The 112983-nt window shown below is 34.4% G+C and overlaps 1 protein-coding gene across 4 annotated transcripts; it reads right to left on the reverse strand.

Annotated features, from left to right (window-relative positions):
• Positions 1–15319: 15319 nt before the first annotated feature.
• Positions 15320–108886, reverse strand: SYBU (syntabulin). Of its 4 annotated transcripts, none has more exons than XM_023496456.2 (8): positions 108792–108886; positions 104409–104491; positions 102483–102684; positions 73559–73756; positions 33906–34014; positions 22483–22683; positions 20067–20216; positions 15320–17160 (listed from the first exon to the last, which is right to left on the reverse strand). In XM_023496456.2, the coding sequence occupies exons 2-8, from the start codon at positions 104430–104432 to the stop codon at positions 16047–16049; spliced, it is 1998 nt and encodes a 665-aa protein (XP_023352224.1). In that variant the 5' UTR covers positions 104433–104491; positions 108792–108886; the 3' UTR covers positions 15320–16046. The 4 variants fall into 4 exon arrangements, with proteins under 4 accessions (XP_023352224.1, XP_012397227.2, XP_031802988.1 ...); XM_012541773.3 differs by having other exon boundaries at positions 102483–102687; XM_031947128.1 differs by lacking the exon at positions 108792–108886 and adding an exon at positions 104824–104840 and having other exon boundaries at positions 102483–102687.
• Positions 108887–112983: the final 4097 nt, after the last annotated feature.

The following is a 112983-nucleotide window of genomic DNA, read 5'->3' on the forward strand; positions in this document are numbered from 1 at the left end:
GTGTTGAGCTCTTTTACATTTGACTTGTATATTTCAACAAATCTCTAGTAGAATTTCTCTTTTAGGTTTTTAGAGATAGTGTATCTTGATTACTTTAGTTTCCCAAATTCATCAGTCTAACTTTTACAGATGCATAAGCTTTTAATTTCTAATATTTTTAAGCATAATAATAGGTTTTTTAGTATTAACTGCATACATTTGACATAATGCAAGTTTCCTATGTTAACTAAAAATATTTATTAAATTATAAAACAAGTGAAGATAGAAATAACTTTTACCATGTAGGATTTAAATATTATTCTGAATTAATTTATTCTGAATCTCAAATACCATTTTGATTAAAAAGTTTTATTGTTTATTTTTCTTTAAATTAAAAAATTTGCTTGGTTACTAAAGATCCCCCAGGGTAATTGATTCATCCTAAAATGATTTTGGATATTATTTTTCTTCTCACTTCTGTTCCTCATTTCCAACATAAACAATCTTAACAAAGTAAGCCAATTCAATTATAGTGTAATTGTAAAGCCATACAAAAAAAACCAATCAGAAACCAATTGGATTTTTATGGATGGAGGGAGGACTTGTCAATGATCTGCTGTTTCCAGCACCAGTATTATTGTTATTGGTTATTGGTTATTGTTTTTTATACAAAGTTGACTTTAACAAATAAAATCCTTTTGGTGTTGAAGCTTCAAAGAAAACCTTCAGAAAATATCCGGAGTTTTTCTGCCATTGAACTTTTAGAACTCCAGTTTTCTGCAACAATCTTTCTGTTCCTCTCCATCCCCTTCCCTAAACTCAGTAAATGCTTGGGTTGTATATACTGCTAGAGTTTCTCTAGTTTTTAAGTTTTCTATTTAAAATAATCCATCATTAAACATTTAATGACTAGCAATGACTATTGTGCTAATCAGAGGATACAAAAAAATATTCCATGCCCTCAAGGAATTTATAGGGAGAAAACATGCACATATGAAAAGTACTTTAAAAAATAAGTAGAATGGGGCAGCTAGGTGGTATAGTGGATAGAGCACCATCTCTGAAGTCAGGAGGACCTGAATTCAAATTTGGTCTCAGACACATAACACTTCCTAGCTGTGTGACCCTGGGCAAGTCACTTAACCCAAATTACCTCAACAACAACAAAATAAGTAGTGATGAGAGGGAAGGAAGGTAGTAGAGCTGGTAGCATTAAGAGAGAGCTCATGTAAAAGGTAAATGAGCTGAGTTTGAAAGAATTTTATGTCATTTGTCCTTTTCACTCACTTCAATGTACATGTATCTTTGGATGTTTGAGGATTTTGCATATATCTTTTGGTGTAATTTTGTGTTTTTAAATCATTTTTGGATGAAATCTGCATGTAGATGATATACCTATGGAAACTAATGAGAATATGAAGTGAGGTAGTGTACAATTAAAATAGTGGAAGACCCTGGACAATACCTCAGGAGATTCCCTTAATTTGTAGGTTTGGACAACCAGAAAAAGAATCAAGTAAGGAAAAAGCAGCATCACGAAAAGAGAATATCCACAGAATTGAATGCTGCAGAAACATCAAGAAAGGATCAAGATTATTAAGCAAAGGCATATAGGTTTAGGCAGTTAAAAGATCATTATTAACTTTGGAAAGGGTATTTAAGTTGAAAGATGAATGCAGACGCCAGACATTTTAGAAAAATGAGAGGAAAGGAAATGAAGGCAGAGAGTAAGTTTAGATGACTTTCTCAAGGAAAAGGGAAGAGCTAAGGAAGTAGTAAGATATAGAATGAGAGCTCAAAGGGATGACAGAATCAAAGAAAAAAAATTTTTTTCTTTTTTAAAGGATGGGGGATATGATCTGTGTCTTCTCTATAGACTCCCTCTCTTCCTTCAAGATTTAGCTCAAGCACTAACTTTTACTTGATCACCTCCACTGCATCCTAAAGTGTCTGCAGCTTACAAATATGCCCATGTTTTCCCCATCCTTTAAAAAATACTCTTGTTTGACTACTATCCTTGCTAGCTATCATCTGTCTCTCCTCAGTTTCCTGGATAAACCCTTTAAGAAAATCATCATTAATCGATCCCTCTACTCATTTCCTGCCATTCTTATATTAGGAGGAAAATTTTCTCATTGATATAGGAAATATCTTTAGCAAAAAAAAAAAACACCTTTTCTCAAAGCCTGAAGGGAAAGAGGATGGAGACAAATATTGTGAATTTTCAAATCTAGCAATAATTAGAGAAACTATTTGAGGGCACTAAAATTTGAAAGGGCAAAAATGAAAACATGATGCATGTGTGTGTTATGTCTTCCCTTTTGGAATAGAAGCTCTTTGAGGATGCAAGACTGTTCCATTTTTATCTTTGTATCCCCAGCACTTACCACTGAGTCTGGGATCAAGTAGTTACTTAATAAATTCTTACTAATTGATGATTTCCAATGACTGGCTATTTTAAAATTAGTTAATTTATATTTTTACAATTCTTTCACACTAGGAAGAATAGAAATAACTGAGCTTAGCACTTAGTTACAGTAGGAAGAATTATTAAACTAGGAAATTGACCTCATGGTATATTTTCTTGTTTTCTGTCCACCATGTGAGCTCATCCCACCTTTGAATTATGGTGCCCTCTTTAGGACCTCAGCCCACAGGCCAAAGTTTACCTTTCTGTTCTCAACTTTTCTTAATGCTATTTTTACATTACTAATTTCACAACATTGACTTAAGGGACGCTTGTCTGAGGCACCAAAATAAGTTGTGGATCTAATTTAGATACAAGAATAAGCAGAGGTGAGAGACAGTTCATCAAGAAGAGCTCAGTTTTTGGAGAGAAATTTATGAGAGAGAAGGGGGATAGGTACAGCTGTGAACTTGAAAAGAGTTCCACCTTCTTGCTTCCTATCAACCACCGACTTGAGAAAATGCAAGTACTCAGTCTTTGCAAACCATATTGACTCATATCTGCTGATGGGTATGTGGTACACCAGTGTTTATGAAAATATGAAGTGTCCCAGATGGTAGGGAGACGTTAGTCCAGATTTATCATCTTGGGGATGAGGATGAGAACCAGTCATTGGCAACATTTCACCTAAGTAACTGCATTACATGTTAAAGGGGAAAGTTTGGAAAACATTAAACAGAGTCTTTGGCCATCCTAAATGCACCAAGGATAGCACAAACTTCCCATCTTGTCACTTTGTTTTCAAAGATCATAAATATAGAATTGAAGGGATCTTTAGAGTTCAGCTACTCAAACCTTGCATTTTAGAAGGAAATTGTAGCTCTGAAGGACATACAAGTCTTACATACAATACAAGTATGTGTTAAGGACATACAAATAGATGGCAAGAATCATGGAAAGCAGAACAAGGAGGAAAATATGGAAGGTTCTGAGCTTTATCAAATCTTTCTAACAATTGGAGCTATTGAAGATTGCAATAGACTGCTTTATGACATAACAGTTATCCCCTTTTGGGGAACTATTTTTCAAGTAGAAAACATGCATTTGTTGGAGAACTAATTGTAAAGGGAATTTGATCAAAAATATGTTTGCAACATCTCTGAGGTTCTTTCCTTTCTTAGCTTTTATGATTCTGTGACTATATCATCTTTCAAAGTACTTGGAGCTATATTCTGTAGTTAGATGGTGATTAATAAATGTTTGAAGAAATGAAATCCTGAAAAAAAAAAAAAAGAGGCAAGAGTGCATTCCAGGAATAGAAGATAGTCTATATGGAATTGCATATGGATCCAGGGAATTACATTGTTTAGTGTATGGAATAGCAGTAACCTAATTTGTCTAGAATGTAGTATATATAAGGAAGGGAAATTAAAAAGAGTCTGAAAAGTATGTTTGGAGCCATATTATTTAATTAAATATATCAAATTAAATATAATTAAATAAAAATGCGAGGCTAAAAATTTTTGAGTAGAGGAGTGACCTGTTCACATACATGACCTATGAAGATTTTTTTAATAGCCATTTAAAGAATGAATTGGAGAGACTAAAGGAATAGAGAAAATATAATAGTGCAGGAAAAAGGCAATGAGAAATTGAATTAGAGTCCTAAAAGAATGAATGGAAGGAAGAGATTATGAGAAATGTTCTGGATTAGAGGTAGAAAGCTGTGGGGTAAATCAAACATGATACCTACATTTGAGGACAGGTGATTGAGAATTGAATTTTAGTTGCATCAACTGGCTCTGATACATTAAGTATTAAGTTGAAGTGACTCACTTAGCTTCCTTGGGCCTCAGTTTCCTCAAGTATAAAATGAGATATTTGATTCAAATGAACTCAACTGTCCCTTCCTTCTCTAAATCTATGATCCAGGGAAGCAGAGAAGCTAATTGAAAAGAAACAGCTCTTTTAAAAATGTAGGTTTTATTAGATTGAGAACTTAGAGGGATGTTGGCAAGTATTTACACATAATGATCTACATGTTCTCATAACATTTCAGTAGTTTGAGAAACATACCAAAGATTAGAAAAAAAGCATAGTTTATTGGGGGGTAATTCTCTTTCTTTTTAGTGAGGAAGTATTTAAGTCAATTTTGACTGATCAGAGGATTAGAATGTTAATTTTCTGGATGAGATAAATTCTCAAGTTTGCTGTTGAGTTGACAGTGGGATTTTGAGAGCCGACCTGTACATTTACTAGTTACGTGATCTGAGTTAGAAAGACCTGAGTTCAATTTCAGTCTCAGATACTTTCTAGCTGTGTAACATTAGGCAAGTCACTACCTCTGTCTGACTCAGTTTCTTAACTGTAATGGGAATAATAGTTGCAGCTATCTCACAAGATTGCTGGGTGGATCAAATGTCTGTAAAAAGCACTTAACATCATTCCTAGAACACTGTAGGCACTTAATATAAACACTTGCTTCCTTCCTTTCATGAATAAGAATAATCTTGACATTCCTCTTTTCATATTATCTCTCACATCTCACCTTTATTCTATCCACACAACTACCACCCCTCAGTTCAATTATTGAAATTATTGCAAGAGCCTCAACTCACATTTCCTACCATTCTAGAACATCCTTTACAGTCAAAATAATTTTCTCTTAAGCACAACTCTGACTACATGAGTTGCCTATTTGACTTTCTATTGACTCTAGGATAAAAAATGCATACTTTTCTGTTTAGACTTTAAAACCTTAAATAAACTAGTCCCAGCCTCAATGGACATTATTTCCCTTTCTACCCTTGCAGAATGATCTAGTTGTGTTGGCATTTATACATCTCTTTCTTAATCACGGTATTACATCTCATATCTGTGCACTATCTACTCCCCACAGTTAAAAAGCACTTTCTCTTTTTTTCTTGTCTTGTCTTGTCATTTCTTTTTAAAAGCTCTGCCTAGGAATTTTCCTTTAAGAGGCAGATTAGGCACCAACAATCTTCTGAATTAAGCCTTTCCTGATCCCCTAAATAATAGTGTCACCCACTCTCTGGACACTTTTGTATACCCTCTAAATAAAGGGATTTGCTGGGGGAGATCCCAATAAATTAGTAATTGGTTGAAATACTGAAAATAATATTTTGACAATTTATTTTCTTTGTAATTCTATGTGTTTTATTTCCTATCTTTAAACACATTATTCTGTGAAGATGTTCATCTAGAGGCTTTACCACTCAACCAATGGGATCCAAGACACCAAAAAATCAAGAATCTCTGCCCTAATTGGCACATTTTTATAACAATAAAACACTAGTAAATCAATTTTCATATAGAAGGACAAAGAAAGAGCCACAATATTTTTCCATTTATCTGGGATGGTGGTTGAGAAATGTGGTTTTCTGATTAATTGTACATTCTAATCACTATGTGTGCCATCCATGAATGCCAATATTCAAAGAACTAAAAATACAATAAAATGTATTTTGACTCATGGAATCTCATAGCCAGAAGGTACCTTATGTCCATCATTTAATACTAAAACTGCATTGATCAAAATTTAACCTTTCACTAAGCCAGAAAGGTCCTTTGGGAGGGATGCTTGGGGTGCATTATTAAAAATATCATAATATAGATTGTAGATTTTGAAGGTTCTGAGCCTTGGGCATATCCCCAAAACAGCTTTTAAAAAATAAGCTTATTGGTCTTCTGTTCATTTATATCTCCTTAAAACCAGCATAGATTTAAACAAAACAAAACAAAACAAAACAGCTAACTAAACTTTCCACTTGTTTGTATTCTGGATAAATGGGAACTTTGATTTGTTTGCCTAGTTAGTGGTTGTAGCAGTCAAATCCTTTAGTCTATTGTTACTTTCATCTTTGAGGCTGATCTGACTCAGTATGCAATTGTTCTTATAAAAGCCTCAAGAAATGAATACCCGGGAAAAGATTCTTGTCTTTAAAAAGGCCATAGAAATGATTCCAAATCTTTCTGAAGGAAAACCCATAAGACAAAGAGGAACAGACCCAACTGCTACTTAGGCTGGGAATATGATAAATGCAAATCCCAGACTTTCCCTCACCTCCCCCAATCTCCCTTTCCCTCCCCTCCTTCAAATGTCAGAAACGCTTGGCATCTGAGTGGATTGCTGGGTTTTTGCCTTTTCCCCCCCAAGCAGCTCAGTGTGGAAAGGTCAGCACATCCCTTTGGGAAAACTCACTTATAAATTAGAATGTTTGCACACATACAACCCAGGAAATATTTAAAACATCCTTCCTTTTTAACAAGGTGAACAGATTCTTAAGTAGTATTGGATTCAGTATTTTCTATCCTCTTGCCTGTTTGTACATTGCCAGTGCTGAAATCTGTGAGAAGGCAACCAGAGAAAAGTATTGTCAGAAAGACCAGATCATCTTGTTCAAACCAGCAAATGTCTTGAGCTTTTGAAAGAAGGGCAATCTGTGTTCCATTCCTTATTTCCTCTATGGGATTTATTTATAGCAGCCTTTGTTCTGACTCAAAGCTTTAATTTTCTAAGTATTGTAGTAGAATCTGTGAAGCCCCAAATAAGGGAGAGTGATAACTGGCCCAATATATATCTTCTTTCCTTGGTGCAGTTTTGAAATTAAGCTGATAATGTGAAACTGTCAAATCTATTATAGGTGATTTGCTTCTATCTATTTATATCATGAAGACTGTAAGGCATTAGGAGAAAAATAGGGGCCTCTTATAAATGACTGCCTCTCCTTTGACAATGATTATATAGTGGCTTATGGAGAATTCTTCTCAATCAGAGTACATCTTCCTTTTCAGATTGAGCCAGTGAGGATCAACTCTCAATATGTATGGTTACAATGGTTCCCATTGTATTTTGCTAAGCAGAAGTCTTAGTCAAAAAAAAAAAAAAAAAAAAAAAAAAAGCAGCTCTGATACAGTATTGGCTAAAAATAAATTTACCAGAGAAAATGTGAAGAACAGTACATTCATTAGGCACCTCTTTGTAGATCCAGGTAGATCCAGGTGTTACTCCTCCTCTAGGAAGAGGTCATTTTGGGGATACTCTCAGAACCAGTCAGTTTTATAGAATTAGAGGCTGACATCAAAAATCCTCTCAGACAAGTCCTTCCAAAGCTAACTATCAGAACTATATATAGCAATTTTCTTTTTCCTGGATTGAGGCAAAAACAAATTAATAGAATTAGGGGGAATGCCCTATAGATAGAGTCCTTCTGAGGAAGGCAACAGCCAATCCATAACCCAGTCCATAATTACCCTCCTGTGTGTGTGTGTGTGGGGGAATATGTGGGAGAAGGGAGGGTACCTCCAGGAAAAAATGGCAAAGTAATGGGGGTGAGAGAAGGGGAGGAGAGAGGGAACAGGATAGGTATGCTGATGGAAGAAGAAAGCACATGCCATCTCCCAGTCCTATGTCAGCACATTGAGATTAAAATACCTTTTTGCCTTGCTCTAATTACAATTCTATAGATTAAATTTGTTAATGTGTGAAAGATATGTAAACATATATGTATATGAATGGAGATGTGAACAAAGGTTCATTTGAAATCATAATCACTAGGCAGGTAAAAATTGAGCTTACCATCCGGGAAGTCCAAATTCTAACAAACTGTGAGGAAACATATTTCCATTTCCATTTATATTTTGACACTATCTTATTTGTAAATCAAAAGGTTTTTCAGAATTCAAGGACAATAATGAGCTTGGGCATATCTAGAAAGGGCATCTTGGATGGTAAGAAGATCAGACACCATGCTATATGAGGATTGATTAAAGAAGAAGGGAAATTTTGACTAAAAATGAGATCTTCATTGTGTTGAAATAATTGAATGATTGTCATGAGGAATAAACTTATTTCTGCTTGTAATAAGAGCACATTACTAGAATCAATGAGTTGAATATTTTAGAGAGGTCAATTTCAGTGTAATAAAAGGAGAGGGAAGCTTCCTGGCAATTAGTGTGGTCTATATACAGAATAGGCGATCTTGGGTTATGTTATAGGTTACTGAAGAAATTCAAATAGAATTTGGGTAGCTACTTGTCAAGGATATATATTGTATCAGGGATTTATGCTTTAAGAAGGAGTTATCCTAGGTGAACTTTAAGGTCCTGACAAAGTGACTGGTCAGTCTTTTGCTTTCCTACTGAGAGTCACTGAATTTTGAAAAAAGAAATACTAAACTTTCCAAGATTCTCCTTCTGTTAATAGTAGCAGCCAGTGTGCATCAGGAAACCCAGGACTTCTGGCCCTGATGGAAGAGCCCTGGAATTTGTGGCAATCTCCACCCACAATTTCCCCCTCTTCTCTCTCTTTCCCATTTAAAGATTCAGTTCCTCATTGGTTGATTTGAAATATAATGATTTTTAAGGGAATCTAAACCCTAAATTTTATTAATGATGAGGTCCTGGAAAACTGAGTGGTGTTAGTAGAAAGGGATTGGAGCATTGATGGAATGAGGTAGGAAAGGAAAAGGCTCGGAAAAGAACAGTTTAGCTTAGTGGTCCCAACCTCTTCTTTCCTTCCCTTTCTCTCCCCCTTACCCATCTTGCTGTATCCAGCCATGAAATGCAAGTTATGTCAAGCCCCTGAGACTTACTCTCTGTGGAGGTCATGGGCAGCCTCACCTTGCTATGTCCTGTCAAAAATCCCAGTTATATCCCTGAGGTTAATTTTGTTCTATAAATCTGCTTATGGGCCATGCCGTTTTTGCTGAACTCCTTTGAATCAGTCCACTACTACTCTGTCTCATGGTCTTTCCCCTTACTTCTCTCCCAAAGAGAATGATCACTGTGAATTCTTTACATAACCCTGAACCCCAACATCTGATGCCTGTATCAGCCACATCAATTGGCACTGATGATCTCAATATGAAACTCTCTTCATGTAGGGAAAATTAATTTCCAGGGCAGTTTTAGTATTTTTTCATATACCCTAATGCTACTAAGAAACAAATGCTTTATCTTTTTATAAGGAAAATTCTTTGGGACTTCTATCTAAAGTGAACCTTAAAGGGTTCTTTCAATGACGAAAGTAGCTTTACCACAGAGTAATCATGTTAGTCCCTGTACATTTCAATCCCAGTGAGGCTAGAAGGCAAGGGTGGAGATGGAATCTTCCAAGGGCTTAAATAGGCGGTCCTTTGGTCTTATAATTTTATGTTTGGTTCTCTACATTTAATGTATGAGTCACTTTCTAAACATAAAACCAGGGAGACTCTACATGGGTAATAAGTCAGACATCTGGCATATTTTGGACTTCCTGGTCAAAGGGGACAAAGGTATGGGGCAAGCACCATTCCTTTCCCTCTCCTCAGCTTTTTCCCCTGTGTGGAACAGGTGCTAGACCCTCTTACCCATAAGGGACATTCTAAACTTGGATGTTGGTAAGTGGACAATAACATATTCCTAGAATCCAATGACATTGGACCAATCATCTTCTTTCATATATCCTCTGTGTTTAATTTGGATATTTATGATTGTTAAAATAATTTATTCACTCAAAGTCATTCTTAAAACAATATTGTTTTGCTGGACACAACATTCTCTTGATTCTGTTCATTTTACTTTTCATTATTTTGTGCAAATCTATGTTTTTCTAAGCTTATCTAAGCTCATCATTTCTTATATCACAGTAGAATTCTATCATAATCACAACTTGTTCAAACATTCCCCAATTGATGGACATCCTTGTAATATTCAGTTCTTTGCCACCACAAAGACAATTGTTATAAATATTTTAGAACATATAGGTTCTCTTCCTTTTTCCCTAGTAATCTTTGGAAATAGACCTATAAGTGGTATTTCTGGGTCAAAGGGTATAGGTAGTTTAATAAGTCTTTGGGTACAATTCCAGATTACTCTCCAAAATGGTTGGAATAGTTCACAATTCCACCAACAATGAATGTGTCTCAATTTTTACATATCCTCTTCAACATTCGTTGCTTTCCTCTTCAATTGCTTTAGGTGTAAAATGATATCTCAAGGTTATTTTAATTGCATTTATCTAATCTATAATGATTTAGAATTTTTTTCATATGATTATTTTGATTTCTTTGTCTGAAAACTTCCTGTTTATATCTTTTGACCATTTATCAATTGAGAATGACTCACATTCTTATAGAATGTTTTTCTTGCTACATTTGAGATAGGAGATTTTTATTTAAAAACTGTCTATAAAATTATAATCCCCTCAAATTTCTGTTTTCCTTCTGATCTTGGCTGCATGTTTTATTTATACAAAACCTAGGTAGGTTATATATCAATTTTGATTATTATCTTAGTAAATGATGTAAGATACTGATTCATATCCAATTTCTGTCATACTGCTTTGCATTTTTCCCATCAATTTTTGCCAAATAACGAATTATTACTCCATATTCTTTATACTTGTCAAATACAAGGTTGACATATTTATTTGCTGCTGTAAATTGTATGTACACTCTGTTCTACTGATTTATCCTTCTATTTCTTAGATAGTTTTGATAATTACTATCTTATAAAATAATCCAAGATCTGCTACTACTAAACTTTCTTCCTCTTCATTTTTTTCACTAGTTCATTTGATAATCTTGGCTTTTTGTTTTTCCAAATGAATTTTATTATTTTTTCTAATTCAGTAAAATTTTTTTTATTAAATTATTGGGATAGTGTTGAATATATAAATTAGTTTAGGTAAAAATGGCATTTTTATTATATTGGCTCTAAATCATGAACATTTAATATTTCTCCAAATTATTACAATCTGATTTTATTTGTATAACAAGTTTTTTATAATTTTAAAATTTAGTTCCTGGATTTGTTTTGGCAGCTTTACTCCCAGGTATCTTATACTTTTTGAAGTAATTTTAAAGGTATCTCTAGTTATCTTTTCTTTAAGAGTTTTGTTTGTGATATATGGGAATACTGATGATTTATGTGGATTTATTTTATAACCTGATACTTTGCAAAAATCATTGTCAGTTGACTTTTTAGTTGAATCTTTAATATTTTCCAAGTATATTATCATATCATCTGCAAAAAGAGATAGCTTTGTTCCCTCATTCCCTACTCTGATTCTTTCTATTTTTTTTTTTTCTTTTCACTGTTCTTGCTAGGATATCCAATACAACATTGAATAATATTGGTGACAGTGGGTATGCTTGGTTCATGTCTTATCTTTGAAGCTTTTAGCTTAATCGTATTACAAATAATACTTGCTATTGTTGTAAAGTTGTTATTACAAATAAGAACTTGCTAATTGTCATTAGCAACAATATTTGTTACTAATAAAGAACATTAGATAAATGCTTTTGATCAATTTAAGGAAAAGTTCATTTATACCAATACTCTCAAGTGTTTTTTAAGAGAAATGAGTGTTGTATTTTGTCAAAAGCTTTTTCAGCATCCATTAATATCATAAAAAAACACTTTTATTATTGAGATAATCAATTATGTTAATAATTTTCCATATTTTAAGCTATTCCTGAATTATTGATGTAAATTTTATTTGGTCATAATGAATAATCTTTATAAAATATTGTTGTAATTTTTAAACTAATACTTTAAAGTTTTTCCGTCCATATTTATTAGTGAAATGGATCTATAATTTTCTTTCTCCATTTTTATTCTTTCTGGCTTAGGTATCAGTATTGTATTTGTTTCATGAAAGTATTTTGGCAAAATCATCTCTTTGCCTATTATTTCAAATGATTTATTTAGTATTAGAATTAGTTGATCTTTAAATTTTTGGTAGAACTCATTTGTAAATCTGCCTGGTCCTGGTGCCTTTTTTTTTTAGCAAGCTCATTTATGGTCTATTCAAGTTCTCTTTTCTAAAATAGATCTGTTTAGATATCCTATATCCTCTTCTGCTAATCTAGGCAATTAATATTTTTATAAATATTTTTTCACTTCATTTAGATTATTAATTTATTGACATATAATTAGGCAAAGCTCCTCATAATTTCTTTAATTTCATCTTTTAGTATCTTCATCCTTTTCATTTTTAATAGTGATTTGCTTTTCTTCTCTTTTAAAAATCATATTAACCAATGATTTAATTATTTTATTGTTTTTTCATAAAGCAATTTCTAATTTTATTTATTAATTCAATGTTTTACACTAAATTTTATTAATATAAACTTTAATTTTTTGTATCTCAAATTTAGTATTTAATTTGTGATTTTTAATTTATCTAGTTTTTTAAAATTGCATGTCCAATTCATTGGTCTGCTTTTTTTCTTTTTTTTTGATGAACACATTTAGAGATATAAATTTTCCTTTGATCACTGCTTTTGCTGTATCTCATAGGCTTTGCTATGTAAATCTTTACTATAATTGTGAAACTTAATGAAAGTGTTTGTATGATTTGTTTGTTAACCCATTCATTTTTAAATTAGATTAAAAATTAATTGGAGACTTAAAAACCTATGTCTCTATGGAAACTTATTAAATATAATTTCTATTGCATTGTGATTTGAAAAGAATATTTTAAGATTTCTGCTTTTCACTTTATTTTGTCTTAATACATGCTCAATCTTTGTAAAGGTACCATGAGCCACAGAGGAAAAGGTGTATTCTTTTCTATTTCCATTCAATTCTTTCCAGATACCTATCATATGTAGCTTATCTAAAATTCTATCTACTTCTTTGAGATCTTATTTATTTTTTGGTTAGCCTTATTTAATTATGAGAGGGGAAGATTGAAGAAAAGCTCTATATTATAGCACTACTATATATCTCCACTGTAATTCACTTAATTTTTCTTTTAAAATTTAGATGCAATAGTATTTGGTCATATAGGGTCAGTATAATATTGCTGGTATCTTTTACAAAGTGTAGTTAACCCTGTTTATACTTTATTGAGTTATGAAGGTTACCCTAAGCTCTCATATGCAGTGTCAGAGTAACCCAATCCATGGCAGGTCCTGCTGAAGTAGCTGCAAGTAAAGATCCATTGAGATGCCTGGGGTCTATTTGTCATCTGAATGCCATCTAAATTCAAAAATATTTATAACCATTTGATCTAAAGGTAATGAACTATTTAGTTAAACTTAAAAACTCAATAGTATGCTTTTCATATTGTAGATGCTCAATAATGGACTCGCTGTTAATAATTATTCTGTCACAGGACCCAAAGTACTTTCCCTTTTGCAGATTTCACATTTTTGGCAGTTTATGTATTTATGGTATTTTTAGTCCCAGAATATTATTGCTACTTCCATTGATTATTAATCTGATCAACTTGCCCAAGATAAGTGGATGTTTTGATAAGATAGAATGGCTTTTTTTTCATCTTTTTTTTATTGTTGTTGTTGCTGAGGCAATTGGGGTTAAGTGACTTGCCCAAGGTCACACAGCCAGGAAGTATTAAACATCTGAGACCAGATTTGAACTCAGGTCTTCCTGACTTCAGGGCTTGTACTCTACCCACTGAGCCACCTACCTGCCCCTAGAATGGCTTCTTTTGATGTCTTACAAATAACCCTAGAAAATTAGCCAGTCCACATAAAAAAACAAACAAACAAGCACAGCTTCTCTCACAAAGGCACAGGCAGGTATAAATTGAGAAATATGTGAAAGAAACATAATGTTGTAGATAAAATGCTCAATTTAGTATCAGGAAGCCTTGGGTGAGAATATTTTTCTGAGATTCTTATTTTCTCATGTGAACATGGAAATGATAATAAAACCTTTTGCAAAAAGTTTTGAAGATTAATGTAATCAAAAGGATTAAATCAATCAAAAGTAGGTAAAGCTGGCAGTCTTTTATTGGGGATAAAAGAGCTTCACAGAAGAATTCATTTTTGTTCATGTTCATGTTTTTATATGTGTCAAAGGAAAGTCTATGTGGTTTAGTAAGAGGAAGAAATAAGGAAGTAGAGCAGTTCAGTGATCCCTACTTTATAATAGGGCCACATTTGATGTCTCCCAAATAAGGCAAACCATCAAATTTCCTCTTATTGGGATCAGAACCAGCAACTTCAGAGTAGGGCTGGAAAGGGAAGAGATGCAAATTGGAATATGGAAGGTAGCCTTGGGTAATATAGTCTTCAGGACATGGCTGGAAGAGGGAGACCTCCACAGTTAGGGACTCCTTGGACTATTCTTTAGGGTAGCTCAAGGGTCTTAACCATTAAGGAGCCATGATAACTCTTAGTTAAAGTCTGGTCAATGCCAGATCAGAGATACGTTTTTTTTTTTTTTTTACAGGAAGGGAGGATCTTCTAAGCATGACTTCCTCTAATTAGTTTTCTGTTTCCCTGAAGTCACAAAAAGGGAAACAGCAAATATATTAGTGTCTAGATCTGGGGTTCCAGAGAAGGGGTAGCACACAACGGAGTACAAGTCATTCAGTCAACAAGCATTTATTAGGTATTTACTATGTGCCAGGAACTCTATTAAGTGCTTGGAATACAAAGAAAGGCAAAAACATGGTCCCTGCCTTCAAAAAGCTCACATTTTAATGGGAAAGACAGTATGCAAATATCTATGTACACAGAAGACATATACAGTAAAAAATAGAGTGTAATTTCAAAGGGAAGGCACAGGGGATGAGGGTGGAAGAGGCCTCCTTTGGAGGATGGGATTTGAGCAGAGCTGGGTTTTTGAGAAAAGCAGGGAAGCCAGGAGACAGTATTGCAGGTGGAAGGAAGAGAACAAAACTGCTTTGCAAACCTTAAAGTGCTATATAAATGTCAGCCATCATCATCATTCAAGCTGTTTGCAAATTTGCTTTAAAACAGGTTAAAATTTTTCTCTGTAAGTTGCTATTTTAGGGAGTTAAGCTCCCAAGAGGAAAACACCCTGAATTCAGCCTGTTTTCTGTCAACCTAAGCAGTTAAATCTCATATGCTATGCTGGATCTGTGTAGGACATTCTTTCTACCCTCCTAAGTGGATCAGGAGGAAAGACATTTTACTAAATTAAAACACTAACTTGCATTTTCAACATGCTTTTAATTTGTGATTACAAACATAATTTCCAATAAAACACTATATATAATAAGCAAAAAATAAGTTAATACATGGTAAACTTGAATACAACTTCATTAATTAACAATTAAGAACAAACAGTTTATTTAAGACTCTGGAACTACATTTAATATAAATTTTGTCCAACACTCATACCTTTTCATATCTAAGTAAAACACCAAAAGAGCTATCAAGACTTCTCCAAACCAATTACAAGAATGCATTTTTATTTTTGGTTACAATCCCCTGCTATGCCACAAGACCATTGAAATGCTGGGACAATCACACACTTTAAAACGGCACAAAGCAAAGCGAGGAGACACATGCCAGCCTTATGTAAGCTGCCTTGAAAGTGCAAACCTTTATTTTTCCTCTTCCTGAACCACTAGTATAAGAACTGGTACTTCAGACAACACCGCAGGATCATTAGCATGCTTTCCATACCACAGTTAAGGGACATAGACTTAAACCGCGTCAGGTCTCCATGCCTTTTGAAGATACCTCCGGTTTTAAACAGTGAATAGGCATTCAACTATATATAGTGCAAATCAAATACCAAGAAGCAAACGACAGGACAGAGACTGTCATTAGATAAGACACATTCTTGGACAGAGCATCACAAGAGATGCTACTCTTCTACCTGGCACAACACCACACAAAACAAACTGATACAAGATGATGGCAACCTCTGTTTAGGTTTGAATATGGAACGGGGTTCGGCGGAGAGAATGCAGGGCAACCAGACAACAGCCCCGGAGTAATGCTCCAATATTATAGACTGGATCAATACCACCTCTTTGAGTACTAAATGCCCACATGACCGTGGGGATGATAGGGGCTGCTACGGCCAAAAGATCTACCAGGAAATTGTTGCTCCAGTACTGCTTCACGATTCCTGCCTGAGAGAGATGAATGACATTGCCAAACCTTTCTTCAGGGGAGGCCGTGAAATCCAGTTCTCTCATGACTCGGTTTTCATGATTTCCAAATTCCATCTTGCTGTATGGTGTCTCCATAGGAGACAAAAGAATGGCAGAGTTCGGGTCGCTTGGTGTGAGATCAACCATTAAAGCAGATGTGACCTCCGGGAAACTTTCTATCAGGTCAGCCTCAGACTCATCGAGGGATGATGGGCTTGAGGGACGGGGGTCTTGCAACTTAAGCATATTCTGAATGAGCTGTTCTACATCAGGACTATATGGCACCACATCAGTCTGAATGGCCTGTTCTGTCACCTCACTGCCTTCCTCCTGACTGTCTGGGGCCATTTCAAATGCCTTTGTTTTAAGTGGAGAGGAAATGGATGTGGATTGTAAGAGGGATAAATCACCAGCCTCAGTAGTAGTGGCCATCATAACCTCTTCAAACAAATCGGTGCTATTCTCCATGCTTTCAATGGCCAGTAACTCATTCTCAGTTCCTTCCTCTACGGTTTGGTCTTCCAAAGCTTGTGCATCTGCCAATTTGCCATATGCAGTGCTGGGAGGTAAACTTTTCTCTGGGGAATCACAGAGATAATCTAGACATTGTTCATCCCGCAGAGATCCATTTTGGGCCATTTCCATACTCTGAAGTAAGGATTCCAGTTTCTTATTTTGGATGTTTATGTCTACAAAGTACTTCTGTATTCCCTTGTCTTTATCAGCCAGACTGCTCCTCATGGTCTCAATGACCTGCTTCAGTTGCTTAATTTCTTTTCTTGCCTCCTTTAAGGCCAGTTGAGCTTCCACCCGATGACACTCCTCTTCAATCCAGTCTTCTCGCATACGGGCCAATTGAGATTTGAGCTCTGCAATTTCTGTTTCCCTGTTTAAAATTTAAAACAACAAGATAAAATCAAATATCTGATGTCTGACTTTTTAGATATTAATTCTCTTAGTCTATTACCATCCCTTTATTCACATGATTAATACTTTTAGACTTCCTTTAAAAAAACTGCAATTCTCAATGAAAAATTACTAATGTACTTTAAAAAATGGTTATAAGATGTTAAGGCTGAGTTTGTAGAACCTTAAGAGAAACAAGAGTATTAGAAGTTATTTATCCCATCTTCTAAACTCTTTTCCATTTAAAGTATGGGAAAACTATTCTATTTCTCTATAACAAGTTGGTCTTAATAAGTAGGCCATGCATCTAAAATGAGATGTTTTTGAAAGGAAAAAATATATTATAGAAATACAAAGTTGAACAGGACTAAAAAAGGCAGTAAATCAAAATCTTCCCCAAAGCATGAATCCTTTCTTCAACATGCTTGTTAAATAGTCTTCCAATATCTCTAATTGAAGATCTCTAATGATAGAGAACTGATGATCTTCCTAGGCAGCACATTTCAGTTTTGAAAAGCTCTAGTTATATGTTTTTTTTCTTATATTAAATATAAATTAGTCCCTAATGTTTCTAAATCTATCCTCCATGGCCAAATCCCTTTGACACAAAGGAATGGAGGGTACAATTTGTTCTAGATTACAAAAATCTATGATTTAATCTGAATATGTTTTTCCTTCACCTATAGAGATTGAAAATCCTTCTATGCTGATTTAGAAATAGATTTAGAAAATCAAAACCTATATTCACCCCAGTATGCAAATCTCCACCAAAGTCCTGCTGTACTGATTCATCAGAGAGATTCTTGACAGTTTAATAAGTTAGAAAGCTTTGAGTACAGTCCCAATAATGAGATATGTCCATTGGATGAGAACCAACCTGGCCAAATTCAGAAAGGTTTAATACAATGTTGCTTGTCATGAGTTTTTGAGATACAGTAACTTCCAGGGATCTATACAAAAGAACTGTGATCAGTCCAGGCTGGGTAAGTGGAATGTCATACAATTGAAATTAAATTCTTGCAGAAATTAAATTATTAATTTCAGAGAAGCAGATAGGACAATTTTCCTTCTTAGAATCATAGGTCTAGAGCTGCAAGAGTTCTTAAAGGCCTTAGTTCTACTCTCTCATTTTATAGGTGAGGAAACAGAAGCTCAGGGATGTAAGGCCCAACATGATGAAGGCCATGTCAAATGGACTTGAACCAAGAGCCTCTGATTCTAGAACCAAATGCTTTTCCCAGAATTATGAAGAAAATTTTCTTATAACTAACCTAAACTCCTCATGCTTCAGTTTAAGTACATTTATTGTTACTCTGATAATACACAGCACTTGCTCTCAATCATCTTTGTTAAGTGTCTTGCTTATATATGAAAATGGTTTTTAAATGGTCCTGAGCCTTCTCTTTTCTGTGTTATTTGCTTCTCTTAAATTATTAATTTAATTTCTGTAAGAATTTAATTTCAATTGTATGACATTCTACTTACCCAGCCTGGACTGATCACAGTTCTTTTGTATAGATCCCTGGAAGCTGCTGTATCTCAAAAACTCATGACAAGCAACATTGTATTAAACTTCTCTGAATTTGGCCAGGTTGATTCTCATCCAATGAACATAACTTATTATTGGGACTGTACTCAAAGCTTTCTAACTTATTAAGCTGTCAAGAATCTCTCTGATGAATCAGTACAGCAGGACTTTGGTGGAGATTTGCATACTGGGATGAATATAGGTTATGATTTTCTAAACCTATTTCTAAATCAGCATAGAAGGATTTTCAATCTATCAGCGAAAAAGAAACTGAGGCTAGATATCCCAAATTCTTTCTTACAGATTTTACTTTAGGTCTTTAATTTAAATTTGCCATGAGATGTATATTTCTAGATAGCAGTATCTACTCCTCAACCCCTATGAATCATAGGATCATAGGACTGAAAGGGATCTCAAAGATTATCTAGTCTAACCACTTCACACTTTACAGATGAGGAAACTAAAAACCAGAGCAAATGATATCCCCAAACTCATACTGGAATAGGTTCCATAAAATGTAAGATTTCAACAAATCCATATACAGTTGTTTGGGAGCTAAAATAAAGCAACCTAGTAGAGAGCTTAGCCCAAGATGGAATATCCCTCAGATCATTAAAGTTATTCCAAACACAATGAAGGTATTTAGGCCTTCTATATAATGGGGAAAGAGCTAAGTTCTTCAAAGTTAAAAACTGTTGAATCCAGTTTAAATAATCAACTCTAAACTACCTCTCTGATACAGTTCTATTAAATCCTTTCCCATGTGCTTCAAGGAAAAAAATAACTCAAGTGGAAAAACTGGTCTGTCCAACATGTCAAAAGTCTTTTAAAAAAAAAACTCTCTTAGATAACATCTCTTGCTATTTTTCTTAATCAGAAGTTTGGTCAAGAATAATGAGCTCCTACCCATTAGAAGAGAAATCAGAGAAAGAAATTACTTGTCCAAATTATATATAAATTCTTAATGAAGAGTCCCCTAGAGATGGGAACAGGCCTTGAATTGGACCATAATGTGCTCAGCTGATTCCTTTGCTAGTACAGGGCTCTTTCCTGCAGTGTTCATTCACTTAAAAAATATATATTTTATGCTAACCTATTATATGAGGTTTGGCAATATTACTGAGTTGCACATCCCTAGAAAAAGTTAAGGATTTTTCCTAATAAACTTTGCTTTTAAAAGTGGAGTCATGCAAATTATGTAGTAACTTATTTTTGAAAGAAATGAAGAAATTAAAGCTAACTTTGATAACAGAAAAAATGGCTTTCTTCTAGTTTTATTTTTGTCATTTGCATTCTTTTTAAAGGAAAATTAATAACTTATTGAACACTTTGCAAAATAGTTGATGGTCCTACTATACCTCTCTTGCAGTCGGCTTTCAGATTCTTTCAATTTGGTTTTCAGGTGTCTCACTGTAACTTCTTTCTGCTGCAGGGGAGTCAAATATTGTTCTGGGTTTGGGGGTTTAACACCATGATTTTCACCACAAGACATATACCTCCCAGGCCGCCTGAAATAAACCAAGTAAAAAATGTTAGTTTTGTTCTATTTACTTCTCTGTAGGAAAAAAAATCTTTACACAAAAATGTGAACTTGAAAAAAAAAAAAAACAAATTTACTATGTTTCTCTCTTGCATTGTAATGATGGATGACTTCATTTGGAAAGGTGTTCTACAGTTTATGTATTTATAAGTCTTGGAGCAATAAATCTTTCTACTTCCTTGGGCAGTATCCACTAAATTAAGCTTTAAGGGGCAAAAATAAACTTTTCTAATACAAAGAAATTATCTCATCCAAAATAATGTACAATTGTTTCCATGCCAGCTTTATCAGTTGTGCTAAGTGACATGCCATTATAGTAAGAGAACAATAAGATATAGAAGAAAAGGGTATTACAGAGGAGAATGGAGAATGACCTAAGTGGTTGTGCAAAGTGTCACTGTCTAAAGATACTGATTGTAATGAAATAAATTCAAATTACTGTTCCTTGAGCTGGGTACATGCTGTAGTCAGAAGTGGTTTCTACAAGAAATTATTTTTTCCCCCTTCCACCATGTGAAAGTCCCTTTATTCTGAAGCAAAGAAATGCTATTTCCTTTTTACAATTGTTAGATTTTAAAAGAGAGGCATGGAGTGTCCTATGATGCATCTTTGCACTGAAAGCCAACAGTCCTCAACTCTGTTCCTATCCTTACCACTGAGTTGTGGAACAGTCGTGGGTGAATTCAGGGCCTACATCCCAGAACCAGCACAAAGCTGAATATTTTCTTTGTGAGCAGAATTTCCACTGATCAGAATGGGGAATCTCAAAGGGCAAGGGACATGTTGATTCTTGGATCCTATCCATTCTAATTCTGGGAAGCAAGTAGCTACCTTAATTTGATGGAAAGGAGTGGCATTCATGAGGATTACTGCAAATTTTCCTTGTCACAAATCCTTTCTCACTCCAATCTTTTTTCTATATATAACGGCCAAAATTTTTTTCCTTAAGTGTAGATCTGATTTTTATCAATCTTTTATTTAATTAACTCCAATGATTTTCTATTGTTTCTACAATAACATGTAAACTTTTCTATTTAGCTTTTTCATTATCTTCCTCTAACCTAACTTTCTAGTGTCTCTGTTTATTACTGCTCCTCCAAGACAATCTGTTCTTCATCCATGTCTTTCTCTTCTCTGTACTTTTGTATTGGTTGTCTGCCTGTGTATAACTAGAATGTGGGGAGCCGGGATTAATCTACAGCCACATAAGACCACATTCCTAACCTTGAATAGGAATCTCCTAATCACATCATACCAAAGACTTCCTGAATAGGAATCTCCTAATCATATCCAAGCACTGCCCTAACTTTGAATAGGCATCCCCTAATCACATCATAGAGCTTCCTACTACCAGAAACACCTGAGCAGCTCATCCTTGGGAGGGATACCAACCCTTTGTCTAGGACCCCCACCCTGTACTGTGTTTGTACAACCCTGCCTTCTTTTCTACTGCTATATATATATCTGTACTATTGCACCCATTAAAATGAGGCTTGATCAGATGGATTTGTCTTGCCTCCATTTTGCGCGAATTTGCCCTTATCTCTTTTCTTCCAGGGTCCACACACTCTGCCTTGCGGGCCGAGGCACTAGAATATCATTCCTAACCTTTGCCTTTACCTCAATTGACTATTGATTGATTTTTCCAATTTCCACCTTTACTTGTCCTCCCTTTTCATTATGTTCTTGTTGAACATTGCTACTCATGTGTTGGTTTTTATTGCTGACCCCAAACATATTTAATCATGGAAAAGGTATGAGTTGCAATTATGAAGCTATTGGGTAATATAAGGTATCTTTAAAAAAAAATAAGGAAGAAAAGAAAAAGTTCACTAAGTAGGATAAACCAGAAATTGTTGCTATTGTTGTTTGTCTTTCATTCTTGAAGAGGGCCATGACATCAGGGAAGTGATAATATGACATGCAAATGAGTTGGAGTTAAGTGATGGAGGGCTGTGCAAAGTCATCGACCTTACTTTCCCTTCCAGAACCATCTAGGTCCACTGACCAGATATAGATTAAGATGACTGGAGATGGCTCTAGAGGCAATGGGAAACTTTGGCCTTTTTAAGATAAGGTTTTCAAAAAGTCTCAGTTTGACTGCGGCTGCACCCATTTAGTAGTTAAGGCTAGATAGCAATTGAGGATAAGAATCTCCTCTTTCACCTAGTGAAAAAAAACTAAATAAAAAAAATTAATGTGGGAGGAATTAGAATAAAGATTAAAGAAGTCACCTCATGATCGGACTGCTATCACTTCCTTTATATGAGCCAGAGTTACTGCTACTGGGAGACGAAGGCCCATAATTTGGATGGACGTTAATAGGGCTCTGCTGATTCCTACACAACATAGACAGAAGATCTTTTTCACGTGAAGGTGGGCTGTTGCCAGACTTGTAAGATGAAGATCCATTGTTCCGTCCATGGGGACCACGGCTACAAAAAACAATAATGAAAAACGCCAAGTTATTTGGATGAAATTCTGTTGTTTAATTCTTCCATTAAGGTGATTACCACTAGGAAAATGTTTAGGGGATATTTATCTGTCAAGCCAAACTGGCCTTTTCAGGATGTCTTTGTCCATTCTTCTTTCTTGCTGAGGATTACTCTAAGGAACTGTGCCTCCTTGTGATCAGGGCTTTCAAAGGTTCAAATACCTGGGAAATGTAGTTACCCCTCTATACCTCTAATTTCTTGACAGTAAAATGAGAGGGGTGAAACTAGACAATCTTGAAGATCCCTCCTATCTATAAATCTGTGGATTGATGATCTATGATATAGTGATTTAACTTCTATTCCCTCCAAGAAACTATGAAATATACCCCCCTTCAGTCCAAGGACTCTAACAAAACGAAATGAAAAAGTTTCATTTGAAAAGTCTATTAATTTTGGAATTTTGTTCCAATTCAGTAATTCAGTAAAATGTTTAATTTTATGTTTGGGATGGCTCAGTTTAAAATTTGGAAAATTGATGAGATTCATTTATGTTTAGGGGTCATAATTTTGTTTAACTCCCTGCAAAAATCCTGAATCATCCATCTTTTTAACTTCCTGTTTATTTATAGACAAAGATTTAAGACAATTGTGTTTCTCTTATTTTTGTTTTTCTTTAAAATGTTCATCTTTTGTATCTCCCAAACTAAAATACAATGCTATCAAGGATATCCTCCACATTTATGTGGCTTATAGTCAGAATTCTCCTTGAATAAGGAAATTTGAAAACTGTCCAGATGATAAAGATTTATGCATAAAGTGGGATTTATTCCTGCACAAAATACTTAGGGCAGCTGCTTATATTTCTCCCCAAAGCTATCCCTTTTGCAGTAATCTTCCAATTCCGATGATAATCAGGGAGAGAGTCTTTATTAGCTGCTAATCTCTCTTTAACACCTGGTGGTTTCAGACTGCTCTCCTGGCCAAGGAAGACTGCTGAATCTGCTAATCTTTCTTTTTAAAATAGGACTGTGCCCCACCTTTACAAGTCTCCCCTAGAAGGGGGCTGGTACCAGGAGGCAGTTGATGTCATTATGGCTTTGTTGACAGCAAAGCTTTGGTTAAAATCACATAGTTCATTATTAACTTATATGACAAAGCTTATGTTGATGTATTCCTCTGTTGCTAGCATTTGATTAAATGAGTTCTAATGGTTCCAGAACATATCTGCATTGATCCAATGGATATAGTTTTTAGCACTCAACACTCAAAGAAGTTCTATTTTTTTTCCCCCTAACCTTCCAATGTGTTGATCTCAGAAGATAAAGCTTCTGTTATTCTTCTATTTCATACGGAGCAATTCTTGCTAACCACTGTGTCATTTTCATAATTTTGAAATAATAAGAATCTCTTCTGCAAAACATCTTTCAGATCACAGATTTGGAAGGCACCTTACAGGGAACCTCATTCAGTGGTTCCCAAACTATGGGCCACAGAGACCTCTGAATTTTTGAAAAGAGTTCTGTGAATCCATACACAAATCTAATATGAAACATGCTTTGGGTGAATTGGATAAACTTATCATACACTTATGTGTTTGTAGATTTTCTCAATCCAAACTTAAGATTCCATTGATGTGGGTAATCCAGTGTAGAAATTCCCTCTAACACTGTAGGTTTATGGTATCTTTATAATTTATAGTCTTATAGTAAAGGGAATGCAACTTCTAGGAAAAATGCACCGGTAATCATGAAACCCCCAGATATTAGGAGTGCTATTGTCAATGATCCTGAAGTCTCTTTGTTTAAGGAATATAGTTCTAAAAACTTTGATGACTGCCAGAAAACAATCTGTTGGTCAGTGATAACAGGGTTTCTGAGACAAACATAAAGACCACTCTTCACCTCTGGGCCATAAAATTAGCATATTAGTGACATGAGGAACCAGATCTCTTTGGCTTTTCCTGTAAATTAGTCTTTTTGTTCCTAGTTCTTTGCTAAATTCTTTTGGAATTTAGCCTGCTACAATTGGCCTTACAATTACAATAAACTTTGCCACTTGGAGTTGGAGATGGGTTTAAGCCTGCAAATTCTTTTGAGACATCTCACAAAATCAGTCTGTGACCTTAACATTTTGGGGTTATTTTTGAATCTCAAAAGTATCTCTAACTTATAGTCTTAGAGGATAGAAATAATGTGACTTTAAAAATTAAGTATAAACATTACTAAATTTATAAAGCTTTATTTTTGTGCCACTACCAATTTTCTCAATCAGTATATAGTAATAATGCAACTACTAAAATATATGTGGGGGTGGGGAGAAGGAGATGTGAGTTTGTTTTTTTTTTTTGTAAGAAAGGATTTCAAGAACTCAGAGTGCTTAGGAAGCATTAAAGTAGTTCAACTCTCATTTTATAGGGGAGAAAATTGAGATTCAAAGAGTCAAACTATTTGTCCATAGCTATCTAGATAAACTGGCAGATTTGAACTCAGCCCTTCTAACTGCATATACAGTATCATTGTTATTACATTATATAACACACTATTTATTATAGCACTGATTCTCCAAGATGGAATCATATGAACAAGGAAGTTACAGTAAATATAAAAGTAGAATGGAAACTTCAGTCTAACTTGCTTACTACTTTACAATCTCCTTTACCATCTTGGTCACAAATTTCCCTCTATTCATAATGTGGTTTCAGTGCAAATCCAGAAATAAATGTGTTAAAAAAAACCCCAAACAATAATATATTCAGCTAGTTAGCAATGCACAATAACACACATAAATGTAAACATCACCAAAAAGGAAAACAAAAAAACCTCTGTCTTGAATCAGTCTGAGCTTGCCCCGCCCTCTCATGAGAAGGGACACTTTATCTGTAACAGATGGCCTGATGGCATTTTTACAAACCAACTTTAAGAGTACAGTATTGGGAAGCGATCTTTATTAGTAGCTGAGAGGAAAAGGAAAGCACACGATAGCTTAGGTTATTATTCCTCTGCTTCAGTTATAATTTGTCATAAATAAATCCAGCTCTTTCCTAACACAAATATCCAGGCAAAATCATTTTAAATAAGGAAAGAAAGCTAATGATGACCATGACTCTGAGGTTTGGGCAACACAACTTTAAGCCAAATGGAAGATATAGACATGGTCCAGAGTTAAACAGGTAAATTAGGGGCTTATTATGAAAATAACAAATGCCAGCACTAAAGGATTTGCCACTGCAAGCTCCTTTAGTAAAGTTTAACTTGATTTCAGAGTTGGAAGGGAATAAATAAATACCTATTTCAGTTTATAGTTGCAAAAAACCCCACAAAACTATAGATAGAACACTAGACTTAGTTAGGAAGAGACCTGGGTTGTGTGTACTTTCTAAAATCCCACCTTAGATTGTGAAACCAAGGACAAGTCACTAAATCATACTAAGCTTCAGTTTCCTCATATTTTCATGAAATAAAGATAATAATATATCCTATGTTAGAAGGTTGTTAGAAGATCAAACAAGATAATAAATGTAAAACTCCTGGCTAACCTGAATGTTAGCTTCCACTATCATTATACTTTACAAATTGTCAAATAGCCTTTATTGGAAAATCTTCAATGAAATGGAATATATCACATATCTTCTGGCTCAGCTTTTTCCATTTCTGGACAGCTTGAATCTAAGATTTTCTTTATATCAAATCAAAAATTGTACTCTTTATAACTTCTCACTCCTGCTTTCTGAGGTCAAAACAAATGCAATCCTTCCTATCTCTCCAGCCTAATCTCTTCTATATGCGTTAGTCATGCATCTTGTCAGTCAGTCAACCAACATTATGTATTTACTATGTGCCAGGCATTGTTCTAAGTTCTGGGGATACAAAAAAGACATCATTAATTGCCTAATAGGCATTTCAAACTAGATATCCCAGAGACATCTCAATCTCAAAATGTTCAAAGCTGAACTTTTCTCTTTCCCCCTAAACTCAGTCTCCTTTCAAATTTCCCTATTTCTGCTGAAGTTTAATCTCTCAGGTTCATAACCTTAGCATTATTCTTGATACCCCACTTTCTCTCATCCCCACATATCTGATGGGCTACCAAGTCTTGCCATTTCTAACTCCATAACATTTCTTGCATCTCTTAAGACCCTTCTCTCCATTCATATAGTTATCACTTTAGTTCAGGCTTTCATCATCTCTTATGTATATTACTATAACAGCTTCCTAATTGGCCTCCCTTCACAGTTTTCTTACTGCTCTAGTACATCCTATATATTGCTGCTAAACTGGTTTTTCTTAAGTATAGATCTAACCATGTCACTTTGTTTATCAATCCATTCCAATGACTTTCTATGACTTCCAAAATAAAATGTAAAATATTCTTTTAGCTTTTAAAGCCATTTGCTACTTGTATATAACTCCTTTTCTACTTTGTGATCCATCCAAACTAATTTCATAAAATCGACTTATCATTTTTGTGCCTTTCATTCGCTATCCCATATTCCTAAACTATATACCTTCTTTATTTCTAACCCCTAAAATCCCTTTTTTTAAGCACTTGCTGTCTCCCTCATGAAGTTTTTTCTTATTCCCTCAACTGCTAGTGCCTGTACACTTCAAAACTTACCTTATATTTATGTTGTATGTACTTTTAAATGTACTTGTATTCCCAATTAGAATGTAAATTTCTTGTGAATATGAATTGTTTCATCTTTAGAAATGTACACCCAGTATCTAGCATAGTGCTAATACACACTTAATAAATGAGACGGGATTGACTGATTTCATACAGCTTTTCAAATCTTGGGGAAGCAAGTATCATGTTTCCATCAAAATTTTTCTTCTACAGATTGACCATTCCTAATTCCTTTAACTTATGCTCATGTAGTATGAACTTGAGTCTTCACTAGAGATTCTCCAGCTAATCCTTCCTAAAATATAAAATCCAACTCAATATTTCAGACATGATCTGATCAGGACATCTCATTTCTGAACTCTAGGACTCTCTCAATGTGGTCTGAAGTTGCATTAGCTTTTTTGGCTGCCATACCATCAATCAATCTACAAATCAATAAGTTTTTATTGTGTCTTTTTTGTGCCAGATGCTATGCTAAGACCTAGGGACATAAAAAGAAGCAAAAAATAATTTCTGCCTTCTAGCTCATATTGAATTTCAAACTCATTAAAATTCCCAAATCTTTTTTCAAAGAAGCTATTTTCTAGATATACTTTCTATCATGATTATGTACAAAAATTAAACTGACGTACAATTTGCTGGTATAGCTAGATGTCTCAATAAATAGAGTACTGGGCCTTGGGTGCCTTGGGTCCTAATTTACTCTCAGATATTTACTAGCTTTGTGATCCTGGGCAAGTTACTTAGACTCTATTTACCTTAATCCACCAGAGAAGGAAATAACAAGCCATTCCAGTATCTTTGCCAAGAAAACCCCAAGGACAGTATGGATCACAAAGAAGTGGACACAACTGAACCATAACAAGCAACTTGTTAGGAATACATCTTGTGTAAACCAAACCAAAAGTCTCCATGTTACAAGATCTATATCTCTTGTATTTTAACAATAACAAGAGCTGGCATTTATACAGCCTTTTAAGATTGACAAAATGCTTTACAAATATCATCTTTTTTTTTTCCTTTTTGCTGAGGCAATTGGGGTTAAGCGACTTGTCCAGGGTCACACAGCTAGAAAGTGTTAAGTGTCTGAGACCATATTCGAATTCAGGTCCTCCTGACTTCAGGGCTGGTGCTCTATTTACTGTGCCGCCTACCTGCCCCTGTTACCTATTTTTTTTAAAGTCTTCATAATTACCCTGGAAGTAAATGCTATTATTATTTTCATTTTACAGATGAAGAAACTGAGGCAAAGAGATTAAAATTATGACTCTAACTTCCTCATGGTCAAATAGTTAACAAGGGTGTAAAGCTTTCTAAACTGTAAGTTAATCCACTATATACCATCTAGCTGCTTTGACACAAATTTCAAGAATCATCACAACATGCTATTTGTACTGACTGATAGAAGAAATTAGGCAGTTTAAAAATGCTTTTTTTTTTTTTTACCACTTGTCTTCAAATTTAAATACACTAAAAACTTCTATATTCCTCCTACATGTGTTATAATAGCTCATGGTACCTTATTGATTTATATATGTATGGATATATATGTTTGTGTATATACATAACACATACACATATATGAGGACAGAGACAGGGGAGGAAAGCTTATTTTTCATACTTTACTCTTTACATACAATTATTTTCCCTGCTCTTATCATTTTTAACTCCTCATGTCACTAACTCATTCAATTCTTTTAATTTTCAGGAGAAAAACTAGAGCAAGACATATAGATTTGGGGCTCATTACACAGAGGTGACAATTGAATCTGTAGGAATTGATGAAGTCACCAAGAGACCAAGAGGGCCCCAGGCAGAGGTCAGACCTGATCTGACTTGTGGTTTGGGGTGGGACCCATAGTTTTATCTAGCAAAGGAAGCAGAAAAAAAGTGGACAGAAAGGTGGTAAAACAGAAGACAACTGGAAGGAAAAATGGAGGAGGAGGGAATGAATGCACAGAAAGAAGGGGTAGTTAATAGGGTCAAATCCTACAGCAAAGTTAAAAAAAAAAATGAGACCTAAGAAGGATCCACTCTTGTACGTTTGCTTATACAGTCCCTCATACCTGGAATGTACCCTTCCCCTCCTAACTCACAGGCCTTTCCTCCCTATGCCATTTTTATCACATTCTAATTTATATGTATCTCTAAGACAAATATACATACATATATATGTATATATCTACATATACATACAAATGAACATACATATAAAATTTATGTATATATTTAACGTACAAATATATGAATATACATTAAATATACATACACACACATATATCTTTGAAGCCTGAGAGTACATGGGTAGTATGCCTGGGGAAAATAGCTCTTTAGAGGTAGCTTCATGGCATGAGGGATAGAATATAGCACTTGGTAGTAGGCAAGATCCAAAATTTCAAACTTCTAGCACTAGTTGTGTGACCCTAGAAAAGTCATTTAATTTCTTTGTGCTCCAACTTGTACATATGCAAAATATAAGAGTTGGGCATAGTCTCTAAGGTCCCATCTGGACCTAAAGTATGATCTTATGATATATATGCCTGAAGAGATTTATCCACTGTAACTAACTCTTTCCCCTAACTTTAAAAAAATTCTTCTGCAGGCCAATGAAAGGCAGCAGCTCTTCAAATGAGAGATGAATTATCCATACTATTAGTACAGAAATCAGTCAATCAGTAAGTTAATTAGTCAGTCACTTAGTATTTACTAAGTGCCTACTATGCTTTAGGCTTTGTACTAAGTCCTGGGTATATAAAAGCAAAAACCAGTCCATGCTCTCAAGGGGTTCACTGTCTAATGACAGAGACAGCATGAAAATAACTATGTTCAAAAAAGATACATATGGGATAAATTGAGGGTAGTTTCAGGACATACTAAGATTAAAGGAGTCTGGGAAAGGCTTCTTACATAAAATGGGAGTAGTTGAGACTTTAAGGAAGCCAGGAAAATTAGGTGGAGATGAAGCCAGAGGGCATTCTAGGCCATTGGAAACAACTAGTCTAGATGCTTAGAGTTGAGAGAAGAGAATCAGAACAGAATTTAGCAGTTAAGACAATACTATGGCTACTTCATTTGACTAATTTGACCTTGACTTCAATTAAACTGACTAATTTAACTGAACCCAAAAGAAGTTTATTTGCAAAATTTAAAAAAGAAGAATGTTGTTCCTTAAAAAAAAAAAAAATAACAACAACAACAAAAAACACATAATAAAAGAAGAGAAGTAAATGATATTTACTAACTGATGGATATGTGTTAGTTTTTAGAATAGGTTAAAATATTATGGTCTAAGAATAAGCCTATATAAGTGACACACAGAAAAGTTTATATTCCTCTCCTGTGATCTCAGAGGCACTCTATTTCAAAAACAGAGGGTGTTTGGAGTAGTGAGATAATGTTCTCTTCTCCTGAAGGCAATAATCTTCTGTTACAGGTTTTGTCTGTTTCTGGCTTTGTTTCGAGCAACAATACTTTGTATTTGGGATCTCAACCCCCTTTAAAAAAAATTAACCAAATTTCATAATCACTATCAGAAAATAATAGGTATAATTTTCTTGCTGGTTATTGGAAACTGAGAAGTTCAATATTTTCTCTACCTCAAGTAGATATATTCGGATGATAGTCACAGAAACTCAAGTATGTAAGAAAAACCTTCAAGTTCTTCTATATGACAATACCCCTTGGAAAATGACATTCATGAGTAAAGTCATTACAATCAATCTGTTGCTTTGGTTTCCCCTACCCCTCTATCCCTCTAACTCCCACCCTTGACATTTATCCCTTTAGCATGGTGCTTTAGTCTCTACAGAAAAGATAGTCTACCTTTTTTGGACCCCTGAGTTAGCCAAAGATGATGTCTTGATGTTTTTAAGGCCTCATATCCAGAATCCAGAATATTAGAAATAATTCTTTCCTCACAGATTGTTTGATCTTAGACAAATCATTTGCTCTCTCACTATCCTGTACAACTCCTCAAGATTGTGAGTTATACAGAAAATGCCAATCTGTAGTGGTAATTTCTTTATTTTGAAGATTTCTGTTACCAATAAAATAGCAAGTCTAGTTCATTTTTTATTAATATTATTGTAATTATTATTATTATTAACTTTATTATTTCTATCATCATTATTACAAAGAGGACACTAAATCTCAAAAAAATTAAATTTAAGTTGCATATTTTTTTCACGGCACTATGATGCCTCTTCATACATTTCAAAAATCACTAGTGGATGGTATATGAGAATTACTGCATCACCTAGCTGCCTGAAACATGATTTCTGATTTGCCAGATCTCATCTGGTCTTTTCTGGATCTACATCTTTCTTGACTTTTTTGAAACCTTAAAAAGAACTAATCATCATCTTCTTCTGGATACTTTTATCTCTCTGAGATCTTCTTTATCCAGATCATGACCACTGACTTTGGATGTTCCTCAAGTCTCCAGACTAGACTGTCTTCTCCAATATATGATCTCACATAGTGTTCACTTTAATCATTAACTCAATGCAAATGATTCTCAGATCTATTCACCAAGTCCAAACCTCTTTCCTGACCTCCAGTTTCTCATCTCTAATTGCCTATTAGACATCTTAAATTCAGCATGTCAAAATTGAATTCCTTTTATCTTTCTTATACTATGGGAAGTATCATCATATTCCCTGTAACATAAGATCAAAACCTAGATATCATCTTATCTCATCCCTTCTCTAGTTATCCTCCATTAAGTTATGAAAATGATCTTCCTAAATCACAGGTCTAATCATACCCCATTATTCCTACTCAGTAAACTTCAGAAGTTCCTTATTAGCACTAGGATCAAAAGTAAAATTCTTGGCTCCTTCTTAGCTTTCTAGGTGTATTACACTGCTCTCCTCCATGTACCTGTAGTTCTAGCAACACTGGGCTCCTTGTTGTTTCTTAATCAAGATGTTCCATTTTCCACTGTGGGCACTGGGGGTGACTTATGCCTAGAATATTCTTCCTTCTTTCTCTGCTTCCCCGCTTTCCTTCAGGTTCTAGATTAAATTCTACCTTCTACTGGAAGCCTGTCCTAATCTTTCTTAATTCTAGTGCTTTGCCTCTGTTGAATATTTCCTTTTCATCTTTAATTAGCTTGTTTGTATATTGTTGTTCATATGTTGTCTCCCCCATTAAATTATAAGCTCTTCCAGGACAGGAACTGTCTTTTCCTTTCTTTGTATCCCCAGTGCTTGGGATAGTACATGGAACATAGTAGGTGCTTAATAAATGCTTATTTTATTGCACACAACACTCCCTTTATAGATTCCCCATAAAAAGATGGGTTATCCCTCATGCCTGGAATGCTCTATCTCCTTGATTCTACCTTTTGACTTCCCTAGCTTCCTTCAAGTCTCAATTAACATCTTCAATCTTCTGCAATAAGACTTCAATGCTAGTGTCTTTCCTCTGAAATTACCTTCAATTTATTTCTAATTTAATATATCTTGTTTATACACAGTTGTCTACATGTTATCCACCCCATTAGACCTTGAGCTCCATGCTTTCAAGGAGTTTTGCTTTTCTTTGGATCTCCAGCACTTAGCACAGCGCCTGGCATAGATGGAGCTTAATTTAAAAAAAAAAAAAAAAAAAAAAAAAAGCCTTGTCGATTTGACTTCAGACTTAATTTTTGTATTTTGTTTGTGAATAATATTATTCTGAAAAGTGGTGCATAGATTTCAGTAGACTGCTGGGGGGAGGGTTACATGACACACAAAAAAGTTTAAAAATCTGGGCTTTAAAATATCCCCAATAAAGGAGGGGAAACAATTTTAAGCACCATCTATGTATCAAGCACTGAAAGAGGCACTTTACAAATATGATCTCATTTGATCCTCAGAACAACCCAGGGAGGTAGGTGCTATTATTATTATCATCTCCATTTTACAGAAGAGGATATGCAGACTGATTTGCCCAGGATCATATAGCTATTAAGTGTGTGAAGCTATGTTTGAACTCAGGCCTTCCTGAAAGCAGGCCCAGTGTTCTATTTACTGTGCCACCTCAAGAGCCCTTCCCTCAGCCCCTCTCCCAGATAAATTCAAGAAATAAGCAGACTATTTAGCTGACCCCACTACAAGTGGTCAATACTGATATCTTTACGCACTCATACTCTTTCCCCTACTCACTGCCCCGCCCCTTACAAAGCTATATAGGTGCAAGTTTTCGGGACTAAAGAAAATGAAGCTTATGAAGAGAGTGAAAAATGGGATCTATGACTAAAACAAGGTAGGTGGGAGACAATGGATGGAGTGATTAGCTAGAATTAAGTAGAGGGATACACGGATGAGAAAAAGAACATAATACTATATGGCAGATAGCCATTGAGTGACTGAAAGGAAGACAGTTACAATCCCTAGACAGGAAGGACTAAATTAAGAATCACAGGGTGTAATGAAATCCATTTATTCTTTTTGAAAAGCCCTCAGAAACCTCAGTAATCATAAGGGGGAAAAAAAAGTCAAAATTGCAATTAGAAAACTATCGTGTTAACTTCAGAGAGATAGTAGCCGCCACAGGTAAGCAAACTGAATAAAACTGAGTTTTAGTAACTGAGAGAAGCAAGGGATGGTTCCTACTTGCGTGGGAAAGAGGCTCGCTTGTTTCCAGCAGTGGAGGAGGACATATGGACCTCTGGAGCTGAGATGCTGCCAGTGCTGCCTGAAGAGCTAAAGTCAGCCTCGCTACCTGAAAAACAAAAGCAAACAGGGGAATATGAAGGAAATTGCAATGTGAACATATGCAGACTGGGCTTGGCCAAAGCAACAACTCCCCGGGGTTGCGTCTCCCGAGGCTTGTCCATGGGCAGTCCGGTAGTCAGTCCTTCCTTTCTTTCTCTGTTTCTGTTTCCCTGTGTTTTCAAAGTGCAAACACAGGCAAGTGGCAAGAATCCAACCTCTTCCAGTCTTTCAGCATTCTGAAGAAAGCAGACAAGTCAAGAAGCAGGCACAACTTTCATTGCCTAAGGCATAGTTTAAAAGAAGATTCAACTCAAGTCCTGTACATTTCAATCTTCCAACACTCTCACCACTGAAATAAGAATTTCCTTCTTTTATCACGCTCCCTCCCCAACCAAGTGTTAGAATCCCTTTCTCTGCCAGCGATCAATTGCCTCCCCTCCCTTTAACTAAAATGAAAAACATACTTATCAGTCAAAGAGTAAGAGTTCTCCCCCCGAAGATAGTTTCTCTTCAGGTTGTTATAATACTGGGGCATAATTTAATCTGAAACATTAGGATTTAGACACAATGCAAATAGTTAAAAAGCAAGTTAGTAACAATGTCTGGACTCCAGATAGCTCCTCTGTTGTTAGTACTGAAACGGCACTATCTGATTATGACTTTCCCTGGCTGGTAGTGTCTTTTTTTTTCTCCCTGGGTTCAATTCTTTAAAGGAAAACTGCTGCTTTTCAGCCTAACTTAGTAGAATGAATGTAAGGTTTAGAATTGTGTGAACCTGTAAAATAAAAGTGAAGTTGGTAAATTGGTGGTGGTGGTAGTGATGGGGTTGGGGATAGAGGAATGTTGAGGGGGATGAGAAAGGGGTTAAGTGCTGGGGCTTTTGCTTATATTAAAATTATCATCATATCTTTCTCTGAGTACTGAGCTAGCTGGAGTTAGCTCAGTAGTCAGAAAAGTATAATGAAATCCCTAGCTGGGAGTTAGGGATATCTTCCTGTGATTGAAATAAGCTATGTGATACAATGATGAAAATGTAGAGGCCATGTAGCGCAAAGTAATATTTTGAAATCATTATAACAATAATAAAATTTTTATATAAAATCTCTCTGGTTAAGAGGTAGGAAAGAGATATAGCAGTATGCCGAGCAGCGAATGCAATTGCCAAGACATACAAAAAATAATGAGATCTCTATATAGTGTGTATTTCTTTCAAAAGTAGATAAACTGACATTCATAATACTGAATTAATTTAACTTTTTTTTTTTTTTTTTTTTTTTTTTTTTTTAGTACTTTGGCCTCAACTTCATTTTCTGAAAAATGGAAGTGATGATAGTACCACCTACTTTATAGGGTAGCTAACAGCATGATGGATGTAAATTGTTTTTGCAAACTTTAAATTGTTATATTCAGCTGTCCATGTTAATGGGTGAGGTGCTGGTGGTGGGCCTGGACCATGAGGTGGTTCAGTGGGAAGTTAGGAAATAGGAGAGAGAAAAATAAAAGGCTCGGATAATCCACAAAATAACCAGCTCTTGAATAACCAAGAGATAGGTGGGGACAAGTTACAGCTAGACTAGACAAAAGGTACAGAGCTGCCTTTATCAACTCTGAATACCAAAGTGAAGGGGGCTATACTAGAAGGACAGATTCTTTCTCCTTTCATCATCTCTTGGGAGATCCAAACACACTGTGGGGAAAAAAAAGATCAAGAGAAGACCTAAGCAGAGATTAAATATTAATCACAGTTTTCAGGTTGGTAAAGCATTTTTTGTTTCATCAATCCTGGGAATTAGGTAGTACAAAAATTATTAGCTTTATCTACAGGAAAGGGATATATGGCTTGCATAATTAAGTGACTTGTTAGAAAGGGTCAGACTAGGTCCTGAATTCAGGTTTTTCTGTGTGTAATTTATAGGCCTATTTGATAGCTGTGTGATCACAGGTTAATCCTTGGGTCTCATTTTCCTCATCTATAAAATGAGGCAGTTGGACCAAATGGTGCCTTTCAGATTTACATCTATAATACTGGGATCCTAAATCCAAGGTATTTCCTTCTACCACATCAAGATGACATTCATAAACTCTTCTCCCATATCTCAGAAAAGGGAGAAAAAAAGTATGAGATTACAAAGACTCATTTCCCAAAGACCACATCTGCTCTGGTTTTCCAAAATATTTGCAAAGCAAGGGTCTTGCTCTTTAGAATGTGCTTGAAGTTGAGATAACCAGATAAGATGGAGACTTGATTTATTATTTACCTATGAGTGATATCTTGGCAAAAGAGGAAAATCTAAGAATTTCAATGATTGTAAATTTATAGCATTGACAGCAGCATACTCTGAATAACCTCATTAAACCTTCCAGATATAAGATTCTATTACTAGATGGATTTATTAAATGAGAGGTATTGTCCCATTTGTCTAAAACAAATTCTATGGGCATGGCTAAAGAGCAGGGTTGTTGTTATTGTTGTTTTTAAGCATAATGATTAAGAGATAATTGGTTGGTATTCAACGAACACTTGTTAATGCTCAATTATGTATAGTGTGTTATGTTAGACCTGGGAAAGATACAAAAACAAATTCACTGGCTCTTGCCCTCAAAAACTTAAAATCTAATAGGTAAGAAAAAACCAGGAACACAAGTAAGGGGGACAAACTGTAATATGTTAAGTGCATTAGAGAAATAGAGTGCTGGGTTTAAAAGAGAAAGAGGGACCACTACTGGTGGGGAAAGGAAGAGATGACAGTGGGGTAGGATCTGGAAGGCTTAATGTAGAATAAGTAAAACTTCAGAGGTGGATAGGGAAGGGAAGAAAACATTCTAAGCATGGAGGTCAGCATAGAGTGAGAAAACATGGGCCTTCTGGTTTGGCTAGATCAATAATGTCAAACTCAAATAGAAGAGGGGTCACTAAAAGTTACATAAACATCTGCTAGAAAATCACAAATTAACAATATCTCTATTTTTCTGAATTTTTATTTGTTAACCATTTATTAATTACATTTTAATTTGGTTCTGGGGGTAGCACTTATACTTGAAAATTTTACAGGTGCATAAGCTCATGGCAATGAATTTGATACTACTAGGTAGTATGTGGGAAGGATGGATAATGTGAGATGAAGCTGGAAAGGGAAGATCCTGAAAGGCCTGGAATGCCAAAATAAATTTTTTTTTGGAAGGCAACCTGGGGCCATGATAAGTTTTTAAGAAGTAGAGTAATATGACCAAAGCTATGTGTCAGGAAGATTCAATTGTGGGGCTTAGAGATAAATTGGAGTGATCCACTAGAAGTAGGAAGAATCTGGTGAAGAAGGAATGGTTTAGGCTGAAAGGTAATCAGGGCCTGAACATTGCTTACATCCTTAACGTAAGTAAACAGAAGCCCAAATACCATAATTTAACTGTCTGCAAGAAAATGAGAAACCCAGCACAGGAATAGACAAGTCCTGAAAATCCATTATTACCTCATCATTCCCCTGATCTGCCATCAGTTGTAAGCCCTAAGGTATAAATTGGCTCTACAACTATATTATTATTGGAGCTCAACATGCCTCATGTATTTTCTGGGCTATCATTTTGTACTAGTATTTTTCTAGTTTATGCTCAGCACATCTGAAAGAGATTGGTAACAAAAATCAATCAATAATAGACCAACAACTAATTTTGTTGTTTGGTAAGAGTAGGGGGAAATGATACTAATTTTAAGCTACTTTAGCCCCTTCTGTTAAAATGTGTGAAACATTTCTGTTTCAGATGATAAAAATTGTTTACATTTGCACAGAACCTGATAGTTTACAAAGCACCCTTAACATCACAAGTGTCATCTCATTTGATTCTCAAAACAATTCCATAACATGAATAGGGTGGGTTATTCTCCACTGTAAAAATGAAGGAAATGAAGTGCAGAAAGAATCACAGATTTATCCAAAATCATTCAGACCTTTTAGAGACAAATTAGTTGCAGACAATACTGCATCATATATATATATATACATACACATATATATATATATATATGTATATATATATATATATATATATATATATATATATATATATATTCCCTCCCCTATATAGCCTTCCTGCTCTGTATTTCATATACTCATTTAAAAAGAACACTGGTGAGGATGTTTTAATATGGCAACTGATTCACTATCTTGATTTACTGAACAAAACAATGAAATAAATGAACAACATTTCCTTGTCTATGAATGAGTAAAACACAACATACATGATATCCCTGTGAACCTGTATTCATTTATTACATTAGACCTTTGCCCATTTCCCCAGCTGCTTGTGATGAGTCTACCTCCACAAATTATCAGGCGCTTATGTAGGTGATTCCTGCATTGTCCCGGAAGGTAGACTATTTTACTTGTTTGTTTGTTTTTTTCTCCCCCAATCACTAATCTGTGGATCAGTATCAGTGTATAACTGATTTAACTACTCCATATATATATATATATATATATATATATATATATATATATATAATTTTTTTTTTTTAACAAGGAAAGGTTTTTTATTTTGTTTTGTTTTGTTGCTGAGGCAATTGGGATTAAGTGACTTGCCCAGGGTCAAGGCAAGGTTTTTTTTTTTTTAATAATATCTTTTTATTTTCAAAATATATGCAAAGACAGTTCAGCATTCACCTTTGCAAAACCTTATATTCCAAACTAATCTCCCTCTCTTCCTTCCATTCTCTCACTTCCCTTAGACAACAACAAAGAAAGTCTTTATTTTTCATAATCTTACTTTGATAGACTTATGAGCACACTGATGTTAGTTTTCCTTCCAAGAGTATAGTTTGGAAATCCCTCCATTCCTGTCCAATCTTGTCTATGTTCTCTTGCAAATATTTTGTACCGAAAAGTTCTGATCTCATGATTTTTCATATATATATATATATATATATATATATATGAAATATAAATATATAAAATTATATTTATATAAATTTATATTTTATATTTATAAAATAAATATATTTACATGATATATATTATATATAATGCATATAATATATATTTATAGAATATATTTATATATATTATATATGAAAAATACATGAAATATATATATTTAATTTTTCAGAGAATGTGGCATTTCAGAGTTTGATGCTATGTAGTATTACAGAATCCTAATTTTTGATTTGTAAGGATCCTAGAGTCTCTTCCAACAGGTTTATTTTTTATTTACGGAAGCTGCGGCACAAAAAGGTAAAGTGATTTGTTCACAATAACACAGGTAATAAGTAGCAAAACTAGGATATGATTTCAGACTCTTTAGCTCCAAATTTAGTACCTTTTACATTGTACCACAAAAGAATATGTAACTAGGCTTTCAACCAAGTCTGAAGCATTTTGTGTGCCACTGTGGATACAGAAGGAGATTTAACTCTGGGCTGAAAGAGAGAATGCTGGGGTGAATGCAATATGACTCTGTATCCTCCTGAGGGATGCAGTTAGTCCCAGAGCATCCTAGGCAAGAGTGTAGTTCTAAAGACTCTTTAGCAGAGACAAAAATTGAGAAAGAAACTACAGTTATCAAATTAAACTACATTAGTCCACACAATTTCAGGAAGAAAGAACACAAACAATCTAGTTTTCTGCTATGTTTTTATTAAAAAGTCTCTAAAGAGGAGAAATGACCCATTTTCATTGAAAAAGTCAAAATACAGTCATTAAGGAATAACTGGAGTGGTGGACAGATAGGAGTAAAAGTGAGGATTTATTAAATGCTTATCAGCTTCTCTTCTACCGCCCAACAAGATTGCAAAATGGACCTCTTTGGGTGAGAACTGGTTCATTCTCTCTCTCATTAAGATCTCATCTCTTCCTACTTAAAATGCTCATTCGATTTTGTATATTTCTTAGCATATTTTAATTTATATAACTTCTTTGATTTCTATTTGCTGTTTTCTTGGTTAAATAGGTTTACTCATATCATTATCTATAATAGTCTTTTACATAACCAGAATTTGGTAAAAAAGAACTAAGTTGAAGGATATAATCTACCTTAAGATTAAACAGGGAAGTAGTTAACCTTCTGAATCAGACTCACATCCCTAGACTAAACCAATAATATTTGAAGAGGAAAACAGACAAAATGTTGGCCTGATACTCCTTTGGTAGATAGGTGATGGAAAGAACAAGTGCCCAACTATGGCCATTAACATGGGCCTCTCAAGATGGAAATTACAGTCTCTTTGGAGAGGAATGGGCCACATTCCAGAGATATCTATTTGTGCTATTCATGAACTATTTTTATATATTTAGATAACCATGGGGCATACCCATTATTCATGATCATACATATCTTGCAAATATTAATGGTTAAAAATGGGGCTTTTTACTCCTGGGATAAAATTGGGGTAATTCAAAACAGCATAACATTTCCCAAAGGTGTTCCAGGCCTCTTCCTCCTGCTTAATTCTGTGATTCATTGTTTGTGTATGCTATCTTGGGCAGCTGGTATAATGCAATTAAACTGGAATTCATGACTCCCTATGGGGTCTCATAACTGAATATGAGGATTGTGAAATTATGAGTTATTATCAGTAAATGTTTGATTTGTTTACCTATTTTATACCTAGAGTCACATAAAAATTTCTTGAGCAAAAAAGGGTTGTGAATGGACAAAGTTTAAGAAGCCCTGGTATAATGAATAGAGCACTGGATCTGAAATCAGAAAGCTTCATCTTCCTTAGTTTAAATCTGACCACTTAGCAGCTCTGTAATCCTACCCTTGTTTGCCTCAGTTCCACATCTATAAAATGAGCCAGAGAAGTAAATGGCAAGCCACTCTAGTATCTTTGCCAAGAAAACCCCAATATAGGGTCACAAAGAGTCAGACATGACTCAAAGGAGTAAACAACAAAAAACAAAATGTGTACACTATCTGCTCAAGATATATGGACCAGTTCAGTGGATTGTTCATCAAAAAGCATTTTACTTTTACTGGCCTTTTTTTCTCTTGAATTCCCCATTTCATACTCTGAGTGGTAGAGTGTTAATATATTCAAGAGTTCACAGAAGAGATTTAGTTAGTTTACTTATCTAAAGTACAGTATAATTTGTATTAAGAGATACTTGCAAATCTATGCTTCCTTTTGTACTGAACATACTCCTAATATAAAGTGTTTTGTAAAACACAGAGAATAATATTTACCCTAGGGAGTAAAGGCAGGTATCCCCCTCTTTAGGAACTTTGTCTTGGGATCTCAGTGCCAAAATAAATAAGTAAATAAGTAAATAAAATGATACTAAAATATGAAATACTATGTGCTGTGCGTTGTATAATGTCTGACACATAGTAGGTACTTACTAAATGCTTGTTGCTTACCTACCTGCATGGTCTATTAGACAAGAAAAGTAATCTGTCGGCTAAAAATTCAATTTGCAGATTAGAGAGGCTTCCCCATGAGAATATTATCACATCTGCTTGTATCTGGATATTATTTAGTCTTTGTACTCAGCTGCCACTTTATATTCTGTCTTTAGAACAGAAGAATCTGAATTTTGCTCATTAATCTACTAAGTAATTAAGGTGCTTTATAAGCCTTTAAAAAAAATTCTAAACTAGGCTAGCCATACAACTTCAGGAAAAAAGAACATAAAACAACCCAGTTTTCTGCTGATCCTTATTTAAAAGTCCCTAGGGAGGAGCAAGGACCCATTTGAATTGAAGGAGCCAAGAATAACTATTAAGGAGCAGCTGGAGTGGTGGTCAGACTCGTAATTATCAGTGGCTGCTGCTAAAATGATTTGGCTTTAATGTAGATTCAATAGACACTCTTAGCTACAAAGGGGTCTGGGTAGCATTCTGATATTCTGATTAATGTTTCACAGCATAAAGAGCTGTTATTTGCTGTCTCTCACTGAATTCTCTCTTTATGGATTCAAACATGAAAGGAAATATTTGAAAAAAAGATCAGTGAAAAGTAGGCAAAGAGATTATTAAATAAAGAACCAGAGAAAGATCATTAAACAAATCTGTATGGAACAGCTGTACCTTCCTGAAAAACTATATGCATAACTAAATATTTTCCTTCCATTACATGAGCATATTAGATACTTTACTTCACATTGTTCCTCCCCAATCCCCCTTGAAATCCTGAGCTTTCCTGCCTACCTGCCTCTCTATATCTCCATTTGAGAAAATCCTTTCCTATGACAAGCTTCAGGACAGATACTCTCTTATAGAAGCTTTCCTTGTTTCCACCAATCAGAAATTATTTTTTCCTCCCTTCATTTGTGTTTAACTGGACCCATTTGAGGGGTTTTTTGTTTTTTGGTTTTTTTTTGGCAAAAGATATTGGAGTGGCTTGCCATTTCCTTCTCCAGCTCATTTTACAGATGAGGACATTGGGGCAAACAAGATTAAGTGACTTGTCCAGGGTCATACAGTCAAAAGTCTGAGGCCAGATTTGAACTCTGTGAGATGATTCTAAGCTTGATATTCTATCCATTGCACCATCTAACTGCCCTTTTCCTTCCTTGGACATACAGAACTTTATATTTCATTCATGACCTAAGCATTAAAATTATTTGTGCATATCCTCTGATTGTCAAATGTGTGTATGTGTGCACACCTTTCTCTTTGTTTCTGCCTGTTACACACACAAATACTAGACCAGTGTTATCACTGGAGTAAGTAGTGCCAGTGAAATAGTCCTGCTAGTTCATATCTACACTTACTCTGCCAAAAATTTATGGTGTTGGAGTTTCCTGAGGCCCCGAGAAGTTGTTGTATGACCAGTAAGTGTGAAAGAAAGAACTTTAAGTCAAGGACAAGATTTGAAGATGTATTCTTTATCCCTATACCAGGTCACTTCTTCCTCTCTCCTTTACTAAACTATAAATTTCTCGAAGACTTGATACTTTTATTCATTTCCAAATCTCCCTGAAAACTTAGCACCAAAGCCCTGAATAAAAGGTGTTTAATAAAAGGTACTATTTATTCAAGGCACTGCAAATATAAATAAAAAAAGTGAGACAGTTCCTGTCTTCAAGGAGATAATATTCTGCTAAATACTAAACGGGATCAAAAGAACTATACACAAACCAACAACTAATGTAATTAATTGTTTTTGTTTTCAAGTTGCTACAATGATATATAAAAAGAAAACAGACCACAGATAATAGTATCACTTGAAATAGACTTGGAATAGGACACAGTAAATGTATCTTGTTTGTTGTCTATTAAATCATTTGATTTTACTTTATTACTCCTTAGTTGGTATACTTATTTGTTGTTGTTAATGGTTGCATTTTACAATTTAAAAAAAAAAAGCTTTTAATTATTATTTCTAGAAGGTGGATATCCCTGACCACTTGGATTAAATAGCAGAATTTGGGAATGGGAAGGGGCCTTAAAGAGAATTTGACTCCTCATTTTACATATGGAGGAAATGAGGCTGGCAGATGTGAAAGGATTTGCATATGATCATACAGGCAAGTAATGGCAAAACTGAGAGTAGGTTTCCTACCTCCCAGGACAGCTCCTTTTCCATTGAATAATCTCAAAGGAACTACTAAATCCTCTGAAGTCACTAAGAATTTATTTATATAATAATAAATTCTAAAATAAGAACTTGAAGTTACAAAAGAACAAGCTAAGATGACAGACATAGTACTGACTTTATTTTTTTCATGCTATCTCTCAGTTTCCCAAATATATATACTTTATGATGAACATAATTTAATCTTATCTTTCTAGGCTGATTCAGAATCATGATTTTTGAATATTAAATCTCATCATATAATTTCACATAAATAAAAAGTAACAGATAGAGGAGTGAAGCTCAGTATATGCTGACCTGAAGGAACATTAGAAACTTTTGTTAAGTCTGATTCTCTTAAAATCAAATCTCTCTTATTATCTTAAAAAGTGATTTGACTTTTCTTCCAAAGTGGAATGAAAAACACCCATCCATCTCTATACACCAACACACACACACACACACACACACACACACACACACAAAGTGTGACAGAAGTCAAAAGTGACAGAAGGGAAAAAAAATGAAAGGCTTAATTGTTGACAAACTAGACAAAACCATCATACAAAGACTGGCAATATTTATTTATATAATAATAAATTCTAAAATAAGAACTTGAAGTTACAAAAGAACAAGCCTAATTCTCTCTCCAATCTTTATCAAGTTTCAGGATACAGAAATGGGGGCAAGGAAAAAAAAAAAGGCTGTTAGGGCATTCAGCTTAATTTAGAAATGCCAATTCTCATTTAGCACTTCCTACCTTTCTACAGCTGCTCTGAGACAATAGCTTCAAGAAACTGCAGGGTTGAGGAAAGGTTTTTGGAATAAAAAAGAACAGGGAAAAAGTATTCATTCTCTTTACAAGGATAACTTTTCTACCTCTGCCTTTTATCCCTTCCCTGTTACATGCCCCCTGACCCTTTCCCATCATTTATATTTCCCTTCTGTGGCATATTCCATTGCCTCTCCATTGGCCTCTTTCACTCTGCCTACAAACATATCCCAGTCTCCTCTGAGAACTGTAGTACTTCTCAAAATAGCTTTCACTGGTCAAATATGGAGTTCCAAGTTTTATTTCAGGCTCCACCCTTTAAAAAAGAACAATGACAAACTGGAATATAGCCAGGGGGAAGTGACTGAGACCAGGTCATATGAGGTACTTGAAGGAACTGGAATGTTGAGATTGAAGAAGATAAGATTGTTGGGTGTTTGGGGGGACAGGGGTGGGGGGAGGGAAGGGGGAAGAAGCCAGAGAGAAATAAAATAAGGGAGAAATGGGAAGAAGAGAAACAATGATAGAAGTCATAAAATGTGGAGGATTGAAGGGAAAAACTAGATCTACTCTGCACAACTCAGGAGATCAGAACTAGAATCAATAGGTAGATCTAATCTAATAATAAGTAATAGATAGATACTATATGGAAACAAAACTATTTTGTAATGTAGTGAATTGTTTGACTACTATTGAAAGAGAAAGATGATCACCTGTTGGTAATAATGAAGAAAGGATTGCTGCATGAACTGGATGACCAGTAGTAAGGATTTAACTTGCCTGAATGGTTACAGCAGCCTCCTAAATGTCCCCCTGCCACCAGACTCTTCCCTACCCCAACACACATACCACGTCCATTGTACACACAAGACAATTCATTCTTCTTAAAGCATTCCTTTGATCATTATCACTCCTCTGCTCTGGAAACTTTAATAGCTTCCTATTGTCTATCATACAAAAGCACAGATTCCTTAAGGAGCATTTAAGCCCCCCCCCCCCCCCCCCCCCCCCCCCCCCACCTCATGCCCAGGCTACCTTAGCTTTACCTCTCAGTTATCTAAGAAAACTAAAGTACTTGCTATTTTCAGAAATTGCTTTCCTCCATTTTCTTGCCATTGGTTATGCTGTTACCTCCTCCAAGAATTTCTTTTCTCTCCTTCTACATAGGTACCTCTACATATTGAAATTTGCCCATAACTCAAGCCAGCTTAAATGTCACTTTTCCCATAATGTTATCCTTGATCAGCTTGTCTACAGGTGCTTTCTTTCCCCCTTAAACCCCTATAGTAGTTCAGTTGTATAAATGCATGGGACATTTATCACATTCTTCCTTGCTTTTGTTGTCATTAGGGGTCAGCTCTTTTCTCCTATATTACATTATATCTCAAGGATAAAGACTTTGTTATAAACCTTTGTACTGGCTGCTGCCTTTAACACAATGCCCAGTATAGAGTAGATGCTCGATAAATATTTGTCAAATGAATGAATGATTTCATAAAATATTAATGAAATAGCATGCTAATTAAACAAGGGCTCTGTGACCATAGTCTCATTCTAAGACAGTAAGACAAAATCTCCTGTGAATCCATGCACCCAACAAAGCTCAAACATGTTTAGGACTGGGAAAGAAGTTAGAATTAACATCTATCAATGGCCACTAATGGCAAATATTCCTAACATTTTATCATATTCAAACTTTGAGTAGAGAATAGCTTGGAGAAGAGGTGATGATTCTCCCTCCCCCACCAACCTTTTTGGAATATATATCAGCAAATAAATTTTTAGCATACTTGTTGATTGATATCATGTAAGCTCAGTGGGAAGGCTTTGAGGTATACTAAATAATGAGCACTGGATTTCTAAAATTTACCTTGGAGACTTTGTGAGTCTTATACAAAGAAGAGCTCTTGCTTTGGTAAATATGATTTCCATGTGGGTAAGAGGTGTAGGTTAAGTGCTGGTTTAAAACTCCTTCCAGAGTTTATACTTCAAAATCTCATGATTATCAATGTAAAAGATTTTTCTAACCTAACTGCACACTTAATTGTGCTTATTGTGCTCAGTACTAAATAGTTATTAGAATAATCCATAGCAGAGAAAATGGAGGGAAAACTATTTTAGGGCAAAAACTGCGCAAGTTTATAATCTTGTACTATGGGAAATTCATGATTTTTGTTTCATGCTTAACCTACACTATGGGATTTTAGTCTGAATTTTTTTAAAAAAATATTTTGATAACTGCATTTCAATCTAATTGGTTTCCTTATATAAATTAAAACATTTTTCTGAGAAAGAGTCCATGGAATTTATCAGATTACAAAAGGGATCTAGGACACCCAAAAAGATTAAGACCCTTTGATTTAGAACAAGGTCCTTAGAACCTTACTATCTGTAACCAGGAATCAGTTTTGAAGGATAGTTTGAAAGGCATATTACAATATAGTAGTCCTCCATAAACTTATTTTTTTATTCAAGAGGAACAGAGCCCTTCTATAATTCAAAAAGATATTTTCTCACATTTTACAATGATTTTCTTAAAAATTTATCTTCCAACTCTTCATCTACACTGTATGCCCCCCTCCCCCCTGCCCCTTTTATACAAAATAAATTGCTGATATATATGCTTTACTTTCCTGGTTTGTCTTTTTTTTTTTTTAAAGTGTACTTCAGTGTTTTTAGATTAATTTGCTAACTCCATGCAACATCAATGAAAGGATTCAATTGAGGATTTACAATCCAAGGGGAACAGTAAGAAAATATTTTCTGTGAAAAGTTTTACATTTTGAACCTAGTAGTCCCCTGCTTTCCATCATATGCAAGAATTGCCTTTATTTCCATTAAATTTAAAAAAGCATTAAGCACATTTTACATATAGATCTTTGTGTTACATTTGGGAGGAGATGATAACCCTTGGAGAAGTCATTCAGAAAGTTCTAGGTCTGAGGTGGGAACACTTGAATTCAAATCTGACTTCAGTTACACTAGAAGTGTGATGGTGGGCAAGTCACTCAGGCCCTCTTTGTCTCAGTTTTTTCATTTGTAAAATGGTGATAATAATAGTATCCACTTCCCAGAGTTACTGAGGATAATTGTAAAGCTCTAAGCACAGTGCCTGACAAATAGTAAGTGCTACACAAATGTTAGTTTTTATTTGTCACTGTTCTCATTTGTAAAATGGCATGATTGGATGTGATAACCTTTAGGTTGTGTTCCTATGCCCCATCTGCAATCTCACAGAGAGACCCCAGGTTCTGATTTAAACAAATTTTTAGTTTTGTTATATGAGTTTCATCAAGTGGAAGCTATGAACTTGTAAGGAATTTTTCATATCAAGACATGCTACTAGTCTTTTCATTAGCTAACCAAGAAGGGATGGCCAAATCTCATTCAATTAATATTTATTTAACACCCCTTGTGTACAAGGCATAAAGTGGGGATTAAAAAAAAAAGGCAAAACTCAAACCTTAAGTTTTGCCCTTAAGGAGCTGACATTCCAAACAAATCTTGACTTAGTAAGAGAATCAGTCTATGCATGATGAATATAAACACTTTTAGAGAACTGATTCTTCAATATTTCAAGGTTCCAAGATTACAATGGCACAGGGCCTCCCTTTCTGATTTTAAGTGAAACCTCTTCATGTCTGAACAATGATCATGGGCAACTGTAGCTGAAAAAAATGACCAGGGGGTAGTCAGCCCTTTGGAAAGAACCCTTCTATAATTAACAGATCAGTTCTTGAAAAATAAGCACGAAACATTGTTAGGTTCATATTGGAAGACTTTCCTACTTGGAAAGACCTTCTAGATGTTTCATTAAGATTAGCTTGACTCCACAATAAAATAGTAGAATTTTTTTTGGTGTTAAATTTATAAATCAAGATATTTCAGATGGTGATAACAAAGTAGCACAGGACAATGGACAGAAAAACTAGATTTAGAACTAAAGGACCTGGGTTTAGCTCCTTTCTTAATGGGGTAAATAATCAAAAATAATTCAGCTACCTACATTTGCCACTGCTAAACACTGCTAGATGCAAAATAAAAATAATAAATCTCTACTTTCAAAAAATGCCCTATCTACCCTCTCTAACAACTTTGTATTTATCTATCTTATCTTTCTCCTGTATATTTTTAATATATACTTTTCTCTCAGGATAACATGTAAGCTCCCCAGAGAGAGGAGTTACTTTATTCTTTCTTTTTGTACCTCTAGTGCCCAGTAGAGTACCTGGCCCAAAATAGGGGTGAATAAATAATTGTTGATTGATTAAAAGCAACATAAATCCTACTAACTCACTTACTCTCCCTGAGCCTCAAATGCCTCATTTATAAAAAGAGAGGTTTAAAATGCTTGGCCTCCAGGCTCTTTTTCAGCTTTAAATCTATAATCATATGGAAAGCAAACCAAATATCCTATGCTGTTTACTTTTTCAGCATTTACACCCATGAAAACTTATGGAATTGGGCATACCCTATGTTTTTTAAAGATAATGTTATTAAATGTGTTAAAAAAACAAAAGTTTGTCAAATGGCCATGTAATAATAGCATGAGCAAGTTATGATTGCAGTGCCCATGATTTATTTCAGCAGATAAGATGGGAAAAAAAGTTCTACAATGGCTAATACATTTTAGAAGCAAATAAACTAAGCCAATCTAGAATTCCAAGAATATGGGAAAACATTTTCATTTTCCCCAGAGATAACTTACTATCATGCTCTTGCAAAAGGCATTCTGAAACTATCAAAAAAACACTTTTAATCAAGTTTCAGAAATAATTACAAGTAAATCACTCTCTCTTATTTTGTTATTGTTAAAAATATTACTCAAATAATACAAAAATGAGGCTAAAACCAAAATCATTGTAGTACAATAGCGGCTCAAAGATCTAAGTTATATCACTAATATCAGATAGAAGAATGGCTTTTTGAGAATAAGGGATTGTTTCATTCTTTGTCTCTACATATCAGCACAGAGTCTGGTATTTATTAAATACTTATTAATTGATTGATTAAAATCTAAAATCCTAAATCAAAAGTTTAATATATTACTGCCTACTTTTCAAAATAAAGATTTTTTTTTACAAACTACTGAATATTAGTGATGCCTTGAGTTTTAGTTATAACTACAAATTAGAGGTATCTATCTACGTTATGATGAATATCTCAAGCTGAGAGATAGCTCTCTCTATACACACATGAATTTAAACAGCAAATTCTGGAGCAATTATAGTCTAGTGTCTCTCTCTTTCTCTCTCTCTCTCTCTCTCTCTCTCTCTCTCTCTCTCTCTCTCTCTCTCTGTGTCTCCTCTAAGTCTCTTCCTCTCTTTTCTTTCCCCCTCTCCCTCTAACCCTCTTTTTCTCCCCCCATCTCAGAAAATGCATTTTGGAATGAATTAAATTCCACATAATTTAAGGGACTAGCTTTTCTGGTGACAGGCTGTCTCTGCTGTAGACAAACATTCTCCTATTTTGGGGAAATCCTTTATATCTAAAATTTGCCTTGTTAGAAACTTCATCTTGTTGACTAATTTGTGTCTGTCATATTAGAGATGGAAAATTGGCCTTTTTCATCCCTCAGTGACTCTTTTATGTGATCATAACCCAGGCTGACATCTACTCATATGTGAATTGATGAGAGCCTGCCATAATCTGAATATGAGGTTAAGTAGTTATATCTTATAGGATTCAAATGACAACTCTGTCACTGAACATTTTAATGACTTTGATCATGCCACTAATCTCAATGTATCTCAGTTTCCTCCTATGAAAAATTAAGAAATTGGACTAGATCATTTCTGAAATCTTGTCTACTTCTACATCTTTGATCCTATCCCTTCTCTCTGTCATAATCTGAGCAAAGTCAAGAAGACCATTACCATCACCTCCACAATCAATTATCGCCCCTCACAACTCTTCCCATCAGAAGCAATTCTTCAGGACCTTCAGTCCAAGGGCCCTGTAAGTAACACAAGTCTTGTCTCTAGGTCCACCCTTCCCCCAATTCTTGACCCAATGTGGATACAGGTAGTATCACTGGAACTATCATTGCTAACATCAGCTGCTCACTAAATGTCACCATCTAGTAGGCAAGCTTGCTAAGCAGAGACCACTGTCTAAGATACCAAGCATAAATTACTAATGAATAGCAATGTCACCCAGACTAGACAGATCCAACTACCATCATCTGGGAGAATAATCTCAGTGAATATAGGGTTGTACAGAGGCTTTTTCTGCAGGCCCCAAGGGCCAAGAAATAAAAATCCTCAGTGTCAAATTCCTTGCTACTATCAAATGGTTCAATATCAGAAATGGATACATATACAAACGCAAAAACACATATGTAAAACAATATGTGGATATACACATGTTTACATGTAGTATAAGTAATCCCATTACACATACATACACATGTATAATTGCTTTATTGCTGTATCCTATAGACTTCTCTGTAGCTGAACTCTGATTTGTATTCTGTTTCCATTATTAGAATGTGTGGTCCTGGTGAATAGGGATTGTCTTGTTTTTCTACCTATAGACCCAGGCTTCTGCACATATTACATTCTAAATAGGTGATTTTTCATTTCTGACCTGATGATCATTTCATTGCAGACCTGGATGGCCCCCAAAGATATGTCCTTATCTTTTGGGTGAAGGGGATCTGGATGTATCCTCATTCTCTACTTTTATCTCTCTGATCTAGTATCTAAAGTTATATCTTCTCTTATTCAAGATAAAATTTGTAATAAGACTAGTATTTTATTGTTATTAGTATCACTTTCTTCTGGGAAAATTTCAAAATTTTCTCAGAGTTGTTGCTGTGCAAGGGAAGGGAAAAGAGGAAGTATTTATTAAGTACCTACTATGTGCTTTACAATATTGTCTCATTTACACTAAGCTGGAAAGAACATGTAATTCCCAGTGGACTGTCATTGAAGGAGCTGTGGGAATTTCCTCCACTAGTCAAGAACATAATCTATCCATGCTTACCTAATCTGTCTTTCATTAAATTTGTCATGGAAGGAAGCTGATGGTCTATTCAAAATTTCATCTCATGAGATATGAGATAATTAAATAATATTTGTAAAGTGCTTAGTACAGTGTATGTGTATGGATCATATTATAGTTCCTACATAAATGCTAGCCATCATCATTATTATCCTTACTGTTAATAATAATGATGATCCTGACATTATGAGGATACCAATGGAGGATACACAGAGGCTCTGCACAAACCTTTATTTTGGCTATATGGTTGCTCTAATTTTAAGATTTTTGTCATATATTTCTCCAGCAATATATTTTCTACCATTTCTGTGTAACAGTTCCTCATTTGTGATATGTTAGAGGCTCCTCGTGCTCATTATATTTATTACCTTTCACAAAAGTAACATATTTTGAATAAATTTCATAATCTTGTCCATTCTGAGAATTTACATGGCAAATATTAAACCAGTTTTGACAAATCAGAAAAAATGGAAAATAATATAGAGTCTTAGAGTTAGAAGGGTCTCAGTGGTCACCAATTCCAGCCTGTGGCCATATAAGAATCACTTCTGCAACACTGGCACAGTAGAAAGAATTCAGGATTTGAGGTAGAAGACTAGGTTCAAATCTTATGACAGATACTTATCATTTGTATGAAGTTAGACAGATCATAACTTCAAATACTCATTCCTAAAAGGAGGAATTTGGCTTAGATGATTTCTAAGATTTTTTTCTACCTCTAAATCAATGAATTATAATCTATGATTCCTGATGAATGGTCCTTTATTGAAAGACTTTCTTCTAGTGAGAAAGGGATCACACTGTCTCCCAAAGCAGCCTATTCCACTTCCATTTTCTGGCTTTGCTACCATTGTTTATTTTTTCCTCACCTGTGTTAAGAAAACTAAATGAGCTTCAAAATTCCTTCTAGCTCTAAATCTATGATCCTATTTCTAAGTAATAGTGTCTTTTTATGTTTAAGTTTTTTCTTGTCTGCAAATGTCATAAGTATTCTATCTATTTCTTCATCCAGTGATGTACAAAAATCCCCCAAAGCACAGAATCAACTTTATGGAAAAATCAAATGGATCAACAAGCATTTATTAAGTACCTACTAATTGTCAGACACTATAGTAGGCACTTGAGAATACAAGAAAAATGGAACAAACATTCCCTAGGCTTAAAGAGATTATATTATTCTTAGGGTATAACAATTATAAATTTATCCAAAATAAAATTAAAGTATTTAGGGGTGTAGGGAAGAGGTAATATCCAATAGGGGAGACTGTCACGACTGTTTTTGTTTCTCTCTTTGTATTTCCAGTGCCAAGTATAGTGCCTTGCTCATAAAAAGAACTTTATAAAGACTTGTTAAATTGAATTAAATTGAAATGGTTTCATTCAGATATATATTCCTTATCCAAAAGGATAGGGAAACAACATCAAGTAAAATGCTCAACAACAAAAATGCCAGGTAGCTGGGCAAAACTGAATGATCAAGTGTTCAGCTCCCAGGAAAGCAGTTGTAAAACAATATCTATTGTACTGTAGTATAATACCTGACTTGGAACATTATATACAATAATGGGAAAGTATAGGCAGAAGTTAGCAGATCATTCACCTGGAACACTGTATGAACAAGCAGGATTGTGGGTGGTTGGTCAGGGACTGAATTGAATAGAATGCTTAGAGAGAGATAAGGTTGTCTGGAATACAAGATTTTCTGCCCCACAACTTTGAGTATAAATCTTTTTTGATTTCTTCATTCTAGATCTCAATTTTATCATTTGAAGAAAAATTGATCCTCTTCAAATTCTAAATTGAAAAATCAAAAGATTGTGGGTGGGGGTGGGAGAGTTTGTCTTTGGTATTGAAAATCTGATTATTAAATGTAAAAGAATTAAAATGCAATGGAAAAGACCTGAAAGACCATCTAGTCCAACTTCTAACTGAGACAGGAATCCCAACAAGTGATTATGTCCTAATAGACAATTCTTTTAATAAAAAATTAATAAATATATGTATAATAAAATATTAAAAGAAAATTAATAGAAAATATTTTGAATAGAAAATTCATTAACTGACAAGATGGCTCGTTCTCTTTCTTAGCTGTTTTATTTAGAAATTATTCCCTAAATTGAAACAAATTCTACCTGCACATAATTTCCACCCATATAATCTATTCTTTTAAAACTATAAATAAATTTAATCTCTATTCTGTATGTTTTTAATCTTTTCTTTCCTCAGGTTATTTCCATATGAGTTTTTCTAGACCAATTCTCCAGACTGAGCATTCCCATTATGGGAAAATAGTTTAGAGCTAGAAGATAGATTTTAGTAACTTTCTACTCCAATTCATTCATTTTGGACATAAGAAAATGATAATCTGAAAAGTTAAGTGATAACTAAGTCATGGAGGTATAGGTAAATCAGGATTTGAACTGAGGTACCTTAGCACATTCCACTAATAGTCCTTGATACTTCAGTGCCTCTTGTTCTGATAAGGTCCTTATCATCCCAGTCACTGTGCTCTGGATGATTACAGACTGTGAATATGCTTCTTAAAACATACACTACAAAACTGAACCTAATATTCCTGACATAGACTGATCAGTTCTGAGCAAAGTAGAACTATCACCTTTTTTGTTCTGGAGGTAAACTTCTACTAATTTAATATATACAAATATCATGTTTTTGTTAGTTTTTTTTTTTTTTTTTTTTTTTTTTTTTTTTTTTTTTTTTTTGGTGATCAAGACATATTGATGATACAACAAGCTTAAAGTTTAGCTAAATATATATCTTTTGCCACATGAATCATTTTCTTGCCCCAAGGATCTCTCTTAAACAGTACTTATCTAGTTACACTATTATGTTTTCCCTGATTCAATTTCATAATGTTAAATTTGACACACTGATATAATCTATTTGCCAGGTCAATTTCCAGTATTTGTGAGGTAGCATGGCATAGTATGAGTTTTATACTTTTACATACTGTATTCAAATCTGGGTCAAAATAGTAAGTGTCTGAGGCCAGATTTGAATACAAGTCTTCCTGTTTCCAGGGCAAGCACTATATCCACAACATCTATCAGCCTGTATTAGCTCAAAGGGTTGCCTGAGACTAAAATAGGATAAAGTATGTACAGAATTTTGTCATCATAAAAAACCAAAAGAATATTTTAAAAAATAAGCATTTTAAAAGCACCTACTATGTGTCAGGCAAGGTATTAATTGTTAGATATAAGAATACAAAAGCAAAAGTAATAATAATAGCTACCACCTTTATATAGCCCTTACTATGTGCTAGGTAATGGGCTAAGTGCTTCACAATTAGCTCATTGTATTATCAAAATAATCCTGGGAGATGGGTCCTATTATTATCATTCCCATTTTACAGAAAAGAAAACTGAGGCAAATAAGTGACTTGACTAGGATCACACAACTAGTAAGTGTCTGAAGTAAAATTTTAACTCTGGTCTTTCCAACTCCAGAACCAGCACTCTATTTGCAGTACCTTTTAGCTGCCCCTTGTGCTTTCTGTCCTTAAGGAGATTACATTCTACTGGACAGAGACACATTCATTCACAGATAAATATAGTACTTTTGCAAATAATGCAAAATGCTTGGAATTGGGGGAAGGTTGGCAGTTGGGAGAATTAGGAAAGAGGCAGGCTTTGAACTGAGCACTGAAAGTTGGGAGGGACTCCAAAATGAAGATGTGAAGAGAGACAGAGTCTGCTAGGTTTGGGTAACAGCCAAACCTGGATGACCAAAAAGTATGGTGGTTCTATCACCAAATTTGATAAACATGCCATTTGTGTCTATCTAAGCACATGATCAAATGAATAATACTTTATTCTTCCATGGAACTTTTTCATCTGGGGTTAAGTATCTTATCCAGGGAAGTTTGCCAAAAAGTATAAGGGGTCATAGAATTTGAAAATTGAAAGGGCCCCCAGAAGCCACCTAACTGAATTCAAATCATAGTATCATATATTTAGAATCCAAAGGGACATTTTAATTCTAAGTCACAAATCTAACCTTCTTTATGTCATGATCCTACACTGCTTCTCAAAAAGATCTTGATAGGTTGGAACAATGAAGCAATTTATTAAACTGAAGTGAGAAAAATGGTAAGTCCTTTACAAGGGTTCAAAAACTAACTTTCTAGATATAATATTGTCAATAAGTATCTCATTTGATCCTCACAAAATCCCTGAGAGATATGTGTAAAATGTTTAATAGAGTGTTTGGTACATAGTAGGCATGTAAATATTTTTGTTTTTCTTTCTTCCACATATTTATTTTCTCTGTTACCCTATATCCTTTGAAGCTACCCCAATTTTCATGTTTCTCATATCACCAAATGAAGAAAATGATCCAATTTACATCCCCTTTCTCACATACACATACATATTTTAATTTCATTTTCCATTCCAACCCCAGCCAAATACATATTCCACAGAATTACAGAATCTTGAGATGAGAGGAATCTCAGTTGTCTTTTGGTCCAAGTCCCCTCATGAAATCCAAAAGACAAAAGAAAAGTGAAACAGGTTAGCTTAAAATTATAAATATATTGGCCTGTCATCTTTTCCCCCATTTTAGTAGACCTTTAAGTTATTTGGGCCTTCTCTTGGGCAGGGTTAATATTAATGAAGATATTAAATCCTCTAGGTTGCTGCTTTAAACTGTGCTAATACCTATTAATGGCTGAGGTTAGAAGTATTGGAGGGGTAGGGAAGCTAAGTGATATGATCTTTTAGCAATCTCAAAATTAACATACACATTCCTACAAGTTATCATCATCATCCTCATTAATGACAATAATAATGATGATGAAAGATGAGGATGAGATAATAGCTCATATTTAGGCATCACTTAAAAACTTACAGTGTGACGGTAGTGCAAGATATAATTATTCCTATTTTACAGAAAAGGAAATGAATCATAACAATCTTAAAGGCTTTCTAGAGTTACCTAGATGCTTATTTGAATAGCATATATTGAATAGCAAGAGCTAGTATCTGAAACCAAGTCTTTTGTCCCTCCCCCAATTTCCAATGAGAATCACAAAATCAGAAAAAAAAATTTTTTTCATCATAGGGCAGGATCTCAGGCCACTGAGTCCACTGAGTTTGCAAACACAATCTCCCTATATTATACACAAAAGTCCCCTATAATATATGAAAGGATATCTCTTACAGCATAGTAGTTTCCAGTATCAGGCCATAAATTAGGTACAGATTCAGAACTTGGATCCAAGTCACCTGATGTTCAGGTTTTCAGTCTATGTCATGGAGGTTAACACATCTGTGGCCTTTTCAGTAACCTGGTTTTTCAAGGAAATAGACAGGTACCTATTCTACCCAATTTGTTTTTTGCTCTCTAGGTTGGTCAGTCACAATTGTGCAGAAAGAGCCAAAAGAGATGGCCCAGTTTTCCAGCACAATGCCTCTGCTAACAATGCAAGGAGGATAAGCCTCCTTACTGTAGCAGTTGTAACTCCTCCACGTGCTGATTACCAGTAAAGCCATTTATTGATTCCTCAAAATTGTGCCCATACAACACCACAAAGGACAGGACAAACACCACTTAATAATAACTTTGAAACTATGACAAGCATCTGGCAAATGATACATAACCAATTACATCACCAACATCATTGGTGATAAAATTAGATATAATTAGATAATAAGATAATTAGAATGTCAACAAGACTGAGTTGTGCTTAGTCACAAATTTATTATATGAACTCCAAAGGTCAAGGTACCAGGAGGAATGTGATGTATGTTTATACTTTTCCTAAAATAATTACAATAGCCTTATTCAAACTAACTGATTTGACAGTCATTTTTCATATGTAATTATGCTTAGGAGAAAATATACACATATGTATATATACACATATATATCTATATATGTTTATAAATATAGTTACCTGTATCTATGTATTTGTAGACAAATGACAGATAGATGATAGATAGATAGTGTATAGAACAAACATAATCCAAATTTCCAAGCTCTAGAACTTTAATTAAACCATACTGCTAAAATGCCTTTAGTGTCTCAGGGCCAATGTAGCACTGTGTTCCTCATCTCAAGGCAGGCAGATGGAAGGCACAGATGATACCAGGAGGGAGAAACGGGAAATGAAAATGAAGTTTGAAAAAAAAATTGCAAAAGATAATCTAGGTCAACTCTTCATGCATTTTTAAACCGACACCAGCAGGCTCTGTGCATATGGTGTAGATTTCATATTTTTCTGGGATTAGATGTCATACTGGATTAATGCAAAGGCAAGGGACTATAAGAGAGGGAGTGGCTGTGTGAGGCAAATGATGTTTCACCAACTGATAATCATTCCTTTCCATTTTTCATCTTCTATTCTCTCACAGAGTTTTTGCTTAATCAAAACGACACTCCTTTACAATGTATTTTACTGTCTCTGATACCAGGAATCTTTTCTGCAGAGGAATTAAGCTTAAAAGTTTAACTGGGAATCCAGCTGTCACATTGCAAAAGCAAGTTAATAACATTAACCACATGTTATGTTATTACCTAAACTCCCTTTCATCTTTTTTTTAATCCACTGAAAGATCATTCTAGGAAGATCATATAAGGGCAAATATTTTATTAAATGGATTATTATACTTGCAGGATCAATGTATTAAGGGGATGTTTATCAAAGCATGAAGTCACACACATAAGGAGAGAAAAAGACATCACAAGCTGTGCCTGTTTACTTTTCCTATGTATGCACATCTTAAAGTTAATAAAACTGGGCCTGGAGACTGGGAGACTCATTTTTCTCAGTTCGACACTTATTAGCTTACTTGCTAGTAATGTGGCTCTAAGCAAGTCACTTAATACTATTTATCTTTCAGTTTCTTCATCTGTAAAATGAACTGGAGAAGGAAATGGCAAACCACTTCAGTATCTGCCAAGAAATCCCAAATGGGATCATGAGTCAAAAATGACTGAAAACAATTGAACAGCAAGGAAAAAAAATTGTTAAATTAAACTGCTGAATCTATATTAGGGGATGCACTATAGTGAATTAAGCACTATAACTCCTATTTATATAGTATTTTGTGATCATAAAGCATTTTTGCTGTATCACTCCATTCATTCTTCACAATAATTATATGTAGTCTTTTTTGAGACATGTCCACTTTGCAGATGAAGAAATTGAGCACTGGTAAAGTGAAATGGCCCCTATGAAGAAATCTAGCAACAAAGTTGTGGAGCCAGGATTTGAATCTGGAATGTATGTCTAAGTCTAGTACTTTTTCCATTGCACCAAATTCTCAGGATATAAAGGCAATGTTAAATGCTGTTTTTCTTTTCAAGAAAATCTCCTTTAGCTGGGTTTACTTGTCAGCACCCATATGAAACTTAATCTTAGGATATATGATATAGGAGAAGCTAAACACTAAAGTGGAACACATTAGGGAAACAGATAAGAAACACTGGTAAAAGCAATTAACAAGGTTCCAGGCCCTCTAGGTTTAAGAATTATGAGGAAGAGAGCGATCCCATCTCCCTTCCTTGTCCTCATCTATCATTGCAAGTTCTGATTAGAAATAATAATTGTTGGCAATTAATAAAACATTTTAGAGGCATCTGGGTGGAACAGTGGATAGAGCACAGGGCCTAGAGTTGGAAAGATCCATCTCTATAAGTTCTAATGAGGCTTCAGTCACTTACTAGCTGTGTGACCTTGGAAAAGTCACTCAACCCGTTTGCCTTAGTTTCTTCATCTGTAAAATGAGCTGGAAAAGGAATTGGTAAATCATTCCAGTATCTTTGCCAAGAAAACCCCTAATGGGATCATTAAGAGTGGTACGTGACTAAAAAACAACTAAACAAGAAAGCCATATTACCCCTCACCAAGTCTGAATCATGTTGATTATAAGTATAATTCTATTGCTGAAATTAAAATTTTGTTCCTTGTCTCCACTGTAAAGAAATTAATGGCAGGGGTGAAAGATGACATCATATTACAATCCTATCCCCCTTTGCATGCCTGTGACTATACAGAGTTACTAAAAATTCAATGTGAAAAACAGTTCTATTCCCAGTTTCTGCCAATGCTACTGAAATAATGTTCTCTCACATAAAATTCAATTCAATAAAACATGGGCTCCTGCTTTGTGAACAGGACTGTGCTGAGCTGGTCACTAGGGAAGATAAAGTTTTGATAATGCATAGTTTCTGCCTTCATGTAGCCTATAGTCTAGTAGGAAAAATACTGCATATTTTATTGATTTACTATAATATACTAAGTATCTGCCACAGAGAGGCTAAATTCAAACATTTAACCATAAAATCCTAAAATAGACTAGCAGGCTAAGACATCAGCCTTTTCTTTTGTTTCCATTAATGAATTTGAATGCCTCTGGGATTCAACATTTGCCTAGCAGATGAAAAACACTTCATGAGATGACTCATTTGTTTTAGACAACATTTGCAATGCAACCTCACACACTAGGAAGAGCCTGGCCAGAGAAGTGAATAGCCCAAGAGGAAGTATGCTTTTGAATGCAATATATCAAATCAGTAAGTGAATCCCATGGGCCATAAAAGGCTTTCGGGGTTTCTACTGGCTGTACTAGAAGATTGGCAGGACATTAGAATTGAAACCAGCCAAAAAGATGTCAGGATAATTTTGCCTTGAATAATTTTTCTACAGAATTGAAAACCATGTTTATTCCCTCTCCCGATCACATGACTTGGCTATCCTCTAATAATGGGTGTGTAGCTTCTCAACCAACTCAGGGGCCCATTTCCCCTAGGTGAACTGTTTGCATACATGTTGCCAAATAGGATTCCTTAAGGTTGTGCTCACATAGTCTCCAAAGCATTCATACCACTGGGTGATCGCTAGCTTTGGTTCTACAAACACATGAGGTACAATTCTCAGGAATAGATTTAGAAAATCTAAGCACTCATACTCTCCTTAAAAAAATAAATTAGGATTGCACAAAAGATATTCCCAAGAATTTTTTTAAAAAGCCCCATTTCTTTTAAAGTTGAAAATGGAATCTTGCTCACTGAAAGACAGGTAAGAAACTGGCTTTGTAAGCTCCATTCTTCCCCTACCAGGTATGGATTTTAACCCACACGGTGTTGCCTACAGAAATGAATACTCTGTGACAAGCATCATTACTTACTTAAAAGGTGAGCTTCCGAGACTGTCAATGCAAACATGGTCACTGCAAACAAGTCCTTGTGGCCACCTCTGGTGCTTTGTCTTTAGCAGGGATAGACCATGTGCATTTTCATCTCTCAGTGGAGTGGAGTTTCATAGTGGTGTCTCCATGGAGACAGAGCTTCCCTGCATTTGCAGGTCAAGTTAGCAAATCTGCCTGGCACCATAGCAACAGGAGGCAGAGTAAGATTGGACCTATCAGTAAAAAGTGTATTCTCTCCCACCCGCCTAGGAGAATGCTTGCTTTCATGAATGGAGACCAACCATTTTCTAACAAAGTGTTAGAAAGCAAGTGCTGCATTAGCAAAGGGAGAGACAAACATTTTTCAGGATTTGGCTGAGATCTTTCCCCAACCTGATAGCTAGAGCAGATAAACAAGGGTAAGAGCACAACGCTAAAAAACAACTCTTTGAAATCTTAATATTTTTAATGCCAGTTCTTGGTTCACATAATGATTTTCATCATTTTGTCCTTAAAAAATCTCATTCAAGAACCAGAATAGACAAATTCATCGTGGATAAGGATTTATCAAGTGTCTGCTAGCTGTAAAGCATTATGCTTGGTACAAAGAGAAATAAAAAGCTAAAACAGACAGTTTACGTCACCTCATGGAACCTATAATCTGGGTGGGGCAGAGGGGGAGGGGAGTCATGCTAAAGAGAGACAATGTATGTATACAAATAAACATAGTACAAAATAGTATCCTATTTGTATTATTTGTATAACTAATATCAGCAAGAAGAACAGTAACTTCTGGCTGAGATAATCAGAGAAAACTTCAGGGTTAGAGGTAGCATTTCAGTCGAATTTTAAAGCATGGATAGGATTTCTATAGGGTGATAAAGGAGAGAAAATTCTAGGCATTAAATCAAAACTGCTGAGGAAGAAGAGCATGTTTTGGCTAGATTGTAGGGCATGTTAAAGGAGAAAACCATATGAAATATGGCTGTTAAGACTCACTAGAGTGAGGCAGTGGCTGGTCTTGAATACTAATTTTAGGAGGTTGGACTTAATTCAGTAGATCCTAGTGAGCTATTTAGGGTTTCAGAGCAGAGGAGTTATGCTTTTAGAGCTATGCATTGGGAAAACTAATCTAGAAATATTTTGCTAAGATCATAGAACTGGAAGGGACCTCTCAGTTCTTCAGCAACTCCCTAATACCCTAAATTGCCAAGGCCTTGCCAATCTGCTTTCATTAAGGGAGTTTCCACACTAAGTGTTCATTCACACCAATGAAACCACTATTTTATTCTACAAAAAAATGTAGAATGGATAGAAGGACTGCGAGATTAGAGGCAAAGAAATCAGTTAGAAGATGTATTGTCATCTTGATGAAAGGTCATAAGTACTTGAATTAGAATGGTCTAATTATGATGAAGTCCTGGGTTACTAGGTAGAGTTGGCAGAGAGAGCCTGAAGTACTGGTAAAATTACTCCTTGAAGCAAACAGGGAAGAGCACAGAGGGGGATCAGTCCAATTTCATCCTCTGTGTAGGTCTTGGGTAGCCCCACCTTTCTGTGTCCAGCCAGAAATCCTAATTAGGCCAAACCCCTGAGGTTAAATATTCCCTATAAATCTGTCCATGACCTATGCCATCTTTGCTGAATCCCTTTGCATTAAACCCACCATAGTACTCTGTTGTCTTTCCCCTCCTCCCTCCCCCATACCTCATGGTGTCTTTCCTTTCATTTCCCTACCATGCTTATGGTGTCTTTCTTCTTTTTATAGCTAACTAACTCTGTTAGGGTGCTAAACTGCTCTATGGAGTTAGCCTGTCAATTAAGGGCATACTCCCACCTCATGGAATATTTCTTTTCTCCTGGTTAATTGTGAGTACTACGAGGGGATTTGTCTTTAACAATTGTTAATTGTTAAAACTACTTTATCTGTGACCTTTGTTTTCATAAGTAAACCTACTTTTTGCCAAAGAGAATGGCCATTGTGAATTCTTCATATGAGCAAACCCCAGCATTTGGTGCTAAACTTCCAATACATCATTTGAAACCAGGAATTGCTACCCTGAATATATCATTTTTGATCCAAGAAAGGGAGATGGGTAATTTTAAAGTAAGGTAACAAATATGGTAATCTCTTAGATGAAATGAATATTTTTTTTCTATTATTGCAGAAATAACCCCCCAAACCTATCCATGTTCATTCATTCTTCTCTAGGAAGCATTTCTGACTCTCTGAACTTTCTTTATTATACTATAAAAATTTCTTTATCTTAGAAGTCCACTCTATCCCATTAACACATTGAATGTATTCTAAACTGAGCAGCCTTTACAGCTGATGGACTGATTCCTTCCCAAATCTCCATTTTAAGGAGGATGGCTAGATCAGCCATGTTTTAATTCCTCTCCAGGTTGCATTTCTGACTTTCTGGATTTTCTCTGTGATGTTCCTATGACAGGTAGTCTTCATTTCTCCCTCTCCCAATCTTGTTCTGCTAAAAAGGAGGACTTTTAATACACTGTCTTCCCCAGTTAGAATATAAGCTCCTTAAACACAAATTTGATATTCTTATATTTGTGTTCTCCATTTTGCAGGAACAATACCTGACATAATAAATACTTAATAAATGCTTGTTGATAGTTAACTGTATATTTCAAAGAAGTAAATTTAGCTGGAAACTGAGTGGATGCCCATCAGGTGGAGAATGGCTGAATAAGTTATGATATATGAATGTTATGGAATATTATTGTTTTGTAAGAAACGATGTGCAGGATGATTTTAGAGAGGCCTGGACTCTCTTACATGAACTGATGCTAAGTGAAACAAGCAAAACCAGGAAATCATTGTACATGGCAACAACAGTGTTATATGATGATCAATTCTGATGGATGTGACACCAACAGTGAGATGATTGAGGTCAGTTTCAATGATCTTGTGATAAAGGGAGCCATCTATACCCAGAGATAGGACTGTGGGAACTGAGTATGGATCACAACATAACATTCTCACTCTTTTTGTTGTTGTTTACTTGACTTTTATTTTTTTATTCATTTTCTTTTCTTTTTAATCTGACTTTTCTTGTGCAGCAAGATAATTGTATAATATGTTTCCATATATTGGATTTAATATACATTTTAACATGTATAACATATATTGGAATTCTTGCCTTCTAGAGGAGATGATAGGGAAAGGAAGGGAAAATTTGGAACATAAGGCTATGCAAGGGTCAATGTTGAAAAATTATTTATGCATATGTTTTGAAAATAAAAAGCTTTAATAATAATAAAAAAGAAGTAAGTTTAGGCTCAATGTTAAGGGGAAAATTGCTAACAATAGCAGCTAAGCAAAAGTAGAATGTGCAGTCAAGGGAGGCAATAGATTCTTCCTCCCCTCCCCTAGTCTTATTAGAAGTATCCTCAGAGAAGGTAGATGACCACATGTCAAACATTTTAAAGCAGGGCTTAAATTTTTTCTACTTGCAACCACTTTTTGTCCCAGAAATTTTTATGTGACCCTTGGTATACAGGTATATAAAATATGTATACAAATCAAACATTTACTGATAATAAATCTTAATATTGTAATCCTCAAATTAAGTTATAAGACCCCATATATAAGAAGCTGGGCTTTAGAGAAGACTCTTTTTCATGTACAGATTGGCCATGTATCATGGAAAGAAAAGGCAAAATCATGTAAGAAGTCTTTCCTAATTGGCCATTTGATCATGTAGGAATTGTCATTAAGGTTAATATCTCAGTAGCTTTTTGAGAGTAGGAATGGTCTTATTCTTTTCATTTTGTCTTGCAAGATCTAATAGAGTAACCAATATGTACAAAGCATGTTTGTTGTTTAGTTATGGTACATAAATGGCTTCCTAGTTGCATGGTCACTATCACTTGTGGTTTATACATATTTTTGCTTTAGTGGCATACATGCTAAAATCTAAACAGAACAGAACAGATGCAATGAATTGATCAATAAACCTTTATTAGGCGCCTATTATGTGCTGGCACTGGGAATACAAAGGTGATATGAAAAACATCCCCTGTCCTCAAAGAGCTTACTCTTTAACTCTCCAAATATCATTTCAGGTAGAAAGTTTTTCCCAATTAGGTGATCAACAAAGATTCCACCACTCCAGATATCCACATATAGTAATTATCCTTTGTAAGGGACATATGTATGTAGTATCACAAATAAAAAAGAAAAGTGAATACACAGAAACAATAACTGTATCAAGGTCGAAAATAAAAAGTGATCTATATATGTGTACAATTCTGTTCCAACAACTTTCTCATTACTGTCATTGGAGATACCATGAAAATTCCTAAATCTTTAAGTTAACTTTTAATTTCATATTTCCCTTTATTTTAATACTAAATTTACCTTATTTGCTACAAATTCTTCTATCATATTATCTCTCCATATCATACTATTCTCTCCATTCTCACCATTCACCAGTAATAATGTAGTCCCTCATCACCTAATTCCTCATTTCTTATTACTCCTTAATATATGACCTTTTTGTTTTATCTAATTAGCTAGTCAATTTCTTTAATCAGACAAATTTAAACAGGGTGTATAAAATTTTGACATTATAAAAATAAAACCCTTGCCAAAAAAAAATTCCTAAAAGAACCTTTTCCCTAAAGAAAAATGCAACTTCATAACATTGCTAATAATAGGTATTTACAAATGAGTGGTATGTCAAAGTGCAGACTTGGGCCCTTTCAGGATAATCTATGGTGCTGACTAGCTAAATCCTTTGGATTATTTTTTAATATAGCGTACCCCTGCTTGATTTGATTTATCTATAAGCAGTTTATATTCCCCAGTCCCTAAAATATTAATTCTTTTAACAAGCATTTGACAGGTCTCCAGTTTGGTAATTTAGAATATATGTAATACAGCTCCAAAATTCTGGAATTTAAAAGATGTCTACTTCTAGGAACATGAAAATTGAGAAATGCTTGTTCCTATACTAAAGCTATTATGGTACATTTTGTACCCATTACATTTATTGGAGGCTTTACAGGAGCAAGGAAAATGTCTTGAGATCAGACACTGAAAATTCTGTAAGCTGATTAGTTGTGACACTATATTCCCCCAATAATAATAGCACTTCATTGTGTAGATCTAGTCTCTAGATCATATTGTTTCTAATTACCTAGATTTATGGACAAGTAATAAATTAAAAAACAAATCACTGAGGTAAATTATTAAATGAATAACTACTCTCTTTTTATGACTCAGAAGGAAAACTTTGAATTCTAAAGATCATTACAAGGGGTGTTGTAAAATTACTCCTTAATATTTTTAGTGAAAATGCATAATGAGTTTATGTCAAAGAGTATTACCAATATGTATTAGAAGCATACACACAATACCTCTGGACCCAAAGAGAAAATGAACAGAAATATTACTGTGATAATTTTCTCTCTGCTTCAACCTTCTCCATAGTTCTAGCCACTATTGACTCAGCTACTACAGGGACTTTCCTAAAGCTCAGCTTTGCTCATGCTATCTCACTCCTTGCTCAATAGTTCAATGGCTCCCTATTATGTCCAGAATCAAATACAAAATTCTCTGTTTAGCTTTTAAAGCCCTTTACAAACTGGTCCTTACCAGTCTTCTTATTCTTACACTTTACTTCCTTTCATATACTCTAAGATCCAGAAACACTGGCTGTCCCTTGAATACCACATGCCTTTTTACTGCCCAGCTGTCATACCTATGACATGTATCATGAACATATATATGAAAGTTCTTCATAGCTTGCTTGTCTTCCTTCAAGATTCAGCCTAAGCTACCTTACGGAAGCTACCTTCTCATGGAGGCCTTTTCCAGTTCTCTTACTCCAGTACTATCTATTTGTAATGTATATGTCTTTAAGCATAGTTTTTTTTTTTTTCATATCTCCCCATTAGATTATTAATTCCTTGAGGTCAGGATCCAGTTTCTGCTCTTGTATTTCTAACACAACAATGCCTGGCACATGGTAAAAATAAATGTTTGTTGACAGACTAATTACAAACACCAGAGCTCTTGCCAATTTTTCCTCTCCACCCCCAAATCAATTAGGCTGAAGTTATCTTGCTTCTTTTGTGTCCAAAAAGTCATATAGTCCTAATTTTCTATGATATGGGGGATCTAACAGCATAGCATAGTCAGAAGCAGGTAAGCCAACCAAATATATAGGGCATCAGTTTCATATATAAATCTTGAAACACTCTGTGCTTTCTAAACATAAAATGAGAAGGTCTGTTACATCAATTATTCTTTCTCAATTGTCATAGTTGCCCTTGGGGATTATAAATTTCTCCTTTGGATATGGGCCAGAACTTTACTAATTACAATGAGGAAATGCTTATTAATATTAGATTGCAGTATTTTATCTAGGTCTACCATTAGCTTCCCATAAATACATTCTGGAATACTGCTTAACAAATATTTTCATCAGTTTTTTATGTCTAAAGTAAACACTACATGACCAATTAAAATTAAACATAATTATTACGACATGCTAGGCACTATGATAATGTAGACATGATTACCTACATTTTATACCACACTAGGTATTCCCATTCAATATAGCAACCCCCTTTGCATGGCATCATTATGAGAATGTTATTCTGCATAAATGAACTTTGCAAGTAACTGAAGTTTACCCCTTTGATACTTTATTTTAATTACTTTGAAGTAAAAATTTTCAAGATGTATTCTACAATATGCAACTTTTTCTTCCATGCACTCTATGATCAAGTGACACTAGCTGACTTGTTCTTCACAAAGGACACTCCATCTCCTGACTGTTCATTTTTACTGAATGTCCCACATATCTGAAATTCTTTCTCTTCACCTTGGAAACCTAGTTTCCCTGGCTTGCTTTAATATAGATCTTAAATTCTACTTTCTACTGGAAGTTTTTTTTGGGGTCCCTCCTCTAATCCCTCTGATATTACCTTCTTCCTTCAAGATTTTATGTCTGTATGTGTCTGTATGTGTGTATATAGTATATTTCATACATAAATCCTTCAAGTCCTCACACAGAACCTGGTTGATATCTTTATTAAATACAATTAAACTAAGTTTAGTCATCTGGTTCTTCTGCCTAGACATCCATTTATCCAGCTGTATCTCTCTCTCTCTCTTCCTTTCTCTGTCCCTCTCTCTCTTTCCTCCTCATCCCCTTCCCTCCCTCCTTCCCTCTTTCTTTCTATCTAATCCAATATACTTTTATTAAACTCCTACTATGTGCCAGGCACTGTGCTAAGTGCTGGGGATACAATCTAATGAAGAAAATAACACACAAAACAAGGCAAAAAAGTGGAGGGGAGACAATAGGAAATACCCAGACTGGAGACATCTTGTTTCACGGAGTTGAAACTAATCAAAGCAGTAGATATAAATTGGAGTCTTCTAGCACACAGTTAAAAACTTAATAAATGCTTGTTGACTAATTGATGACTATAGTATGGAACTTTTCTTGGATAATTCAGGCTTATAATAATCATGATCAGATGGGTGCTTTTAAGTCCATAATACCTTCAATGTCTACTGAGGTTTATCAGGCTATCAAAGTCAGTAAGACATCAAATGACACTTGGATACTCAGCTTCGAATTGTGATGTTTGCTTTTCAATTCAATTCAGCAAATATTTATTATATGTGTATCATGTGGAAAGGACTATGCTACGTATTGGGGATACAAATCAAACAGACCCTTTGGCAAAATAACTTTTAATAGTTTTTTTTTTGGGGGGGGGGGGGGGGGAGGGTTTTGTTTTGTACCTATTCCTTTCAGAATGAAAGCTAGCCCTCTCTTCTTGGCTACATCTCAGCCTCTCACAGTCTTCTTTAGATTTTACTTCTGAGGTACTGTGGCCTAAAGGAACCAGATAACCAAGTTTGGCTGAAATGGATTTAATAAAAATCTAACTAGGTTCTGTATGTGGGTTTGAAGGTGTACCTCATGAATAAAATCTATTAAACATTAGAGCACAGTCTTTGAGACTTCTATTTTTGTTGTTTAGAAGTCTTTTTAGTTCTTTCCCAGGCTGCTCTATTCTGGATAGCTGAAGCTGCTGGATAAGTGACTTCTTCATTAAATAAGGCATCATTACTTTGATTTCACATAAATCAATCTTGACTGAAGTAGCAAAGATGTTAGTGATAGAAACCTGGCATATGGGTACTAGGATCAGTGCTCATTTTTTTTTTTTTTTTTTTTTTTTTTTTGCAGTGTGTGAAATTGCTTATATCTATTTAAGGAAATGGGGTTGATGAATCACAGCACTAGTTAGGACTTTCTGAGATTTCTTGCAAATGCCCTGTGAAACATGGAAAATAATGTGAAAGGATTATATCTTGAGCTATTGTTGTAAACTAGGTGTTGTTGGGCCAGGCAGTGGCTCCAATTTCACTAAGAGCAATGGTATCTGATGAAAAGGAAATACAGACTTAGTTTAAATGGTAAAGAGTTAGAATATTGACATTTAAATGGAGATTTCAACTTTTGTTTTGGAATGTTCTTTTAAAAAAATAGTGTTTTAAATTACAGTGGACTTAAGCAAAACTTTCACCCATTTTCTAAATATTTGTTTCTTAACATTTGTGTCTGCTTCCACCTCTCTGTATAACTGAACCAGTAGATTAAAGTGTATTGAGTTCTAGGGATTCTGGGGATTAGACATTCCTGGGTAAGCAGTTATTTAGAGAAGCTTAATGCAGTTAGGCCACTGGAATATTATTTCATATGTCAAACTAGTAATGTAGTAAGAATATTCATTTCTATGTTTTAAAAAAAATTCATCATGAAAATGGATCTGTGACCTAGCCGTAAACCAAATAGGGGCTTTGGTAAAACAGGATAACAGACAGAAAATATAAAAAACATAGGGAACTGCAAAATTATTTGCACCTTTGTTTTAGGGGACGATCGTTTAAAAGCCCATTGTATTTGGCCATTTTGGTTTTTAGTCAGGGGAAGCAGAAAGCTGCAGATATAAATTTCTGCTCTTTCCTGGAGTTGAATGATTGACCTCTCAGTTGCCTCAGTCACAAGCATCATTTGCATGTCCCACTTCAGTGATTTCCCCTACCTAGGGGTAAACTTGACAGATTCATTCTATTGAACTTTTAGAGAACTTTAGGTCAACAAACACATTTTCCTCACATACCAGTAGCTTCCTTTCAGAATAGCACATTTTAAAAAAGTAAAACTTGATGCTTGAGCTACCTAAAACAAAAAGTCACTAAGTATTCCTCTGTTTTTTGCTAATTACAAAAAAAAAAAATAAAATCAGGAAAATTTGGTTAGATATAGGCTGTGTGACCCAAGATGAATCATGTAATATTTCAATGCTCCAGGAATTATCCAAGACTATAAACTGCAAAAAGGATACCAACCTACATTAATTACTTGTGAATTCCCAACATTAATGAAATCTTCTGATTAATAGATTAATGAAATCTAGTCCCTATTGCTACCACATAAATTCTCTAATCCTACAAAAAGTGCCTGCTTTGTCTCTCCCTGTCTTAAGAATCAAGATTATGTTTGTATTACAGAAGAAATTTTTAAAGAATCTTTTCTTTTCCTATTTTTGCAAACAGTGTTTTAATATTGAAATTAACTTTTCAATGTCCGAAATGATTTATTTGTAAATATTATTTACTGGTGTAGTTTTCCTTTGAGAATTCATTAATTGATTGTTCAACATTTTTTTTTTTTTTTTTTTTTGGTGAGATTGTATTATCCCCATTCTCTATTTCTGGGTCTAATTTTATCAATCTGTTTACATTATTTTTGTATATGTTGTTTAATTTCATTTAATTATTGACTTTGTTGCTATATAAATTGACAGTTTCTAAGAACTTGCTTTATTCTTGATTTGCTATGTATTTTCTTTTTTCTTTTTAATATGGGCAACTTATTAGATTGCTTTTGACTGTTTTTTCCTTGATTCAGTTCTTCCTATTAAACTCTGATTATTTTTTTCTCTGATCAATTTAAAGTATTTCAGTACTACTTTATTTGTGTAATCAACATTCCTTTTTCCAGTTCAGATAAACTTGAGATTTATTTGATGCCCACTCCTCCACCCTTCCTACATGTTTCTATGCCCTTTTATGCTCATGTGCCCCAATTATGAGAAATAATTCCACTCCCTCTTTCCTCATCTCTTCCTTAATCTACCCATTTCTTTCTCTTTTCTCAGATCATTAAAAAAGAAAGAAAATACACCCAGATTGTTCATTTGTCTTAGTTAATTTTCCCTGTGACAGCAAAATTTTAAGAGTTCTGAAGGGACATTTGTCTTTTCTCCTCCAATTAGAAAGTTTCCCAATATCATTTAGCCCCTTCCAATTTCTCAAATTTATTTAACTTTCCTTTTTTTTTCTTTATTCTTGTATTTACATTTCACAATTTCTATTCAACTTTGGTATTTTTTTCAAGGTTTAAAAGACTTCTCTATTCACTGAAAGCTCCATTTGTATTTGGCAGAGTAAGATATTCTTGGCTGTAATCCACTAATTTTTGCTTTTTAAAATTCTTTATCCCAAGGTTTTCTATCTTTTATTATAGTGATTGCCAAATTTTATGCAATCCTCACAACCAAACCACAGTTTCTTTGGTATCTGAACTCTATCTGGCTGCTTTTAGTAATTTTCTTTGAGGCTCCAAATTTTTTCTGTACATTCCTGAGAGTATAAATTTATTGAATTTTCTTCATTATGCAGTGAGGTGATACAGATGAAACAGTGTATAGAGAGCAGTGAGTTTGGAGTCTAGAAAACTTAATTTCAAATTTGTTCTTAAACACTAACTAGCAACTCATTGAACCTCTATCTGCTTCAGTCTCCTCAATTATAAAATGGAGATAATAATAGTACCTACCTCCCAGGGTTGTTATGAAGATTAAATGAGATAATATTTATAAATCACTTAGCAGACCACTTGAAATATTCGGCACACTATATGATTGCTTATTCCCTTATTTCTTTTCCCCATTTTAGGGTTCTTTTTTGGATAGGACTAGTGGACTCCTTCTAGTTTTACTTTGGATGTTTGTTGTTAGTAGATCTGTTAAGTTTTCATTTATGAATTTTTGAAAGTTGGTATTCAGGATTTGGTCTGGTCATACTTTATAGGAAATCCAATTATTCTCAATTTATTTCTGTTTTTAATGTTAGATACCTTTCATTCTCTTCTATTTTTCAACTTTTTAATTTTATTGTAATATATTTTGTTGTCTCAGGAAAAAACAGGGAAAGGACCTTATAGATCTACTAGTCTAAACCCATTTATTTTATATGCCAAAAAATCTGATGCTCACAGAAGTTAAATGATTTGCCCCACAGTCACTAGGATAAGTAAAGAATTTAAGAATTTATAATCATAATATTTCTGCTGATTTGTAATCCACTGCTCTTTCTATTACATACAACTTTTTTTTTTTTCAAAGTGGAAAGGATTATAGGAACAGGAAACTATTTGAGCAAAGGCATAGAGCTGTGAGAGTACAATGCATATTCCAGCAGCACAGAAGATTCCAATCTAGGTGGAATATAGAATGCCATCAGGGCTTAATTTGAGATAAAAGATGGAAATATGGGCTACTAGGATATTGTTGAGAGTCTCCAATGCTAGACAAAGGAGTTTGAGCCTTTTTAAATATGTGATAGAGAGCCACTGAAGATTTCTGAGTAGAGGAATGATGTGAGAAATAACATTCAATTCCTTTTAGATAATCTACCTTGATTTCTTCATTTGAATACTTATCCTCCCCATCCCTTTCCCTTCATTCTCCCACCCATGTACAATGAAACTTTTTTCCTTTTTTGCTGTTATTTCATAGCTTCCCTAACTCATTTCCACTTTTCTACCTGAAAATTATAAGCTTTCTAAATTATTTTAACCAATAGTCTTCTTACACTTAGATTCTGTAGTTTTCAAACCCTCAGTTAAATAAAACATTCTTTTTCCTTTTATTTTTCTACAAAGATCAGATTTTAACAATTCATCTCAATTAACATTCACTGGACCCTCTCTCTAAGCACTCATATATCTCTGCTAGGAACTGTACATTTTTTTCAACAATTGCCTTCATCCAAATATTGAAAGAGCAAGTACAATTTCATATATTACAGTAAATTACCTTTTATGAGTAAGCAAAAAGGTTTTGAAGGAGAATGGAAAGTCTGAGTAGCATAGACATCAATTACTCAGGAAAGATTAAAGCAAATAGCAGAGAATATTCAGCCACAGAAAATATTTTGCTTTGACTCTGATAAAATGGAGATGATTAGAATTTAAGCCACAAATAAGTATAATCATCATTAACCAGAAATCAAAACATGGTCCATAACTGATGAACATACATGAAAGTCTTAGATCAAATTTTTCTGACTGAGAAGCAGAAGCTATTTTTGATACCAAAGACAATGATGTCTAAATTTTGATATGTTTCTCTGGATTCTAACATCAAGATCTATGATCTTTAAATTTTAATGAAGACAATATCTTCTACCTTTAAATTAGAATTATTATATATTTTGACAATACATATATTATTAACTAATGAAATCAAAATAACTATTGCTGACAATTTTTTTTTCTTGGGTAGTCACGTTTCCTCATCTTCTGCATTTTCCCCTCTTTCTATCATAATCTTGTAACTTTAAAAATCAGGAAAAATATCTTAATGTAGTTAAGTCTGGCTCCAGTAGCATTGTCATTTTCTTGTATTGTTGACTTTCAGCTCCTTAGACCTTGCTTTCCTCCCCTCCATTGCCATAAATGAGAATTTGCTTTCTTTGCTGCAGAGAGTCAAGTAAATTTTCCTTTTCTTTGTGGAAAGAAATCATTTATGAGCCCAATAGAGAGCCCATGTTCTCTATTACTTAGGAGAAGAATATGTGTTCACTGTTTAATTAGAATTAATTGCCACACCTGGATAGTGAAATATACACATGCATACACATAAATACATACATATACATATCTACACATAAAATATATGCGTGTTTTGTGTTATCTATGTATGTATGTATATATATACATACATATATATATATATAAATATAAATATAAATAATAATATGGTATATACATACCCGGCTTGGTGAGACAGGTTTTTGGTTCCTTCTTATAGCGGGATGACTGGGTATTTCCTTCAACAACCATTCCAATATTAAATTTCTTTCTGGTAAAATCTTCATCACTTCCAGGACAAAAGCTGACTGGACTGTTTCCAGTATCTGAAGGAGTCTTTACAGGAGATACTGACTGGCTACTTGGGCATCCAGTGTCATCTACAAGAAGCCAAAAAAAGTGCTGATAGTTAATCAAGGAATACAATGGAAACAGCAAAAAATTTGTTGAGCTATAGATTCATAAGTAAATGCACCTCATTTTATTGTAGTCCTGGGCACATTTTGCAGAATGCCCACCTTTTTTTTTTTTTATATTTTCTTCCCTGCTTTCATGAAAATCTTAGACTATTATATAAATGTATTTATTATTTTCAATAGAGTAGGGGGCAAGGTACAAGGTAGATAGAAGGGAAGGGGAGGAGACAGGAAAAGATTTAGTGGTTATATAGAAAATGATGTCAACAGCTAAAAGAGTTTTTTTTAAAAAAGTTTATAATAAAACAATGATAGTTTACTTAAGTCAGAAAGAAAATCAATACGTTATTAAAAAGTATTTGAAAAAAATTCTGGGCTTCTTGGATTAGAAATAATTAATTATTCTGTACAATAAAGTTATTTATATATCTCCATCAGTCAGAGATATGCTGTCTGGGATAAATTATTAAATTTTCAAGTTGAACATTTATACCTTGGAAATTAATAATTGCTTTGTTGATTGTCTATACATAAGGAAGTGATGGAGAAGATGCTAATAATTTAGATTAAATTTAAAATTTGGTATTTTTTTTTTTTTGAAGAACCAATTGTTAAAGTTTTATCAACATATCCCTTAAGGCAGTTAGGTATCACAGTGGATAGGGTGCAGGGTCTGGAATCAGGAAGACCTGAGATCAAATATCTGACCTCAGACTTTAACTAGCTGTATAGTGATGGACAAATCAGTTAATCCTTTTTGTCTCAGTTTCTTATTTGTAAAATAAGTTGGAGAAAGTAATGGCAAACCACTCCAAGATCTTAACCAAGAAAACCCCAAAACATTAACATATAGTGGACATGACTGGAAACCATTAAATAACAACATACCCCTGATTTCATCCCATCATATGATCTGTAAGACCACTTGAGATAATTTTCCTTTTGGAACTTTATGATGATCTTTCTTGCCACAAGTTGTCCACTATGCCTTGAATATATATTTTCCTCATTCTTTATTTTCCTGAAAACTCTGTTCAGGTGCTACTTTCTATATTCATTCATTCAATAAACTTATTAAGTACCTACTATATGTTAAACAGTATGTTAAAGGCTGAAGATGCAAAAAGAAATTCTCTGTCTCCAAGAAGCTTACAATCTAATGAGAAAGGGAACATATGAAAGGAAGGTATGAAAAGAAGGGGTCGGAGAAGGGAATGGGAGAGGTCAACTAACTTAGTTAGTAAAGAAGATAAGGAAGTACAGTTGGCTTGGAAATGGCTGGCCTGAGGACCCTCCTTAAGTGGAGGTTCTGCCCTGTAAGCAGAGGGTATTGAGGAGATGTGAGTATCAAATGAGTATCAAAATTTTTGTTAGATCTTGCAGGAAGATGAGTTTCTTGGGGATATGATGACATCCAAAGAGGTGCAGCTGGGTGTGAAATGAAGTCCTGCTTATATGAAAAATAGTATCTCTGCCATTCCTTCCTGCCTCTTTCCCAGCTATTAGCCTATAATATATTCTTAAATATTAAGCTGACTTCTGGTACCTTCCCCCCCATTCCCCCCATCCCTCTATAAATTCCCTTATTTTTTAAATTATGATTTATGTAAAATGAAAGTTTATTGAGGGCAGGAATTTTTTTTTTTTTTTGTATTTTGATCACCTAAACCAGTTCCTGACATATAGTAAGTGCTTAACACATTTGTTGAAATTATTTATTATTTTTTTCAAGTAGTCTATGGCAATTTGCAAAGGGTCTTCAGAGTAATTTCTATGTTAGACCAAATTACTTAAACATTCGTTATAATACGTTATATTTATAAAATGCTTTAGGGTTTACAAAGTACTTTAGGTATCTTCTTTCTCTTGATTCTTTTGCTCTTCAGACTGTGAGCTCCTGGAGGGAAGGGATTGCCTTTTGCCTTTCTTTGTATCCCTAATGGCCTAACACAGTGCCTAGCACATAGTAGGTACTTAATAAATGTTTACCAACTTACATTAACCTCCAAAGAGATTCTGCAGTTATTTCCACCCCACCTTTTAAAAAAAATAGTAAATAAATAGATAAGGAAACTGAGAAAAAGAAACTTGACTGATATTGCATAAGTGTTTGGGGGAAGAATCTGAATGTCAGTTTTCCAGATACCAAGTACTGGACTCTATCCACCACATTACCTAGTCACCTCTCTCAAGCCAGGTGAGCAAGCAGAAGATTTGGTCATCTGTTCATTATTAGTACCTGAAAGGCATAGCTTTAAATTCTCCACTCTTTTTCAGACTAATCATAGGAAGCTGCTTTTTTTGCTTATAAGAAAAAATAGCCCTGTGTCTGCCTCATGCATATGTACACACACATACACTATCAGGCATAGTGCCATTTGGAGTAAATAAGCATGATAAAGCTTATATTCAATAAAAAGCTTTTCTTATTTTCTCAGTTGTATGTTATTACCACATTCATGATTTGAAATTAATGAATTTAATGAGTAAAGACTTCTTCAAACACAAGCAAAGTCAAAAGGAGGATTACACCTGTGTCCTATAAAATGCCTTGTACATAGATTACTCAATTGTGTATTTGTGATGGTAGAATCTTATATTTATATTTTGATAAAGCAGAGTATTTTAAAAATAACATAACAGACAAAAATAACAAAACAGACAACTGGAGAATGGTTATTTATATTAAAAAAAGATTATTTACTCTACAAAACGCTATTTATTTCATTGGATTCTTTCAAGCACTTATATTAGATTTTATACAATATTTAACCTAAATATCTTCAACTTGAACATATCTCTCTGGTCTAAAACAGTAATTTGTGACTCGAAGGTTATGTATGCCTGAACTACTGAAATTATTTTGCGAGGGTTCCAGAAATCTTTATTTTTTTTCATTCAGAGTATATTAATAGTTAAACCACCTATGTGGTGACCATGTGAAGACACAGAAAATTTTTTCATCAATCAGCAAACCAATCAATCAACAAACATTTAAAGCTTGGCATAGCTATGTATATAATCTTTAACAAATTACCATAAAAGCTAAAATTATGTATTATTCTTTTTGATTGATCCTCTGCCAAATATTTACTATAGTTCAATATAATTGATTTCTCTTTTTTTATGAGCTGTATTACGATAGAAGTCTCATGTTCTATACTATCTTTTTTTATTTGATGGTATCTGAATTTTTATACCTTTAATCTTGTTGTAAAAGTCTTATTATTTTAAAATATAATTTACCGAAGAGCCTTCAAAATGCCTGGTTTTAATTGTTCTAAAGCAAAATATTTTACAAAACATTTCAAATATCTCCAGAGGTCTCAATAAAGAAGAACTTGAATTAAATTTTCTCCAAGGGCCTTTTCAGCTTTTAAAACTATCATTTTATCTTTTTATGAATATTTTCCTTGCTCGTGGGATAATATAATAAATCTACAAAGCTTATCAAGTAAACAAGTATACTTGGAATAGTAAATATACAAGTAGGCCAAGTACGTTTTATATTGTATATAATTTCTGTCAATTTTTCTATGTGCTAATTTGTAGAAATGATGTATTCCAATATTAACATAACTAGATACCTCTCACATTAGAACTGGTTTAGATACCTAAGAAATTCCTTTAAAAATACAGAAATGGTTTAGAAAGGCACAATTATAATCAAAATACTTAGGAGCATAGATTTAAGGTAGCTTCTAACTTTCCATTTCCAATAATACTCTACCCCCATAACAATAATGATAATAGCTAAAATTTATATAGAACTTTAAGGTTTGCAAAATACATTACATATATTAGCTCATGTTATTATCCTACCAATCCTGGGAAATAAATATTATTAGTAACATTTCATAGATGAGTAAACTAATGCTAAAAAATTAAATGACTTATCAGGTTCATATAGCCATTATGTATATGAAGAAGGATTAACAACCTATTTCCCTCAGCTCAAAGTTTGTAAACCTCCAGATTATTTTTTATTTCCCTCTATCCATTTCACACAAAATATTAACTCATAAATTCTGTCTCTAAAATATAATTTGGATCCTTCCTTTTCTTTCTATTTCCATGGTTCAGACCATAATTAATTCCCTAATTACAACTTAACTAGACTATTCTAACAGCCTTTTAACTGATCTTCCTACCTTCCCTCTTTCCATATTTCATTCCATTATACTATCACCAGAGTAAACTGTGCAGTGCATAGCTCCTATTATTGCCCTATCAAAAAAATATCAATTAGTCCCCATTGTCTATTAAAGTTCTAACATCTGAGCACAGTATTCAAGGTTTTTTACAATCTGTTTCCAAGCTAACTTTCCAGCTTTCCTTCTACTTTTAATTTTCTCCAGTCATTTTTCCTCTTGAAAACTTTTACTGTAGCTTTCAAAGGATGAAACCTAATTAACAAATTCAACTATTTTAGATGATTGTCAAAATTTCATTTTTAAAAATAACATCAGAAAGAAAAGTTATTCATTTCCATTAACTTTTCAGGTTACATAGAATCTTGAGCCAAATAAATCATGATTTTAATAATTGAGTTGTAAACCCTTGTGAAAAGTTAAGATCTACTAATAAAGAATTGTTTTTAAATATTGAGATTGAATAATAATTATTTTTATAAAAGGCAAAAAAGCATAAATTGACCTGAATGAAAATAGTTCAATTTATAATAATGGTGTTCAAAAACCATCACAATTCCCAAATGTGATCCATTCTGATTTCATGTTCTTACTTAATATAGAACTCATTTTCTGTCTGTACTACCTATCTGAGATCTCTCTACAATAATGATTAGCTTTTGTTCTTTCCCTTTCCCTCCCTCCCTCTTTCCTTCCTCCTCTTCCTCTTCCTCCTCCTCCTCTTTCTTCTTCTTTCCTTCTTTTTTCCTTATTCTTTTTCTTGTTCTTCTTGTTCTTGTTCTTGTCCTTGTTCTTCTTGTTCTTCTTCCTCCTCCTCCTCCTCCTTTTCCTTCTCCTTGTTCTCTCTCTCTCTCTCTCTTTCTCTCTCTCTCTTTCTCTCTTTCACACACACACACATACACACAGAGTTAATGAGGTATTGGTCTAGTTGGGAGCATTTATGCTTTCATCCTTTTTCTTTTTCCCATGTGATAGGGTTAGTTCAATCTATTTCAAATTATAGTGCAAATTGTGCAGTTTTAAAAGATTCCAAATTGTCCTCTAATGAAAAAATTCATTTATTTAACAGTACTATTCTAGCAGTGCTATATGGCTATGAATCATAGAACATCATGATCTCAGAAGAATTAAAATTAAAATAACTCAAAATATTAAGTCACATGATAGACTACTATGTGTAACATATTGACATCAATGTGAGAAGTGGCATAAAAGACATTACTGAGAATGTAGATGGCTGGAAAAGGAAATAGGCTAATTACTTATCATCATTGACATTCTTGTTAAATAGATGGACACCCCTAGTGGTACAGTAGTATCCCATTGTTCTTTTTTGAAAAAGAGGAAATTCTCTAGTATGTATTAGTTGTTCTATAAAAGAGTTGTGGTTAAAAAAATGACAACCAACAGATAAGGATTACAAAGGATAAATGGGAATTCCCATTTAATTGAAAAAAATCATGCATTGACAAAAGTACAGAAATAATAATTTATTTAAATAAAGGTTTATTATTGGTTCATTGGTTTAATTTATATTAAGCAAACAGCCATAACTATATTTTTATTATGAAACATTTATTATATTGGTATTATTATGGTAACCTTGTCACCAATGTAAGTAGAACTTTTCTATTCTTTTTTTTTATACCTTTAGACCCATTAGTAAATAACAAATCTGCAAACTACTATAGAAAATAAATGGGTTATTGTTTTTACTCTGATTATTCTTTTAAACTACTTTAAAGGAAGAATGAAACAAATACATGCCAGGCACTATGTTCAGTGCTTTACATATATCTCATTAACTTTTATTTTCACAAGAGCCCTGGAAAGTAGGTACTATTATTAATCTAATTTTACAATTGAGAAAACTGAGACAGAAAGATTAAGTGACTTGTACAGGGTCACACAGCTAATAAGCAGCAGCATGTAAACACAGGCTTTCCTAACTTCAGGTCCAAGTACTCTACCCATTGTCTCGGGATCAAAGGTCAAAAGCAGAAATAAGACTTGACCTAAATCTCCTATATGCAATGAAAAACAAACACAGTTACTTCTAAACACCTGTCTGGAACATACTGTTCTTCAGTATAATGAAACTTACTTTTTTAATCTCAAAATAAAATGTCATCACCTCTTTGGACCTAATTTTGTTATTTAACTATACTACTTAGGAAAACTCTATCATCCTTGAATGATTGCCCCAACAAAAGACTCCAATTGCCTCAGCCCTGTCCCCTAAAAAAGAAACCAAAAAAAAAAAAAAAAAACTTTCTTGTCTATAGAGGTTGAGTAGCAATTATTTCCACAAGTTATTTGTTTTTGTTTTTGTTTTTGACCTATATTCACATTACTTATCATTTGAGTGCATATTGACTTAAGGGACATTATGTTAAATTAATTTCCACATTAGAGTTTCTTTATTTTGAATCAATTCAATTTTGAATTAATCACTTATTGAGCATCTAATGTGAGAGGTATCTAGTATTGTACTGTATCCAGATGCTGGGGAGGGGGTAAATGGACCACAGAAAAGGGGTTTGGTGAATCACTAGCTTTGTAATTCAGTCCTTAAGTCAACCCTCACCACCATGCCAGCAGTGATGGCATAGCAGCATGCTTCTTGCCAAAGAGGATCTGTCAAGACCATTACTCACAGAGCCTTGTGACATTTGCCTGTTTTGGCCACAGCTCAAATTGCAAAAAGCAATCCAGTTCCAGAAATGGCAAAGATGCTAGTTTTCCTTTTACTAGGAAAGTATCTGAGTCTATACAAACTAAACCCACAGCAAAGGAAAAGAGGCCAATTTCATCAGGGTATCACCCAGTCGTGTGCTTCCTTCTATGCACTTTTGAACAATTGGCTCAGTTGGGTTTTGCCTGTCAGTTGGCTTTTCTTCAGCATCCGGTACCATTGCTGGAAGCAGAATGTCAGACCAGATGGACCAGGGAGTGTTCTGATTCAGTATGGCACAGTCTCAGGAACCTTGAAACCTTACATGAAATGTCCTTGGGTTATGGCGATGCTGACATGGCTCTCTGTGGAGTTCTGAGACAGTTAGGTTAACCACAAGTAATATGAAACCATGTCAAATAGCCCATGAACAGATTATAATGTCTTCACAAATTATATAAAAACAAATAGTCCAATTATCCTGGAAACTGACCATAGGGAATTTTTAACCAACATACCATAGGGAACATAAGATTTATTTGTGGTGTTTTCTTTGGAACAAACAAACTTTACTATAATTCTGTTTTGCTATGAACAAAACAACCACTCAGAATATATAAACTAAAAATAATGGCTTAAAAAGAGTCATAAATAGGGTGGAGAAAAAGGTTTGGGACTCAGGGACACTAGCATCTAAAGGGTATTTGTTTCTAGTGCACTCTTCTGCTAAGTATGTACTTTGACCTGCCCTTTTCATGTGACACCTTCCCTCACCTCCAACTCCTTTGCTTGCTACCTCTTCCACTTTTCTCTCATCCTTGGGATTGGGGATCATCAGTGATGCTACAGTGTCTGAGGCTAGGTTGAAGCAGATTGTTCTCGGCTTCCTCCTGATGCTCCAAGTCATTACTAATCAGAGAAATGCAAATTAAGACAACTCTAAGATACCACTACACACCTGTCAGATTGGCTAAGATGACAGGAAAAAATAATGATGATTGTTGGAGGGGATGTGGGAAAACTGGGACACTGATGCATTGTTGGTGGAGTTGTGAACGAATCCAACCATTTTGGAGAGTAGTTTGGAACTATGCTCAAAAAGTTATCAAACTGTGCATACCCTTTGATCCAGCAGTGTTACTACTGGGATTATATCCCAAAGAGATTATAAAGAAGGGAAAGGGACCTGTATGTGCACGAATGTTTGTGGCAGCCCTTTTTGTAGTGGCTAAAAACTGGAAACTGAATGGATGTCCATCAGTTGGAGAATGGCTGAATAACTTGTGATATATGAATATTATGGAATATTACTGTTCTATAAGAAATGACCAACAGGATGATTTCAGAAAGGCCTGGAGAGACTTACACGAACTGATGCTGAGTGAAATGAGCAGGACCAGGAGATCATTATATACTTCAACAACAATACTATATGATGACCAGTTCTGATGGACCAGGCCATCCTCAGCAACGAGATCAACCAAATCATTTCCAATGGAACAGTAATGAACTGAACCAGCTACGCCCAGAAAAAGAACTCTGGGAGATGACTAAAAACCATTACATTGAATTCCCAATCCCTATATTTATGCCCACCTGCATTTTTGATTTCCTTCACAAGCTAATTGTACAATATTTCAGAGTCTGATTCTTTTTGTACAGCAAAATAACGTTTTGGTCATGTATACTTATTGTGTATCTAATTTATATTTTAATGTATTTAACATCTACTGGTCATCCTGTCATCTGGGGGAGGGGGTGGAGGGGTAAGAGGTAAAAAATTGGAACAAGAGGTTTGGCAATTGTTAATGCTGTAAAGTTACCCATGCATATATCCTGTAAATAAAAGGCTATTAAATAAAAAAATAAAAAAAAAAAGGAATTATACAGGGAGATCCCAAATCTTAAGATCCTAAAAACCCATGCAATATACACCATTCATAGTTTGTAGAAAGGAAAACCTTCTGCTCACTTCAGGAGTGATGTTTTGTGGTTTATTTCAATGGTTTCAAGTGTATTGAATACATAGTTTCAATAGTTTCAAATGTATTGAAGAAAAACTTCATAGCATTAAAAAAAAAAAAACTGGAAGATTTATTACCCCCTTCATGCAGTTCTAGTTTTTAACAGATCATGTTACAAATAAATGCCAAGGAGAAATTTTAATGACAACATGAGGAAATTGTCCCTGGTCAGAAAATGGCAGTGATTCCAAAATGTCGTAGACTTGTAAAAAGGTCTAGCTTGAAAAAAAACCAAAAAAAACTGGGTGTCATGCTTCTAATTTCTAGAGGATTGCCTGTAATGTACATTTCAGGCTGAATTTCACATACGCAGGGATTCCAAGACCTTAGGAAAAGGGTGTGTAGGACTTGTCAGTCTAAAGGAAAGGGAGGGTACAATTCTTTAAAAAAAACTCACAAAGCTAAGGATTTTCCTGCCATCAAGTTCCATTTATAGTTCCTTTTCTTCTGCCAAGGGCACTAAGTGGTTTGCTATAGACTCTGTATGCATTTTATTCTTAGGAGAAACAGTGTAGGATTAAAACAAAATGAAACAAAAACATTTGGGTTCTTCTTTCTCTACCACCTTCCTCTTCTCTCCTCCCTAACAAACAAATGGACTGATTCTGTGGCAGGTTATGTTTCCAACCTCTAAATGTTTTGAAGCATGTTACTTGGTGCAATCCACTTGAAAGTAAGCATGTGTTCCTTCCTGGGCCAAGAATTTGATGCTTTGCCCATATTAGAATCCTTTCTTCTTTCTAGCCCTGGAATAATGCAATAAGGCTAGCACCCAACAAGATCTAGGTTATAGTCATATTCATTTAAAAATTAACTTTTCCCTAAAGGTCAGTTCTTGTAGGTGAGAGGACTAGTATTCACTGTCTTCTATAAATCATCATGAATGCTTTTCTTGCTTTATTGTTATGAATAGAGTCTGACTGATATAGCTCAAGAGTTGCAAAAAGAACCTGAATCAGGAGACTTGAGTTCAAGGGCCATTTTGGCCATTAACTGGGTATGTGATCTTGGATAAATCATACCATCTCTCTCAGACTCAGTTTCCTCATCTGTAAAATGGAGGAACTGAATTAGGTGATAGCTCAAAGCAATCTTTCACTTCCGATAGTCTCTGACTTTTATAGGTTTATAAAAATCAGTTATAAATTACATGAGATTGCAGAAAAGTAAAAAAAAAAAAGCAGACATTAAAATAGATTGGGTGAGAGGATGGTGTGGGGAGATGCAAAGGCCTAGCTTACTGTAGACATAAACTGGGCCTAAACCTATGATCTTATTGGTATAGAAATCTATTGAAAATTTACTGTGACAATTCAGAGCAGTTGCCTAAGAGGTTGACTTGTCCAGTGTTCCAATGAGAAAACTTTCTTGATCAAAGAAGATTATATCTTCTTTGCAATTTATTTCTTAGTTTCCTGAGGCATTGAGAGGTTAAATGATTTGCCCCATGTCACAAGGCCAGTATTTAAAAGAGGATGAACTTGAAATTAACTCTTTCTGATTGTCAAGGCCAGATCTTTACTGATTTCACTTGGCTGTTTTTTTTCTGTTTCTGTCTCTGTCTTTCTCCATAAATATATATTTTATATGTGCATACACACAAACACACATATATATGTATATACACACATGAACATATATAGTTATAACACATGGTTGGGTTTTTTTCCACATTTAAGCCCAGACCTTAAAGACCTTCCTATAGTTAGATCAGTGAAGAGAAACTTCTGACTTTTCTGACTTCTGACTGATCTTTTACTCTCTCTTCTTACAAATACACTTAGGACTCACCTATACTAAAATTAGTTTGCCCCTTACCAACAATTCTTTTTCTCTATCTGATTATTGCTAAATTTCTCAAAAGAGTTGTTTGAATTCATTGTCTATTTTCCTTTTACCCATCCATTCCTTTATCCTTTTCAATCTGATTTCAGCTCTTTTAATTGGTCTCTCAAATGGTTATTAGTGATCTCTAAATTTAATAGTCTTTTCTTACCTCTAACCTTATTTAACCTCTCTTCAATATTTAAAGTGCTGAGTAACCTATCTCCACCCCTCCTTTCTCGAGACTTTCTTTTCCCTTGGCTTCCAAAATACCAGGCTGTGCTTGTTCTACTCCTGCTTCTCTGGCTGCCCTAAACACTGGAGACCACAAAACAGTTTTGCCAATAGTGGTTCAGAGACAATTTCTCCAGAAGTATTTCTACTCTGCTTCATAACAAACAACTTTAAAAGGTAAATAATCATCCTTTTAATAAATTGCTTTTTTACTATACTTATATCAATTTAGATTTATTTAAAACTAATTTTAGTTACATAGTTATTTGCATATTCCCTTAGAAAAGCTTCCTGATCCTCTAATAACTGTCCTATTAGATTTCCACTAACTTCTTACTCTTTTTGCCTTGTAAATGTTTTTTCTTCCTTCTTTCCTCTATCTTTTCCCTTGTGGATCTCATCCATTTTTATAGCCGGAACTTGGATATCTGTGTCAAATAAAAATCTTTTGCTCTGACCACTCTCCTGAAAGTCACTGAGTTAGTTTTGCTTCTTCCTCCAAAAGAACTGTCCCCTGTGCCCATTGTTTCCACCCTTACTTGGACTATTGCAATAGTTTCCTGATTGGTCTCTCTGTTTCCCACTTTGACCATTCTTCAATCTACTCTACAAAAGTTAATATTTTAAAAGAAGGATTATATCATTCATTTAAAAAAAAAAAAAAAGACATTTTTATATTTGGAATTAAGTCTAAACTCTCCCCTCTTGTCATTTAAGGTACTTTATAATTTGGATTTCAATTCACATTTGTAGCCCTATCTTCTACTATTCCCCTTTAAAAACATTAAGTTTTAGCCAAAACAGATTATTTGCTGTTTCCAGGATATAACCCCAGACTTTTCTACCTCAGTGTCTTCAGCTGTTTTCTGTCAAAAAGAAAATCCTTCTTCCTACTGTTTCCCCATACTTTTCCAAATCTTATGCATTTTTGGGTCCCAATTCAAATGGCATTTCCTTGATTCCAGACAAGAATCTTCAGATTGTTTCCTCTTCAAAGTTCCCTTTGCATTGATTGTCTATTACTACATGAATTATTTTCTACTTGGTAGTATAACTATTGTATACATACATGGTATCAACATAGTGTGCAGATGGTTTCCAAATCTGGGTGAAATCATTAAACCTTCAAGTATCTACTCCTTCATCAAATGAAATAGTAATATATAAAAGCCATTGTGAATCTTAAATTGTTATAGAAATTCTAGCTATCAAAGAAATTGTCATTTTCATATATGAAAGTTATTTAATATATTTGTTGATTCTATGGAATTTCTGGGGTTTCAAACCATCCTATATTAATAGTGGGATCTGTTTCCTGAAAGTCAATTTTATGATGTGAGCTCTATTTTATGTGGTCATTTAATAACACATTAAACTTTTTAAAAATGCTTCATAATTCTTCAGATAATAAAACTCACATGCCAGACTTGAGTTCAAATGATTTTCTATAAGATCACGTTAAGGTTGAAAATAAGAAAATGACAGAATTCACTTGCAGCTCTTCATAGCACACAGAACTGGGGGAAAAAGCTTTTTTTTGGCCAGAAAATCTTGAACCATTCAGTTATGGCAAGATGTTGAATACTTGGTTTAAAAAAAATGTGACCAAACATTCAAAACCCTTTTAGCATAACTTGGCATATGTCTACATGTGCAAAAACCATGCTTCATTTGAAGTTCACTGGCTCTTATTTATGTCAGCTGAGCTGTTGTTGGAACATTCAGTGCAGGCAGTTGCTGCATGAAGATTATATTCCTACTATTTCAGATATATGCACCCTGGAGGGTAATGATGGCTTCCATTCACTGGAAAAAGAAAAAATAGCAGCCAAATAAAAAGGTTAACATGATCTATGGGGTTCTTTTCTAATTCATGGAGCATACCACTAAAAATGTCCTAAAAGGTCTTGGCTAGGTGCTCAACAAAACAGGAAGCTGCTGCCACTTTGAAACTTCAAAATTTAAAACCACCAAAAGAAGTTCTTGAGGAAATTGTGAACATTTTGGACGAGGAAAAAGAAAACTTTCACCAATTTAATTTCCACTCCTTTTATCCATTTAATATGGTATAGCTTCTAGGGAAGTATAGTGGTGGGTTTTGGGTCCTCTGACTTTGGGGGACTTCTGTTCTAACAATAAGTCAATAGTTCTAAATCTTCTAGCTTTGGAATCTGCCTCAGGAACCCCCATACCCTATTGCTGACTATAATCTGGTCAGTAATAATCTGTCAAATTCTGGAGACTACTCCTTCTTACCTATGAGCCACAGAATTAGCATATCAATGATTGAAAGCTGGATAAATGTATCTCCTTACTTCTGTTTCTCTGCTGAATTCCCTTACAATTCAGCCTGCTTTGTAATGGCATTACTATTGCAATAAAGCTCTGACTTCTTGGCTAAGGAACCCATGTCTAATGGGTTCAAGCCTGCAAATTTTTTTGGCCTGGGACTTTTCTACAAACTTTTAAGGGGTCCCCCTTTCCCAACCTCAACACATTCATATCCCTAATTTAACATCTGTAGTAATGGAATGCCCACCATTGTGATACCTTTGGATTGTAGCACATTACTGGAAAAATTCTCAGCTAATGTCTTCCCCTTGAAATGCACCATCTGTTTTTTCAAAAATGAAAAGTCACAAAGTGATAATCATGGTGGAAAGTGTGGTGGTTTAAGGTGGTTGTTGGCTTAGAATCCTAGCTTTACTATATATTATCTGTATGTGTCCTCAGACACTTAACTTCTAAGACCTCACTGCCATGAAATACAAAAGAACAGTGTTGCTCTTGATGGCCTCTAAGGTCATTTCCTGCTCTAAATCTTTGGTCCTCTGACAAGGCTCTATAAAAATCATTATAATAGAATTATGAAATTAATGGACAAAAATGAACTATAGGGACTTGATTCTCATAATTCTAAATACATTTTTCTCTCTGAAGTTGTGTCTATACCAGTCATATATTATTGAACAATTATTTGGTGAATGACTATCTTATTGCTTGAAGAAGAGATAATCATCTACCTACATTTTTGTACTTTATGAATTTTATTCAGAGATTTCTATGCTTGGTTTAAAGTCAAACCAAGATTCAGTTTTTTAAAAATGGTGAGTGAGGTTAGATAAGTTTCCAAGTCCTCATTTGCCTTAGTTTTTCCTGTGGAAAAATGTACATAGAACCACAGGAACTGGGACAGGAAGGAACCTTAGGGAACACAGTCCAAACACCTCATTTTACAAAAATTAACTTATAGTCCAGAAAATAGAAATGACTTTCCTCAGGTCATGCAAAAAGTAAGCAAAGGAGCTGGATTTTGAACTGAGATTTTCTGACCCAAAGTCAGCATTATTTCCACTGTCCTTGATACCTATCTGAGGATGACATCCACAAGGGTTTACTGCTTCCTTTTTTCTAAGATTCCAAATCTGGAAAAGGTGAGGATAAAATCAAGATAAGAGGTGAAGAAGGTTAAGAAAACAACTGAGCATATGAATCATATGGTCAATAGCCTGAAGTGACTTGGGTTCAAATCCTAGCTCTGCCATTTATTACCTTTATTAATTTATGCAAATCAGTTATATTTTTGAACCTCAGTTTCCTCAATTATAAAGTGAGAGTAAAAACTATTATACTACCTCCCCACCATGGAATTGTTATGAGAACCAATGGCATAATTTATGATTTTGTAAAATGCAATTTTATTTTTTTAATTGGCAAAAATGTATTTTCTCTCCCTCTCACCTCCCTTTTTCATTGAAAAAATAAAAGGAAAACAAACATGTAAGAAATTGGTATAATGTGCATAATTAGGCAAAGCAAATTCCCACAATGATCATTTCCAAAAATCATATTACAATAGATATAAAATACCCTATAACTGTAAATATGTATATGTATATGTAAATAATATATTTGCTATTATTAACATTATGTTAAATCTTTGTTTTTTTCAGGAAATACTATCAATATGAAACACAACTAAATTTTTTATTCCCTTGAAAAAAACATAAACATGTAGGAAAAATTAGCAAAGTACAATGATTTTCTTATAGCACAAAACTCCTTCTTTATAAATTAATATGAAAACTAGTAACTACCTTTAAGAACCAAGAAACAAATGAGAAAATATCCTTCCTTTAACAAACATGAATCAAATGAAAAAATATCCTTCTTCCAAAATTTTTTTTTTTCAATTCTATCCTATCTTATAGTATTAGCCACTGAAAGACCAGGAAGTATATCATAAAAGAGAAAGTTAGATTATGGAGAACCTTGCATTAATAAGAGTTGCCAAAGGCCACAAGTAAAACATTAAACTAAAGCAAACACTTAATAGCCTCACTTATATTATACTGATTAGTTGTCTTAGTTTTATACTGATTCATTATTTCCTTGTTTTCAATTCTACAATTTACAAAAGGGAGAAACCTACTGAGTATAAGGCATTGTGTTAACTCTGGGATATAACTGGGATATAATCAATATAATTGAAGGTAAACTAGTGTAGCTCCTTCCACTGCCATGTGCGGCTCCTCCTGTGACCCTTACAAACTAGGATTCAAAAATATTACAAAGAAGAAGGAGTAAATTCTAGATGTGAAGAAAAGTTTGTGTAATTGTAGGAGTTAGAATGCCAAATTCAGGTAAAAGCTAGTAGTACAATTTGGCTGGAGTGAAAAGAAATAGTACAAAATATGCACAAGGGGGAGAAATACAAATTTAAGTCTAAAAGGTGATTGGGATCAGATTGAAGAGAGCCAGAAATACTGCAGAAATTTGCATTTTTGTCCTATAGGCAATCTTTTATAGGTGCTGGGGAGTGATGTGGTTGTTGTTTGCTTTTTTTTTTTCTTTCTTGTATTTTTTTCCATTTTAATCTGATTGTTCTTGTGCAGTATGATGGATGTGGAAATATATTTAGAAGAATTGCACATGTTTAATTTATATAGAATTGCTTGTGTTCTTGGGGAGGAGGAAGGGAAGAGGAAAGGGAGAAAAATTTGGAACACAAGATTTTGCAAAAGTGAATGTTGAAAACTATCTTTGCATATATTTGAAAAAATAAAATAATATTAAAACTAAAAAAAAAAAAAAAGCTCCTAAAGGGCAGAGAATTTCTTTCTTTTTGTTGTTTTAATATATTTAGTAGTTTTAATATATTTAGTACTTATCTTACTACTTGGCATATTATAAGTACTAAACAAAGGCATTTATCTTTTATCCTTTTCTAACACAACTTCTAGAAAATAAACTGTCTTTATTGTTGCTTTCACTTCCACATCAGTCATCCACTTCTCAGGCCTTAAAATATGATTTGTTCTCAGTACTTAGTTAATCTTTTCTTTATAAAGTCAACAATAAACTCCTTATTAAAAAAATCTAATGTATTTTTCTCAGTTCTCTTTCTTTTTTGACTTCTCTGAAATATTTGACACTGTTGATAATTCTCTCTTTCTGCATGCTCTTCTTCATGGATTTTCAATGATACTAGAAGGGATGAAAAAGACCCAAGCAAAAGACCAGGTCTGTGGCAGTCAGGTGGGCAATCATCTTGTCTTTAAGAAGGCCTTTTTTTGTTTTTAAGTGGGCCCTAATTAAATTTCATGCATTGCAGGATTACCCCTTTTCATTGTTAATTGGGAGTTCATTAGGAACTTTGCCTGCCTGATGGCATAATTTCTTGTTCTGCTAAAGAAGTTTGCTCTCTTCATGGTGTCACAATAAAGCTTTTTGCCCCTTGGGTAGAAGATGGCCTGAGCCTTTAAATTCTTTCTGAATGACTATCTTCTTGACTTCTTGTACCCCATCACACTGATCTGTCATGGTTCTCCTACCTGAAAAGTATCTGATACTTTTCAGTCTCTTCTGCCTGATCACCATCTATGTCCCGCCTATAGGCCTCCCATTTGTGAGCATACCCAAGGGCTCCATACTTTCCCCTTTCCTCTCTTTTCTCTATACTACATCCTCTCACATGGAATCAATTATCACTGTTGTGCAGATGACTCCATAATCTACATAGGAAACTTTCAAATCTCTCCTGAGATCTAGTCCTGAATCTCCAACTGCCTGTGGATGTGGATTCTGCACCTGGACATTCCAGAGACATATAAAATTCAAAATGCCTAAAGGTAAAATCACTTTTTGCATCTCCTCCTAACTTCCCTGTTTCTGTTAAAGGCATCATTGTTCTTACGGCCATTGAGGTTCAGTCTAGAACTCATTCTTCACTCTCGATTACCCTTCTCAAATCAACCATTTGCTAAATATTGTTGATTCTTGTTTCTTAACATGTCTTGTATCTGTCTCTTTTCTACCCACACTATAATTAAAGTATTTTAGGCTGTCACAACTTCTTAACTGGAGTGACAAATTGAAATTAGAAAGACTTCTAATTGGTCTTGAAATCAACATCTCTTCTTTTTCATTTATCCTTCAAATAGCTGCCAAACTGATATTCTGAAAGACAGATCTGACCATGCTACTCTTACTCAAGAAGCTTAAGTAGCTCCCTTTTGCTTTCAAGATAAAATATACTTCTTTTGGTATTTAGAGATCTTCACAATTTGGTTCGGCCTATATCTCTAGGCTGACTGCTCATGATCAAACTGACCTACTTGTTATCCTGTTTCTTTGCATAAGCTGTTCTCCATGTTTAGAATGCTTTCCTTCTTTTCTTCCATCTCTTAGAACTCCTAATTCCTTTTCCCTCAAGGCCTAGATTTAAGTACCACCTCCACCTTGAGGTTTTTCCTTACTCTCCAAGTTGTAAGTCCCTCAAATAATAATTTGTACTTATCTGTGGAATGTGGTATCCTCCACAATAAAATGTAAGCTTTTTTTTTTATTTTTTGTTTTTTTGTTCAGGCAATTAGGGTTAAGTGACTTGCCCCAGGGTCACACAGGTAGAAAGTGTTAAGTGTCTGAAATCAGATTTGAATTCAAGTCCTCCTGACTACAGAGCTGGTGCTCTATCTAGCTGCCATCTATCTGGTGCCATCTAGCTGCCCCCAAAATGTAAGCTTCTTGAGTGAATCAATAATCTCAGTTTTACATCTGCATCTGATCTCTTTACATAGTGCACAAACTATGAATTAGTCTCACTATTTACAGATCATAGAAAACATCAGCTATGATAATATTCCTTTTGCTATGGCTGCTTCTTGCTTTAACCACCTTCACTATCTCTCTGTGATATAGATCTAAGATCATTTAACTTTAGACAACTATCTAAGACAATTAAGGTGCAGAAAAGATCATGAGAAAATTCCTTATGGGGATAAAATCATAGATCAGATAAAAAAATGACCTTAATTGAAATCAGTCTTATCTGTTGTTATCACATTCCCACACATATTCTGCAAACAGATAATAGTCATTTTGACATTTTTTAACCTTTTAACCTTTAACTTGACATTAATTTTTAACCTTTTTGGTTAGATAGGTATTTCTGTGATTGTGGTATCTGATCACACACACGCTCACACACACAGAGTTGTTTGGGAACAATGTATAGATATCACTAACCTAAAAAGAGTACAAAATCCATAACAAGATCAATTCTTTGCCCACCCTTCTCTTCCAAATAGTCATTCTTTTATTAATTATTTATTTTTGCTGAGGCAATTGGGGTTAAGTGACTTGCCTAGGATCAAGTGTTAAGTGTCTGAGATCACATTTGAACTCAGGCCTTCCTAACTTCAGGACTGGTACTCTAACCACTATCCCACCTGGCTGCCCCAGTTGTCATTCTTTTAATTACAGTAGAATACTGCGATATAGCTCACATTTAGCAGTTTAATTCTAACAATACATCTAGTTGTTTACTACAATCCAATTTCCAACCTCCTCAATTAGACAAAAGGAAAAACATACCAGGAATATTTTTGGTGGGTATGTGCCTGGCAAACTTTTGTAGGCATCATCACGTCATAGCAGGACACCAGTCAGGCATTAATTTGCTTTAATTGGCCTTCCTGCCTAGGTGCTGGTACAAGCAGAAGGGGAAAGAAATCTTTCCTGCCACTAAGCATCCAATATAAAAATCAAAATACTCCCTGAGATCATGCCATATAAAGTCTTTGATTAGACAGATCTCACAGAATCTCATCTGCTCTATATTATCTTTATTGATTTGACACCATTTTAAAAGCATCCCCTATTTCTAGAATGCTAAGATCTTTCATTTACATCACCTTAATATGCTTATAGAGTGTTTTTGCTTAGATTGTATCATTTGTTTCTAATGTAAATACTATGAGATTAGTGAGGCAGAAATTATTATCTCCTTTTTACAGAAGAGGAAACTGAGGGTCAGAGAGTTTAAATAATTGGCTCAGGATCATACACTATTTTGTGGCAAAACCAGTAATAAAATCCTGGGTCTCAAACTTCTCATCTAGCAATCTCAAGGGTAGGTAGTATAGTAAGTAGAGTGCCAAACCTAGAGTCAGGAAAATTTGTTTTTCTGAGTTCAAATTTGGCTTCAGAGACTTACTATCTGTGTAATCCTGGAAAAATTCCTTAACTCTAGTTCAACTTAATTTCCTCATCTATAAAATGAATTGGAGAAAGAAATGACAAACGAATCTAATATCTTTGCCAAACCCCAGATGGGATCAAGAATTACCTGACAAAACAACAACAGTGATCTTAGATCCCTATACAGAACTATCAGGATTGGAAGGATGCTTGCCATCTTTGTCTCTTTGCCATTAAGATTCTGAAAGTAAAACAAATTAATTTGTGAATGAGAAGAATTTACCAATCTAGCCTAAATATTCCTTTCAATTTATCATAAGAAAACCAAATTCCTTTATAAAAGATTTCTTTCACTTGCCATGTTTACAAAGCACCTCCAAGGAGAACTAGCGAATATCCAACAATCCAAATGCCTCATTGTTCTAAGGAGTAATTATTCACCATAGTAAGAAAAGAGGAATGCACAGCATGCTGTAAATTGTATCAGATTAATGATGATATGTATCTTCCAAATGCAAACAGGTCATCAGCCTCTATAATTTGTAGCTGTTCTAAATACGGGACAACAAATAAATTTAAACAAAATAAAAAGAAGAAAATGTCCCTTAATAAATGAGAGTCAGCGTTCCATATACTATAGACTATAAAATCAACCAAAAAATACTGTCATTATTTCTTATAGATATATTAAAATGCAGGAAAAGATAGAAAAGAATTTAGTGAAAAGACTTTATACAGAAAGAATGAAAATTTAAAAAGCATGAATATATTAACAACAACAACAACAAAAAAAAAAAAACCCCAACAACCCTGTAAAACTACTTACTATTAAGGCAGCTGGTTCTCTTTTTATTAATCATTGACAGTCTTTATTTGGTCCCCAAAGCATTTATTTGTCATGTACTAAGTGCTGACAACGCATTAGATGCTGTGTAATACTTTCTGAGTCCACAACAAAGACCTTCAAACCAATACAAATTTAAAATGTTTCCTACTGAGCAGATAATCATTATTTTTGTACAGCTGTTATTATCTTAGTAATTGCATACAGAATATATATTGTAAAGAACAAAATCATTTCAAGATGAAATGAGGCCAAAGTGCAAAAGACACCACATAAATTAATGGAATTAACAAAGATGACAGCAATTCTGGGAAGATAGCGAAATAGGTCAGAAAATTCTAAGCTCTCCATATTGTCTTCACAAACTACCACCTCAGGGTGAATGTATAGCAGAAAACAGAACACAGCAACAACAAAACAACAATAACAGTAAGAGTAGGGCAGAGAAGAAGTGCTCTTGGGACAACTGGAGAAGACCAAAAGACCCTTGGGATAGAGGTTCATACTGCATGAAGTGCAATAGCCTCCTGGCTATACAGCAAACAAGTCCTGGGAGCAGCAGTAATGGGAGGTAGCCTCTGTCTCAGCTACAGGAATTTTTGTGTTACTGTGTGTGTGTGTGTGTGTGTGTGTGTGTGTGTGTGTCTGTTTGAAGGACCCTCTGCTGCTGAGAGATATCAGAACATACTACAAAAGCAGTGTGGTGGGGGTACTGCTGGCTGTGGGCACTTACAGGAGAGCTGAATTTCTGAATTCAGCTCTAGCCTTGAGGGGAGAACTGAAGGTAATAGTCACTGAAGAGTCCTCAGAGAGCTAGAGTATTTCTAGTATAGTGTGGCTGGGGGCTTAGCTGTGACTTGGAGAAGTAAAGAAGTACTGAGCATTGGGTCCTAGACAAAGCTCAGAAAAATACAGTAAGAAGGAAAGAGGTATTATCCCCGATATGCTTGGATAACAGTGGTTATGGTAACAAGTTACTAAAAATTAAAATTAATAAACAAAACTGAGAAAGTAAAAGAGAAAGAACCTAACCATAGAGAGCTACTATGGGGATTAAGAAGACCTGGAAATCATTTGCAGAGAAGGAACCTGAAAGAAAAAAGGTTTCTCCTCTCCCAAAGAGTAATGTCAAATGGCCATATACCCAAAAAGAGTTCTTGGAAGAACTTAAAAAGCACTTTAAAAATCAAATAAGAAAGACTGAGGAAAAATAGGAAAAAAAATATGAACAATCAAAAAAAAAAAAAAAAAACTCCAAAGAAAATTAGTCATCTGGAAAAAGAGAGCCAAAATCTTAAGAAATTAAACAATTCCTTGAAAAACAGAATTGGGCAAGGGAAAGTGAATAATATTATTAGACATAAAGAAAAATTATATAAAATAAAAAGAATGAAAAATATGAAACATAAGAAAGACAACTGATCTGAAGAACAGATCAAAAAGAATAAAATATAAGAATTATTAGATTACTTGAAAGCTACAATAAAAAAAGAATCTTGATACAATATCATAAGAAATAGTTAAATAAAATTATCCTGAAGTTTTAGAACAGGAGGAGAAAGTAATAATGGAAAAAAAAATCTACCAATCACCACCTGTAAAAATTTTCAGGATGAAAACCTACAGGAATATCACAGCCAAATTATGAAACCCCTAGGTTAAGGAGAAAATATTACAAGTAATAAGAAAAAAGCAATTCAAATACTGCAGAGCCGCAATTAGAATTAAATAAGAAGCTGCTACACTAAAAGGCTAAAGGTTTTAGAACACTATATATATTTAAGAGCAAAAGAGCTGGGGTTGCTGCCAAAAATAAACTTAACCAACAAAGTTAGTATGATCTTAAAAAAAAAAAAAAAAAAAAAGGATTCAATATCAAGGATATTGGCAAGTTTCTGATTTTTATCACAAAAAAGACCAGAACTTAATGGAAAATTTGACATATAAGATCCAGGAAAACTATAAGGTAAATATCAACAAACAATTACAAGGAATTCAATAAAGAAGAAACTATTTAGTTTTTATACTTGGATATGTAAATCATATATTTTTTTTTTTTTCTGAGACAATAGGGATTAAGTGATTTGTCCAGAGTCACACAGCTAAGAAGTATTAGGTGTCTGAGGCCAGAGTTGAACTCAGGTCCTCCTAACTTCAGACACTCCATCCATTGCACCATCTAGCTGCTTCTTGTAAATCATATTCTTAAGACTGTCACTAGTAATTGAGTGATTTGAAAGAAATATTGAGAATGAGCTGGGTATGATGTGGTGATTCTAAAAGAAAAACTGTAGAAAAAAGGTAAAGGACAAGTATACAAATGAGGCTCGAGAAGAATTGATATAGATAAAATCAGGCAGGGGTGGACAGCTGATAGTCTAATATCCCTACTTTCATCAAAGCTGGGTTAAAGAAGAAACAACATATACATCTAGAAGGAGGTAAAAATATTCTAAATCTTCTAAATTTATGAGAGGGTGAGGGAAGAAAATAAGGGTAGACAGTTTAAAAAAGTGGGTAGATTAAAATTTAGGAAGGTGAGGAGAGAAGAAAAGGAAGGGATCCTCAGAGGAGTAGGTAGAACAAAGAAAAAAAGGATTAGGGCAGAGGATAAGGGATAGATTCTTTAAAAGGTGTAGAATAGGGAGGTAGTGACTAGAAGTAAACTAAAGGAGGGATAAGATAAAAAGAGAGTCTGAGAAGGATAATAATGAGGAAAAATAGGATGGAGGTAAATACATAAATAGTATTTATTACTTTAAATGTGAATGGGATGCATTCACCCATAAAATGGAAATGTGTAACAGAATGAATTAAAAGTTAGAATCCAACAATGTGCTACTTGCAAGAAACACATTTAAAAATGAAAGATACATACAGAATTAAAATAAAGGACTGAAATAGCATGTATTATGCCTCAGTTGATACAAAAAAAATCAGGGACAATAATCATCATATCACAAAGTCAAAGTTAAAATAGATGTAATTAAAAAGAGACAAATATGAAATTCTAGTATGATAAAAAGTACCATAGATAATGGATCAATACCAACACTAAACTTAGTATGGTAAACTATAACATAGTATAGTAAATTTTTAAAAGAAAAGTTAAATGAATTACAAGTAGAAATAAATAGTAGTACTATAATAATAGGGGAATTTAATCTTCCTTGCTCAGAACTAGACAAATCTAAGCAAAAAATAAATAAGAAAGAAGTTAAAGTAATAAATAGAATTTTTGATAATCTAGATATGATAGTTATCTGAAGAGAACTGAATGTAAATAGAAAGAAATACAGTTTTATATTGGTGGTATATAGTAACTTTACAAAGATTGACCATCTTTGGGCACAAAAATATTATAACTAAATGCTTCCTTTATAGACCACAATGCAATAAAAATTATATTTAATGGAGACCATGGAAAGATAGGAAAAAATCTAAGTGTGGACTAAACAAGCTAATCTTAAAGAATATCTGGGTAAAAGAAAAATATAGAAACATTGAGTAATTTCATTAAAGAAAGTAACAATAATGAAACATTCAAAACCTATGGGATATGGCAAAAGTAGTAATCAGAGGAAAATTTATGTCCCTAAGTGCTTGTATCCATTAAAAATGAATTAAGTATATAATTAAGGGGAAAAAAACTACATAAAGAGTAAACTAAAAATCCCTAATTAAACACTAAATTGGAAATATGAAAAATTAAAGGGACATTAATAAAATTTATTATAAAAACTATTCAAATTATAAATAAAAGTAGGATTGGTATTATGAAGAAAATCAATCAAAATATAAACAATATATATTGGTTAATATAATTTTTAAAAAGAGGGAAAACTGAATTACTAGTATCAAAAATGAAAAGGGCAAACATACCCAAAAAATGAAATAAAAGCAATTATAAGGAGTTACTTTGCCCAATTATGTAACAATACATTTGACAACTTAAGTGAAATGGAAGAATATTAACAAAATTAAAAACTGCCCAGATTAGCAGACGAGGAATAGCATATCTAAATAGACCATTTTTTATAAAAATAAATGGAATGGATCATAAATGAGCTTTTAAAAAAATAAAAAGCACCAGGACCAGACAGATTGACAAGTGAATTCTATCAAACATTTAAAGACCAATTAATTCAAATATTAAATTATTTAGAATAATAAGTAAAAAAGGGGTCCTGCCAAACTCCTTTTATGAAAGAAATATGATATCTAAATCAGTAAAAGTAAAAATAGAAAAAAAATATAGACCAATTTCATCAATGGACATGGATGTACAATCCCAAATAAAATAACAATATATATATATATACATCCATATGTGTGTATATATATATATATATATATAAAGTCTTTTAAATTCAGAAAGAAATATGAAAACAAAGGAATAAGAAAATGAAAATATAGAAGAATCTGTAGATTAATTGTAATGGGATATAGAGGTAGGGAAGAGACTGGTGGTGGGCAGGAGAGGATAAGGAAGGAATACTGTATTGGAGGAGATATGTTGTATGTTGTTTACAAGCTAGAACCCTTCCTAGTAAAATCAGGTGTGAAACAGTGAAGCCTATCATCACCAGTATTTAATATTGTATTGGAAATCCTAGCAATAGCAATAAAAGGAGAAAAAGAAATAGAAGGAATCAGAATAGGTAATGATGTAATAAAACTCTCTTTTTGCAGATGATATGATGATATATTTGGAAAATTCTTAAGACTCAACAAAAAAGTTAATTGAAATAATAATTTCAGCAAAGTAGCAGGATATAAAGTAAACCTGTATAAATCATCAGCATTCCTATATATCACCTCTAGAATCTAAGAGGAAGAAATAGGTAAAGATAGTTCATTAAAATAACTTCAGTACAAGTACTTGGAAATATGTTCACCAAAACAAGTCTAGGATCTATATATGAACAAAACCATAAGAAACTTTGTACACTAAAATGAAATTTAAGTAAATGGAGAAATATTAATTGTTCATGAGTAGGCAGAGCCAATATAATAAACATAAAAAATTTAACAAAATTAATATATATATATATATATATATATATATATACATGTATTTAATACCATCCTAATTAATTCACCAAAAATTATTTTATGGGAGCTAAAAATAATAACAAAATTCATTTGAAAGAATTCATTATGTGGTGACAATTGTTGAGAAAGCTAGAAAATAGTCTGGCAGAAATTGGGCATAGACCAACATCTTAGATCATTTACCAAGATAAATAAATACATGACTATATAAAATGTTCTGACCATCAATATCAAATTAGCTGCAAAGATCTTATGAAGGAAACTACTGTTTAAATATATAAAAAGAACTGATACATATGTGTGTATGTATGTATGCTTATGTCTATTACAAGCTGTATATACATGTGTATATTTACACACATATACATATATATGCATTACATATGTGTATGTATTTGTATACACACATAGATTTGTGTCTAATGGTAGCCATCTCAAAGTTCAGGGTGGGGGAAAAGAAAAAAAGAAAGTTAGCAGATAACTTTGTTGTATGTTTGAATGTAACAGCAAATTATACATAATGGATCTGCAATTTCTGGTGCAATCCTCTGGTTTTCTATCCCATTGTGTTTTATGGAAATAGTTTCTTTTTTTACTTCTTAAGTTCAAATAAAATAAATAAAAAAGAAATGAAAAATTGGTATACTGAAAATCTTTTAAATGGAAATTTCAGGTATGCACACAAAATTAGCTTAGAAATAGCTTAGAAAATGGTTAAAAAAATACACCAAAAATAGATCTGAGAATGATACAGAACTCAGGAAAGAAAATAATAATAATAATAAACATTTTTCAAGTCCGAAGAAGGCAATGGAGAAGGAAGGGAAATGAAGTAGGGAATGGGGAGTACAGGGAAAACAAATCAGTATAGTATAGGATATATTGATAAAGTTTAAAAATAGACAAACTCTTTGGGCCATATACTATCCTTGACAGTGACTATCTTTGATGCAAATATAAAAAAGTATTCTGTAGGCTTATCTTCTGGAACCTTTATTATTTAGCAACATATTTCTGTAAGTAAACATCTAAGAATGAATTTTTACTGTGGAAATTCCCTGGGAGTTCAGCACCTATCCATAAGCACATGCTTGCATACACTTAGGCTCACTACCAAAGTGGGCATTAGAAATTTTTAAAAAATCCTATATAATCAAAGCATATTTAAGTAGCCAACTATGTAGCTAGATGTTATACAATATGATTCTGAAGGGTTTAGAACAGACGAGAAACTGGGTAGAAAAACAGCTCTGTAATCCCCCTAAGTAATAATTTGCAAATTATTGTATTAACTAATAAAAAAAGTGACATGGACCTACCATAGCCATGCTACTTTTTTTAATCAGTTAATACAATAATTTGCAAATTATTTGCAACAAAGTTAGTGTAGAACATCCATGCTGCATCATAAAATATAGACTAAATTATGGGTCAATGCAACTTGTAAATTGTAATATTTTAATTTCATAAGTCCTGACTGCTATATTAATTTTTTGTGCCATGTTTTCTGGGTGAACCATCATTATTGGGTTATGGGGACATTTTCTAGGTTCTCTATGTTAAGATAAAAGGATTTCTTTTTAAAAAGCTATTGTTTTTTTTTTTTTTTTTCATTTGCTGTGTTTATATTTTATGTCTCTACTTCACTGCCTGTAGCTCCCCATTGCACTCAATCCATTTACATTCTATGCACCATCTGACCTCTTTAAGCATTAGGAATGCCCTAGTGTGCTATTCTCTTTAGCAAGAAAAGCACTGGAAGCCCTCTTGGATTATATGAGAAATGGAGACAGGCAAGGAGAACAAGAAAAATGCCTAAATGGTGGGGAATCAATGTGAGAGATCAGACAAAATGAACTCTGGGTAAGAGTAGTAATTCTATTTGGAGACATTAGGCAAAATCTAACAAAGAGAGAGGCAAGGCTAAAGCTGGAGAAATGGATTTGTCTAGGTTAGTAATTTTAAGTTCTTGTCACTCCATTCTCAGCTACTTAATAGCAGAAGGATCAATTTTTCCTTTTGGTTTTCCTGCACAACATTACAATGTTAGTGGAAGACAAAATCCCTAAGGAGGGTGTGGCAATTCTAGAAACGGATCATGGGTAGAGTGATTCATGAACAATATTCATCATATTATGAGTTTGCCCTTTTTAAAAACAATTTTGAAAATGTAGTTGACTTTTCAAGCTGAAAGTAGGCTTATCTAACTGGATTTGACTTATTTGGAGTACACATCATGAATAAATTTACAGTTTCACTCCAATGATTTAGTCATATAAACAGTCATAAAAAAGAGGGTTTGTTCTGCCAATTTGGAGTGATGATTATAGAGTTCTTTAACATACAGTTAGAAAACTGAGGACCAAAACTCAGTTAAAGCAAACACTAACTCTGGAAATATTACCCAGACCCCAGGAAACTTGTTTGTCATGTCAATTGAGTAACAAGTTTTCCTTTTAATCTCAATTCAGACATATTCAAGTAAGAAAAACAATCTTTAGAAAGTAAATACTTTTAGAATGGGGCAGTGAAGCTGAAGATATTCAATGAAGATGTTTTAAATAAGTAGGAAAACAAAACACATATTTTTTTGTTGTTCCTATGAAGAGCAAAGGAAAATTTCAGATAATTCTGTGTTATCAACTGAATGCTGTATCAGCAAACTCTCCCATCCAAACTTCTTTTATTTTTATTATATGAATATAAGGGTAGAGTTTAAAGAGGAACACACTAAAAGATCAGAAGAGATAAACTTAATTTGTCACAAAGGACAGAATATTGAATTTGGAGTTAGAAAGAACTGGGTTCCCATTATGCCTCAGCCCTATACTAACTTTGTAACATTGGGCAAGTCTAAAGTTCTCAGAGCTTCAGTTGCTTTATTTGTAAATTAAGGGGGTTAGATTAGATGACTACTAAAATTAATACAAGCTCTAAATCTATGATACTATTATTTTATGAGCAGTAAGATGGCATTAACTAATAGGACCTTCTCTTAGTATTGTTGTGAGGAGGATCATATGATAATTTCTATAAAGCATTTTGCAAATCTAAATGAGTGCTAGATATTATTGTAAATGGAATACAATTTTGCATTTTCCCTCCTTTGAATCTCTCCTACCACTTGGTTTGTCTCTTTCCTATATATTTATAATGCTCTAAGGATTTCTAACTAACATCATTCCTAGGCATAGTCAAGGAAACTCTTCCAAAGCATTATTTAAGTATTTATAGAATACTAAAATTCCCAAGTGTGTTGTCATGGACAGAAATTCAAATTAAAGCAAAAGCAGAATTTCAGTGGAAAATTAGTTTTTTTTTTTTTAATAGAGTTGATATCTCAAACCAATTCAAAGCCCATTTATTTGCTTTAGTAGGATGTGAACAAAAGTCAACTGGGTACCTGAGCAGAAGCTGTTGCTGCTGATGGTCCTTGCTGATCGCCCAGAGCTGCTAGGATTGAATTCTCTGCTCTCCTCCTCAGAGAAGGGAGATTCAGATGCTGGAGATATTTTCTGCTGTTGCTGGGGCAGGTGAGGCCGAAGGATCAAACGGGGAATTCGGCTTCGAGAAATCTCCTTCTCATGATGCTGCACTCTGTGCACCTTCTCAAAATTGGACATGAAAATGAAAACAAAAAGAAGACAGTTCTCCCTGCTACAGAGCTCTTGTTCCTTTTGAGAAGGGGTACTTTTGAATAAGGAATTATCTGAATATAATTATTCCTTATATTAGTTATTAAGAAAAGCATCAACTTCTATTTACTAATAACTATTCCTATCAATTATTCTTGTGCAGTGATTCCATTGTTACATCCTGTGAAGAAGGCCATTCTATTTTATGCCCTCCTACTCTTCCCATTCTGGCATATTATATGAAATTCAAGCTTTTCCCACTTCCTAGATTCTTTACACTGGTTTATCATTTCAGTTTCCTCTTATTTTGCTTGCCTTGCTTTAATTGTGTCATCTGTTTTCTCCCTTCTCAATTTTCTCTCCACATATTTTCCCTGAATAGCATTCACCCCCCCCACACACTTGCCTCCCTTACCTGATTTATAATGCAACATTATCTTTCAAATCCCCCTTCTTCTGACTAGCCTTTCAATTATTCATTAATATCCTAGTATTCAAGGCTTTGGGCCAAGACAAAAAACAAAACAAAAATCCAATACCCTGAGAGATTACTCTAGCTTTCATATCGGAGTTTTAGGATTATTTTCTTCATATTATGCTCATGAGAAGCGAATTTCTTTTTCTGCTTTCTTTACAGAATCAAATAGATAACCACACCACTCAAAAACATTAATTATAAAATCTGAGTTTCTTCACAAATACCCTAAACAGGACCATAACTAGCCTGGGACATTTGGGAGCACTGCCCCCATTTGGGGCTGCCTAGGCACAGCTGGATTTTCCCACAATTACTTAAGAGGCAGCCCATTTTCATGTGTTCCATATTTCTGAAGCCTCATTTGTACAAAATTCCTGCTACCATTTCTGGCACTAAAGTCCTATAATGATTTTTTTTTTTAAGGGAAAACTTGCTGATTTCTTTCAACCATTCCACTGAAAGGGAAAAGAAATCTGATTAGGAAATCAACAGCATTTCACAATATGACCTCCTGCTTATTTTCAACATGGGCTTAGTAAGGTCAATGCCAAGACAAACAAGGGGCAGCCTTGGGAGCTTTATACAAAGTCGGAATTCAAAGGAAAGTCCCAGGCTTCAATAAGCTCCTGATTCCTTCTAAGCATGCCATCCCATACTGTGCCAAAGAATCCACCCCTGAGATTCTGTAGTCTCTGGATCAGTGCTGCAAATAAGCCTGGCAAATAGTATTTTTGCATTCTGTTGAATACCTAGTTAATTCAACAAATGTGAAATGTCAGTAATATTCTAAATCCTTATTCCTCAGTAATTTATCTACTCAATTTCTTTTATTCACTTATGATATTCATACAAACCATTACAAGAAGCATCGACCATATTTTAAAATCCCTGTTTTGGGGCCATCAGTACATCTTCCTCAATGCCATGAGACTTTTCTGATGTCAAACCCCAAATCTTTTTCCATCCCACCTGGCCTCACTTTCTTAAATTTCATCACCTGAAAAATCATGTTCTTCATTTCACTTTAATTCTACTGCCTCTCATTTCTGATAGGTTGTCACTGTCGATAACCTTCCCTATCCGCCCCTTCCCCAAACCCCGCCCCTTACTCTGCAGAGCCTCACCTAGGCCCCCGCCCATTTGCCCTGCCAGGTGGCCCCTGGCTCAGCGCCCACTCCCCGCAGCCAAGAGCCTGCCTCTCTCGGATGTCTCCTACCTTAGTCTCCCGGAGGGGCCCCATCGCGCCACTGCCACTGCCCGGCCTGGCTCCTTATATCTCTGCCGCCAAGAAGGAGACACCTGAGGACGTCAGAAAAGAGAAGACGCCACGATGAGCCGGGCAAGGGGCGCGGCGGAATACAGCAGCTGCGGCAGAGAGGGCTCGGTGGCGGATGCCCGCCGCTCTTCTGGCTCACTTAGCTAGTGATTGAGAGCCCAGCCCGCTCCCACCCCCGCCAGCCCGCCCCGGCTCGGACACGTGGTGCCGCCACTGCCACTGCCGAAGCCGCCACCATCACCCACCCGAGGTACCGCGGCTCCTCCCGAGCCGCAGCTGCAGCTACAGTCACCGCGGGCTGCCTGGGGACCAAGCACCCAGTAGCTCCCAGGGCAGCATGGAACCTCTTCCCCACCTGGCTGGGAGCTCTGCCCTGCTCCGGGAAGCCGCTTAGAAGGCAAGGGAACTTTCTCGCTCCTCTGCCCAAAGCCGCTGCCAGATTGAGGGATTTGGCTACTAGGATTGCCTCTCTCCCTCCGGGGGTCGTTGCGGAAGTTGAAATGAGAGTTGTGATGGAGAGAGATAGCTCTTAAGAAGAGGTGTTATTCTCACTAGCTCCCGTATCTCAGTACATCTGTTTTTGGGGGAGAGGCAGAAAGATGGGTGAGAGAAGGAGGGGCAGATAAAATGCTGCGGTAACATTCCTTTTTTATTTGTAGAAAGCGAGAGACTAAAACGCTCGATTCTCTTTTCCTCCCCACTGTCCTTCTCTTTTCTGCTCCTTCTCCTTTCTCCTTCCTCCCCTTTTCTGTTTACTCAATCTCTTCTCTCTCCTCTGCTTCCTTTTTTCTTACTGCCCTACCCCCTACTTTTACTGTTTATTCACTTTGGATGATCTCTTCATCCAAGAAGAGGATAAGGAATATTTCTCTCAATACAAAGACTGTTCCCACCCAAATTTGTGCTGCAGGCTTGACAGCAGCTCAATATCCTTATCTTCACAAATCTTATTGAACCAAGAGGTTCCTAGTTCCTTGATATTGTCTCCTGGAAAAGTGCTAGTAGTTTCTAGGCATGAGAAAACAGGCTAGATTAAAGGGTAGATTAAGTGTTTTTTCCCAGTCATCCCTAGAACTGTCTAGTCCATATCACCAGGGACAAGGCCCAGGCTTGTCTTCTCCATCAGTATAAACTGCCAAACTGTACTCCAGGTATTTTGGTTTAAACATTATTTTAAAAAGGTAGGTAAAGTAGGAGTAAGGTTAAAAAAGTCAGACGTTTCCTTTTCCAAGCCAGTATTTTGAGGTCAGCTAAAGAACAAGGGAGGTATAAAATGCTGAATGAATCCCAAGGAACATTTAATAGTTTGGTTGTAGTAGAATTTTGTTAATAAGGAATTCTTTTCTAGAAATGATGGTGAGAGTTGTGGGGGAGGGGAAAGTTGTGAATGAAGATATGCAGTAGAAAGGTGTCAAATGTACACTCTTACCAAACTCCTAAAATATTATTATTTTTATTATTAATATTATTTTGGATGAGGTTGGTTATAATTGTTTGGTAGTTTTGGGAGTTTCAGGTGACTTTTTGTGATTGTTAGATGGTGAATTGACATGTTATCTAATCGTCAATTTCCTAGTGTCCATGGAAGCATGATAGCCTTTGTTTCCCAAGAGTAATTATGTTTTTTCCTCAGTTTCAATTAAGGACCCAACTAGGACATTAGATTTGTCAGGGGAGAAACGGGGAAAAGAGAGAGGAGGGAAAAAAATAGAACATTTGAAAGAATTGACCTGTCCAATCTCTTTCCCACTAACTCGCAGCAATGTGTCTCTACAGTTTTTTGCTACAAGCATAGTTAAGGAGAAGTAGAATGGATTTTGACCATAGCATCATAGATTTAGCTGGAAAGGATTTAGAGATTTTCTAGTCTAATTCCATTATTTTATGGCATAGGAAAAGGCCCTGAAAAATAGAGAAGTGTACAAGATCACACAGATACTTGGAAAGCTAGGAGGCAAAGCCAGATCTTCACCTTTTTCACTCTAGATTTAAATGTTGGTTCTGTTACACACACATATATACATCTGTGACCTTGGGCAAGTTACCTTTGGGGCCTCATTACTCCCCTATAATAAAAGAGATGAGATAATCTCTAAAGTATTTTGAAATCTAAGTCTATGACTTAAGTGATGATCTAGGATTTTTGTGATTGATATAATACACAGTTGATGTAACAATAGTATCTCAGAAAATTATCTAAGAAAAATGGTGGCCCATCATGAATCATATAATTCAGTATTTCCAAAATAGATTTTTTTAAACTAGGATTTTAACACCAATACAGTTAACAACTCATCTTCAACTTTTAGTTCTAGACAGTTCCTAGACTGCTTTAAAGTCATGACTAGCAGCCATATTTTCCTGACTCTAAAGAAGCAGTTAAATGGCACAGTGGATAGCATGATCATTCTGGAGTTAAGAAGATCTGACTTCAAATCAGTCTTCAGAACCTTACCAACTATATGACTTCAGGCAAATCATTTAATTTCTGTCAAATTTCTCTACTGCAAAATGGGGATAATAATAGCGCCTATCTTCCAAGGTTATTGTGAGGATAAAATGATGTACAGTAGTTTTTGTAAAGTGTTTAGCACAGTTACTGTTACATAATAGGCCCTTAATAAATTCTTATTTCCTTCCAAGACTGGCTGTATCTAGTATACAGTAGTGCCCCTCCCAAGTCTGGAGCTAATTACTATAAAATTGGGAAGATTCCAAGATGGCGTTGTTGAGCACAGTGATGTAAACATGCTTGAGGAATAGCAAAATCAGCACCTGAAGTTGAGAGGTGCTAGGGAACAAGAGTTTAAAAAAATAACAACAATAATGGGATATTAGATTTAGGTTTGGGAAGGACTTTAGAGGTCTTCTATCTACAGTAACTTGCCCAGGTTTACACAGAAAGTATGAGGAAGACCAGAATTCAAGTCCAGGTCATCAGACCCTAAATACAATGTTCTTTCCACTTCATCAAAATATTCTCAGATTATATATTGTGAAATGGGAAGAATGGCATCAGGATACAGAATAGAATAGACTAGATGGTCTCTAAGGTCCCTTCCAATTTTCATAATCTATGGGACAGACACTGACAGGTATTTTGATTCTTTGGCGAGTTTTAAAACAAAAAAGCAAAAGGAAATCTGAAATTTCCCCAGAGGTTAATTATAATAAATCCCCAAAATGTAAAAAATCCAAGAAGGAAAAATTGAGGAGACTACTGCGGTAGTAAAGTACACAGGCTTAATTTCCATTTTGAAAAAAAGAATCAAATATGCCTTTCTATTTGACGATGGGGTGTGTGCCTAGTAAGTAACAGAAGCTTTTACTGCAGAAGTGCAGGCATGAGAGAGGCTTTGCAGCAGCGGGCTTGTCACCATAGCAACCCTGCCAAGGAAAAGGGACATGATTCAATAGTCAGAGGCATCTTAGTGCTGTAGTTTGGGTATCTGTACCTGCTTCTTTTCCTAAAGTGCAAATTGAACAAGTGATAATAATAGCTTTTTGGTCTTTATATTCATAGTTTTGATATTCATATTTGGTCATTCAAGTATTCCTTATGTCACTAAATCAAATGCCCAACAAGTTATTAGAACTATAGCCATTAAAAAGTATAATCCAGTATTGAACATCAGATTTATTTTTTCCATAAGTCTTTAAGAAGAGTCTTGTCTAGAATCTTTCTGTCTGAAATGGATGTTTTTACACACAGGTTATGATTTTAAGAACTGAATTTAAACCAGATTAATTTCTCAAGTACAAAAGATCAGTGTCTGCAGAAGAATAAATAGCTCCTTTAAATTTTGCCAGAGGAAAAAAATCGTCAAATCCTGAGCAGATTTAGGGGATGTAGAATCTTGAGACTTGGGTGTGACAAATACAATGCAGCTCAGGGATCCCAGCATCATCTGTCCATTTGCATTTATAGATAGTAATTGGTCTGTCAAGTCAATCAATCTTAAGAGAATATTCCTTTTATATATATATATATATATATATATATATATATATACACTTTTTTCATAGTACTTCATAGCCCTTTTTCATATGCATTATTTTATTTGAACCATGCAATAACTCCAAGAGATATAGTTTTGAAGGCATCTTGAAACCTATTAAGTAAGGAAAGGCTGTTATTGATCAAATACCCCCAGAACCTTACTTTCTAGGAGAAACAATACAAAATATATGGGAAAATAAATTATATAAACATGTATATATATTTCTATAAAACCTTCATATCATAAAACTTAAATGTATCCTTACTCTCCTTTCTTCCTCCCTGCCCCACCCAAGCACAAATATTTCCCCATTAAATCTTACCTGCTTGTGCTGGAGTCTCTTCCTGAACTCTTTCAACCTTGATGAAACACGGGCTTTGTGTGTGTGTGTGTGTGTGTGTGTGTGTGTGTGTGTCTGTGTGTGTGTGAGTATACTGTCTCTGTATTTAACCTGCTGTTGGCACAGCAGCACAGATCAGCTGACAGGGTTTACATCATCGACATGAAAAGTATTGCAATCTAAGCCATGCTAAGTTTTTTTTCTTTGTAGTAGATTGAGGTTTTTTTTCCTTTCTTTTTTTCTTACCAGGCTTTTCATAAGTATCCATCTTTTGCCAGTCAATACAACAAATATTTATTAATCACCAACTGTATGCAGAATCTTAAGAGCAATAGTGGTTGCAATAAGATTCAGATAAGATAGTCCCCATTCCTATTATTAGAAATAGATATAGTAGTTATTATAAAGACAATACATAAATGTATGAGAGGTGCAAATAGGAAAAGATACAAAAGTGGACTGAAGCTGTCAAGACTGAGAGGATAAGGAAGACCCCTGGAAGAGATGACACTGTATTTGAATTTACATCAATAAATACATCAGTATTCAATAAGATACATTAGTATTTAATAAATACATCAGTATTCAATAAGTGGAGAGGGAATAGTAGAGAGCATTTCAGGAAAATATATAGATTATTTTGAATAAAGAAGTAAAAACACAAGAGAGGGGAGCACAAAGTTCTATGTGGCTGAGGCAGAGAGTACATGGAAGGGAGAAGTATTGTGATGAAACTGGAGTAAACTGCCATAGAATAGCAGTGTGGATTACCAAATCATAGAACTGAGGTTCAGAATCCAGCTCTGTTCTTTACTGTTTGGGGGAAATCACCTAAACTCCCCGAGTCTCAGTTTGCTCGTCTGTTAAAAGAGGTTTAGCAGGATATATTGGTAATAGCATCAGACTGGGAATCAGAGGGCTAGGTTGATAAAAATGTGCAGGCCATTTTCCAAGTCTATATCAGGGAGGTCACTATCTTCCAAAGACTTCCTTCTTTGCCTAAGATTCTGATCTGTCAAAGTTCCCTGTTTTATGGAAACAGTTGTCTTTTTATCTAATGTCCCAGGAATCTTCCCCAAGGGGGAAAACCTTTTCTTGCTACATGCCTGCAACTCTAGAAAATGTACAAAATAACTAGATTTATATATAAGAATGTTAGATATGGCAGCAATGTGAAGGATAGTTTGGAGCAGAAAGAAAATCCAGTCAAAAAGACTTTAATTGAATCTATTGTAATAGTCCAGGTGGCTGAACATAAGGACTTTAGGAGGGTGGTAGTAGTGCGAACAGAGATGAATAGATGAATGCAAGAAATATTGGAATCCACAGTACTTGTTAACATGCTCATTTTCTTTAGGAAACATGGTATGATGTGGAAGAAAATAGCAAAGTAGATAAGCTGACTAGGCTCAGATGAGCTTGCTGTGGCTATATTGTGATGAATAGGGATTTTATTCCAACATGTTGTAATATGTGGTCCTAAGAGGTGGGAGAGAAAACAGAATCAAAGATAATATTTTATTTTTAAACATGGGAAACTAATGAATGGTGATAGAAGCACAGAAAGTATCATAGATGGAAGAGCATGTGGAGGAAAGATATGTTTATTTTAGGATATATTGTTGAATGTGAGGTCATGTAGTATATCTAAGTAGAACCTGTCAACAGAAATTTGAAGATGAGGATCTGGAGCTTGATAGAAAAGTTATTGATTGAGATATAGATGCATATATGTGAGAAGTGCCATGAAAGAAAACATAAGAGGAGAAAAGAAAAACCAAAAACAGAATTTTAAAAACACCTATCTTAAGAAGTAAGGGGAGAAGACATAGATTCAACAAAGGAAAAGAGAGATGTGGTAAGACACTTAAGAGGAGAAATATGGAAGCAGAAGCCAAAAGAAGAGAGAATAATCAAAAGAAAGGGATAGTTAGCAGTGTCATCTGTTATAAAGAGGTTAAAAGGTTAAAAAAGAATGAGGGCTGGGAAAATGCCTTCAGATTTAGTAGGACAATGGTGATTTTCAAAAGAATTTCAATAGAGTGATAGAGAAGCTAGATGGCAAAGATTTGAGTGAATAAAGGATCAATTTTCAGGAATCATAACAGAATGTATTAGAGAATAGAAAAATACACAGTAGGTGAGGGTCAAATGATTCTGCATTTGTTGGTTATTATAGAATTGGAGTTTGCTTTCCCATATCCCACAGAGTTTTAATGTGTGGACCTTATTGTTAAGTCATTAAAGAAAGTAGTCAGGAAATCATCTTATGAGGTTTGTTGATATTTCCTTGTCTTTTTTTTGTTTGTTTGTTTTTTAACCCAAGTCATTGTACTGTTTAGAAGTGAGAAATCAATGTATAACTAAAAGGAGAATGATAAATCTTGTGGACTCACACATCTGATTCTTTACATCTCAAATTTAGTCTAGCAATGAGAATCTTTCTCACAAATTATAGTAGGTACATAAGTATTGATAATGCTTTCTCTCCCCTTTTCTACTTACTTTCTGAAAAAGTATTATAGATTGGGGTAAGTTACAAGAATTGTCCTTGTAATGTCACATCAAGAATGATCTTTACAATTCCTCAATTGACAAATGATCAAACGACATGAACATTTTCAGATGATGAAATTAAAGCCTTCTATAATCATATTAAAATGCTCTAAATCACTATTTATTAGATAAATGTAAATTAAAACAACTTTGAGGTGCCCCTTCATACCTCTCAGATTGGCTAAGATGAAAGGAAAAAATAATGATAAATGTTGGAGGGGATGTGGGAAAACTGGTACACTAATGCATTGTTGGTGAAGTTGAGAAATTCTTCTGTAGAGCAATTTGGAACTATGCCCAAGGGGCTATATAAAACTGTGCATACCCTTTGACCTAACAGTGTCACTATTGGATTTATACCCCAAGGAAATTATAAAGGAGGGAAAAAGGCCCACATGTGCAAAAATGTTTGTAGCAGCTCTTTTTGTGGTGACAAAGAATTAGAAAGTTAGTAGATGCTCATCCATTAGGGAATGGCTGAATAAGTTATGATATATGAAAGTAATAGAATATTATTGTTCTATAAAAAATGATGAACAAACTGATTTGAGAAAGGCCTGGAAAGATTTACATGAACTCATGCTGAATGAAACAAGCAGAACCAGGAATACATTGTACATAATAATAGCAAGATTGTGCAATAATCAACTATGAAAGACTTGATTCTTCTCAGCAGTTCAGTGATCCAAGGCAATCCCAATAAACTATGATAGAAAAATGCTACCTACATCCAAAAAGAGAATTATAAAGATTGAATATAAATCAACATATGCTATATTCGCTTTTTTTCTGTTTTATTTTTCTTTTGTGATTTTTCCCTTTTGTTCTAATTTTTCTCTCCCAACATGATTCATAAAGAATCATGTATTTTGAAAGTTAATATATATATATATATATATATATATATATATATATAATCAGAAAAAATAAAAGTTTATTTTAAATTAATTAATTAGTTAAAAAGAATGATCTTATAATGATCCTTCCAGCAGCAACTCAGCAGTGCTGCTTCCCTTATTCTATAAGTATCTTCATCTATTATTCAAGGTTTTTTGTTTTTTTTTTTTACATCATGAATTGATCTTTAAGTAGCCCTTCATTTTTGTAGATAATCAATTTTGAATGGCATTTCTCATTGTGAGAATTTGGTAGTTCAAACTGGCCAATGAAGAGGGGCATCTCTTCTTGTATTGATAAAAGACAAGTGATTATTGATCTTTTTTTTAATCCTTTAGAAGATGGGGGCAAAGAAAGTTGTGTACAGTAACAACAATATTGTTTTAAAAACAACTTTGATAAATTAAGTTATTTTGATTATTATAAATACCCAAACAAACTACAAAAGACCTATGAAGAAAGATGCTATCTGTATCCAGAGAAAGATCAGATAAAAAGAAGTACATATAAAATGTTTTTTATTACATACATATATATTTGTATCTAATTGTAGCCATCTCTGGAGGAGGGAGGGAAATAAAAAAGAGGAATACATGATAACTTTATTATATATTTGAAAGGAATAGCAACTTGTATATAATAGATGTGCAATTTCATATACAATAATCTTTCCCTCATTCTATTGTTTAGTAATATTTTATTTTTTAATTTTTAAAAATTT

This window comes from Sarcophilus harrisii, chromosome 1 (genome assembly GCF_902635505.1).
Source record: "Sarcophilus harrisii chromosome 1, mSarHar1.11, whole genome shotgun sequence".
Taxonomy (NCBI): Eukaryota; Metazoa; Chordata; class Mammalia; order Dasyuromorphia; family Dasyuridae; genus Sarcophilus; species Sarcophilus harrisii.

Bases quoted from the DNA above. Each gene is read 5' to 3' on its own strand.
- SYBU (XM_012541773.3), bottom strand. From the start codon at position 104,432: ATGGGGCCCCTCCGGGAGACTAAG. The intron at 102,688-104,408 runs GTAGGAGACATC...TCCAATTTTGAG, and splicing joins GGCCCCTCCGGGAGACTAAG to AAGGTGCACAGAGTGCAGCA. The intron at 73,757-102,482 runs GTACCCAGTTGA...GGCTTCTTGTAG, and splicing joins CAGCAACAGCTTCTGCTCAG to ATGACACTGGATGCCCAAGT.